The sequence below is a fragment of the Pieris napi genome, chromosome 20, assembly GCF_905475465.1.
Source record: "Pieris napi chromosome 20, ilPieNapi1.2, whole genome shotgun sequence".
Classification (NCBI taxonomy): domain Eukaryota; kingdom Metazoa; phylum Arthropoda; class Insecta; order Lepidoptera; family Pieridae; genus Pieris; species Pieris napi.
In genome coordinates, this window is record NC_062253.1 from 6,256,744 (window position 1) to 6,365,521 (window position 108,778).

A 108,778-nucleotide genomic window follows, 5' to 3' on the forward strand; every position below is an offset into this window, starting at 1 on the left:
CCTGATCAATTACAATTTTAGCCGATAGCTTTTGTTTTAAATATTTTCAACATACCCTTTCGGCATTAGTAGAAGCAGAAAGGAGGTAGATTTTCTAAAATTTTATTAAGATACCTGAGTTTTCCCTACTATAAAGTCAGTCTTTTCATAAAGCAGATATTATTAGAGAAAGTAAATGAAGTAAATATTTACGGAAAGCGCTCTTTGATAAATTATAGGAGAATCAACAACTTGTCTCAGTGTGCACTCAAGAGACAACTCTGACCAGTAAACACTGGACAAGACTGATTAAGGAGAATATTTTTTGGTTAATAAGTACAATTTTGGACTTATTTTTAATATAATGCTCAATAAAAGGCGAAATATTCTATACAAAAGATATGTGTATCTCCAATTGATTAGAGTATTCTTATTGCGTGTTTATTATTATTATCTCATAATACATGCGAATCTAGATCCTATTTTATTAACACGAAGAGCTAGAATTGTATGAAGCTAACAACATATTGTGTGAAATTCGAGCCGCCTGCTGTCATTCAGACAGAGCGTTGCTGTTTGGCGATTTCCCTTTGTTCTTGAGAACAATGAACACATTTTCCCTTCAAGAAGGGACATGTAGACACTAAGAATATCATACTATTTTATACATGTATCAAAGTTATCCATAAAATTCCTATAACAAACTCCATAGTGATTTATACTTTATAGTTATAAATGTTTACTGAGCGGTTTTAAGGAATTTTTGCCGCGCACCACCGCTATGTAGAATCAGCTGCCCACTGAAGTATTTCCGAACCAATTTGACTTAGGGTCCTTCAAGAAAAGAGCGTACCAATTCTTGAAAGGCCGGCAACAGACTTGCGAGCCTTCTGGCAATGTGAGTGTCAATGGGCCGCGGTATCACTTAACATCAGCCTTGCGATTCTGTAACTCACTTTTCGAACTCACACAGCGGTTTACGCAGCGGCGGTCGCGCTCAAATCAGTCGTTCTGATCAGGTCCCTCCTTGTAGTTTATTGTGTAGGCTCCTGCCCGATGCCTTCTATTGCATAAAAAAATAAATGTTTAGAACCACGTTCTTTTTGTATGTTTCTTGTGTATAATTTGCGTCGGTTTCTTGATTATGTTTTTATACTATTCGGTGTATAAGTTCTAACGATTCTAGGATTTAAAATCACACCTATAACCACTACCTTCTCTATACACTATTAAAATAAAAATTAACAAACTAATTAAATTCTAATTAACTCAATAGAGAGATTCTGCGTTGAAACGTCGCATAAGAGCTTTCGCATGAAAGACCGCAAACAAAACGAGCATCACTCCAACTTCGCTCCATGTTCCACATCGCTTCACATATACGCGTTCACACCTACTAGTATGAAGTATAAAAATATTCTTTTAGATGCTATGATAAAGAAGAGAAAAAAACTCAAAACCGTTTCCATTATACGGAAATTAATCAACAAAGCTTTTGAAGTGAAACGAAACGAAAATAAAGAATTATCGAGGTTGGAAAAAATTTAGTGTAACATTTTTTCGTTACGCCGTACGCGTCACGTTTTTCGGTTACGCGCCATGTTCCTTTTTGAAGTCAAATTTCTTTATCGGCGTTGGAAAAAAAATTACCGTCACATTATTTATTATTCGACACTAAATATTTTAATGACAATTAAATTCATTAAATTCCTAACATATCTTCCTTTTTCCGTCCCTCTAAGTATCGGAAATCTAAACTTTTAGATTTGTATAAATATGAACAACACTTCAAGATTAGTTTGCCACTGAAGTTTCACTTCTGACATGTGTACTTTGTACACACACACTTTTTTTTATAAATTTGAGGAATACTTAAATGATCCTAATCCTTGGGATTGATTTGCTCCAGTTCAAACAATTTGTATGACAATCCTTGGCGATTAAGAGTGGCGGAAAGTTTCTTGCCAGTTCTTCTTACCCGCTCTACGCCCTTGACTTGCGAACTGGTAGTAAATGTTAATTTACAATTAACTTGACAATTCATAAGTGTACTTGTTTACCTACATGAATAAAGATATTTTGAGTTTGAGTTTATGAGTAAATATAAATATAATTAACACTTATAAAACATTTCCTAAGCATTCGGATATAAAAAAAAATATTCCCACGGATACTCTCCTATAATAAAAAAAGGGTGCGTGTACTTATGTACGCGCGTAAGAAGTTATACTTCTTTGGCATTATTAAAAATAGTTTTTGATTGCATGCAAATAATTAATTACAATTAAATAATCAAAGACTGGAAAAGGAGTCATTAAAGTCAATAAAGTTCAGTTTACATTTGAAAAATTAATTAAATAAATATTTATTATTATTCTCTTACATTAAACAAAAAAACACTATTTATCTTTAAAACATTTTTATTTCATTATACTATTTATTTTTAAGTGACTGTCTTTATCAGAATTTCTGTTTGTAATTTTAAATTAATCATTACTTGGTTGTGCATCTACGAGGCTTCTCCAAAACTAAAACTACTACTTGCTTTCTGCAACAAATAAGAGAATATTAATTTAAGCTCTGTCCATGCAAAAATTAAATTTTTTTATAATTCATATTATACATTTTTTAACACATTTATATTAATATAATTATATAAATGTGTTAATAATATAATTTGTAGCACATGCTACAGACCTGGGTAGCAACTTTCTTTTATTCTATTTAGAGATAGAGATAATTTAAATATAATACCGGTGTCTTCCTTGTAGGTTTCTTTGGAGTTGTTTGGGGATTCTTGTTGTTCAGTTCGACATGATTTTCTTTAACCTTTCTTTAATCCTACAAAATAATGAAATTGTTAAGTTATGTTGTCACTGTTGTGCACACCTTTGTTTGGCTTTTTTAGTATTCAAGTTATGTCAAAACTGATTTATTACCTTGTCATTGTTGGCTTTATTTGCTTTTGGGATATCAATTGTTTCCAAAATGATTTTATTTGTAATATCCTGAAATATATAAATAACATCTATTAATTTAAGTATCATGGTGAGTGGTTCGCACTCAGGTATTAAGGTGTATTATACCCACTGTCCATTATAAGTGGGAATGGGCTCACTTCTGGCTGGACAGAGTTTCGGTACTACAAGTGCAACATGGATGTTTTGAGGTATTACAATATCTCTAACTACCTGTAGGGGAATAAAGTACTGTTGTGAGCATATGCCTATGCTTGAAAGGTTGAACCTTGAACATTACCATACATCATATTTATAATTAACATTCCTACCTCGACACCATCACAATCAAATTCATTGAAATCTACTTCAAACCGTTGCGGTATCATCTCTGCCATATCCATTGTGTCTCGAGAAGGTGATGGTGGCTTTGTTCCACCTCCAGTTTTAGATGTTTCACGGCGATAAGATGACAATTCTTTTTTTGTATTCAATTTAGTGCACTTCCACTGATTCATCAATTGTTTTTTGTCTCTTGTCCTTATATTTGCTAGATTAAATCTGAAAAATTACATGTTTTGATTAAATAATGTGGTCATTTTTTTGAGATGCAGGTACTTATTAAAATGTTTACTTCTCTGTTATATCGCTCCAAGCCTTCATTTTCTCCTTATTAGTATTCGTGCTTAAATCTTTGTTCTCAATTATTGATATATAGAATATTTCTAAAACGTTGCTGTAACAAACGCAATAAACATAAGCAATGAATAATGGTTCATGTTTCAGTTTTAATCAACAATAATACTCGATAATACCTACGGATAGTTAACCTCAATTGTATTGAAGCACTCAGGAAGGTTGGCACAGTTTTTTCACAAATATTTTATCATATTAATTAGTTTTGATTTAGATATTAAATTTAAATCACTTCTGATTATAATTTAGACGCACATATAAAATTGAAAATTCGCACTTGTATAATGAAAATAACTAGATACATAGATAATCTTTTATTTTAAACAATAATTCAAACTCCTATATTTGTTTAAAAGGTAAATGTCAATGTCAGATGTCAATTGTCATGGATATTCAAAATTCTTGTTAAGCTGCTAAGCTAAGAAATAGAATATGCGTGAAGTTAGCTTATATTCTATTTCTTTTGTAGATTGCGCACGCTATAATCACACTCCGAATTTTGTGTCATAGGTGCGCGCGCATCGTAAAATTTCACTCTCATCAAATTTTCATAACGCGCCTAAAGAAGTATAACTTCAAAAAAATCTTTATTAGTTAATTCTCATGCTATTGCTGCATTTATAGGCGCTGGATCAGACTCCTCCGAGGTATAAACACAAAAACTCTGATCAACCAAGATTTAATTTAAACTTAACAGAGTTTCCTTAATTAATTACAAATGTCTTCTAAAACTGAAACCTTACAAAAATTAACAAAAAAACCAAAACCAACAACAAAATCTAGATTTCACGATACCTTTCTCAATTAAATGCTAGAAAATCAAAAATGTATCTAATGTGCTACAATACAAGTTGTCCTTTCACGAAATCTCACACACACATGCGAATGAAGTCGCAAGTTGTTTGTTAAATTCCGCGTGAATGTGGGAGGAGGGGGTCTATTATCCTCTTAACTAACAAAATAGTATCGTGTTTCCCGACACCGGCGTACAGCCTGACGTGCAACTGAGAATAGTCCCTCGCAAGGCGTATTGTATTTGAATATCAAGTTTTATTCATTGTCACATTAATGTGGCTGCGCTGTTTCCTTACATGCACGAGACTCGACACATGTTGTTCGTGTATAACAAATTCTTCTTACATAGATAGAATTATTTATAAATTGTAAAATAAACTGCTTTTTAGATGTTGGTTAAAATTCGACGCTTTTATTCATATATACATTTACATATACAAAAGTGAGACCGTAAGTATAATAAACATTTATGGCTAATGTTAAATGCTCCTATGGAGAAGGAAATTAGGTCACCTTCACAATCTACAAATAGTTATGGAAACAAATATAATAATATAGTGTTTAAGAGTCTACCTATCATTTCCATGTGGTGCACACTACCTTTTTCAGTTATACTTATTAATTAATAAATGAATTTCATTATTACAGTATTAGCTAATAGTGTCTAATATTAAATAGAGCGTAATATATGAAAATATTATAGTTTATACTAGCTGATCCGGCAAACGTCGTTTTGCCATGTATATCATTTATAATAAAAAATAGGGGTTGATCGTAGAGGGGTGAAATTTAGGGGTTGTATGTATTTTTTAATGTTGTATTATAAAAAAATAAAAAATAAGAATTTTAAAAAATTAAAAAGAAAAATTTAGGTGTGGACTACCCTTAACATTTAGGGGGATGAAAAATAGATGTTGTCCGATTCTCAGACATACCCAATATGCACACAAAATTTCATGAGAATCGGTCGAGCCGTTTCGGAGGAGTTTAACTACAAACACCGTGACACGAGAATTTTATATCTTAGATTAAAGTGTTTTACGTTCAGCTATTTCACGAATATAAAGCAAATCCTTGTCTAAATGAAAGCCACCCTTGCCATAATAGACGTTTAAATAATTTATATTCCATCAAGGTTCCATACAATGTCAATTTTCATTATTGATATAGTTCTTCAATACAAGGGAAACGGCAAGATTGGATTAAAATTAATTCAAGCCGAGAGCGTAGCGCGATGAATGAATGCAGCTCTGCCTACACAATCTCTCTTTGTGTTCTGGCCCGGGTTTATTAAACTTAAATCTTCAATATACAGGTTATGCAAGACAGATTAAGTAAGTTTGTTAATGGAACGTTGAAATGGAAAACATTTATAAGATCATTCCAGAATTAATAAAAGAATAGGTTGAATGAAAATTGCGTGTTGCAGAACGACGATATTCGCGAGTTTAGCCGTTATTATAGCAAGTATAATAATAATAAATAAATATAACTAATATAAATGTATTTTAGTTATTATATGTTAAAGTTTAGTTATTTATTTCAATGTATTTATTAATTTTCAGTAAGTGTAATATCTAAGTCATCACATACATGATAATACATATATAGTTTGGTTCAATATGTTGCATTATATATACATATGAAGCAACAATATTCAACACTTAAGATATATGTTAAAGGTGCGTATTTTAATACGTTATATCTATATATATATATATAGATATAACGTATTAACTCGTTATAGTAGTTACACTTAATTCCTGTCTCGTCACATCGTAGACTCCGCAATTAAGTGTTGCACGAAATGCATTTCTTTTAATTTTTGTATCACTATTCCCGGCCCACCCGGAGGCTCTACACACAATGCAGAGCAATCTCGTCTCGCATCCGTCTTCAGATCATTCCTGTACAGAGGACTCATCGTGTAATTTTTTTAGCTATTGCATAGATTTTATCGCGGGCTTTGAGCGCGGCGACCGAATCAAGAAATTCCGTAACGAAATAAATCTAACACATTATGACGCGTAATATAGGTGCGGCAAATACGCGTTAGAGCGGGACAGAACGCATACTGCGTCTCACATCAGTTTGGCGCGATCGGATAGGCGTGATGGTCTGAGTCTGGTAGAGTGGTAGATTGAATTAATATCAAAGAAAAAAATACTACAAAAAAGAAATAAATAATTATATTGCATAAGTTTAAAGAAAAATCCTATGCAATAGCTTTATCGCGGCAGTCCCCGAGTGCCACACGTAATTTTTTTTACACTTTGTTGCACACATATAACAGTACAGTTTCAACTAAAATTGCGTTACGTACGAGCCAAAATATAGTATTATATATTTACACAATTAATTAAGATTCAAAATAATACTTAACATTAAAACACAGAAATTAAGACGCGTCGCGTCATCGAAAAGACTACTGAAGTGTCTTTTTTTTTGGGGGAGGGGATGGCCTCCGGAAATCTCTCTCACCGCACGAAACGCGAGGAAATAAGGCGAACCTATTGCATCACTTCACACCGGTTTTCTGAGAGACTGTGGTACTGCCCCGGTCGTGCCTGCCTGCCCATTTGGCTGAAGTCCGAAGGCAACAGCATGGCAATCTCATTAGGATTGATGAAGAAGAATTACATACGTTTGGATAATCATAAATAATTCTTAATTTTTATATCCTTTGAGTAACGTTTTTTTTTTATCTTTTTCATTTGTTTTTGTAATTTTTCTGTATGTGTTGTGGCTCTTGTGCGAAGCCAGCCTTATCAGAATTTGTACGTTTTTCTTGAAGGACCCTAAGTAGAAATTTCGGAAATACCTACACGCTGGTTGTACTTAGTCGAGGTCACTAATAATTTGATTTTTGAGCAAGTTGATATGCTCTCTATAACTATGTAAAAGGTATATAAGGACACAAAAATAGCAAAGAATAGGTTGTGTGGGTAGTTGAATGACGTGAAGTACCATAATTTCTGTGGGACGGGTACTCTGCGGTTGACAGCGCTACGGCTTCAGGTTTCATTTTCTTTTCATCAAGGTATCTTCACGCTCCGGCGACGACGTCTCCGCAACTCGCGACACCCCCTCCCAACTCCCTGAAATAGCCATCCCACCGATTTGAAAACTGCTTAATTTGCGTTTCAAAAGAATCAAAGGGATTATTGTTAAAATTCGAAAAGTTTAATGTTTTACTTAAGACATTAATTCTAAACGAAATAAATGGCCGTAATTATGAAGTTTTATGCTAACGTAAAAATAAAAATGAGCGCAATATAAATACGTTGTTAAAATAATCGCAATAGTTCGTATGTTTTTCTTTCACGTCTAAATCGCTTAATCGCTTATGAGAAATGTCGGTACATTGCTACTAGGTTCAATTATAGATTACTTCCGGTAAAATAAATGATGCAATCAGCAAAGTCATAGGGTACGCTAGTAATTTATAAATCTTATACTAATCGTTAATAATCAAAAACAATTAAGCTTTTATATACACACAATATTTTATTCAATATCACTTTCAAGGTAAATCAATTTTGTTAATTAATTTTGATGAAATAAATCATTGTTATCGAGAGAATCTCTCAATCGCCGGATTTCAAATAAATCCCAATTGAGATGGAAAGTTTTATTTCAAAGCTATCGCTATATGAACAGTAGATTAATTCCAATTCTTGCTCTCTATAGACTGCCTCTACGGTTTTACAAAATTCATTCCTATACAATGTATTAGCTACGCCGTAGAACGTAGAACAAAGAAAATACTTATTAGATGTTAAAAGATATAATTCATATTGAGAATCAGATTTTCATTAATACTTGACGGCTCATTGGTCTAGTGGTTAGTACCCCTGACTGCGAATCCATGGGTCCCGGGTTCGATCCCCGGCTGAGACAAACATCGATGTGATGAGCATTTGGTGTTGTGCTTAGGTATTGGGTGTTTAAATATGTATTTATATATCTATCTTTCTATAATATGTATGTATGTCCGTTGCCTAGTACCCATAACACAAGCTTCACCAGCTTAGCATGGGACTAGGTCAATTGGTGTGAATAATCCAATCAAAAAAAATCAAAAAAATAATACGTATATAGTTGTTAGATTACTTTAATTTTTCAATATTAAATGTGTATATTATAAAAAAGTCTTTAAATCTCTCAGACACAAATCTTACCGATTTGTGTTCTTGTATTTTTGTAGCAAATAAACATAAAAACTACAAAAAAAATTCAAATTCTTCCCTGAGTACCATAGACTTATATTTATTCCAAAATGATAGAAATTTTTGTATTAAGTCTACTAACGTAGAGTATAAAATAACGATGAATAAATTAATACAAAGAAATCTTCAAAAAATCTTAGAGTAAGAGTAGTAAGCGTGGGCCTCAACTATAATAACATGTTTAGTATTGAAACTTTAATGTATAAAAAAATTACATTAAGGCTTTTAGGCTTCGGACCGTAGCCTAGCACGATTGCGCACAGTACTTAGTAAGAAAAGCTCAGTACTCGCTTAGACCCAAGAGAGGCGTGACGTGAACCGCTCTACCGTTCCGAGCTTCCGAACGAAACTTATATAACTTACGCGAGTGTTTAATTAATAATGTTACTGTAAAAAATGTTTGGTATATATGCCTTAAGGATTAGTCTATTGATGGTTTCATAAAATTGTAAGTATTTCTTTACCAATTTAACAGAATGTTTTCCTGGGCTTTAGAAACACCTGCATTTCTTTTAAATTAAATTTATATAATAACTTTTGAAAGTTACCTTTAGGATTGTTCTTTAAAATATGGAAAATGTTAATGATTTTCTAGAACTTAATTTTTTTTTCTTTAGGTTTTACATTATTTTAGTTATTGCTATATGTTATTTTGTGTCCTGCTTTTTATATTTATATATGTTTTTGTATAAGGTAACGAAGTGTGAATAAAATAAAACATTTTTAAGGATAAAAACATTTTTATTTATTTTCTTGACAATATTTTATTTATTTATTTAATGGACATGTATTTTCCTAACCCACGATCTATCCGGGAGTTTCGGATATCAACATTTAGGTTTCAGTATGGACAATCTAACTGTAGTTATTCAACGTTGGTTATTTCCTTGTTACATATTACTAACACATTATGAATGCACGTATTCTATTTACAAATTTGTTAGAAAAATATATCGTAAAACCTTTTTAGATTAAACAAACCAATTTTAAAAAACCAAAACAGTATTTGATACACCTACTTTGTGGTATTTTTATACCAGAAAGATTTCAACGGGAGTAAAGCGCGACTTTTGCAGTTGTTTGAACTTATACACACATGAGTTTATTTGTTAGACAACTCCACTTAGATAAGACATTTATATATCTCATGAACATTACTCCACCGCTGATCCCTTGTCAGAACAATAGTGTGATGTACCCAAATTTTCATGCAGTTTCCCGATCCAACGGAGGCTACATAATTCTAAAGACTGAATTTACAAACAGCTGTTGAAAATAATTAAATCTAATTTTAATTTTGATTTTCTTTTTTATTTATTTATTTATTCCACATCATTATTATATCTTTACAGTTATTAATTCGATAGAACGACACATTAATTATACCCACACAGATACCTACATAAAAAAAAACATTAAAAAAATATATTTATATACCTAAATCTTATAACTAATCTAATTTAAATAAATACACTGACAAAGCTAACCCAGAACAAACATGGTAGGGTACATAAGCGGATACAAGGCATGCACAGTCTCTTGTAGAGGTAATGTGTGTAATTTTATGTCTTTCTATATAACATTTTCTAAAAGCGACTAAACCTTTAATTATTGTAATGAGTCTAGCTTTCAGTTTAATCTCTGAATCTATCTCTTGATTAGACAAACTTATAAAAGCTCATTAGTGTTATGTGTGTAACTTCAAAGGATTATATGGCTCATAGTTCACTTTAGTATTTACTACAGCTGCCAATGCAATTACAACGCAGACTACTCCTGACATCAGACTTATCAATTTAAATAGACTATTAATACACTATATGGCATATGCCAACTGATGACATTAATATAAAACAGATACACGATGGGAAAGAATAAGTTATCCGAATTCTTAGTAGATTTTATTTTTTATTTTATTTATTTATTCTATACATAATCCTAAATAGAAAGAAGTAGGCGTGGTGGAAACACAAACTGGACACAGTATAAAATGGCATGTATTCTATATAAGTACTAGCAGACCGGCCAAGCGTTGCTGAGGCTAAGGTTTTAGTTATATTACATAGTAGTTACCTATTCAAGGGAAACGGTAGGAGAACACCAGTCATGGGGACCACCTTGCGTTTTTGGTGGTAATGCCATTAAATTGTAGCTTACGTGAAACGTTGGTACTTTCAACACAGCGCCATCTGTTAGAATTGTGACTGTCAAATAATAAACAAATATTTTGCAATAAAATAATATTGCGCGTATAAATTGAGATGTAAGCTATCCTATCTTTTAAGTTAGATCAAATTGCACACGGTGTGCAAATTTGATTGAAATCGGTTCGGTAGCTAAGGAGTCCATCGCGGACAAACAATAATTTATATATATTAAGATTAAGATAAGCTATAAAAATGCTTTCATGACTGGAGTAGCTAATTAATTTTCTATATTTTATACATTCAACGTTATTTACAAATATAATCGATGCTATAAGTACAAAGCAAAGTAATAACTTCGCTCCATCTTCGCCCAACAAGTTTCCATCCAAGTTCAATTAAGTTAGTTAAATATATAATATTTAGAATATTAAATCAGTGAAACAATAAATTCTGAATTATTTTTCCGGGAAACTCTAATTAATAAGTTCATGAACAATTTTTAGTATCAATGGCCAACACCAGTCTTAGAGTGAATGGAGAAATAAGGGCTTGGAGACTTTCTATGTAGTTCTACGTAGAGAGTTGTACGATGGGAAGGTCTGTGATTACCTGCCTCCTTGGGGAACCAGGAATAAGCTCTATAAATAACAGTCATTATTTGTTATAGAACGTGTATCAGGAGACGAGTTACCTATGTCTCCCTGCGGCGTGTGTATCCTCGTGACAATATTATGCAGTAAGTCCTTTTTTCTTTAAAATTTCTGTAAACTGTAATCGTTTTATGTTTTAGGTATTATCTTCCTATAACAGCCAATGGCATTACCGAAATATTAATTGATAGAAATTAATTTTCATAAAGTTATAATAAAAGTTTATTTGTATTTATCTAGTTCTTGAAAGCAATATTTAATTATTACAAATTCGCTATTTTAATTTTGGTTAACGCTAAAACATAACTGTTCTTAAGTGTATGTATACGCTGTTTCAAGTACTAGTACGACCAGAATGCACAGAGAATATTATAAAAAAATAAAAACTATTTTTCCTCTTAATTCCTGAAGGTCATTTCGGTGTTGCAGAATTTCATCCATTCCCCTGTCTTCTGCGCCTATGTACTAAGAGGGTGTGATTCAGGAACAAGACTTAGCTTTAACTATGTAAAATCCATCGTTTATGTTCATTCAAAATAAAGATAATAATGAATGAAAAATACAACTTAAAAATAACAAATAAAACTAAAATTAGACTATTTCAGAAATTATTTAGTGAGAATAGGACCTATACATATTTTATTTTTATTGTATTAAGTATTGTGTTTAAAAATTTAAATTAAACGTTCATAATTCGATTTTATGGCGTTGCACCAGTCTCTATGACCTATACTAGTGTGATCGTTTTGTCACGTGATTAACGTTTGGAAATCAATATTGTAAATTATCCATTTTTGATAAAAAAAATTATCATCTACAAGTTGTTAAACTCTGTCACGCTTTTAAAGGCATGTTAAATACAGATTATTTTTATTAACACTTAATTTTAATACCGTCAAAAAAATCAATACATTATTCTTACAATTCTACTCTCAATTTGATGTTTCAGATGATATTTATATGTTCAGAAATGTTTTTTGCATTGAATACATTATCACTTTTCTAGCTTCAGATTAGTAAAAAAAGTTTACTTTGTAATCTTACCAAAAATATAAAGAGAAACCAGACTTAACGAAGTTTAACAAGAACAAGAATGTTTTCGAAATATTCGATTATGTAAACATGGTTGCGTCTTGATTCGCGAACGATTTTGAATCACACCCTTAAGCCGGTTGCAGACCGAAAACTAAGCTATGCCAAGGCTAAACTAAGCTATGCCAAGCAAGCTAGGCTAAGCTAAGCTAGAAATAAATAGCGTGCACACCAACAGCTAAGTCCAAGCTCAGTCAGTGTGGCGAAGGATGTGCAAATGGTGTGCGGGGTAGCGGGAGGGGCTTAGCTTAGCTCGTGTAGCTGCGCATCGGCATACACAACTAAATTAGCTTCGCATATTTTAGTTAGTTCACATAGCTTAGTTTGCATAGTTTGCGGTCTGCACACAAGTATGGAAAACTGCGTCAGCTATGCGAGCTAAGCTAAACTAACTTAGCTTAGCTCTTGGTCTACAACCCGTATTAGGGTAACTTGGTAAGTCCAGCGACTCCTTACAACGAAATACCTTTTGCAGGTGCATGGTCAGAAAGCACTAGCGAGGCGCGTCTTGGGCCCATTTTTACCACAGAACCTCCGAGTGTTGTGCGATATGCGCGTGCGTCTGGAGCGCGGGTAGCGTGTACTGCGGTCGCTGCTGGTCCTGCACCCACCATCACATGGCTTGCTGATGATGGGTCAACCCTTTCAGAGTTACCAGGTGTTAGGTATGTTTTTTTTTTAATTTGCGCTATTCACCTATGGCTATCTTTTAAATTCATTTGAGGACGTACGTAAGACTTCGTTACTTGTACAAAACTATCGTAACTATGGCCAAAAAAGCGATTTAAAATAATGGAATGACACAACAAATGTAATATTAAAATCTAGTCTACGCGTTGTTGTCATTATTGCATTATTGTTATCTAAAGAAAATGTGTAACCAAGATGCAAGACCACAGATGTAAGTTTTGAAATTTTTAGAATCCAGTCATTTCAACAATAAGTCTATGAGAAAATTACATTCTATAAAGCAGGAAGTATGCCTTCTCCCACCTCTCAGTTGAAAGGGGGTGCGAGCCAGTGTCCTCTCTTAACGAGAGTCATTTCCGTAACAAATGACAATCGTTAACGGTGCACAACGTTCGTTCTATGAATAAGTGCGAATATCTCATTGTCTTTAAAAATTACTTTTAAATTCACCAATTTGTCTTTGACTTTTACGAATTAAATTCCCGAACAAACTAACGTATAAATTCCAGTTTAAGCGGGATATATAATCATACATATTGTAATTAAATCATACATAGTGTAAACTTTTGGGAGAGTTATATTAATGCAAAATTTTAAAATAAAATTCATACTGAACCATTGTTATTGTTGTATAGATAGAAATATAAAGTTGGGCAATTTAATTTAAAGATAAGGACTGAGTTTAAAGAAAGAAAAATTACTTTTATATAATTTAGTATGTAAAAATTAAAGGGTATTAAAATTGTATTTATCTCAATACCACGGAGAATTAATTATGAACTTAATTGAACAAAATCTAAATTCTAATTTGGCATGTGTCAAGTTATACATCTTATAACTTTGCAGACTACTAATGCCATGTATATACTAATATTATAAAGAAGCAAAGTTTGTGAGGTTGTAAGGGGTAATCTGTGGATTTACTGATTTTGAGAATTCTTCTACCAATAAATAGCGTGTGATTGGCTATGTAATATACAGGGTGTCTCAAAAGTCGACGTCAAGTCGAAACGGTCGGTGTGGCATTACCTATGAGAAAATTTCGACTGGACGTCGACTTTTGGGACACCCTGTATAATAACCCGAAAAATTAAGACAGTTTCGTGGTCAGATTAATTGAATCAGATTTGAAAAGTTGATAAGCATCATAATGTCTACAAAAAGTTAGCAACAACGTGTATTAAAGTTATATATTGTATATGTAACTTATAAATCCTCCGCCGCGTCTATCTGTCTGTCTGCGATAAACTCAAAATCCACTGCATAGAATTTATTGCGGTTTTCAATATCTAGAATGATTCATGAGGTGTATAATGATTTTTCAAGGCTTACGGGTCACGATTGCTCGTGCGACGGGAGCTTCGCTAGTGATTGATAAACTAAGTACCTAAAATATTTCACGGATTAACAGCTTTACATGAGTTATAGTACTAAAATAAGCTTATTATTATTCACTCAGGCTTTCTTAGTTTTATAAGCGTGATGATTACCTAAATCATTGAAGTTATGCTCCGACAGTATAGCTAGACGTAGGAAGTTTCTTCAGCATTTTAAAAACATTGGTATATAGAGTGAAAAAAATATCCCCTATTATTTTAAGCCCGTTGATCCTGAGATTCTAGTTCATTAATTAGGAATGATAGCAAGGTAAGTGTCGGTCACAATGCAAGCAGTTTTATTTTATACTTAATGTAGTTTATAAGTAAAAAGGATTTTTTGAGAGTGTGTGAGTGTACACAATATATTTGTAATGTTATAGACGGATATACGCGAATGGAACGCTCGAACTGGTCCCATCTAGTGGGACTACCAGCGATGTTCCGACTACTGTCCGATGCCGTGCTGCTAACGCTCATGGCACACTACTTTCTAGGGACGTACATCTAATGTCAGGTATTTATTTATTTCGTAATCCTACAGCTAACATAAATTATATATACAGTTACACTGAAAATATAGCCAGAGATGGAATACATAATACATTTAACTACAAAAAGGTTCAAAAATTTACAAAAGGACAAACAAATAAAAATTATTCAATACATTTAACTAAGTGGTACCTAATTTGGCTGTGTTGTGTGATGGTGTAAAAGTGAGGGTAAGTACGTGAAGGTGTGTATGTGGGGTATGCTCATGATGCAGGTGATTTTGCGCTATGGATATTCTTAATACTACTTTTAACCATAGTCCGCGACAGCTTAAATATTGGTCGTTGTATGTCCGGGTAGCGTGATACAAAACTGGGTTTTGTTTCATAGTTAGTGTTAATGTGAGGAACATACTTTATGTAATTAACTATTAACCTGTAACTTTCTACAATAAAACTGGCTTGTAGGGTCGACATTCCACATATACAATGTAGACAGACCTACACAAATTGGTGCCTCGAATACTTTCTTGTTTACAATTACTGCTTTTAACATTTGAGTATTAAAAAATGTTATTTGTTAGGGAAATAAAGGTGTATTTTAATTTTATTTTATTACTAAGATATTGATGAGAAACCAAACAAATCCTCCTTTGTTAATCATAGTTGTGTATTGCACTGTACTGTGCAGTGACAGATGGCGCATGGGAAGTGACCGTAGAGACAGGGAGTACGAGCGTAGGTGGAGTGGCAGCACTGCGATGCCGTGTCTCCGGTGCACCAGCTCGCGTGGCGCTCTGGTACCGCGCTGACACACTGTTGGCAGTCGATTCACCGTCACCCGGTAAGAGTTTCAGCCAAGTGATAATCATATAAATTCTAAAACATTCAAAATACCTAATGAATCCCTGAATATAAAAAAAAACTATTTATTTGTTCGGGTTGGGATAAATCATATAGATATTTAAAGAGATAATTATTTATTTAAACTGCAATGGACTAAACTCTGGTCTGGTGAGATGAGATTGGGAGTACTGTCGCGCCCGGTACGACGTCTGAATGCGCACTAACTTAAGTGAATATAATAAAATACAATGAAAATGAATACACTAGCAAATCGTATTGCATGGTGTCGTTTAGATTGAAATACCTGTACGGTTGTAAACCGTACAATATTTAAAAAGGCTTAAATTTGGTTGCCTGCAGCGACGATGTTTTTCATTGATGTACAGCATCGGCTGCGCGCAGCGTGTAGAGCCTACGTCTCCTCGCGCGCTGCGGCCCCCATCAAGGGCTATACGCCCGACCCCGTACCACCCTGTATCAGCAGGGTGCGAAATATTATATACACCACCCGCATACGCCCCGAACGGGCCAAAGCTCACCCCTCTTGAGGGAGTGTGCAACAAGTACCACGAAGTTTCATTGATGTTTTTATGTTCGTACGATATAAATACAGATTCCCGATACCTGTCTGCGGGTGATACTCTGTTGATTCGTGACGTGTCAGCGGCTGACGCAGGCGCATACAGCTGTGTCGCGCGACATGAGCTTACTGCTCTCACCCGTCGCTCAAGACCCGCGCCACTTGAAGTCATGCGTTAGTACTATTTAATTCAAATTTTTATCAATTGTTCAATACATTTACAGCTAATACAGTAAAAATCATACTTAAACATTTACTCGTAATAGATTTGATTAACATGTTTGTAATGGTGGTAGCTTCATATAATATTTTCATAACTAAAGCAATATAATGGTGTTAGAACTAAAAACGTATCTTTCCAGCAAGTTCTGCAGTTGCGGGCAGTGCTCCTCGTGTGACAGCAGCAAGTGAAGTTTCTGTCGCGCCTGGTGGACCCTTTTGTCTTCCCTGCGCTGCCTCTCAGTACCCACCACCACATTATACGTAAGAATGTTTGAGAGCTTTATACTTCGAATAAAAGCGTAAACGATGATTGCTATTGGATGGTGTGAAGAAAAGTTTGAGGAATGGGAATTATAACATTTTGTATTAAATAATACATTTCCTCTTTTTAACACTCAACATTTTATACGTCCACAATTCATTGAATGAAAAGAGCGTATGAAGGCGGCACCTCGATGAAACCGGGTCGTGTACAAACCGTCTTGTGTGCAAGCTCGGACGGTTTCTACCCGGCGCCGGCCAAAAACCGGACCGTGTTGAAACCGTCTCGTGGGCATGAGCCTTTACTCGTCCATGAGGTATAGGTATAGCTGACGGTAAATCAGGATGATTCAAGATAGTGAATAGTATGTTTATTTTAAAGAAATAATTTTATTACAATTAAGAAAATATCAATAAAGTACTTCTATAGCTACAGTACAAAATATCTTACAAGGTTTTTTTTTAATTTAGTAATAAACCTTAACGTAACCAAATTTACGTTCAAAATCAACGTACCCGTATTAGCTAAGGACACTTATCAAAATCAAAACATCAAAAATCATGTCAGCCTGTGTATGGTAATGGTACATATTGTTTTTTGTAGCGGTTAATCTATGATTTGACGAAGCTTTTTAATTTGATAATTGCAATTGTATCTTCTGCGTTGAATTCGAGGATAGATGGTACCGCGAGAGCGAAGGGCGGTTACAGCCAGTCGAAGGCGGTGATGCGTGGAGATGGGCGGATGGCGCAGCGTTGTGCGTGAAACGTGCCAACCGCATCCACGCTGGAGTGTGGCTCTGCAAAGCGTATAATGTATTTGGTGATGCCACAGCCCAGACCCGCCTCGATGTACACCACGAACTTACTGTGGATCTTCAGCCACAAGTACTGGTAAGTTTAGTACCCAAAGTAAACCTCTTTGTCTGAAAATGACTTTTGCAGTAAGTCTCAAAGCTGTCTTGTCTGCACTCAAGTAGTATTGAAAGTAACAGCTATGCCAACAATTATTCGAGTGGAAAAAATTGGTTTTGGTAACGATTTAGAAATCGGTAACCCGAATTGGGGGTTTCGGGGATGGGAGAGGGGGGAGGGGTGTATAGTTATCACCCCCAACCAATTTCAGGCGCTGGAAACAGTTATTTAAAGAATAAAAAAAGAAAAAAACTAAAAAAAATTACCTAACAGAAAATGGCGGATTGTTTACAAATTTCAATACATTTCACAAAACTTTAAAAAAATTTTTTAATTACTTAGACGCTTTTCCGGCAGAAAAAATCACTTGGAGGTGTTCCAATCAATATCATCAGATTCGGGTTACCGATTTCTAAATCCAACCTTTGGTTTTTCAAAGCTGCCCTAGACAATGGTTTCATAATTAAGAGAAATAGTAGAAATGGTTTCCCTTAGGTCCTAAGTGGCTTATGGCAGACCCAAATATTAAAACTCATATGTATCTTGTCAATGAATGATTGGTAGGTAGCAGAAGCAGGTGGGGCAGCACGGTTGCGCTGTACATCTAGTGCAACCGGTGCAGCGCTGCAATGGCTACATGATGGAGTCGCGTTAGCATCGCGCGGGCCCGATTTAGAGCTGCGAGGTCTGACGAGAGGACAACGAGGAACTTACCAATGTGTGGCTCGGGATGGACTACGTAGCGCGCAGGCTGCGGCGGAAATACGGCTTGGAGGTTATCTTAGTACAACTGTTAATACGTTGTTTTAAAAATAACTCATATACGTTTAACTAGGTAACAGTTTAATTCACGAATTAATTATATCTCATAAACTAGAAATTAACATAAAATAAAAAGACAATGTAACTTATGAATGCCGCCAATTTTTTTTTTTTTTTTTGAGATTATGGCCAGTGGCCTGGTATCTAGACCTTTAGGCCAAATGCCACCAAACGCACGAAGTGACCACAGATAAATAAAAATGTAATATGCCACAGACCGTAGACCATAAGAAATAAAATTCTTGGATACAATAATCCGATTCACGGTCTGATAATATTTAAATTACCCACGTCACAAAAATCTGCCGTAAAGTCGCATTATAGCGAAAATATTCATTCAATTATTCTCCCGCGGGGCCTTAATTTGAAGTTATTAAATTTTTATAAATCCTTCGAATATTAAGTACTCAGCAAAACAATACAATCTGATATATAAAATTCTCGTGTCGCCGTGTTTGTAGTGAAACTCCTCCGAAACGGCTTGACCGATTCTCATGAAACTTTGTGTGCCTATTGGGTATGTCTGAGAATCGGACAACATTTATTTTTCATCCCCCTAAATGTTAAGGGTAGTCCACCCGTAAATAATTTTTTTTTAATTATTAGATAATTCTTTTTCTTTTTTTTATGATACACCATTAAAAAATACATACAACCCCTAATTTTCACCCCTCAACCCCTATTTTTTATTATAAATGATATACATGGCAAAACGACGTTTGCCGGATCAGCTAGTAAACTATATTAAAATGGCTTTAGAATTGTCACATGTATCAAACATTCACATTCATTCGTACTTTCCGATTTTTTTAAATAAATATGAATGTTGCAGAGTCGCCACCAGAGCTCCAGTACACCTTCATTGAGCAGGCATTACGTGGTGGCGCTGCGGTCACGCTACGCTGCGCTGCCGCTGCCTCGCCGCCACCACGACTGCACTGGCTGCTTGATGACCAACCATTAGACCGCTATCTTGCACGACATAGGTACGCTAATGTATAACCATTTATAAATACTTACAAATATTTGTATTATTATAATTCACATATACATTGAAATAAATAACTAACCTTAACATATAATAACTAAAATGTATTATTATAAGGAGTCCCTTTAGGCAATGTTCCGAAGATACTGGCAGCGTTCCCCCTTTGAATAGCTAGACTAATTCTTTGTCCGAGGTAGCTGCCAGATCTTCGGTCTCCTGTGATGTCAACTTAGTCTAGTCGACAAGTTGAAAATGGAACAAAATAGAGATACTACTCTTAAAATTATGTGCGATAGCTCATTGGATCCGGAATGACGTCTAGAAAAATGTGCTAAAAGCGTGTATTAGCACATAAAAAATTGCAAAAGTTATAGACCATTAAAGATGAAAAAATAATGGCATTTAGTTTTTTGCCAATATTTAATAAACTATTAATATTTAAGAAATTTCAAATAAAGATACTGAAAGAGGAGGAAATTTCCAATAAAAAACTCCTGACTCCCAGAACTCTATCTCCATTATTTATAATGTTAATTTAACGCTGAAAATAGGTCTGCGGTTGACATTTTTAGGATTCGCGCGTGGCGTCAAAAGCGACTACGGCACATTAATTAATTTATTTAAGGTATTGAATATTTTTTTTTTAATTTGAAAAAAATATGGTGTGTTCTGAACACTATAATTAATTTATTCCCGTTGAAAATTTTACTTAAAGTTAATTTTTCAACAAGTTAAATAATTGTTAACTAACGAAATTTTCTCGAACGACCGTCTTAATTGTAAGTGAAAAAAAATGTTTAAATAATGGTCGTAAAAATATTTCGCTTCGTAGAGCCTTTCTTACATACATACTTAACAAGATCGTGCCATAAAAGTTAAAAAAATATTTATACTTTGTTTATAACAATTTTTTTACTTAAACAAAAACTTAAAAATCCATGTAATGATGTTAAAAAAAAATTTTTTTTTCTAAATCATCATATAATCGTTTTTTTATTAATACAAGATATTTATTGATTTGCAAAAAAAAAAATTCCCGCCATTTGTTGATAAATTTTTTTTAAACAAATTGATTAAATCAATATTTTTTAAAAAAAATTTAACACAACTTTATTACATTAAAAATTTTATGATTTTTAAAAAAAAATTTTTTCCTTAATAACAATTTTTAATTGTTCATAATCGTTTTTTTTAATTTTCTATTGTTTAAATAATTAGTTAAGATTTTTTTTTTCCTAAAAATCATAATTGACAGTCTTCTAAGTTAATAAACAATAGAATTGTTGATTAAAAAAAAAAATTTTTTCTGTTACTTTATAGAAGACTGTCAATTATGATTTTTAGGAAAAAAAAATTTCTTAACTAATTATTTAAACAATAGAAAATTAAAAAAACGATTATAAACAATTAAAAATTGTTATTAAGGAAAAAATTTTTTTTTTAAATCATAAAATTTTTAATGTAATAAAGTTGTGTTAAATTTTTTTTTAAAAATATTGATTTAATCAATTTGTTTAAAAAAAATTTATCAACAAATGGCGGGAATTTTTTTTTTTGCAAATCAATAAATATCTTGTATTAATAAAAAAACGATTATATGATGATTTAGAAAAAAAAATTTTTTTTTAACATCATTACATGGATTTTTAAGTTTTTGTTTAAGTAAAAAAATTGTTATAAACAAAGTATAAATATTTTTTTAACTTTTATGGCACGATCTTGTTAAGTATGTATGTAAGAAAGGCTCTACGAAGCGAAATATTTTTACGACCATTATTTAAACATTTTTTTTCACTTACAATTAAGACGGTCGTTCGAGAAAATTTCGTTAGTTAACAATTATTTAACTTGTTGAAAAATTAACTTTAAGTAAAATTTTCAACGGGAATAAATTAATTATAGTGTTCTGAACACACCATATTTTTTTCAAATTAAAAAAAATATTCAATACCTTAAATTAATTAATTAATGTGCCGTAGTCGCTTTTGACGCCACGCGCGAATCCTAAAAATGTCAACCGCAGACCTATTTTCAGCGTTAAATTAACATTATAAATAATGGAGATAGAGTTCTGGAAGTCAGGAGTTTTTTATTAGAAATTTCCTCCTCTTTCAGAATCTTTATTTGAAATTTCTTAAATATTAATAGTTTTTTAAATATTGGCAAAAAACTAAATGCCATTATTTTTTCATCTTTAATGGTCTATAACTTTTGCAATTTTTTATGTGCTAATACACGCTTTTAGCACATTTTTCTAGACGTCATTCCGGATCCAATGAGCTATCGCACATAATTTTAAGAGTAGTATCTCTATTTTGTTCCATTTTCAACTTGTCGACTAGACTAACTAACCTTTTTGATATTTCTAATTAGGTTTTACGCTAATTAGGTTGTCAAATTAATATCTAGACGATAATTAGATTTTGAATTTTAATTTCCAAGTTATACTAAAATTCTCTTCTGGGAACCCTAACACAGGTATTATTTTACTTAAAAGGGTGCTCAAATCTTACACATAATAATGAATTGTTGTCAAATGAATAAAACACATTTTTAATAATACCAAATCTGTTATAAATAGAATAATAAAATTCAGCTAACAATAATTGTTGACACGTCACACCTCTAATTTCTTATGTTAATTATGAAGGTAAATTTTATACACTGGCAACTCAAAAGTCTCCCTTTTTATCAAAAAAACATGACTCAGTTTCTCGAGTAAAGAAAAACTACGTTACAGGTACTCGGTTCGTGAAGAGACATCTATATCTGGTGAAACAGTCTCAGTCTTAAACATATCATCAGCACAACCAACAGATGGCGGGAGATACTCTTGCCGCGCTTCCAACCCTCTTGGCTCTGTATCTCATAGTGCCAGGCTGAATATATACGGTAGGTTTTGGAGGCGAGCACTGAAACTCTAAAACAAACTAATATTATGTTTATTTACCTCTGTGTAACTGTAAACCGCTGCATCTCCAAGTCATAGCTTTACTATACTTTTATTGTGTATTTTTTAAATTTATGCTTTAAATTATTTGCCACTTTTTTTTTTTTTTTTTTGTAAAAAAACGAAAAAAGAACTAATCAAAACAACCAACTAGATTCCTACAGAATTAGAGTTGTATGGGTGTGTTTGGTAATTAAAGGATAGCAAAACTAAAACCATACCTACTTTGTTTCAAGTGTTTAGTGACTTAATCTTAGCTATATTCAAAATATTATTTTCTCAAGATTTATTAACAACCTCCTAATTAACAACCGTGTTTCCTGTTCAGTATCCGTATAACTTCTGTTCACACACAGATTTGATTCCAAATAATGATATTTCCGTTGGTAGGCACAGACGCCCTTGCTATTTCAAAAATATTACTGAATTGAATTTATAAAGTTCAATACTTATTGGATACTTTAAAGTTCAACAGGTCTATGGCTCCCTGCATGATTTTCGAAGGACCAATTCTACCTAATGTATGATTATTGTAGGTCCACCAGCGGTACGTGCACTGGAGCCTGTGAGAGCTGTTGCTGGAGACAACCTCACGCTGCTTTGTCCCTACTCCGGATATCCGATCAGGTCCATAGAGGTGCATTTGTACTGTATATCAATATTCTATTCAATTTTCATTATGAAATAGAAAATTCTCAATCACACTCATACATATATAAAAAAAATATAATCACTCACTGCTCAAAGGAAAAAATATTCAATTTTAATAATGATACAAGTCAAAGAATTTCCATTATTATCTATTGCTAGTTAAGTTTGCACAAACATGTATGACTCACAAGTAACGGTTGAGAAAAACAAGTTTGCTTAGAATTATTAAGTAAATTAATTTTAATAATTGAGTTTAAAATATTAATCAGATAATAACGTCATTTATAGGTACATCAAGTATTTATTTTTAAATATTAGACATATGATAATTACATTTATACATATATTACGCGCAATTATATGATGTACCTATCTATAATGAATTTCTTAACTTTATACATATTTCGCATTAGGTCCAAAAAAACACTTTATGAAATTAATAGAATTAAATACGTATGGCTAGGTCGTAAGACTTTATTCTGCATTTTATTATTTTGATTTATTCAATTCAATTCATAATCATTTATTCACAACAGCATTATAAAACACACACACATATTCAAATATGTAAATAATACATATTTTGTTTATTTTAAACTGTTAAAAGGTTAGATTAAAAAAAAAACATATTATAATATTGATATAGTAATTTGAAAAGAGAACTGCTCTTTGTAGTAAAATTAGCACACACCTTAAATACTGGAGAAATTTACGATTCATAGCAATTTGTTTCTTTCCCAAGCTGTATCGTAAGTCACTTTAATAAACAATTAACACAAATCATATTTTATGATAGTAACACATATGTTTATACATAGCTCTGTACGGTGGAGCCGGCGAGGTGCAGCTACGGCGCTAGAAGGTGCAGGTGGACGTGTCTGGGCAAGAGCTGCGGCCCTGAAGCTTTCACCTGCAATGGCTCAAGACGCTGGACACTATACCTGTACTGTCACAGCACCACCTGCACCACCTGCTGCTCGGGATATCGAGATACAAGTCAGAAGTATGCTATCCTTTTGCTCTCTTCTTCTTTCTACATGATATATAAAATTCTCGTATCGCGGTGTTTGTAGTTAAACTCCTCCGAAACGGCTAGACCGATTCTCATGAAATTTTGTGTGCATATTGGGTATGTCTGAGAATCGGACAACATCTATTTTTCATCTCCCTAAATGTTAAGGGTAGTCCACCCCTTAATTATTAATTTTCAATTTTCAGATATATATTTTTTTATTATTTGTTTATGATGCAGCATACAAAAATACACACAACCCCTAATTTTCACTCTCGATTAACCCCTATCTTTTATTATAAATGATATACATGGCAAAACGACGTTTGCCAGGTCAGCTAGTGTTATATAAACTCTCTTCTCTTGACCGTTTGCAGAGGAACTACTACTAATAAATACGAAAATACTTTTTCCAGATCCTCCAAAGATATCACCGTTCATGTTCTCTCCGGAACTTACGGAGGGTGCAACAGTGCAGGTACTATGCGGCGTTTCTTCAGGAGATAAACCTCTATACTTCTCGTGGTTTAAAGATGACCAGCCCCTGCCATCTAATTTGCAGGTGAGTCATTGCAGTGGTAATAATATTTTATTTAATTACTGAAAATTAGAAGACAAAACTTCTGTAACGGATATAAATGCAACGCGTATTAATCAAAGTCAAAAATGTTATTAATAAAGGTTCGTAGGTACGTGATCACTTAAGTTTATAAGCTTGTTTATTACACGATACAGTAATAATACGATTTCCTTAACATGTGTTTTAGATAGAGGAGAAAAGTTTGAACGAGTTCTCACTTTTAATGTTCCCCGAACTACGAGCGGCGCATAGTGGACGATACACTTGCCGCGTCGCGAACCGAGCCGCTGCTGCAAATTACACAGCTATACTTACTGTTAAGGGTATTTATTTATTTTTTATAATTTAGCATTTAACTCACTAAGATGACTTTTCCAATTGCACAATACATAAGTGGTATGCATCTTACCTAACCTAAATCTAACCGAAGTTTGATAAAAGCAATTACAAAAAGGATTAAAACTCATTATTACTTTTGATAGTGTTTTTATTTTTTTATTATGAAATAGGAGGCAAATGGGCAGGAGGCTTACCTGATGTTAAGCGATACCGCCGCCCATGGACACTCACACTGCCAGAAGGTTCGCAAGTGCGTTGCCGGCCTTTCAAGAATTGGTACGCTCTTTTCTTGAAGGACCCTACGTCGAATTGGTTCGGGAATACTTCAGTGGGCAGCTGGTTCCACATAGTGGTGGTGCGCGGCAAAAACTGCTTTATAAAACGCTAAGTTGTGGAACGACGGACGTCGAGGTGATACGGATGGTATTTTGTATTTTGCCTTGACGTCTGATATTTAAACTCAGCTGCAGGTATTAGACCGAACGTCTCTTAAAAGTATTATACAGATTTTTTTCTCACCAGTTGCTCCAAGTTGGGAAACGGAACCTCTTGACTCCGCGGTTCTACTGGGTGCACCTCTAAAACTTGATTGCGCGGCGAGAGGCTTTCCCGCGCCTCTTGTGGCATGGTATAAGAAAATTGGTGGGTTAAAATCTTTATATATTAGGTCCTTACATATGAAATTGGCGTTTTACGTTTTGGCCACTTTGACCTCAAATATCTCCTCTTTGGTTAAGAATTCCAAATTAAAATTTGTACAGCTATTTACTCATGTATTTGTGCTTCGATAACCGTCATTCATTTGTTTTTTTCTTCTGTTTTTTTCTGTTTGCGTCACTCATTTTACAAAATGGAAAACTTAAAGTATCGCATTATTTACGATTACGAGTTCCGCCGTGGCACTAGTGCTGCGGAAACGACTCGAAGGGTGAATGATGTGTATGGCGGTCATGTTGCAAAAGAAAACACAGTTCGTTTTTGGTTCCAACGTTTTCGTTCTGGAAATTTCGACCTGCAGAACAAGCCCCGTGGACGGCCTGAGACCCAAGTTGATAATGAAGTATTGAAGGCTATTGTGGAAGCGGATCCATCGCAAACCACGTCCGAGTTAGCTGCAGGCTGCGGTGTTAGTAATAAAACTGTTTTAATTCACTTGAAGCAAATTGGGAAGATTAAAAAGCTTGAAAGATGGGTACCTCACGAATTGACTGAAGCAAACCGGCAAACGCGCGTTGACTGCTGCGTTACATTACTGAACCGGCACAATAATGAAAGTATTTTAAACCGAATCATTACCTGTGATGAAAAATGGATTCTTTACGATAATTGGAAGCGCTCAGCGCAATGGTTGGATCCTGGCCAGCCAGCCAAATCCTGCCCCAATCGAAAATTAACCCCAAAAAAGTTACTTGTAAGCGTTTGGTGGACTAGTGCCGGTATTGTTCATTGCAGTTTTCTCAAATCTGGCCAGACTATTACGGCTGATGTGTATTGTCAGCAATTGCAAACCATGATGGAAAATCTAGCGGCTAAACAACCTAGGCTGGTCAATCGCTCCACGCCACTGCTACTTCACGACAACGTTAGACCACACACTGCACAACAGACGGCTACCAAATTAGAAGAGCTTCAATTGGAATGTCTAAGACATCCTCCGTACTCCCCGGATCTTGCTCCAACAGATTACCATTTTTTTCGAAATTTGGACAACTTCTTGCAAGGGAAAAAATTGAACTCTGATGGGGCAGTCCAAACCGCCTTCACAGATTTTATTGATTCCCGTCCGACTGTTTTTTTTAGTAAAGGGATCAATGAACTACCTATGAGATGGCAAAAGTGCATAGAAAACAATGGTTCATACTTTGAATTATTAAATATATTATATTTAAAAATATTCGACTTTTTGTTCCTCCCATACAAAACGCCAATTTCATATGTAAGGACCTAATATATAATTCTTCTGTGAGTGTGTATGTCACTGAACTTCTCTCAAACGACTGGACCGATTTTGATGAAATTTTTTGTGTGTGTTCAAGGGGATCTGGGAATGGTTTAGATTCACAAATCAGCCCGCCAGATGGCGCTGCAGTCGGTACTTTCATACTTTGCTTTACTAATTGCTTGAAATATCATGCAGGACAACGTCTGTCGGGTCCACTAGTAACTATATAAGAATGTAAATTTTTTATTACTACTAGAAATTTAGCTTTTTACCACCGGACTTTTTTATTCCCAAGGTCAAGATAGCTATTTCAGAAAAACGAATATGTACTTATGTACGCGTTAGAAGTTATACTTCTTTGGCGTAACAAGATAAACATCTTTCAAAAAATTTATCCTACGTTTGTAGAAAAAACTATCCTAACAATAGAAAAAAGGTATTTAATACATGAAAGTATTATTATAACGCATTATCTAGTTAAATAAAGTTTAATTAAATATCACAAAATAAAATTTTGACTATAGCTAACTTCAGGGTGTCGGTTTTTTGTGACGCGCATCGTAAACATTTACTCCCATCATTTTTCCCTAACGCCCCAAAAGAAGTTCAAAAATTAAATAATTTAGCTGAGTTAGATTACAATATTCTGTTAATGATTACATATTTTTTTTACAAGAGGGTGCAAGTAGTGGGGATGGTACAGAGCGTTGGGAAGCAACAGCTCCTGGTTGGGAGGGTGGCGAAAGGCAGTCTGAAGGGGGTCAGGTGAGCGATGCCGTACGAGCGACGTTATCCGCTAGAACAGCTTTGCGATCCCACCAGGGTCTGTACCGTTGCAGTGCTGAAAACGGAGTTGGACCACCTCTACTGAAACAAGTTAATATCACTGTTCACGGTGAGTATCTGTTGTAGTATTGAGGTATTTTGTTTGATTTATTTCAGTTATTATTTAGGTTAGATATGATTATGTTAATCTTAAAGTTATATGGGTATTACTATTATTGTTGCACTTTTTCTTACTAAAGTATAAAAAGGAGTCATAATTTATTTTTATTTTATTTTAACCTATTTGTGTACATCGACTCTTGGCGCGTCAATAACAGATTGCTACAGTACTTTATACGAGTACCTAAAAGATCAAAATTGCAAATATTTTAAATTTTTAATAAGTAATTCTAGTAGTTAATTTTGTTTTTAAGTATTATAAGATTACTAGTGGACCCGACAGACGTTGTCCTGCATGATATTTCAAGCAATTAGTAAAGCAAAGTATGAAAGTACCGACTGCAGCGCCATCTGGCGGGCTGATTTGTGAATCTAAACCATTCCCAGATCCCCTTGAACACACACAAAAAATGTCATCAAAATCGGTCCAGTCGTTTGAGAGAAGTTCAGTGACATACACACTCACAGAAGAATTATATAGATTGTAATGTCGACGCTTCAGTGAACGGCGAAATTGTAACCAATTTTCGTTCCGCATATAAATTTTGTATTCTTTATTTAATAAAAAAAAAATTACGTTTCTGTTGTCAATAAAATACTACAAAATGCTATAGTAAAACAAACGATACCAAATGTTATACATGAAAAGAACTAAATGTATCACGACGTACTTTTTGTAGAACATAGTAATTTTTCCGTTTTTTTTTAATTCTTGGCATGAAATCAGTTTCGCCAGTCACGTATAATAATTATGTTCATGTAAAATTGAACTCCTTAGGCTTTTAACAACAGAAGACTTGTTTTTTACCAGAGCCTGCCAACTTTGGAACTTCCAGTGACGTGTCACGCAACACGTCAGCTGTGCTTGGGCAAAGCGCTACGCTTAGCTGTCTAGCGCATGGTGACCCTCCGCTGACTGTTCATTGGACGCACCACGGACATAGACTGGACCTTGATAATTACAGGTAATTTTGCTGATTTAATTAAATTATAGTCTCAATAATAGCTTAATAGTGTTATAAAACGACAAAAAACAGTAAAAAAGACTACTTTGAGAATATTTAACTTGTAATAATAATAATGCCCGTTTTATTTCTAATCATGACAAAAGCAAATTATTCTTCCACCCGTATCACCTCGACGTCCGTCGTTCCACAACAGAGCGTTTTCTAAGGCAGTTTTTGCCGCGCACCACCACTACGTGGAACCAGTTGCCCAATGAAGTATTTACGAACCAATTCGACTTAGGGTCCTTCAAGAAAAGAGCGTACCAATTCTTAAAAGGCCGGCAACGCACTCGAGCCCTCTGGCATTGAGAGTGTCCATGGGCGGCGGTATCATTTAACATCAGTTGAGCTTCCTGCCCGTTTGCCCGCCGTTCCATAAGAAAAATAAAAAAAATACACAACTTAGATTATTTTACATTGTTATACATTTTTTTTCTCTTGCTTGTTATCCTATATCCTAGCTTCCTTCAGTACCGTCAATCGGAACCCCTTCACGAGTAAAGACCTCCTCCAGCTTTTTCCAATTGGCTCTGTCTATGCTCTCTTTCTCCATTTGTTTCCTGCTACCTCTTCTATTTCTTCTATCCACCTTAATTTGGCCGATCTCTTCTCCTTCTTCCTCTTTTTCCTTTCCATATAGTTGTCTTTAAGGTCCACCTATTAACTTGCTATATGCCCCGCCCATTGCCACTTCTGTTTTAGGGCATAATGTAAGGCATCTATAACTTTTGTTCTTCGTCTTATTTTTTCGCTTTTTATTTTATGTATTTTTCTTATTTTAAGTACGCTTCTTTCTATTGCTTTCTGGCATGCTACTAGTTTAGTTTTTATTTTTGTGTTGTAAGTCGTTTGTCAGCCGTATGTGAGAGTAGGTATTTAACTTATACTTTTATGGTTTTCATTTATAGCTTTTATGGTATACAGATGGCGGGTAACAGAGACGCGTACCGCAGAAGGTACTCGGTCGGCTCTACGCCTGCGTGCAGCTGAGCGCGCAGATGCCGGAGAGTACCGCTGCGTCGCACGTAACGCCCATGGACGTGCTGATCTCTTACTCTACCTACACGTACACGGTGAGACAATGACTAATTATTAACGATATAATGTTTGTTAGAGTATATATTGTGTCGACAATTTGAAACGTATATAAAATGTGGCCACGAAATTAGAAAAATATAATGTTTTCCAAAATGTTTCACTTTTATATTAAAGTTCCAATGCTTTGAATCCCAAAATTATATTTCACATGCATGCATATTTTTTACGAAATGTTGTTTTATAACAACAAACACATTATATCCATGGACACCTACAATTATTTTGAATTGATTTAATTGTAAGCAAACCTTAGCGCGAAGCAACTTTATAACTGTATTACTAATTACACACATTTCCATACGTATTATGATTTAGAAATTTCAATTCTACAGATTCAATATAAATTACATGTATATAAATGTTCTAAATATTAAAATCCACAGCATCTATCTATATCTATATAAGTGGAGAATGTATATTTTAAGATAGTATCTACCAAAATATGAATTTATTTATTAAAGTTTACCACATCATACATAGTACTAAATCTACGGCATATTTTACAATTACATCTAAAATGTAAGACAATTTAAGTAAATATAAGTGTTACAATAATAATAAAAGTGATAAGCACCATACAATCCGTTAAAATCGCGAAGATTTCGAAAGAGACGTGCCTGAACTCCTAGGTTGGTTTTTGGAGAAGGAATTTGGAATATGTAATTATATCTACAACGGAGTTTTCATTTTAAATCAATTTAGAATAAATGTACTACTAGTAAATTTCTCAATATTGGTATATCATATTTATAGAGCCACCAGAAGCACCACGATCCTTACAGTTAGTGGGACTAGGAGGAACGTGGGTGCAACTAAGTTGGCAAGCTCGTTCGCCACCCGGCACACGCTTCACTGCATTTGTGGCATCACTCGAACCCAGCACACTCATCCCTGACCAGTACAATCTTACTGTTCAACGTGATGATCATAGGTACTAGAATATTTTCTCTATACATAAATTAAGTCAACACTTAAAGGATATAATGCTGAACATAACCCATCATAGGGTCAGGTGGGGTAAATGCGAGTACCATAACTAGATTGACTTGTTATTTTGTGGTCTTTTACAAATTTTTACTGTGAATATTAAACATGTTTTTGGCTTTTGTTTGATGTAATTACTTATATTTAATTATGAATGATTACAGATTAACTCTACATTTTCCCGGTGTAAAGGGGTAAATGTAAAAAATATGTTAAAATTCTAATAGTGTAGATACTTACTAATCTGGGGTAATAGCAATAAAATACGCAAATTGAAATATACTTTGGTTTTTATTGCAACGAGATTGGTAAAAATCTGTCAATCCATCAGATTCAATAAGTTGTCAGAGTGTAGTGCAAGAAATACTTAACGTGTATAATGGTGCGCTTACACGAGGGCAATAATTGCTCGGCGATACGAATGGACCGATCTGGAGCAATTAATGGAGCAATTTCAATAAATTCAATAAATTATTTCGGCGATATTGCTTCTAATTGCTCCAGATATTTCATATCGCTCAATGTCGCAGATACGAATTGACGAATATCCAATGGACTTGGAAATTCCTAGCAATTTTTGTATAAGTCTCATTCGCACTTGTTTGTTTTGCGGCTTGCCGTCTTGCTTCCGCGGGGACAGCGAGAGGTCTAAATAATAATAATTTCTAATTACTATATTCAAAAGTAATTCAAAGTATGTTCGTTCATTCTAGTAAAGTTTTTGAATAATATATTATCTAATTCTTGAAAAAAAAAAACAATTAAATTAAAGAATTAAAGAAAAATTAAACATATAATAAATTAAAAATTTAATTAATTAAGGTCAACCGGGGCTATGTCGTCTACGGGGCTAAGGCGTCTTCTCCAACTATGGTACGAATCACATACTTTAGAACTACAAGTGCCATCTTTTTTCTATCTTTGGCATTAAAACTACAAAAAGTCACCAACAGATATCGTGACAGAGCCAAATTTTTAAAATAATCGTCCATCTTTAATTTGTCATTTCATTCGGACACTTCCTGGTTGCCAACACGTGATTGTGAATCGATTTAAATCTCAGTTTCTTGAAGTGATCAATGTTTCTTAACTGTAAGTACTGTTATTGCTTTATTGGTTTACATATTGTTTTGATTATTTTATGTAAATAGCTGAATATTTGGAGACATTATGCAATTCAAAATGTGTAGGTTATGTTTTTGCTTTGGGGCTAATGCGTCCGTCTTGACGGGGTGATTGCGTCTATTGTAACGCAATAGCCCCATTGTCAGAGGTTCTAAACCTTTTATTTTATGGTAATAGTGGTGTATATATATATATATATTTAAATAGGTCGGTGAATTGTTTGTTTTTATTTGATAATAAAGTACGTTGGTTTTTTTTTTAGGTTTTTCAACACCATGGTTCGGCACTATAAACGAAAAACAACCACTACATATGATCTTCAAACATTAAAACAAGCTGTAGAGGAAGTACGAAGTGGCAAAATAAATTCGTACCAAGCGGCACGTAAATACAATATACCTCGCACGACTATATGTGATCGAATAAATAAAAAAAGAGGTGTCGTAAAAGAAACTCGTGGGCCACCCACCGTGATTGACACAGACAACGAGCTCAAACTAGCTAATGGTCTGCGAGTTATGGAGAAGTTCGGGTTTGGACTTACGTCTAAAGAAACACTGGATTTAGTTAGCATACATGTGATTCAAAATAATTACTTAACCCCGTTTAAAAACAACCGGCCTGGATATGATTGGTTTTCTGCTTTCAAGAAAAGACACAATCTGTCCTTAAAAAAGCCACAAGCAGTGGAGATGTCCAGGAAAGTCGCATGTGACCCTTTTATAGTAAACGAGTACTTTTATATCCTTGAAGAGGTTTTGAATGAACTGGATTTAAAAGGAAGACCAGAAAAAGTTTGGAATCTGGACGAGTCAAGTTTTGGAAATGACCCTGACAAAACAAAAGTTGTTGGCGCCCGTGGATTTGCCAGTACAAGAACTATCGCATCATCTGGCAAAGATAACGTTACGATCTTGTTTACTGCCAGCGCCGCTGGTGATAAATTGCCACCATTGATTATAAATCGAGGAAAAAATACATGGGACCAATGGATGTCGGAACTAGGTTACATGAATACATCTTACGCTGCTACGCCAAATGGCTGGATAGATTCTAAAGTATTTGAAAAGTATATGTTCAATACTGTGCTGCCGCATTTAAGCGAAGATCCGCCAGCGTTGTTAATTTTTGACGGTCATTCTACTCACATCCAATTGAAAATTTTAGAAGAAGCACAAAAACGCGGAGTGACGATTATAAAGTTACCATCGCATGCAAGCCATTTACTGCAACCGTTAGATTTGTCAGTTTTCAAATCGATGAAAAATACTTGGGACGAAAAACTGGTACAATGGCAACGATTGAATGTAGGTAAAAAGTTGCCGAAACATGAATTTAGTCACATTATTGGAGAAGTTTGGCGTGAACTGAATCCTAATATTATACGGAATGGCTTTAGAAAAGGCGGCATATACCCATTCAACATAGACGCTATTCCAGAAGAAACATTTGACCCTGAGTCGCTAAAAAGATTTAAACAATTTAAAAAATCTAGAAAAGAAATTCCTTCTTTGAAATATTTGAGTTTGCAAATAGTACTCCACAAGGTAAACAGTAGCCAGGAACCCAAAGAGGATACACAGATCACACTGAATGAAAACAATCAAGGAATGGGATTTAACAACTTAAACGACTCAAACACACTCAGCACAAACAAGATCAACATTATTGAAGATAGAATTTTGTCTGCTTCAGAAAAAATTTCTTTCGAAACTTTACTATTGCAGAAAATTAAACGAAGTGATTCTACAGTGAAACTGAAAAAAACAAAAATTTCAAAAGGTTGTGAAGTAATTACAAGGGAAGAATTTTTAGAAAAAAAAAGAAAAGAAGAGGAAGATAAAGCAAAAAAGAACATTAAAAAACCTACAAAAAAAGAAAACAAAGAACCCCATTGCAGCAAGGAAGCCAAACACTCACTAAAGAAGAAAAAGGCTGTTAAAAAATCTAAAAAAAGAGCCCAAAAACAAAAGAAGTGTGTTGATTACGACGAAGAATCTGAAGTTGAAACAGATATTAGCTTTTATGGATCTGATATAAGCTGTGAAGATTTAGATCTTTATGGTGAACATTATTTAGCGGAAATGGAATATTTTGATAATTTGTCGCTGTACACATGCAATGAAAATGTAACTGATGATTGTTTTTCAAATCATGACGAAAATATAGTAAGAAATGAAGAATTTGAACCAAATGTCGGCAGAAGGAATCTAGAAGTTCACGACTGGATACTAGTGCGTTTTATAACCAAAAAGTCAGTGAAGTATTACGTTGGTAATATTATTTCTGTTAATGAAAATAATATACCCAACGTGAATTTTTTGAGAAAAATAAAGAACAGTAGGTTTATGTCTTTTCACTACCCAGACGTGGAGGATATATCAGAAATTCAACATTACGATGATATTGTAATGTTCCTTCAGAAGCCTAATATATCTCGCAGAGGTCATGTTACATTTGACGAAAATTTTAAAAATTACAATATTCAGTGATGTTTCATACATAAGACAACGAGATTTACTTAATCTTAAGAAAACAGTGCTGATTTTTAAGTATTGTAAAAGAAGTCTGATTTTTTGATAATTATTATCAATATTATAAGTGTTGTTAACATATAAAAAACTTTAAATTGAATTAACTAAAAGATCTCACATGTTTTCGTAACTCTATCTAGTTATGTAATGATCATAACAAATCATAACACTTGTAATTGTAAGGGCAAAATGCTGTCAGACTTTTATTCTAATAAATTGTGTATAATTTTAAGTTGTGATTTGATTACAAATTTAAAAAATACTACCTATTAGAAAAAAATATTTGGCACCCCTGGAATCTTGGATGGGGCGAATGCATCTACAAGAAACTAGGAAAATTAGACGCCATAGCCCCGAATATTTTTGCTCAACTACTTAATTATCTTAAACTTGGTGCAGAATTTGGCTTACAAGATAATAAGCTAGATTACTAGTACTTTTATAAATTATCTCTATTTAAATTGTAAATAGCTCTTCCAAACACATAATACATACTGAAAGACGCATTCGCCCCACTTAAGGTTATGAGGCCTAAATATCGCAGCTTTTGTTAAAACGTCATTTACAAGTAGAAGTTACTGAAAATACCATGAAATTGCCTTTAATTATAAAATTTGATTAAATTTCCTAACATGTATCATAAGTTATAGCTTATGAGGGCTTATAATATTTTTGTTATAACCAAATATATATGCTATTCAAAGTATTGTGACGCATTAGCCCCGGTTGACCTTAATTGTTTTTCTTTAATTGTTTAATTTTATTTTCACAATGAAAATTGCGGCCTCTTTGCCAAAAACGATCGCACCCAGATTTGACGCACCAGACGCCTTTTCCTTTTCTTTCTTTTTTTGTTTTTGATTAATAATAAAAAAAAGCGCTACAAGCCGTCGCAGCAAGAAGAATGTCGTCCATAGCGAGCGAATACTGAAATGCTCGTGTAGGACAGTATTGCCTAGTCGATGAAGTTGTGCCATATCGCTCAATATTGTATTGCGCAGTATTGATGCTTGTTGCCGTTGCCGTAAATTGCTTGATGTAGTCGTGACGTCATAATTGACGAGTATTGACTGGAATTGAGCAATTTTAATTGCCCGTGTAAGCGCACCTTAAGAGATGCCAGCACTAGTTTATTTTGTGTGTAAACAGTTAGTTATGGTATTACATTTGCCCCGTTCATGCATTTATCCCACCTAACTATACATGCTTACATGTAATTAAAACTTTTTTTTAAAACTTTTATTAACACAAATTTAATATATTTTAACTAGCTGATCCGGCAAACGTCGTTTTGCCATGTACATTGTACATATCATTTATAATAAAAAATAGGGGTTGATCGTAGAGGGGTGAAAATTGAGGATTGTATGTATTTTTGTATGTTGTATCATAAAAAAATATAAATTAAAAATTTTGTCTAAAAAATAAAATAAAAATTTAGGGGTGGACTACCCCTAACATTTAGGGGGATGAAAAATAGATGTTAGCCGATTCTCATAGATACCGGATAAGCACAAAAAATTTCATCAAAATCGATCAAGCCGTTTCGGAGGAGTATGGCAACGAAAACTGTGACACGAGAATTGTATATATTAGATAATATATTGACACCATCTGCACAGCGAAATTATGGATACGGGTCGGGATAAACTACTTGCGAGGCTTGAGGCACTACGTGCGGCACATGGATACTCTCTAAGATTAGCAGCTCACAACCACGTCGGGACCTCACCGCTCTCAGATCCATTGCGATTTACCACTCTAGAAGAAGGTAAGATTATTAATTTAAATGTATATGTCATCGTGAAACATACCGTTGCATCATTGATATAAGTAAGTTTTTAATTGTGTGGTGCGTCGCTAGATGGCGTTTTGTATTTCATTTCTGTAATAGGCGCGTATGGCGTTGGGATCAAATAATTAATTTTATTATAATCATTTATTTAACACAACACTCTAGGTAAAACTAAAGTCACACTTGACATCTGTCTGTTTTACCTTTATAGGATAATACGGGCTTCAAACATATCGATACCTCCTAAGTATACTGAGTCATCTAACAAATTTAGGTATTTTGTTTTTTTTATACAAAAGTACATAATAAACCATGATCTTAATGTTAGTGTTATTTTTTTTTTAAAAAGACCTATAATTACCGAGATAATTTCACGTATACTAAATCAATTTCAACATCCGTTAAAATCGTACATTGTATACTGATCCAAATAACATTGTATCAGTATTCGCGGGGCGTGAGGAGGGACGCATTGATACAAGTATATTATGGCTCAGTATACGATAAATGACGGCGAGGGCGCGAATTTTTTTTAATTTTCTCAATAATAAGGTGAATAATACTAATGATACAATTAGCAATATCTCAGAAATCGGTGATATAATGCAAAACAGGGATGAATATGGTAAGTTACATTGATATACTTTATTTATGTTACATATAGTGTGATTTTGCCATTTTTGTTTGATAATTGTTACACGTTGCTTAGTACGCCGTATACTGATACAACTATATTTACACCTGTTTACAACGAACAAACTTTATAAAGAAGACACTTGATTTATCTGGCTTTAATAATGTACTAATTCAATTTTTGATATATTTGTTTTAATTGTGGTATAATATATTTTTTTATGTGTTATAAATTTTATAACTTGATATTGGCACGTTAAATATAAAAATATGAATTCTTGTGTTTTAATTGTTGTTTGTTTTAGAGTCTCCATTGCCACCGGATGTAAATTTTATGGAAGAGGAGTTATCAATACTTGATGATATTGATTAGAATGATAGCAAGGCAGTATCGCAGAATATCCCTTCTAATGCTTACATATTATTCCTAGATTATATTCTTTGCTCTTCGCCTTGGGTATTGAATGTTGATAACTGAACTCAAAAAGGAGATCGATCGCCATCAGTCATAGAGAACACTCCAGGTAATACGCCCATCCAGAATAGCATTATAGAAAATTATTGTGATATTACTCCAGTACCATCGCCGTATAATTCTTTTGACTCATCTCCTGTTAATTTCTGACATTAATGACATCACATACTCATCGTCCAATAACGCCAAAAGCGCATTTCCATTGCGAAAAAAGATAAAGAAAGGCTAAGAGTTTTCATAAAAAATGTAAGGATAAGGAGAGGAAATATAAACTTAATAGAGGATTGGAATATGTCAGTAGAAACGGAAGAGTACATGCTACGAGAATTATGAAAACTTCTTGCCCCTCAACTTGTCGGAAAAATGCAGTGAGAAATTAACAGAATGTTTTGGATTATTGGACCACCGAAGACAATGGGTTTTTTGGCAAGATATGTTGTAAAAGCTGGAAAAAAAGAGAAAAAATATTGTCGATAAAAAAAAGCAGTGAAGGAGATAATATTATTAAGACCACAAAAATATCGGTTTGCAAAACTATGTTCTTGAGAACCCTTTCTATTAGTTTTGATTTTGCTTATACAGATTTAGAAAAGTCCGATAAAGGTAATGGATTTATTAAATCAGATCAGCGTGGTCTTTGGATGAACATATAATCCATCCGATAACGTTCACAGTGTTATAGATCACGTTGAAGCATTTTCTCCTGTAGAGTCACATTACACTCGCCAAAAATCAAGTAAAAATTATCTGGAAGGCTTTTTATCCTTTCCAAAACTGTTCATGAATCGAATGGTTTATGGACTACCGTGAGACAATATCTATATCGACGTAGGAAAGCACATTTGCTGTAAGTAGACATATTACAATTGTTCACCAGAGCCAAAAAACTTTATTAATTTCGGAAAAAAATTAATAGTGTCTGACCTATCCATGATATTGCTACCATTTTTGAAACATATATTTATTTAACTGCCAGTCACCATTTGCAATGTAAACTTTTTATCCAAAGTTACTATAAGTACGTGTTTGGCTACTTACAGCAAACAGTTTTTTAAATCACAAACCTTTAAAACGCTGTAACTAAGGAAGAAAAATGTACGCGCGGAAATATTATCAATTTACAGGCGGTAAATATGCTGTATGCAGTACATTTATGTATTTGGGTACTTTCAATTGCAATTCAAGATGTAAGATTAGTTAATAATTATGATTAGATCTAGAAATGCAGTGGGTCATTTGGTAATGTAATGTTTGTTTGAAATAAAATGTTGTAAATGGTAAAAAAAAACTAAATCTGTAGCTTCCATAAACTTGCTGTAAGTAAACGAATGTAAAAATCACACGTCGCTGAAATGCTGTAATTAGCGTTAAGTTTTTAAATGGGAAGAAGTAAGTATTTGTAAAGAAAAAAATGCAGTTTTTCTTTTGCTGTAAGTACAAAATGTCTGAAATGACTAGATTTTGCTCTACATACACCATTTAATCTTGCTAAAAAAAATATAAGTACGGGCGTTTTCAACGGCGTATGTAATTTTTTTTTCATCGTAGAAACACAGGACCCGGGTCATTCGATGCGGCTTTTTTTTCTGATTCTAATGGCAGGAAAAAGTCACTTTAGGTATTTTGTCTACTTACAGCAAATATGCTTTCCTACGTCGATATATAGGTTTTATAAACCCAAAAAAGATATTTGTGAACAATGTCACATTTATGAAAATAACAAGCAAGTTCTGCAGGCAGATAAAGAAAAGCATGAAGAGCATTTAAAAAAAAAGAGAAAGCTAGAAAGATGAAAACAAAAGATAAAAAATCAGCGTTACAAAATAATGAAATCCTTACATCAGCATCTGATCTTCAAAAGTGTCTTAATGTATGTACCTCACGGAAGCGTGAGTACTTTTTATTATAAACGGAAACATTATTTGTATAATTTCACGATATTAATTCTGGGATCTCGCCAAGGTGATTGCTTTTGATGGTATCAACAGACAGCAAAGAGAGGTGCAATTGAAATTTCCAGCTATCATTTTAAGTTTATAGAAGATACGGGTGGTGAAGGTGTCAATGATTACCTGTTTTAGTCAGACAACTGTGGAGGCCAAAATAGAAATAGGATTTATTTCTTAATGTAAATGTTAGGTAGTTTAAAGTGTAGTATAGCTATTAGCCATCGCTTTCTAATAGTGGGTCATTCACAAAGTGAAGGCGACAGTATGCACGCTTTAATTGAAAGACAGACAAAGATAAAAAGCTTTATATGCCTGATCAATGATATACAGCTTTTAGATACATACACAGTTATTGAAGTGTCTCAGGATTTAATAAAGGACTTCAAATCAAAGTCAAAACTTATAAACAACTGGACAACTACTAATGATGGATCTATCTATCTATCTAAATAACTCTAATGGAGCAGAAGATAGTGATTCAGACTGATTTTTGATTCGTTCAACCTTTAATATTTTTATTTATTTTGTTTAACCTTATAGCAATTTTTTGAGCGTTAGAATTTCCTAGATTTTTAGATATTTATATTATTCATATCTATTATTTTTATTAATATTGTTTAACGTAAGTTGCCATTTTTAGTTTCTATTATTTTTATTGATGTTTGTTACTTTTCAAGAAACTTTAATGGTACTTAGTATAAACGAAAAATACATCGTGATTCTTTAAATGTGTTGTTTTGTTAATGAGACTACTTCTTCCTAACCTTTATTAATTTCGTGAGGTATTCGAAATACCTAAAATGAGTAATTAAAAAGCCTCGATTAATTATATTAGTCCAGTATACGTTGAGGTCTTAACTACTAACATAGGTAAGTACTTTCCTAGTATAATGAGTCAAGTGATGTAATTTAAACATTTTATTATTAAGTGGGACAAAAAAAAACTAAAATAACCAAAAGTAGTATGATATTAATAAAATGATTATCATATTTCGTAATATTCTCGAGTAAGCCATGGATTTTCATGTACAACGTACATGAATATAACTGGTAGTTATACCATTTTACTATTGAGTCCCGCCCGTGTATAATGAGTCATGTACATAAAATATCATTTAAAAACAAAATTCAGCAAAATCATGTTATACCAAAGGAAGAGCTTTCAATCTTTAGTAAAAAAACATTTAATTTATTCCGAATTAGTTTGATTTCATTAAAATATAAACAATTTGCCTTAAAATGGCTCTCCTGTAAAATTACTAAAATGTCAGTTGACTCAGTATACTTAGGAGGTATCGATATTATGTGTATCGAAATCAGTTATTATTAAAAAGTATTTATATAGGCACTGTATCGTAATGTTGCTCTGATAATGATTTTTCTATTAAGTTATTTTCGATTTGTATAGTTTCTAATTAAAATAATAATATCTTTTTAACTTCAATCCGGTTAAAAAGTTATTTCTTTAAATATCTTTTATTATCATCACCGTGTGTGTATTCATTTATGGTGCAATATTTATTATATTTAAATCTCTAGTGTTTTAAAAAAATGGTTCATTGACTAACAACAACAATTGACAACTAAGTAAATAAGTAATGAAATAAATAAAACAGAAAGTTGGGCTATTTTACTCGTCATTCGCTGGTGTGTTGACTTGTAAGCGAGTTCATCATGCCTGCTAGTGAACTAGTTGCAAGTATTTTTAATGAAGTTTTGTGTGACACTATCTAACTCGTTCTGTCGCTTTTTTTGCTTTTGTCGCTTAAAGCTTTAAATATAAATGCACTAGCAGACCGGCCAAGCGTTGCTGTGGCTAAGGTTTTTGTTATATTACAAAGTAGCAAACTATTCAATGGAAACGGTAGTAGAACACCTGCCATGGGGACCACCATGCTTTTTTGGTGGTTATGCCATTAAATTGTAGCTTATGTGAAACGTTGGTACTTTCAACACAGCGCCATCTGTTAGAATTGTGACTATAAAATAATAAACAAATATTTTGCAATAATATAATATTGCGGGTATAAATTGAGATGTAAGCTATCCTATCTTTTAAGTTGGATCAAACTGCACACGGTGTGTAAATTTGATTGATATCGGTTCGATAGTTTAGGAGTCCATAGCGGACAAACAACGTGACACGTAATTTATATATACATATTAAGATATAATCTATTCAATTGTAGCACCAGGAGGCGCACCACAAAACGTTCGCGTGAGGCCAGTTGACTCTGGAGAAATACATGTATCATGGAGTGTAAGTTTTTTAATCTATTGCTTAAAAATACATAATATATTAATGACGTATTTCTCATCTACTGAGAACGTTATTGAATTTCTATTAAAATATTTTAAGACATACATTAAAATCTACGTATTAAAATTATATGTACATATTTGGAAACGGGTCTTTCTTAGCGCAAATGATCATCAATATTAAATCTTTATTAATTAATCCATACAAGAATTGTTTAGTTTACATTTCTTAATATAAGTATTAGTTTTGATAGTGTTCTAGTATTTGTATTTGTATGGCTGCTTTTGAGTAAAAGCCTTCTCCATATAGCGGAAATTATATTGCATTAAATGTAGGCTGTACTTTACAAAAATATGCTATTCTAGTATATGAAACAGATAAAAATTAAGATAAATTACAACTATAACTAAACCTAGTAGTAAAATAAATAATAAAATAGGTTCCAGAACGCGACAGCTGGAACGGCGAGCTTCTAGGTTACGTTGTGTCATGGCGCGAAGCTGAAGGCAGCGGGGCAGGGCGGGTGATAGTGCGGGGAGGGGGCGGGGAAGCGCGGGTTTCGATTTGGGGAGCCAAAGGCAGGTTGGCCTTCACCGTTCGAGCCTTTAACCGCGCTGGTGTTTCGCCACCATCACATACTGTATATGCTGCTGCACCAGCTGGTATGTTCATTAATCTATCTACCACCAGTTGAAATAACATGATACCAGAATAAATAGTTCTGTGTCATTTTGCAGTTGAATGTCTGTCAATATAAATGTGCCAAATGGATTAGATAAAAATTGATAAATTAATCATACGCACATGCCATCAAAAAATTAATTGTAATAAACCAAGACTCGCAACTTAGTTCTTCTACCGTAAAAAGTTGAGAGATCCATGTAATACCAAGTCGGTTAATTTATTTAGTCGACTTTTCTGTCTTAAGTTATTACGTAATTAGCTGATCTAACAACATCTTTTACTGACCATATCAATATAACAAATCTTTTAAGTTTTAAATAAATACATCGACAGTTAACTTGGCCATAATTAGGCTTCTAATTTTATCCACAACGAAGATATTGGGGGGTCAAAAATGCCCTGAACTGCTTCGAGAAAATAATGGTATGGCCGTACCGCTGTTTTGCAAACGCGTGCCCCAGATGGGTCAATTTCATTATTTGACTTCCTTAATCAATCGTGTTTGTAATACTAAAATATTTATTTCGTCTCTCCGGAGTGGCAAAAATTATCTTATTACTGAAAATTTACTTATAATAATAGGTACTAATATCACCTCAAATGATAAACAAATAAATAACGATACCTACACAATTGTTGAGTCAACGTCAAGCGAAGTTTTTAATTAAAAAATAATTTTTCAGCAGGTCTAGTACCGCCCAGTGCTGTACGCTGTGAAGCAGTATCAGCAAGAGCAGTACGAGTTCGCTGGTCGCCGCCAGCCTCCGCTCTCCTACACTACGATATAATTTACGCGCCAATATTATTTTCACAAAGTATGTAACTATAATTCCTGTCTTTATTTGAATTGTTACGAACAAAGTCTAGAACGTAGGAACGTTAAGGACGTCACGAAATACTCTTGAATACATTACTACATGTAAAATTCATAAATATATCGTAATAGTATCGTTTAACGTGTATTCATGTCTATACCTATCTTCTACGTTTTTTCAGTGTACCTATATAACTCTCTAAATTAAATGACCTATTGACGACAGGCAGTATGAGGCATTGTCAACTAATAATATACGAGTATATTTATGTCTTAATTATTTAATGATAAAATTAAATTTAGAAACATTATTTGTTTTACTCTTTCATAAACGTACATTAATACGTACTAAAATAAATGATATTTCGATTATGAAACAATGCAGCATGGAGCGGAGCGTCCCGCACAGCAGCAGCACAAGCAGATGGCAGTGGTGGTGAGGCGGTGGTGTCAGGTCTTCGAGCTGCTGTTAACTACTCACTCAGCGTACGAGCTCGAACCAACGGTGGCAGTGGCCCACTGTCAAACCCTGTTTATTGTCAAACCAAAGAGGATGGTAAAACCCAAGATTTGATTAAAATACATTATATACTTAAATATCTTTTTAGTCTGAACTTCTAATTTTGTCTATTTACCTACTGGCAAAAGGCCAGATCAAGATTAGCATAATTTAATATATAAAATTCTCGTGTCACAATGTTCGTTCCCATACTCCTCCGAAACGGCTCGACCGATTCTTAATAATTTTTTTATGCATATTCAGTAAGTCTGAGAATCGGCTACTATCTATATTTAAAACCCCTAAGTGATAAGGGGTGTCCACCCCAAAAATGTATTTTTTATTTTTAAACAATTTTTTATGCAACAAAAAAAACTAATTTTTATTGAACTAAAAAAATATTTCCTAGAAATAATATACATGGCAAAACAACGTTTGCCGGTTTAGCTAGTGATATATAAAAATAAATGTATGCAAGTATTGATTTTTACTGTTAATATCTGTTTTTGTATAAGTTCCTGGAGCACCAGAAGCAGTCCGGGCAGTGGCAGCATCAGCTCAAGCTGTGCGAGTGACATGGGCAGCGCCACCTCCCGAGGTTCGTGGGGGACGCATCACTCACTACACGCTCTACACGAGGGAATTGGGCAAGTAAGTCATAGGACAGACAACCTTTTTAGAAAAATTATTTTACTCAGTTGTAATGCAAAAAGCGTGCACTAATTTCACTTACTTTTTCAATTTGGATTTTTAAATTATTTTATTCAAAATTACAAATCATTTCATTTATAACGTCATATGAGTAATTAAATATTTCTTTGAGCCAATTCAGTCTTCCAATAACAGAGTTGTATGAACTCGATTGATATGCACAGAATAATTTACTCATTTATTATACATTAATATGTTAACGGTTTCATACAAGCTAATTATGCCTCCTATACTCTACTCATATACTACACATACATACTTCCAAATACGGTTGGCGAGGACCGACGCGACAGAGCGAGCGAGATCTATTTTATATTGACACACGGTAGCGAAAGCTAGCTGTCATATTGGTGCCCCAGATTATATATATATTCTAACATGCAGCAACATAATTAATTAGAAAATAATTAATAGCATTTATTTGTTGGGTGGACTAGTGAATTCTTCAAGTCACCTTTAGTGATTTCTCCACTGAGTCTCACGCAGGGTTTGTGTATAGACTTATGCTTGTGTAGAGTGGGCGGGGAATGGGCTCAACGCGTGGAAACGGAGGAAGATGCTAGTGAGGTTCGACGGGAAGTCCGTGGTCTTCGCGATGGTGCAGTGTTCGAGTTCTGGGTGCGCGCTTCAACGTCGGCTGGTCCTGGGGCTCCTTCGCGCGCCGTTACTGCAGCTCCTGCTCATTCTGGTACTAACATTTTTAGGTTGTATCATATTTATGTAGTTTTCCCAAAGCCAATGCTTAGGTAATCGAATAATTTAACCTATCATTTAAATTATAATATTTTTGTGCTAATCCTTGATCCTGATGATTAAAAAAATATTTTAGAGTTTAAATACCGTTTACCGTTAACTAAGATACTAAATTAGAACTTACATACTACATATATAATCTACTTTTATGCCATTGAAATATATTGCATTAAATTTAAAACAAACAACTGCTTTGTGTTCATACTACGGCGTACTACGGCTACATAAATTTTGTATCACTATTTCGTGATTTATACATGAAACTGTGTATTTGTGATAAAGGCAGCCATTTATACACAAATACACACGCAACAGACACGATTGTGTATTATGTAGTTATTGTATTTTTATTAAAAAACAACACTTGTTTATTTCGCAGTATCGGCGCGCATATCATCAGTGAGCACAGAAATAGTAGCGGCCGTGGGCACGCGCGTTCGACTAGCGTGTGCCGCGTTGGGGGCCCCACCACTGCGACGCCGTTGGGTTCCACTACCACCGACACATACTATAACCGATACCGGCGATTTGATTATTAACAGTAAGTATTTATAAGCAACTGGCATTATAAAAATAAAATATCAAGTAATAAAAAAATATGTTGTATCCTCTGAGTACAAATCCTAACCTGTCTAAAATGTCGTTTAAGGATAATTCACCATTCAACGATAAACTTATTTATCTGTTTAGATAACAAAAAAAGGTTATAATATAACATAACAACCTGATCACCATCACGTACCTAACGTACTGAACGTTAGGTTAATTTTCATACAGCCTTATTGCTAACACACGAATGAAATATATTATAAATTCTTAATAAAGATTAGTGATGTGATGTTCAAAGTTTCTTCTCCGTAAGTTTGTTCAATGTTTTCTAACTATACATTAATATTTATGTAAAGATGTATTAAAACCATCAACTTAATTTTGCAGAGCTAGAGGAAAGGTGGTCAGGCAACTATACCTGCTCAGTCCGCAACGCAGCAGGTACAGACACTATACGACATGGCGTTATAGCAGCGGCGGGTCCAAGTACTCCTGTACCGCGCCTTTTACGGGCTGACACGCACCGACTGGTAGTGGGATGGGAAGCAGTACGTGATGGTGGCGCCCCCCTCCTTCACTATAGTGTTCAGTGGCGATCAGGATGGGGGCAGAAAGAAATGGGACAACAAATAGTGGGCGGCGAGCAAGCCGTAGGAGTAGATGAAACGCGGTGTGAAGTTGGCGTGTTAGAATGCGGTGCGCGTTATACAATCACAATGCGGGCCCACAACGCAGCTGGGGCCTCCCCTTACTCCGCTCCTCTGCAAGTCCGGACCAGTGGAGACAGTCAGTCATTGTTTTTTTTTCTTGCCCAAAAATTAAACTAGCATAGAATTATTTCCATGACCCATTTTTAAGAAGTTTAATCAATTTCGACAGTAACATAACATATTAATTAGTTATTAATATTTTATATTCCTTAATTTACACCAGTACGACACATTTAATTATATTTTTTTTAACATATAGACGAACTCTTATAAGTAATACAAGACGGCTCATTGGTCTAGTGGTTAGTACCCCTGACTGCGAATCCATGGGTCCCGGGTTCAATCCCCGGCTGAGACAAACATAGATGTGATGAGCATTTGGTGTTGTGCTTAGGTCTTGGGTGTTTAAATATGTATTTATATGTATATCTATCTATAATATGTATATCCGTTGCCTAGTACCCATAACACAAGCTTCACCAGCTTAGCATGGGACTAGGTCAATTGGTGTGAAATGTCCTTTAAAAAAAATATATTTCAACCAATTTACCCCTATGAAGCATAAGAGAAGATGTCTGTGCGTAGAGGCTCTGGCGCCACCCGGCAGACAGAGCATCTGGGCGAACAGCAGCGCGCTACGCGTTTCTTTGCTGGCGTGGGGCGGGCGTTGCGCAGTAGCAACCTGGCGCGCTGCGTATCGACCGGCGAAACAGCCAAGGACTACCTGGACTGCTATACACGTAGATGGGGAGACTCTCGAGGTGCGTGGCTTTATATTTAGTAAAAGAATACAAAGTATTTGTGAACACTTTGGCCCTTTTAAAGAAATCATTATGAACTGAAATGGAAATCATAATTTTAGTGTTATCATAAGTAAGTAGTCGTATAGCGATCCAGTCCAGCCTATAAATTGCTTTAAATATATTTCTTGTCATTACTATCAGGTGGTGGGCTTGGAGCCAGCTACGTGGTATGAAATTCGCATCTTGGCACAGGCTCCAGCCGGCGAAACGCCTGCACTTTATCGAGCTGCTACAAGGTCACTTGCGGGAGGTACTGTTGTATTTTTAACCGACTTAAAGAATAGGAAAAAGTGTTATGTGTATCTTCAAGCTTAGCTGTTCCGTCCGTAGACTGATCACGAAATCCAAAAAATGAGCCTAATAGGTTCTTCATAACGTGTATACTAGATGCCCCTTGTTTTACTAGAAATGCGGTATTCATGCAGAACTTCCAGTTTGTATGTTAAAACTACTAACTGTTAAACTACTACGGATAGATACTATACATAGCATTAACTAATGTCCCATGTTTGAGTATCTTCATTAATTTCATAACTTCCAAACCTGTAAATACGTGATTTGTAATACGTGAGTCGATTAATTTCCAGATCAGATAGGAGAACCAATAGACTTGCCAGTGGAAGCACGTCTAAGCGACGTGGAGGACGAAGTAGAAGTTCGGAGTAGTGGATGGGGGCGGACGGGGTTGCTTAGCGCACTTGGGGGCGGTGCGTTGGCCTTGCTTCTCGCAGCGATAATACTCTTGGCGTCGTTACGGCGAACGAGTGGTCCAACACCGCCCCCGACATTGCACAATGGAAAGTCCATAGATCCACCTTTAGGTATATGTTCATACTCGTATAGTTTTGATGTTTCCAGTGTCGCTGTATTGTTATACTACCTCGAACATGGTATATAAAATTATAATTGAAAAAAAAACTTAAAAATTGTTTAATATAAAATTAACCTTTCCTCGTTGAGCAGAGAAATTGCCAGCTCTAGGGTCACAAATCTTTATTTAGCGCTTGTGAACCCCACGCCCCAAGAGTCTCTACAAATAGAACAAAATCAAATAACTATTTTATTACTATGTAGGTTAAGAATATTGTAAAAACTATATATAATATGAATAATATTTATAAAATTAGCCTAAGCCTTTTTTCTCGAGGCTCTAAAGACGGTGTGCCGGCTATACACCGGCTGTTCGGCGTGCAGATTTTAATGACAATATACTTTTTAAAATTTACTTATGTATTTGTGTAATCATAGTATTATTCACAGATGACTGTGACGAGATAAGCCCATACGCAACGTTTAGTATGTCGGGAAGTGACTCAGCACGCGGGGCGAGCGCAGCACGTGCGTGTTCTTTGCACGTTCGTTCGCTTCCACGCTCGCCACTCGCGCTAGCAGCGCCACCAATGCGTCACCATTTACTTGCTCAACCTAATGGTAAGTTGATATGAATTCATACTGATTTATCTAACTAACCCATATTACAGTATAACAATAAAAAAAACGACGGGAGTGCAGGCAGAAGTGAAAACTTAAATATTAACGTTGTGCATTTTTGATATTTTGGAATGGTTAGGGAATAATTTTGCACGAATTGCTTTAATTATCAGTATAAAAGTACTATCATTTATGTGGTAGAATACAATATTTATTTATTGCGCTATCGTACACAAACATGACAATTTATATAACATTAAATACGCCGCGCCAGCTATCTACTCTCCATCCGTCGTCAGTCTGACCAAATTGTTAATAACAAAGCTTTAGACGTTTCGCATAATTAAACCTTTATGTACTGACTTAAGGTCCAATTCCACATGCATCAATGTGTCTGAGGAAAAAGACAAATGAATTAAAACCGTAACTGTATAGCACGAAGGTTCATAATCCTTTAAAGAAACATCCGTCTTACGAACTTGTCCTGACGCGAGTTTAACATTTTTTACCCATTCCAAAAAAGTGTAACGCCGCTAAAGAAGTTTTTACTTCAAAAATTATTGTTGTTATCACAGAATATGGCACGTGCGGTAGCGTACGTGACACAGACAGTGAGTCCAGCGGTTCGCCTTGCGCCGCGTGCGCCGCTGAACTCTACCGTTTGCCCGCTGCGCACCTTTCAGGTAACCCACTATGTGACCGCTTTCTAGACCAAATCTAGTTAAATTATTGTAAATAATATTTGGTTCAGTAATTAAGATATTTCTGCTTACGTTTTGTTTCGATATGCGAAAAGACGCAAATCATTTATTTTATTCTTTATAATTTGATTTCTTGTGTATATTGTATATTTAATTTTGGATTTTTTTGTAAATTTGGCTTTGGGAAACACTATAATCCTGAACGTCGAATACACGGCAAACGCCGTCCGTACCTATCCTTATATATAGCTATCCTTTATTCCCTAACAACCTATTATAAACTATGCATTTGTTCATCAATTTAAAAAAAACTCTTATTTAATTTCTATGCTAATTGGCAATATGCAATTTTCGCTTTCAGATTCAGTGTCATACTGAGTAATCGGTATTCAGTATAATGAAAATATCTTGAAACTATTTAAGCCATATTGCAGTGCGTACCCACCCTATGATGATGTTAATGTATTAAAACATATTTGTGTAATATGTAAAGGTATAATACAAAAAAAAACATAATAATAAAATAATATACATTGAATTAAATAACTAACCTTAACATAAACTAAAATATATTATTAAAAGGAGTCCCTTTAGGCAAAAGGTAACGGTTATATAATTAACATCATTAGTAAAGAGTAAGTAAGTTAGTAAAGAGTTTAATAATTCTGAAATCCCTTTGTCATATCATTGTTTTGTTTTTTACACGCCTTATATTAGCTTCACCTGTATGAATGTATGTAACCGACTCCTTCGGACTCGATTTTGACCCACTTTTAACGGACAGATTTAATTCAAACTTTGCGCACCTATTTAAGATCGATGACAATGCAATAATCCGAAAAAAAAATTAACTAAAAAATAATAAATAATTAATACTAAAAAAAACTAAAAAGACGCTTTTAAAGCACATCAAACTAAAAAGTGAAAAATAATTCCTAATTTAGGCTGAATGATGATTGTTATCAACTTATTAAGCAATAAAGCGCTGTAAATACATTTTATTTATGCTGTAAGTATTTAGTATTATTTTAGATATTATATTATGTATGAAGATTAATTTCGTTTTTAAATTCCGGAACAAATGAAGATACACTCCCAGCGGGTGCAACCACGGCTGCCGAATCCAGCACAGAGGATGGCTCATATGGCTCCCGTCACTTGCGTCCTCGAGATATACGTGACACAAATTCCCGTGACATCAGAGATACGCGTGACATGAGGGACGGGCGTGACACGCAACAGAGACGTGCACGTAGAATAGCGCGTCCACAGCAACCGACCATTAGGTAATATTCTTTTACAGCCTTAACGGAAAATATTTTAAATGATTCGATATTCATATGTTTTTGTTTGTTTTCTAAGCCACCGGTTCTAGAGTGAGGCGATGCCAAAATTCCGGTACGAGTAGCGCCTAGTAGCTCCTTTCCTTGAGGCCGATGGCTTATATTAACCCCTTATTCATAAAAAGTTAATCAATCTAATTACCCTGTTTCATCTCTTTTCATCACAGCGTAAACACAGTAGCACAGAAAGAGACGAGTTTAGTTAAAGATTGTAATGAGATTGATTTATTTTTTTGAATAACATGTTTAATACCATATTAATATTCCTTGATACAAAAAAATTGCTTTGAGTGACTAAAGAGTAGAATAGAGATGCTTCTTCTTTGAATTCTCTTGATCCTAAACCTTGAGCTTTTCCTACGCGTGTAGTGCCTTTATATAATAGTGGCGCTAAAACTGGTATGGACCTAGGATTAGTTATTAGTTGTTTTTCCTTTAGATCTGACTACAAATCCAGATTATATCTATTTTAATAATAATTTTTCGAGAAGAAGACCATAGATCTTTTCGTATTATTTAATTTCTACGAATCAAACACCAACGCTCGCTACTTTTCTTTATATAACAGGGGGCAAAACCTTAGTCAGTCTATGGTTGCGTAGCGAATTCAATTTGGCAGAAGAACTGGCAATAAACTCTCCGCCACTCTTTTTAATCGCCTGTTTTTTTTACACAACGTTTGTAAAGAGCTGAAACCATTACACCATGTTCCACATGACATCTTAAGTAATTAATAATAATAACATAAATTAAAAACAAAGGAGGCATGGTGAAATAGGAGCACGCACTTAATATAATAAATATTTTATAATAAATAGTATCAGTAACTACCATTTTGAAATATACAAAAATGTTACACTTCTAATGCCTCCAATACTACAGGTATGCGGGAGCCGTCGCAAATTGTGCACCGGAGAGGAACTGTACATAATGTGATTATGTTTGGGAACTTGTTTTTTATTGACCGATGTTATTTTATTAAATAAAATACAACGTTTTCCATGTACTTGTTTTATTTGTATCTACTTACACAGCTTTGCTCAGAATGTGAGTACTACGAATAATCTAGAAATTAAATATCCTTTGTGACGTTTCACTACTTCGTCTGCCGAAGTACAGCATAGAATGTATACGAAGACTTGAGGATCTGAAATGTTTTTAAATATTCGGTTAAGGCTAAATAATTAGTGAGACATTAAAATCAAAAACATTTTTGAAAGTCACTTGAACTGACTGATTTTGATTTTAAACTCGAGAATATTCTCGAATGTTTAATTTTGTTTTAAGAACTAATATGGATACTTAAAAAGACCTCTTTTAAAAATTACTTCTTACTGGTATTGCTCTTCATAGATAGATTCCATAGAAAGTAACGAATACTTAGATATTGTATTGCTGTGTTCGCCTAGTGGCTTCAGCGTGCGAGTGTCATACCTGAGGTCGTAGGTTCGATACCGGCTGTGCACCAATAGACTTTCTTTCTATGTGCACATTTAACATTCACTCGAACGGTGCTGGAAAACATCATGAGGAATCTGGTTTACCTTAGACCCAAAAAGTCGACGGCGTGTGTCAGGCACAGGAGGCTGATCACTTACTTGCCTATTAGATTGACATCATGTCACAGATACAGAAATCTGAGGCCCAGACCTAAAAAGGTTGTAGCGGCACTGATTTATTTTATTTTACACCGGTTTATTTAAATTGCATTTAACAATTAATCTATATAAATAAAAATAAATGGTTTAATGTTTTTTTAATTTTTATTTGAACTTCGAGGATAAACCATCCCCGGAATTTGGAGAGAAAAATTGGCAAAATTGCACGGAAAACAATAAAACCAGTTTCATATATTAAGGTGACACGATGTTCGCGCTAGTAAAATTATGAAAAAGAAAAATTTGTTTTGATTCCGATTTGAACCAATATCTAGAGCTCGTAAGTCACCTTCAGGAATGTATCAAGCGAGAGCGGAACAAGCGTAGAGGCGGTAAGGCGCAGCGGACGGCGCGCACACTCCATTACGATCAAAAGCGAGCGTCTAAATTGCGCTGGCGCTCCAACCCACTGCATCGCATAAACCGAACCAGCCAGATGAGAACTCTGCGTATTAACAAGGATTCACTTCAAGTCTCATTCGAAAACATACTTATTCAGTATTTTTCATTAATATTTATTATATGTAATATAATTTATTTATAATGTTGTGACATGCTTCGAGAGGGGCAAAAGCTTTAGTTGTTTGAGGCTGAAGAGTTATGATGTAAGATATAAGAAGCGTATTAGTGCATGAGGTTCATATAGTCCTGTACCTGTTTCACATATTACTTTAGGTAATTACTGTAAGGACTTCCGCAGTAAGCAGTCAGGAAAACCCTTGTAGCGTTCCCGCATTAATATCCATGTGCACCGGTTATGCGTAATCCATTTCCCTAAGTTGAAATAAGGGCTTCCAACAATGACAACCGAGACACCGTACGCACACATTGTTTTATGCTTATTCGTACTAAAAATATATTCGCGGACCTTCTCCCTCTACGCAAAATCTGACCACGTTATCAAGACGTACTGGCACCTTCTCAGGTTTCGCATAGTATCACTAGGAACTAATAAATGTTTAAAGATATACCTAAATACCTGTTTATTTCTTACCTCCACTGACAACTCAGTACCAAAGTAGCAATATAGAAATAGCTCCGTTAGAATGCAACATATGAAGAGTGCCATTGACGCAAACTCGATGCTCAGCACGCTCAGCTGTTAAATGTGATGAATTTTTGTATAAATGGAAGAATTGTGATATTTACGTATACACTTAGGAATAATTTTGTTAGTGTAATCCAGGGTATGACGTCAACGCGGACTAATAATTCATTTAAAATTTTACAAGATATGAATTTATAATAAATAAATAAAACCTACAGATACATATTCAGTATCTAAAATGTTGATTAAACATCAACGGTCGTAATTGGGTTTGATCGAATTGACAGTAATAACAAAAATATATCTAAAGTGTAGCATATAGTTTAAAAAATTAACACTGTATTAACACTGATTCTATATTAAAATCCCATTTTGCATTTGAAAAATTAAAAAAAAACTACTCATTAATCATATATTAATACTTACGCTTACAAGTTTATAAGCCGCCATACATAGAATCCATCCTCCAATACCAAACTGAACCAAAATAGCTTTTCCGAATATCTTCTGGACTGACTCAACCGTCCTAAACATATTTACTTTATATAAAATAAACCTCCATTTTCCAGAAGGAGTCGAAAAGAACTGAATTGTTTTTTAAAATTCAGTTCTATTCGACCCCTTCTTTCGAATCCGGCTCGAAGGGTCAAAATTTACTGTTCCTGAGACCATGGCGTGCTTTAAATTATATAGGATATTATATATTCATTATACATGTCGTAGATTCGACGCGATTAATAATTACAAAGTTGGTATCACTACCGTCATCCGACATTATTACTTAATATTTAAACAGTCAGTGCGCACGTCCGGCGCAGGCGCCGATCGGAAAGCAACTCTAGTACTTCACGACCGATTCTACGCACTACTGACAGCTTTACTTTGACAATTGACACATTGACACTTTACAACCTGTAAGATGTCCATGATATTGCGTGGTGTTGCCATTGTAATCAAACAAATTACACCGTGTTCTATTATAAATTAATCTCTGACATACATAACTCACGTACAACAAAATAATGAACTAACTCAGGTCTTCTTAGTTTTATAAGCGTAGCGATTACCTAAATCGTAGAGTTACAACCGAGAGCCAGACACAAGCATTATAAGCATAGCATTTGACAGCGTTTATTTATTCTTTTGTTATACGTGTGTGATAAATATAGATTGAAAATACTATTCTCTATTATTTAAAGCATCCCGTTGTCTGTGTTTCATTACCATGTAATATGGCGGTAATGTTGCAGCCGTTGCGCCAATTGTTGCGTCAGCGCTGTCTCATAAGCTTCTTTTTTAGCTTCGCTAATGGTCCGAGCGGTGTCTGGAAGTTTCTCTAACTCCATCCTACGTATAAAAAGTTCATTAGGGTATAGGCATATGTTTTAAATTTATAACTATGAATAAATCGCGTTATTTTCCTGTTGTTCAATGGTAAAAGAAAAGGGTCTGACTGATCTTTGTGAATAAAAGTTCACAAATCTACGATTTAGTAATAAAATAACAAAAAACGGTGTCAACGCTTAACTATTAACTACTTGCTGGCAACTAGATTATATTATTCTCTATTACTCGATCACAAGTCCAGCAACGAAAAACCAGTTATCGTAAATTAATTATTGTAACTGAATATTTTTTACTACATAGTATTAGATATTGAATGATAGTAACCTCAAAATTCGGAATTGAGTTTGACATTGATAGATAATTGTAGCGATAAAAGCATCTACTGTTGTATTGGCTATCCCAACCAGCGTTGTTACGTAGTAAGAGTACAGCAAAATCGCTGCAAACCTACAAAAAGATAAACATATGAGACCATGAGTTAATTTTAATGTTCAATGTTCATACTTACCTTCTTGCTAAATTTTTCTTTCTTTGTAATCATAGTGTTACTCGTAATAAAAGTAACGCCACTTTTTATGCTCCTGTGAATAAGCTTTCTCGCCCTTACAATGTTATTACCAACATTAATGAAAGTATTGTTATTCATACCAATCTTTCTACTTACTGTAATTTTGTTTATGAAATTTAAGTTTTTAAGTATTTAGTTTTACTTCAAATTTTCCTTTTTATTTTTGCTGTTTTGCATATATTATTCCTTGCTTTTATGTGTTTTGTTGTGTTTTCGTGATTGATGTGTATGTGTGTAAAATTTGTAATGTCATATGTTCTTGTTTATTTTAAGCATTTCATTTTGGAAGTTATAAAATAAATATATATGTATAACTATCCTTACACATTTCCTACGCATACATTTCGATAACACATATTAATATCACCCACATAGGCGATGCATCCGTGCTGTGCGGCGAGGCAAACGGGAATTCGACATGAAGACCTCGAGTATGATCACGTATTGGAAATGAAAGCCACAGAGTACACGTAAGCACGGCGCATCCCGCATAACCTGCTTCCACCCGCCAAGCGCGTCTTGTACATTCTTCTACAAGCTTCATTGCCGCGTCTCCTTCGTTTTGAAACACGGGCTCTTCTAGCGCATCAATAAGCCGCTTAATAGCATCACTATCAAGGTGGAACACCAGCTGCTTAGCGAGTGACGTCACGTGACAGAGGAGCAAGAACATGACGCGCGATAGTTTGTCCAAGTCGCTGCGTACTTTGTAAGCGTATACGCATTCTTGTACTAGGTACAACGTTGTTAGCGCTAGCACCCCGCGTCGATATAGGGCGTGAGCTGGGCCATTACCGCGCAAGAAGCCTACAAATCGCAATACTCGCGTATGTATCGCGACGCACTCGCCTGCACTGGACCTGAACAATTCAACTTGATTAGATTCAAATAGCGTAATACACTTCAATATAATATTATTAAGCCGCTGGAACGAATAGGCTTTTTGACAAGAGTTTTAAAAGCATTTCAGATAATTTAGTAACCAAAGAACCTATACAAATTGTTAATTTTAATTCTGTTATAGGCTTAAAAGTCACATTTTAAGGAATCCGCCAAAACCCAAGACCGCGTCCCACCAGTACCCACACGTCCCACAACACAAACAAGCTATGATGAGTCGACTCGAATCTCTCACCGTTTTTTTTACTTGCCTGACGTATACAAAACAATTATTTAGACTGATTATTTACAAGTTATATTAATCTAAAACTCTTTTAAAGCTATATTTCTCACGGATCACTCTCAATAACACTTTATTGTTCATACTCTCAAAATATAGCCTATTTCAATTAGATTCAAATTAAGCTCGGAAAACTTATACATAGTATTGCTTAGTAAATTATTTATTTTATTTAATATCTATATTTATTTATAGAACATGGGGAAACGGATGCTCACTTGATGATAAGTGATACCGCCGCCCATGGACATTCTCAATGCCCAACGGCTCATGAGTGCGCTGCGAACTAAAGGATTGGTACGCTGTTTTCTTAAAGGTTGAATTATTCAAGTAATTTGACAATAATTTTCCTTAATAATTTCTTTCAAACAGGTATATGGAAAACCGACATTTTACACGTCTTCAATATAAGAATTCAGGAGAAGATATAAATCTTCCTAATATTCAATTAATACATCAATACGTCAATCACAATGACTAATTATTTAATAGGCGGTCGGACATGAAAACTCCGCCTTCAAGTAATTAATTACTGTAATTAAACAGAATCTACGATGTATGTACATTAATTAGTATACTGTGTTTCAAGACATTATTATTCTTGTCAAATATACATTCATTTGTTCATAACGACATGTCTATATAAATAGCATGTATACAACAAAGGTCAAAACTACAATAATACGATGCAAAAAAGTTGATTGAATTATCGTAGGTAATCATTTCATGTAATTGATCATATATCTACGATTAGACCATGTATTTGGTAAATTTTTACCTTAGGTTTATACTACATACCCTTCGCTTCTTCTAAAACTATAAACGGATTATAATACAGTTCTCACAATATATTATGCTTATTCTTATATCAGGAAAAAACAGTATTAAAATTTTAATTTATAACTAACATTTTACACTGTGTAACAGGTAGTTCGTTTTCAAAAACCCTAAGATTTACAATTCGACACTCATATTTTGTAACGTATATATATATACGTATATAATATAATCTAATAAATAGACAATGTCTTGTTTATGACCACTCTTCACATTTTCGTTTATTTTATAGAACAAAATGAAACGCCTGCCCGTTTCATCTCATGTTAAGGGACTTCCCTTGGACACAGTGTTTGTGAGTGCGAGTGCGTTACCAGCCTTTTAAGAATAATTGGAATGCTCTTTTCTTAAAGAAGCTTAAGTCGAGTTGGTTCGGAAATACTTCAGTAGGCAGGTAGTTCCACATGTAGAGTGAGTGTACTCTCTCAAAGGGGTTGGTTGTTTGTTGGTTGCTGTAGCAAGCAGAGCAGAGCAGAGCAGGGCAGAGCAGAGCAGAGCAGGACAGAGCAGAGCAGAGCAGAGCTGAGTAGAGCAGAGCCGAACAGAGCAGAGCAGAACAAAGCAAAGCACAGCAGAGCAGAGCAGAGCAAAGTTGAGCAAAGCAGAGCAGAGCAGAGCAAAACAGAGCACAGCAGAGCAGAGCAGAGCAAAGCAAAGCACAGCAGAGCAGAGCAGAGCAAAGCACAGCAGAGCAGAGCAGAGCAAAGTTGAGCAAAGCAGAGCAAAGCAGAGCAGAGTAGAGTAGAGTAGAGCAGAGCAAAGCAAAGCACAGCAGAGTAGAGCAGAGCAGAGTAGAGCAGAACAGAGCAGAGCAAAGCAAAGCACAGCAGAGTAGAGCAGAGCAGAGCAGAGCAGAGCAGAGCAGAGTAGAGCAGAACAGAGCAGAGCAAAGCAAAGCAAAGCACAGCAGAGCAGAGCAGAGCAGAGTAGAGTAGAACAGAGCAGAGCAAAGCAGAGCAGAGCAAAACAGAGCAGAACAGAGCAGAACAGAGCAGAGCAAAGCAGAGCAGAGCAAAACAGAGCAGAGCAGAGTAGAGCAGAACAGAGCAGAGAAGAGCAAAGCAAAGCACATCAGAGTAGAGCAGAGCAGAGCAAAACAAAGCAGAGCAGAGTAGAGCAGAACAGAGCAGAGAAGAGCAAAGCACAGCAGAGTAGAGCAGAGCAGAGTAGAGCAGAACAGAGCAGAGCAGAGCAGAGCAAAGCAAAGCACAGCAGAGCAGAGCAGAGCAAAGTTGAGCAAAGCAGAGCAAAGCTAAGCAAAGCACAGCAGAGCAGAGCAGAGCAAAGTTGAGCAAAGCAGAGCAGAGTAGAGTAGAGCAATGCACAGCACAGCAGAGTAGAGCAGAGCAGAGTAGAGCAAAGCAGAGCAGAGAAAAACAGAGCAGAGCAGAGCAAAGCAGAGCAGAGCAAAACAGAGCAGAGCAGAGTAGAGCAGAACAGAGCAGAGAAGAGCAAAGCAAAGCACAGCAGAGTAGAGCAGAGCAGAGCAAAACAGAGCAGAGCAGAGTAGAGCAGAACAGAGCAGAGAAGAGCAAAGCAAAGCACAGCAGAGTAGAGCAGAGCAGAGTAGAGCAGAACAGAGCAGAGCAGAGCAGAGCAAAGCAAAGCACAGCAGAGCAGAGCAGAGCAAAGTTGAGCAAAGCAGAGCAAAGCAAAGCAAAGCACAGCAGAGCAGAGCAGAGCAAAGTTGATCAAAGCAGAGCAGAGTAGAGTAGAGCAATGCACAGCACAGCAGAGTAGAGCAGAGCAGAGTAGAGCAAAGCAGAGCAGAGAAAAAAGGGCAACACAGAGCAAAGCAGAGCAAAGCAGAGCAAAGCAGAGCAGAGTAGAGTAGAGCAGAGCAGATCAGAGCAGAGCAAAGCAAAGCAAAGCACAGCAGAGCAGAGCAGAGCAGAACAGAGTAGAGCAGAACAGAGCAGAGCAAAGCACAGCAGAGCAGAGCAGAGCAGAGTAGAGCAGAGCAAAGCACAGCAGAGCAGAGCAGAGCAAAGCAGAGCAAAGTTGAACAAAGCAGAGCAAAGCAGAGCAGAGCAGAGTAGAGTAGAGCAGAGCAGAGCAGAGCAAAGCAAAGCACAGCAGAGCAGAGTAGATATATTGGTATTTACTTGGCTGAATTCTCAAGGATTGCATTATTTATAATTTGTTATATATAATAAGGTTTAGGTTTTATGCTTTCTTGTTTTGTTTATATGTAATATTATGTTCTTAGTTTAAATTTTGTAATTATAATAAGTTTTCTATTGTATTAGTATTATATTTACTGTAAGAATAGAAAATAGAGAAATTAATAAATAAACTATTGCGAATAATATTTAAACTGAACTGAACATAATATTTCTTTAAGCAACAAAACTACGGAAAGTTCATTAAACTTTAACTAAAATGGTTTTACATCTTATAAAAAATGCATAGTAGTAAAAACTATATATTTATTATATTACTGAGTCGTGATATTTTGTCTCACTAGTTATCAAATAGTTTTTGTTTGTATATAAATTACTGCATAATATTTGACTCCTGGGATATTTTTTTAATAACGACATCTACTGATAATTTAGTGACTCGAGGTAACCTCTTTACTACTGATCTCATCTTTCTGAATCAGTTTCTTCTATGTGAGTTCAGAGGGCAGGGTTTGAATTTATAATTATATTCTTTCTCTTTGAAGAGTAAATACATTTAGGGAGAATAAATATCTGTCAGGCTATGTCTGTCGGACATAGCTCTTCTAAGTTCTAGGGTTTCTGTATAGAATATAGATACAAGTTATAAGAATTCCGAACGAAGCCTGAGTCATCAGCCTGTGCATACAGTTTAATAATTCTTGACAGCTGTCCTAAAAATTAAAGCGTCAACTGGTAACACTGAACAGAACAGATTACAATTTAGAATCATCATTCATCAATCAACTGAATCAAGCAGTTTGTTTTTAGTCGTTGTGCGGGAGCTATGTACGAATTTCAATAATTTATTCGATGTTTACGTAGGAACATAATGTAATATTTTTAGAGATCTGATATTGAAAATAAATAAAGATTAAACATGAGCGATGAAAAACAGCCCCTCCTCACAGGGCCTAGTATTTTAATTGATAACCCAGAGAATCAAGTCGTAGAATTAGTGACCAGTAGTCCCACGGGACCAACTAAAGATGAAAAAAATAAAAAGGAATACAATCCAGCTTCAGAGCGGTATTTAGAACATCCGACCTCTAATTTCGATACTCTGATCCATCTACTGAAAGGTAATATTGGAACGGGGATATTGGCGATGCCCGATGCGTTTAAAAATGCTGGACTTTTTTTGGGTATGTACATAAAATATATAGTCATAGTCAACTCATCCATTCCATCCATAATTTACATATTTAGTATACATATTATTTTAGGTGTTTTTGGTACTTTATGCATGGGAGCTATTTGCACCCATTGCATGCATATGTTGGTACTTTGTTCCCATGAACTCTGTGTGCGTAACCAAAGACCAGCAATGAGTTTTGCTGAAGTTGTAGAAGATGCATTTGCTATGGGACCTGTACCTTTGAGAAAATACGCAAAAAATATTAGGTGAGTCTAAATATATTTCATTATAGGATTACTATACTTTCAAGAAATCAAAACGATATTATTATACAAAAAAAATATCTGCCTCAATTTAATGCTATATATTTTTAAGCTAGTTCTGTAGAATATCAAATACTCTTAATCTGAAATCACCCACATTTTATATAAAAGATGTAGATTTTCTAAGACTAGCTACAATACCTAATAATTTTAAAGATAGCAATTTATCAGTTCTGTTTAACTAAATTCGGTCAACAATTTTCTGCAATTGATTATTATGCACTTTATCTGTATTATGTTAAAGACTATAATATTATTCAATAATTAATATTAAATGCACTTGTTATGAGCTGCAAATATGTAATGATAATATGGCCTTAGCAGATCTATGTCAAATAAATTGCATGAGATTTTCTTTTTTCAGGAACATTGTCAATGTGTTTCTTGTAATAACTCAATTGGGATTTTGCTGTGTGTACTTTCTGTTTGTGGCAACTAACCTTCAAGACACTATGCACTTTTTCCATATAAATATGGGTGTCCACAGCTACTTAGCCTTATTATTTCCGCCGATGCTAGCGTTGGGTATGGTGAAGAATCTAAAATACTTGACACCGGTTTCTCTAATAGCTGCTATTATGACCGCTTGGGGCTTGGTGATTACCTTCTACTATATATTGCAAGATTTACCCCACACCAGTACTGTGAGGGCATTTGCGAGTTGGCATCAATTACCACTCTACTTTGGAACAGCCATTTATGCATTTGAGGGAATCGGGGTGGTGAGTGCTTTACAATCTCTTTCCTTCCATTATAACTTTCCTTTTTCTTGGCATTTGAGGTCCTATTTACGATGATGCGACAGTGTCAACGCAGAAACACCGATTATTATACAAAAATTTTAATATTTCTTCCCCTACAGACTTTTAGACCTTATACTTTTTTGTTAGTCATTATGAATAGTTTCAGGAAATAAGGTTTCATTCATTTCTTTTGTTTTAATGACTGACAGCTTAGTACTAAGGCAATTGTGAGGGTATTAATATATTTTTAATATTGTTTTTAAATTAGATTATTTCGTTACTATAATATTATTATAATGGTTAAACAAACATACACCATGATATACTTACGCCTTAATTCGCTCATAGAGAACAGACTGGCGATCATCAATTAATTAATTTTAAATAAAATGATTTCTCCTTAATCCAATTGAAGTCAATATCAGTCAGTTTAGTAACTTTTATGCAAAAACTTATTAACCAATTCTGATGAGACTTAAAATATTGCGGAAAAAATATGTTATAGAGTACTTTATCACAAATTAAAAAAAAAACGCGTTAAGTGTTTTCAAATCTTTCATTTTATAGTGACCTTACACGTATGCCAAGAACATCTACATTGCGAACCTAATAAGTAACCGTGCCAAAATCTATCGTATACTACCCTCCTAAAACTTTAAAATACAATTTCCAACGCTTTTACAGCGTATACAACTATACTGAAAATAACTATAATTTTTCTCTCAAGTGTCAATAATTTCTTAGTTTAGTAAAGCATAAATGCTTACTTGTAATAATATTTAATCGAGTATATTAATTAAACATTGACAACTTAAAAACTGGTTCTACTATTTAACGTATTCACAAATCGTGAGAACTTAAAGTATGCTTCCTATACGTTCACGTAAAAATATCGCCAGATATTATATTTGCAATGGCTAAAATAACTAATCAAGGGTTCAAAACAAAACATTTGTTTAGCGGTCAATGACCTTGATGTTAATATTACATTTTAACACGAGTAATGCGATTGTTATATTAACTTCGTAATGTACTCCTTTTTCTATGAATAATGTTGAGTGAAATATTATTATGCCTTTGTATTCCTCTTTACATGTTTTTTTTTCATTTGTAATCAATACCATGTTACTTATGATATCGAATATCATACTAACATCGTGACGCATACATTTCACGTATTGATTTTCTGTGGTAACGACGCAAATAAACCTAATCGTGTACGAAATTATTCCAGTGCCAATAAATAACAAACAACTTAACTAATAAGTATCTCATATTAATTAACTCGTTGTAAATTTCCGAAACGTCAGAAAAGATAAAGATGTTTCACATAATGTATGCCTAGGTTCTAATAAATATATAATAAACGTCATCATTCCTATTAGTGTAGGATTTTCTATGAAGAAATGCTAAAATAATGATTTAGAATTGGCGGGCCTTTAAAAAATTATGAATAGAAGAGTTGCAACAATGTCTCAGCGTAATGACCTATTGCATGTTAAACTTTAATACCAATTTAAAATTATGTGATTATATAAATTTACGCAGGTAGAATAAAAAATACGCCAATATATATATAATTTGAATCGATAATTATACTTGATACATTATATATATTAAACGTGTTATAATGTTGTGGGAAAATAACTTTTTAAACATTAATGCCAACGATTTGTTTACACATCCTTAATTATGAATTTAAATAAACATTTATTATGTAGGAACTTGAGCTGGTTCTACATAAAATACTGACCGATACTGTACGGTTCCTGGGTAATCGGGGCTTTAAATAATAGAGGATTTTTGGCGACGGATAAAATGCTCTTTGTTGTTCCATTTTACCGAGTTTTCACTCATATATTTTGATAATCAATGTAAACCAAAAAAAGTAAATAAAACCGTACAAATAACATTAAAATATACATGTGTATGTTTAAAACATAACAAACAGTTTTTTTTTAATTATTTATAAAACTGGTGTAAGTTAAAATCTGTTAAAATAATTAACTGTTGAAATCGAGCTTTCGTCAACTGTCATTTTCATACAAAGGTCTATCCACAGACCGATACGACCTCCCATGGATAGCTTGTATCGACAGATGGCTTTTACAATCGGTAGATTGGTTATTGGCACACTTTAACAACATTTTGATTAAGATTACTATCTCAGATGGTGGATTATGGCGTTAGGAAATCGCCACGCTTATAAAACTAAGAACGCCTGAAAGAACCATATTATGTACAATGTACAGTACTTTGCGTATCTCTCATTTTCTCGGGTGAGAATGTTAAATTACAGACTAAAAAACGTTTAATTGTCATTAGGATATATCATGACGTCTCAAATTGTGTGTCAACGCGTTTTCGCTGAGAGGTGCACCAACAAACAAAAGTAACGCGCGGTTTTTTCGTCTCGATACATTTACTCCCCCTGAACTTCTAACTTATACGACTATGCAATAAAAGTTACACTCAGTATATATAAATCACTTTATAAACGTAATTATTTCCTTAGTATATTAACACCTATTTGTGTCAATAGTCTGTAGACTATACATACATTACCCTACCTACATTTCCTACCCTGTATATATATTTTCAAGTATACTTTACAATATTATATTAAGAAGTTATTCGAAAGAGGTTTTATGTTTCTATAGGTATTACCTCTAGAGAACAACATGAAAACACCGCAAGATTTCGGCGGGTGGACAGGTGTTTTGAACACTGGTATGGTGATTGTAGCAGCTCTGTATACAGCGATAGGCTTCTTCGGATATCTCAAGTATGGGAATCATGTCCTTGGGAGTATTACTCTCAATTTACCGAATGAACCGTAAGTTGATTTTAATAACACAAAAATTATTCCTTCCGCATAAATCATTCTAGATATTGGTGAAAATCGCAATTAATTTCGTGCTGTAGTTTTTGAGTTTATCGTCAATAGATTGACATGGCGGAAGACTAGTTTTTATGCAATAGACACATATTATGCTGTCATTTTTTTTTTTCTTCTCTAAACCCTTATAAAATATTTCTCATCGACAAGACAACGTTCGTAAGGAATTTTCTAGTTAGACCTTTTTCTCCGACTACTACATAAAGATTTTTTATTTTTCGGTTTGATATGTGACACTCAAATAACGTGGCTTTCTATTGGAAGCCACGAAAGAATTTTCAAAATCGGTTCAGTAGATCCAGAGATTACTCTTTACAACTTCACAAACTTTACTTATTTATAATATTAGTATAGATCTTTTTGCATATTATTCTTTGCCGGCGTATGTAATATTAGAATAAATTTCTCAAACCTTAATAATTTTACATACATCACTAATACTGTAAAGCTTAGAGTTTTAAAACTATCTGAAAGACTTTGCTTTTAATCTTTAATATTATATGTTAGATCCTACAAGTGAATCTGTGTGTGTATTTAATAAACCCGTGCTAAACAAAACTCCTAAAATTGTTTATTCAACGTGTATTCAATAAAGTTTTTTTATCTATGTTACCCCACTGATAACAGACGTATAACACCAGACATTTCTAATAAAAACATGTTTTAAGTTGAACGTCCGAATGGAGAATGAGGAAGCCGGAAAGATATAACTGGCTTTAACTTTACGATAATTTTAAAGTAATTTTTCCATAAATTACACGAATTCCATTCGCACTATATAGAAACGTCCGTATAGTTCCAACTACGACGTTTGATTGATACATTCTTGGAAGATTCTAAGTGTATGACAAAAACGTATTTATTTCGTACTCCTACAGCTAACTTTAACTATATATAAAGGCCGATTTACGTTATCTTAGTGTTTAGGAGAGTGCTTTAGTACAACTTGAAAGGCAAGTTCTTTAGCGTAGCGTTTACTAAAGCAAGTAGCGTTTACATGTTTCAACTAAAGTACTATCCTAAAGCACTCTCCTAAACGCTAATGATAATGTAAATCGGCCATAACAAAAAAAACAATTACACTAAAGATATAGCTAGAAATAGAATACATAATATGTACAAATCGGGTAAAACATTTATGAAACTTAGGAAGGAAAACCTCAATAAGATGCAATAACTAAGTTTACCTAATTCTGTTGTGTAAGTTAGGGTAAGGGTGTGTAAGTATGTGAGGTGTGTATTGGTTATACAGAAAACATGCTGCCCATTGAAGTATTTCCAAACCAATTCAACTCAGGATCCTCCAAGAAAAGAGCTTACCAATTCTTAATAGCATTTGCGAGCCCACTGGTAATGTGTCTATGGGCGGCGGTATCACATAACATCAGATGAGCCTCCTGCCTGTTTGTTATATTAAAAAAGTCATAGTACGCGCTAGGTGTCGTTTCTGAATCTCATTCTTCAGACAACAGCTAAACATTACTAAGATTCAACTGTATTAATCCTAGTATTAGCTACTCCAATAATAAAGGCCATATTCAAAATAAAATTATCGTTATTGCACATCTAACAAGCCATGTGTTACTATCAATGTTGTGTGTTTGTGTTTTGTAGATTAGCGCAAAGCGTACGAGCTATGATGGCGATGGCTATATTCCTATCATACGGCCTTCAGTTTTACGTGCCGATGAATATAGTGTGGCCTTTTGTCAAATCGAAACTCACATCGGAAAAGGCTCTCGCGTACGGCGAAGCGATAACAAGATTCATATTGATTTCGTTGACTTGTAAGTATATTCGTGTGCCAATTTATCTTTTGATTACATTTTCTTGATCAGTGATGGCTTAGTGGATTCAGCGTGCGACTCTCATCCCTGAGTTCGCCCAAAAAGTTGACAGAATGTGTCAGGCAAAGAAGGCTGATCCGCTTGGCTATAAGAAAAATCAAATGATTAGAAAACAGATACAGATCTCTGGCCCAGACCTTAAAAGGTTAACGCGCTACTGTTTTTTTTTTTAATTTTTATAGTGATACATCTAAATATATAAAAATAAAACCCGTTTTCCGTTGTCACGACATAACATGAAAACGGCTTGACCGATTTGTCTGATTCTTTTTTTATCATATTCCTTGAAGTACGATAAAAATTTAAAAAAAAATGAGTGAAAAAGTCCAAAAACAACACTTTTCTATATTCCCATACAAAATATTCGTAATAATATTTAAAGGCAATTTGAACTTTAATACCATATCATAAAGTTCAAGTGGAGGGGTTCCGGGAAGGTAAATTTTTATTTTTTGACATAATGTATTTGTTGTATTATCAACTTTCTTTTTTTTATCTAGCTAGACCCGTGTCCCGAATAGCAGAATAAGTATTTAAAATAAATAAAGAATCGACTGTTAGGCGGTACGATGTTCGCCAGGCCAGTGTAGTAAGTGATAAACATAAAATAAGATTGACCTATTATAATTTTTGATGTGTCATTAGTATAACAAAAAAACTAACGCGTCGTTTCTTAGCTGTAGGTACTAAGAATATTGAACTTGAAAAAAAATTTGAAATGGTCGTAGATTTTCAGTTAAAAGTTTTGACAAATTACATTACGTGAAAGACTCCTTGAAATTGTGGTTAAAAATATTCTGTACCTAATGAACAAAATGCTGTAACCTACTTTTGTGCATTGACCGCAAGTCCTTGTGGTTTATTACTAGATGATGACTTAGTAGATAACATTTTAGACTACGAATTTATAATAGTTACTAATTTAATTTATTAAATTTACTGTCTGGAGACAGTTTTACTTATTGAAGTTAGTAATATAAAGTAAATAAATAGAATACAACTAGCGTACCCGACAAACGTTGTCCTGCATAATATTTCAAGCGATTAGTATATTAAACAAAGTATTATAGTACCGACTGCAGCGCCATCTGCCGGGCTGATTTGTGAATCTAAACCATCCGGGCGTCATCCAAACGCATACAAAAAAATCATTCAAATTAGTTCATACAGTTTCTTCTTGTCACCCTTTCTAAAAGGTTTTTGATGTAGTGTGCTGATCTAGTTGTAGTCTATTACATATTTTACCTTTTTTAAATAAATTTATTGTTTATTATTTTATATGTATTTTATCAATATAATAACTAAGATCGAAGCATTTTTTTTAAACGATATCCATTTTTCTTGCATCCTCTTTGACGATATTTGCAGCACGCATTCTAACAATGTTATGTCAAACGCCATAAGATTACATCAAAAGTTTGAATTGTATGGTGGTTAAGTATTCTTTAATTTTCTATATTTCTGCGCAATTTTCTTATTTTTTTTTCTTACATAAAAACCTTCTCCTGACAATAACAAACACAACAAAAGAAGAATTAGCGAAATCGGTCCAGCCGTTCACGCGTGATGCCGTGACTTAGGGAAATAGGGATTCATTTTTATATAATACTAGTGGACCCGACAGACGTTGTCCTGCATGATATTACAAGCGATTAGTAAAGCAAAGTATGAAAGTACCGACTGCAGCGCCATCTGGCGGGCTGATTTGTGAATCTAAACCATTCCCAGATCCCCTTGAACACACACAAAAAATTTCAAAATCGGTCCAGTCGTTTGAGAGAAGTTCAGTGACATACACACTCACAGAAGAATTATATTTATAAAGATATAGATTAATAATTCCGTGAGGTTTGATACCTTCACGGGTTTTCTGATAGCAGAGTATATACATAATATGTAACAATATTCATTTCTCTATATTGGTAGTCACGTAATTTTTTTTACATAGGACAGTCGTTTTTCGCGCTAAGTCTCTGAATGCTTCAAATATGGCTGCTACCTCAGGACGTTCACCTGTTAGTAATGATGCATAGAAACTGTTAGACACCCGCAATTTGAACACCCAAGGTCAGACGAAAGTAAAGAATATACTTAAAGAGAAATAAGCATTGAATGTAATAAAAATTCATGACACAATATACATGCTTAGACGGAATGTCAACAATTTAATTTAGATGATAATGGAAAATTCTTGGGCGAGAAATTCACAAATAGCAAATAACGACGTCGAACACAAACGAGTGTTCTAAATAAATTTCTTAAAGGTTATCAGTGTAAATATTGACATTATTTCCGTGTCGTTAATTTTTGTTTACTAGATTTGATTAGTTTTTAACCGATCTCTATGGAGTTTTTCAATTCGTCGGAATTTAGTATTTAGTCTACAATTCGTCGGAATTTCGTATTTATTTCGTAAACATTTGTCTACAAAATTTCCGCAATTATCAGGAGTGTCAATTTAATGAGCGTTTTATCTTTATCCATTCTAAGAAATTTTTCCTTTATTACGATTTTGTTTTTTTTTCTCATAAAACTGGATTTAACGCTAATCGATCTAATGCCCTAAAAACCACAATACATTTTAAAGATTGGTTTGTGCTAAAGGCAAAAGAAGCCTTTTAAAAATCACGGTCAGAAGCGGTTCAAGACCGTAACGAAAGCTCCCAATAACGGTTCACCACAAAAACATCGACTTTCATTCTAATCGTCATATTATTGACCCCTTCAATTAGGAAATTTACGTCCCGATAACATACGCATGGAAAGAGCCGCTCGTGATATATGACGGCATGAATCATTATGACTTTATCCAATACAATAAAAATAAAGTACCCATTAAATGGAGGCTAATTGCTTTGCAGTTTTTTTATAAGCGAGACCCGCAAGTTTTGTTTAAATAACATAGTGTTACAAATGTGTTAGTAACATTCTTAATTTTTTATTCCAATTTTTGTAAGATATCCGTCTAATAATCTAAAAGGTGTGATCAGAGAATCTGTACAATAATTGTATCTATAAACACGCTGAGCCAGCGCCAAGTATGATCTCGTACTATGTCAAAAACGTATTGTAACGTTGTACACAGACTCTAATTTATATTTCTTTATTTCAGTTATAGCAGCTGCGTTGATACCGAATTTAAGCGGTATTATATCTCTCGTAGGAGCATTTAGCAGTTCAGCCCTTGCTCTTATATTCCCGCCAATAATCGATATTATCACATTCTGGCCCGACCGACTCGGAAAATATGACTGGAAAATGTGGAAGGATGTCGCCATTATCATTTTCGGTATAACCGGATTTGTGTTCGGTACATACGCGAGTATAGGAAATATTTTATCGCTTCCGTAATGTGGCGTATACCAAAGTTTAACCATGACAATAAATTCTTTGAGAATTATATTTATTATTAGACTATAGGCATTGACAAATCGATTAGGCTATACCTTAGATAAGCGCTTGAAGTATTATTGAAAATTTAGAGATTTATGTTCCTGAAGTTTGACAATATAATTTTGGAGGACATCGCTGCATTTATGCGTACATTTATTTTGATATACAGTTTTGTATCTGTGTATTCCGATTTTGATATAATTGTAAGTTATGTGTACAATGTGTGTTGTGTATAGAGGACGTGTATTAATCTAGTACAATTTTTTTGTTAGAAAAATTTAGGACTAAAAATGCCTTTCCTTGACTTTGATCTTTAAAACATAAAACCGTAAATTCTCGGTATTGAAAAAACCAGTAGTATTCTAATACAGTATGACAGTCAATTTAAAAGAAAACTCTTTGTTCCATAATCCAATAGACAATCCAAATTTTGCAGTTGGTATTTTAAATATAGAATCCGGATGTAAGTTAAAGATAACTACTTGGTTTTTCAAATACAAACTTAATTTTGAAATATTTTCCATTTTATCATAAAAGAGGTTATCTGGTTCCAGTTCAAATAAGGATTAATATATCGCCCGCCTCTAGTGCAATATGATTTGTTTAAAACACGGCAACGTTACGTGAACTTTTGTGATTAATAATAAGAGTTTAATCTATTTAATGTTGCTTTTAATATAATTGTTTGTGATATTATTTATTATTTGTACAATATCATATGGGTTGCTTAACAATTGCCGATTTATTTTTATATAATTTTATGTGTGTTTGTTTTATATAACGATTTACTGATTTAATTTTGTACAAATATTTTTTGCATAAAATATGCGATTTAATGCGTACACGTCATGTTATGTATGGCAGCTTATTAGAATTTTATGTAGCGTAACGTACGTAACGATTTTAGTAATGCTTTTTATTAGAACTGTTAATAGTTGAAATTTAAAATCTTATTAAAATGTAATTTAAATGAACAAATATAAGCTAAAATTTGTTGTGTACTACGTACAATATTTTATTACTTATTAGTAAGAAATTTAAAAATGGATTTAAAATTTAATTGTACGAGTATTTAATTAATAAAGCTTTACTGTGACGTTGGTTTTTATCCTAATCCACCCTATACTATCTTAAGTCTTACTGGTTACATTGCATTGATAAATCAACATGTCTGTCTGTAAAATAGATAATTAATGTGATCGTCTAAAATCTTCTAAATCATAACTCCATCCACTTTAATAATTAATATGTAATATATTATGCATATGGACTATATACTATAATCTATGTAAGGTATTACGTTAGATTCTATGGCCTTGTAGTACACCATAGTCAATAGATACGCCTTAGTTTATTGTTTTAAGGAAACGGAAAATCAATAATAAAAGTAAATACAGATTACTAAAGTGTGACATTTAACAAAAGGTATTTGCCATTTTTAAAAACAATACTTATATACTGGATTTGATGTACTTATCTTTTAATTAGAATGAAGAATTATTTAAAAAAACTTTATACCCTAATTATTTTGTATAGCAATAAGTTTTTCGTTTCTGAACGAAATTGTCGCAATAGTAACTCTGGCAACATTGTAGATAAAATGTCATTCCTAAACAACAATTAAAAAATGTCGGAATCGTGTCAAGACGGTAATTGTCATGGAAATTACGAATATGGGCCCGACGAATCACCAACGAAGCTTATCGTCAATTACATTCCCGAAGTCATGACCCAGGATATGATGTTTTCATTATTTTCCACCATGGGTAAATTAGAAAGTTGTAAATTGATAGCGAACAGAGGGTATGGTTTCGTCGAGTACGCTCGGCCTGATGATGCTGTGAAGGCACGAAAGGCCTTTAACGGTCTGTTAATGCAGAATAAGACACTCAAAGTGTCTCACGCCCTGCTCAATCCAGAGTTGAAACCTCCCACCAAGCCGGAAGCAGATTGGAACCTCTACGTGTGTAACCTGCCAAACGAACTAACCTTACAGGATTTACATGGACTGTTCGCACAATTTGGTAAAATAGTCAATTCCCGTATAGCTTCAGGCATAGCTTTTGTATTATATGAACACCAATATGAAGCAGAGAGGGCCATCCAAAACATCAATGGATCTATACCTCCTGGCTTCTTGGAAGCTCTTACTGTTAAGTATGCTAATAAAAGTAATCCAAATAAACATAAAAACAATAATAATAATTTTTCTAAGAATCCACTTGTGAAACCTTATCATTGGATAAATCATATGGGTGCTATTGGTGACCATAATTCCCCTAGTACATGGTCTATTTATATTTATAATATTGCTCCAGAAGTGGAAGAACTGACTTTGTGGCAGCTTTTTGGTCCATATGGTGCTATTTTATCAGTTAAGATAATTAAGGATCATCAAACTAATAAAAGTAAGGGATTCGGTTTTGTTACAATGAGAAACTATGATCAAGCGGCGATGGCTATACAAGCTTTGAATGGCTATGTTATTCATGGTCAGCCCCTATCTGTAAGTTTTAAAACACAAAAAAGATAATGGCGCAAAATAATTAAAACCAATTTTACAATATCAGTACAGTAATGAATAGACAAATTGACTTTTTTGACTTTGATTGGCATAGAATAACAATTTAATATAAAATATTACTTAGGTATAAAAGGAATTTTAATATTTCCACAGCATATATCAAATGTGCAGCCTGTCATCTCTTGTTGAAAATATTATTTTGACCTATCAAGATTGTTAAGTTTGTTTCTTATTATGAATATTAATTTATTCAGTTGGCTCGTTAAATATTTCAAGTTTACTAGAGTTTTAAGATTTGTATTTGCGATGATTGTTGTTTGGGAGTTCAACATCAGTTGTGAGCTATATGCTTGACTCTTTATTTCTTTATCTATTTTATTATTATTATTTAAGTGTAATAAAATACAAGAATGTGCTTTATAAGATCTAATGTAACTAAATAATGTAAGCCACTGTGAGATGTTTAATCAGCTACTAGGATTAGTTGTACACTTTTTATAACATGATGTCTATTTAGGTAGTAAAACAAAATCTAGATTATATCATATTTATACATTTAGTATAAACTTGCTGAATTAAAGTTCATTTTCACAATTTTTATGGATTGTTTTATATTTAATCATAACCAATGTATTAATATTGAACGTTAAATTATGAATTCTATATTATTTTATTTTTACTAAATAATCTTTGTTTTAAAGTATTTAATCAAATTATTGTTTTATAAATTTTTTGACTGTACCAATTTCTGTTTTTTTTTTAATATCTTTATTGGCCTGAAACAAAATTATCCTAACAAATACTTAGTATGACCTATTTGTTACATTCTGGTAATCATCAACTACATATATATATATTTGTTCTTAAAAATGAACAGGAAAGTTTCTCTAATTCATGGAGTGCTATATAAAATAACAAGAAATAAAAACATTTCTTTCACAAAATAATCTAATGTGTTTGTATTAATGAGATTAGATAATTTGTGATTGGAGACTTTAAATTGGTGCACTAATTTATCCTCATTATGTGTCTGTTTAATTGTCTTACCGTGTACACTTAGCTATATGATTTATTATAAAATATTGTTACAGTTACTACACCCCAAGTAACATAGTAGCATTTCTTAAAAATATATACATATATGTTTTCTAAGAGACCAGCAAAACGTCAGAAACAGCTGTTTAATGTACAATTTCAAATCGTGCCGCCAATATTATGGGACACTACTTAAATTATTTTCTATAAAATAATAGTTTTATGAAATATGTTTGAAATGTTAATTAAGACTCAGAATACCTAATTTGATCGGAAGAAAACTTTTAAACTCGGTAAGTACCAACTTCCGGTTAGCACTGCGCATGCGTCACTGTCTGACGTTTATGAATCAATATAACTAAACTTTGTTACGTTTTCATACTCGTATAAAAATTTTGGTCAGTGTTACTTCTTTATACATATGAGTTCTCGTAAATAATATTGAATCCCTGTAAAAGGCCGTGGCGGAGAGTGAAGGACCTGCGGTGGGGGCAACTAACGGCCTCGCCGTGAATAGTAAGGTGAGTCCTTAACGGGAACCTTTGTGGTATAAGCGAGTTAAAAATAAATAGGTTTCCTGCTACGCTAATAATGCTACATAATCAATAGAAAAACTAGTTTTGGTGTGTCTTTGAAAATAATAACATTTTTGTCGAAGAATTTAAAGTATGTTTTTCTACCTACACACAATCATTCATATTTCTTCGTATAATCAAACAAATTTTCCTTGATATGAAACTTTATAACCTAATTTTGTATTGTAGATCCACAAGGCAACAATAAATTGTTGTAACCTATTAAAATCGATTTATTGCTATGATCTACATAAGTACCTAAGCTAAAGTTCAAAGTTACTGCATTGCAGTTCGGTAAAGATTATGAAATACATTATTTTAATTCATTCAATAATATTATCTTGTTTTGAGTATGTATATACCGATATACGTAATAATAGTACAAATGCCGCGACTTAAATCTGATAAAAAATTAAACATGACGTATATATTAGTTATTTTTTTATCAATTTACAAGGGCATGAAGATCCTTTGAATACAATTTATTATATGAGCACATTTCGTTGCTAAGCCGAATCATTTGACCTAAATCATCCAGCTGCCCACGCCTGAAAGACCCGACTGAACATATCCAACCCAGTCGCCTCCATAATTTTTTTAACGTTGTTAAAATGTTATTAATTAAGTGTGTGTGGGTTTATTTAACGGAAAACTGTGGTACACTTAGATGGCGTAGCGCTGCTGTCAGATGAGATTCGATCTCCTTTACAAAAGATTACTAAAACTCACACTGATTCATAAAGAAAAATAAAATATAAGATTTAATGTGACAAATAAAGTTTATTAATAAAATAATATACATTGAAATAAATAACTAAACTTAACATAAACTAAAATATATCATTAAAAGGAGTCCCTTTAGGCAAGGTTCCGAAGATACTGGCAGCGTTCCCCCTTTGAATTGCAAGACTAATTCTTTGTCCGAGGTAGCTGCCAGATCTTCGGTCTCCTGTGATGTCGACTTAATTAAGTTATGTTATTAAACTTTTATTCCGATCGGTATTACTTATACGGAAAACAGAAAATTGCTTATCAACAAAATAATAAGACTCTGATGTATCCAGGTCTATCCCAGTCCGGGGGCGGCGCGCGGCGTTTGGGCGCTGCCGCAGCCGCCCCCATGCACTATGGCTGCCGAGGAATCTCTACCTCCATGCTCACCAATATCTCCTGACGCACCGTCTACGCAGCCTCGGATAACGACAAACCTAAACCATCACTCGGATTACGAACAACTTATATTCGAGGGAGTACGTTCAGGGTAAATATCTGCATATTTCAAGAGCATTTTGGACAATTGGACATAGCTAAGACGTGATGATGAACTACTAATTAAATAGAATCGTAATTATATTGTTCAACTTTAACCTGATTTATTTAACATTGAACTTTTGACTTTAAAATCAATTCTCCAGATATTCCCTATGTAAAGAATAATTCTAAATAAAAAAAGGGTGCGTGTACTTATGTACGCGCGTAAAAAGTTATAATTCTTTGGCATTATTAAAAATAGTTTTTTATTGCATGCACATAATTAATTACAATTAATTCAAAGACTGGAAAAGGAGTCTTTATAGTCAATAAAGTTCAGTTTACATTTGAAAAATTTAATAAATAAATTCTATTATTATTCGAATCTTGTTTTTAAATTATGTCCAATGCCGTAGCATCTTCCGTGGGCAACTTCATTCTGTTAATTTTGTGTCACGGTGCGCGCGCATCGTAAAATTTCACTCTCATCAATTTTTCATAACGCGCCTAAAGAAGTATAACTTCAAAAATAACAGAAGTTGTATTAAGAGAGTTAGCTAAACTCTTCTCAAATCCTTAATGAAGTGGCCTACTTACGGATAATTGTAAAATGGTTTTAGTGAGGTATCTGAAATCGAGCGTCTGGTAGAAAAACTGGGCGTGGAAATTCTAAGTGCTCGAGATCAACATGGCTACACCCCAGCTCACTGGGCCGCCTTGGATGGTAGCGTTGCTGTCATGAGGTACTTGGTGGAACGAGGAGCACCTGTAGACCTCTCTTGCTTAGGGACTCAGGTATAAAGTAAATAGTATCAGGAGGGTGAGAATGTTGAACGAAAGGCAAAACGATGACGTTTCGTTTTATTGTGATTATTCAAATGAAAGACTGATCGTGGCAAGTCTTTGACTAGAAATGCTGATAACCAATCGCAATGCGTCTCTGTCGTTTAATATCCTCGACTCCCAAAGAAGCTTACTAACTGTCTACCCATATAGCCATTATGTTTCCTTATTGTATCCTACTTAGAATCTCCCGCCTAAAACCCTAAAGTACATTAAATAATCTAAGAATGTGACTTAGCTACAGAGGGATACTAGAAACTTTTATACGCTTCTCCTCTGCGGATACTAGGAGTATTCGTAAATGATATAAAAAATCATGTTTTAGGGTCCTCGGCCAATTCACTGGGCTTGTCGAAAAGGGCATGCATCAGTAGTGCAAGTTCTATTGCAATCAGGCGTCGCGGTGAACGCAGCTGATTTCAAAGGTAAAAAATATTTAGTTAATTTTAACATTTTTAAATATTTCAAATCGATTTCCAAGAGAAGTTACCTAACAAATTTGAATAGTTATATAGATCCTTAAATCACCAAACAATGATAATTATTGACTTGACTTTTTTAAATGTAATATTCTAAATTGATTAGCGGATAACCTGGATCGCTAATATTTATATATATAATTCTTCTGTGAGTGTGTATGCCACTGAACTTCTCTCAAACGACTGGACCGATTTTGATGAAATTTTTTGTATGTGTTCAAGGGGATCTGGGAATGGTTTAGATTCACAAATCAGCCCGGCAGGTGGCACTGCAGTCGGTACTTTCATACTTTAATATCCTAATAGCTTGAAATATCATGCAGGACAACGTCTGTGGGGTCCACTAGTTAGCTATAAGGCCTCTTGTAACACTCAGCTGCTCCGTGTCAATATTTCTTGTAAACATCTTCCAGTCCACTCACAAATGATGCATTTTTCAAGGTTTAACGCCATTAATGACAGCCTGTATGTATGGAAAAACGGCCACTGCCGCATATCTACTTGGCATGGGAGCAGCAACGAGACTATCAGATATAAACGGTGACACAGCTCTCCATTGGGCGGCGTATAAGGGTCACGCAGATTTAGTCCGTCTATTAATCTACTCAGGGGTGCCGTTACATTGTACTGACAATTTTGGCTCAACACCCTTACATCTCGCGTGTCTTTCAGGCAATTTGACGTGCGTCCGATTGCTTTGTGAAAAGGTATGTATACAGAAGTATGAAATATAAGAAATATGTAACATAGAAACTGTGTCCCGCGGTTTCAAGTACCAGGCTCCGACCGGATTATCCCGATATTATAATATAAGCTATATTATAGTACTTGAGAAATGAAGTGATTTTATTTTATGACAAGCAGATTTTTGAAGTGAAACTTCTTTAGGCTTCTTTAGGCGATGTGCAGCGTTTGTCAAAGAAAAGGGAGAGAGCGATTGAGAGAGAGTGAGAAGGGTGAATTACCTATAATTTTTTTTTTTAATTAAAATTTCGTATATAGATTTAATGAAATATTAGAATTTAATATTAACTAATTTTAATTTAGATTTGTAATAAATATAGACAAGAGTTAAAAATTAGTTTGCCAAAGAAGTTTCACTTCTGAGTTCTGACATGACGTGTACTTTGTATGCACACAGTTTTTTTTTATGACTAGACTAGTACCTACCTATGTTCAATTAATCACACAAACATTCAACAGACCTCTTCCAGAAACGAAAATTGCTAATATAATCTCCTTTTTTGAAGTCGGCTAAAACTGGTCCCTTTTCAATGTGTAAAACTCCAACATTACAGCTTTGTTTTGGTTGCCATGGTAACCAAGGCTCTCTTTCAGGTAAAGGCTGAACTCGAGCCACGTGACAAAAATGGAAAGACACCCCTAATGCTCGCACAAAGCCACCGACACGCGGAGGTCGTGAAACTGCTGCAAAAGGAGATGAAACGCAAATCTCACTGGATGCCACCGCTTTCCGAGTTATGGGCCTTGCTGTTCGGTGGAGCTGGTGATTCTAAGGGACCACTGCTTTTCTTTCTCGGATCCGTTCTCTTGTGGGGTTATCCTATGTATATTATACGGGTAATTATACATTTTCTATGTACTTATTTGTAACTTCATTGATTTACTCACGGAGCTTGTGTTTGTAAAATTACGGGTATACCTAGAACAAACGCATTTCTGCGTGTTACGTTATATATTTTTAATATAGTTCTAATTAGATTGTATGGAAATATTTGTTTACTGGAAATCGAATACAAACCCAGGTAACAAGCATTATGTTACCAACTAAGGGTAGAAAGCTGTAATGTTTAAAAAAAATAAGTTAATAAGAAATCCATAATACTACATACGAGAATGTATATCAAACTCTTCGACAAATAAGCATAAAGGTAGGTATGTAATAATTTTTATTTAAATTAATCATTATTACACATAAGTAGTATGAATGTAAAACAATATCGTCTGACATAAATGCGCAGTTTTATCCGAAATAAGATGCAGCCTTACTTTACAAACCATTATTTATTTGACAAGCTAATGAACCGATATCTGATACGTCATGTGGTCCAATTTAATTTTTAAATCAATTTCGACACTTAACTTTTTATATAATGTAGTTTTAATGATACATTGTATGTGTATTTGACGACTCATTGGTCTAGTGATTACTACCCCTGACTGTGAATCCATGAGTCCCGGGTTCGATCCCCGGCTGAGACGAACATCGATGTGATGAACATTTGGTGTTGTGTTTAGGTCTTGGGTGTTTAAATATTTATAAGTCTATCTATCAATAATATGTATGTATATCCGTTGCCTAGTACCCATAACACAAGCTTCACCAGCTTATCATGGGACTAGGTCAATTAGTGTGAATTGTCTTTTATAGAAAAAAAATAGGGTAATTTATCTTTAATACGTAATATTTGTTTCCAGTGCATACCATTAACATGGAATACGCTACGGCTATCTCACTACTGTTTTCTTTATTGGAATGCGATAATGTGGATGAGTTGGCTGATTGCTAACCGTCGCGATCCAGGGTACATACCACAAAATTCTGAAACTTATTATCGAGCGATAAGACAAATACCGTACTACGATAAATGGAAGAAAAGAAATGCTATACTTTCACGTCTATGCCACACGTGCAGATGTCTACGACCTTTGAGGTAAGTTGCCAATACCTAATTAATATAAGAGAGAATGTCATAACGTTTATTTTCCTATTGAACAAGAGCGAATCTAAAATTTGATTGACACAGTTAGATTCCACTGCCCCTCATAAATGAGCTTTAATCTTCTTCAATTTAGGTTTCATTTCATTAGAAAAAAAACTTCGATGACTTCAAAGTCATCGAAGCATGATGATGTACTGGGATTCGCACACATGATGTACTGGAGGTCCAGTGTTCGATCTTCTGCGAAACAATATTTATTTTGGTAATCAAAGACTGTTTACCCATAGAAGGTCTACGGGACTGGGAAATCAACTAAAGGGTCCCGAACCAATGAGCATATGCTATAAAAATGAAAACTGTGAACAATAGAGAATGCAAGAAGAAGGAAACAAAACAAAGTTTAAAGTACGCTTATGTACTGCAAAATTGTTTTACAAAATATTAAATAATAGATACATTTTCGTAACGATACTTACCCATCTTGTCTGGAACGCTGTCAAAAATGTCAAATTTCATACAAAGAAATGGCTTGAGAGCTCTTGAAACTATTCAAGTTTAAAGACGTCCTAGAAAGACCTAAGACTCGAGTCCTAGTTTAGTTTACGATAAGTATTTTATATTTCCAAGATGAAAATGCGTTTGCGCATCTCCACATACTAATGAAAAGCTCGATACAAACTCTGCGGCATCGCCATAGCTTAAAAATTGTTAAAAAACTACTGCTACTCTTCCAAAAATACGTATTTTATTTATACTCCTGAACCTGTACCCGAACAAAACTATCAAATATGATTTATGCATATTATAAAGTCTAAAGGTTTATTTTTACAGGGCAAAGCATTGTCGTATTTGCAAGCGCTGCGTGGCCTACTTCGACCACCACTGTCCATTCATCTATAACTGTATCGGCGTTCGAAATCGCATGTGGTTCTTTTTGTTCGTGATGAGTGTTGCTATAAATTGTACACTTTCTATATACTTCGCGTGCTATTGTCTATACCTAGAAGGCTTTGGAATACTTTATATGCTGGGTTTGCTTGAGGCTATAACATTTTGCGCACTCGGATGGATTCTCACGTGCACTTCGGTTAGTATAATCCTTTTTGATTTTTATTATTATTTAATATAGAGCAAGATCTACAAATCCAATTGGTAATTCGTTTATTTTAATATTTTTAATGATTTTAGTGGGTACCAAAATGATTTATTTTGTTTTAATATTATAACTATATAACATGTTTGGATACCTTAAACAAATTTAAAAAATATTTTCTTTTAACATATGATTTTTGCAATAAGACGCGATGTGTATAAAACATGAGACATATCGGATAATATCCTGAAAACTATAAGTCTGATAACATAATCCTGTCTATGGGACCTATGTCTATGTGAGCTGCAAAATTATTAAATATATATTAAAAATAAAATGGTCCATTTTTTAAGTAAACCATTGGTATATTTAAATAAATCTTCTTTAACTGGTAAAAACGAAAATTTACGTGAAAATAACTCATTATATATTTTCATTATATATTTAGTCGATAAACCAAACATCGTATTATTGTGTACTTTAAAGAACGCAATATTTTCTTAAATAGTAAATGTACAAAATATATTTGTTTATATGTTTTCGCGTAGGGGTTGGTAGACAAATCATATGCTTAATTAATAGTTCTCTTTTCTCACATTTTAGGTGCTTCACGCCTGCATGAATTTAACTACCAACGAAATGTTTAACTACAAGAGGTACCCGTATCTACGTGACAAGAGAGGCCGCTATCAGAACCCGTTTTCGCGGGGGCCTATTATGAACTTGATTGAATTCTTCGTTTGTTTACCGGACAAGTTTGATGAGCAAGACCTTTTTTATGGAGAGAATATATGAATTACTTACTGATTTCGGAATAGATTATTTTCGAATTGCCTTCGCAAGCATAGTAAAGTATAGTGTGATAATACATATTAAGGAATCTAACATTTTGCTTTGAAAGTTACGACAGCTTTAAATGATGTACTCACAGTTTATTGCATATTATTAAAAAAAACAAAAATAAAAACATTACATAGCATCGGGCGGTCTTATCGCTATTAAGGATATCTTCCAGGCAACCTACACTTTCTAGCACAAAATTCCACCAAAAGCTCTTTTTAACCTATTGTCTATTCCGTATGTACCTGCAAACTTAGACTAAAGCTTGCTTGTTGCCATAGCTACCATTTTTACAAAAAAATACACGTTTTATAAAAATGCAGTTATTTTATTGCATAATTGTCCTTGATAGGTCAAGTTCCTTTTGAAATAAAACTCGATTGCACACATTTAAGCATTGCGCAACTGATTCGCGATCTTTAGTGCTCGTTCAGACACAGCGGGAACCGCGCGATTGTCAGATCGTGCGGTTTGAACCGCAAAAATGGCGACTGTTCAAACAGTGGCGGTTAGTTAGCGATCAGTTTCAAGATGGAAGTCGAAGAGTAACTAACGTGTCTGTGGTTGATACAGAAAATAAAGAAAAGGCAGATTCAGAGAGGATCGACTGACACATGGTAAATTTGTAACACTATATCCCAATTTAAGAATGTTTGAGAGAAAATTTTTCGACTATTTGAGAATGTCAATAAAATCTTTTGATGAACTCATTGAACTAATCAGGGAAGATATTTCAAGCTCTGAAACACATATGAGGGCAAGCGTTACCAGAAGAAAAACTCTCCACTTCATCAATAAATAACTCAGTGTCGAAGCGATAGCGAGCTCACGGTGCTCTTGTTATGACGTGTTAATCGCGCGGTGCCCGCAATGCTAATGAACGCGAAGTAAAGACTCCATAGTAATAGAAACGCGCGGGAGTATCGCGATTCTATTTTCTGGCGGTTGGTTTGCGGAAACCGTGCGGTTTGATTAACCGCGCGGGTATGTCTGAACGATTACTTAATAACTCATACAAATAAGACCCGCGCGATTTCCATGCGATTCTGAAATCGCGCGGTTCCCGCCGTGTCTGAACGAGCACTTAGATAACATGTTTTGATTGTATCGGACAAATTTTAACATATTATTGTGATATTGATTCTTCAAGCACAAAGTTTGACAATGTCTTTAGCAAATTTTTATGCAAATTGTCAATTGGTACAAATAGGCTTCGGAATGAAATCTACGTACCATGGTACAATTTTGAGTTTACCAAATTAAGAATGCATTTTTCAATATGTATTTTATCAATTTTGTTTGTAACTTCTCTGTTTATATTTGTCTCTGGTTGTAGGGGATTTGAGGGTATGTAAATAAAACAACAATTCGCTAGCACTGTTATATTACTACATTATGTCCAGCATATTAGTAAATTAATCAACACTGAGTGCAAACGTTACATTGGGAACGCCGTTTAAGCTTTTAATAAATAATTTAAGATCGCATTGGTTTTATTTTCCGATCATCTATATACTAAATATCACAATCATTTCCACACATCAGTCCTACAACATCAGTCAAACTTTGACTGCGTGACACCATCCGCTTGGAGTTCGCTATGAAGAAAACATGTTCTTTCAGTTTACGTAACTTGGGTAGATTTTTAATAGTAAAAAGATCCCGGAATTTCATTAAAGCGGGTCAATAGTACAAAAATCGGTAATGTAACGACTTAGGAGTATTTGGCATATTACTACGTCTCATTTCAGATACGACACAATATTTAGAAGACAAAGGAAGGAGCTTAAATGTTACCATAAGCAAATTCAAAAAGTTAAAACAGCACCTTATTTGTTCAATACGTTTTACGATTCACATCCCCTAAAGATGTTTGGATATCTGTCCTTCATAGCGAGCAACAAGTTACCATAAATATATTATGCCAACATTCGTCGATTATCATACCTTCTGTAGATAGTTCTTAACCTTGCAACAATCCATTTCAATAAATAATGTGCGGGTCGGATTCAAACCGATAATTCAAAACATACAGACTAGTGATTGTGTATCTAGTGCGTAATACTGATGTGTTATACTGCGTAATATAAATTTGAGTGAATAAATGTGTAGGCAAGATTTTGCTATATTAGGAAAATGTAAACTTGCCAATGAACGTTACGGAATTACTATGGGACATCCAGTTAGAACCAGATACTTTTATAATTCTCGAAAAGGTTGAAATTAAAAAAAAAGTTATATATTTACGATTCTCCAGAACTATTTAATATACGCAGTAAACAAATAAATTAAAAACTATTTCGTTCACAGTCTCACAATTCAGTGCGAATAACTAAAACTAAAATTTAGATCTATCTTTTAGATTTGACCTACAAAAAAATATTCGTTATAACAAAAACTAAAGATTGTGCCCATTTGAGCTCAAACAAGCGAAAAATATTCGAAAGACACTTATAACCTAAATAGTGGAAGCTTTATCGCTATCATAGACATTAAATATTAAAATAAAAAGGGTAACATTGTGTCATGTTCCCTTTGTAGAATCTATCAAATTTTAATTGCGATTCTCGGATATCGTGTGCATTTTATTCATCTTTAGGGTTGATTCTGATAGCCGCGTCCATTTCTTCTTTGGAATGGTCTTTATCACCCCACCCCCATAATGGGTGCGTCCCATCACCCGTACGTTTCACCCGACTTTGGACTATCTCATCGGACACAGTTTTCAGATCATACGCCCAACCGACTCTCGCGAAAAAGTTAATAAAAGTGGTTGTAAAGTTGATTTTGTTGTTTCCCAGTTCAGCAGTTTTGTAATCCCACGGGAACGTGTGGTGGTAGTTGTGAAATCCTTCCCCGAGTGCGAAAATGGCGACCGATATATTCTCTGAGGGCTGAATGCTCTTGTCGTATGGCTTGTCACCCCATTTGTGGGCAGCGGAGTTGACCAACCACGTGACATTGAGAATGAAGGCGTAACGGAACATCGCGGCTACAAAATAGGCGTTCAACCAAGTCTCACCCCAGCCGTAGACGGGAATCACAGTCGGAAGGACGAAGCAGGCGATTGGCATCAAAATCATGTAGTACCTGGAAAGAAACAAGTTTATAGTAATGTCGATCAGGGGCCATTCATAAAGTACGTCACACGAATTTTAGGACTTTTGAACCCCTCCCCCGTCCTTGTCACAGGTTGTCACATTTTTATAACCCCTCCCTCCCCTCCTCCTCCTGATGTGACGTCACACATTTTTTTACCATTCAAAATTCTCGTGAATTTGTGTGTCTCACTTGCATTACAACGTCGCTCTAGAAGTTAAATGACGTTGCATGAGAAATTATCGCATAGCGAGAATGCTAAATTATTAATAAATATAGGGAGTTACACTTGTTTATAAAAATTTGACCATAACACTAACTTTTAGGCTATGTGTGTGCAAAGTTTCCACTATTAGTCACCAACATATTGTAAACAATGTTAAGCCTTATCATATCTATATCAAACACTCATCCACATTGATAAAACTTCCACAAATAAACCTCAATGCAGGTTAGGGAGATTATTGCCCCCCCCCCCCCCATGTAACGCACCGTAACGTTTTTCTGTACCCAAGTAAATAAAACTTTTCCTGACCACCTAGTGACTCTTTATACCTAAAAGTTACCATTATGTGGTGAAAAGTACTGGAAAGGCAAAAAGTATTAACAAAAACGCGTAATTCAAACCCCGCATCGTTTACAAAAGGACCCCCCCCCCCCCAAATTAGTTACGTAATTCTTAAACGCTCCCTTTTGCACTTACTTCTTTTGGAAACGAAGGATGGGGTCAGAGTAGAGGTCACTAAGATCTAGGCCTTTCCCTTTCTTCTTGAGTTCAGGATGTTTACGAACTAAAAGCCAGCCAATATGGGAGAAGAAGAAGCCACGGGTTGCATTATGAGGATCTGCATCTGTCTCTGAATATTTGTGATGCATGCGATGGTCCCTTGCCCAATCTATTGCGGAGTCCTGTAGATAAAGTCATGATATTGTCGTAAAATATTTCGTTTATATATGGTTAATACTATGGAACTGTGTAAATAAATTTGATTATTTTAATAGAGATTCTAAATGTATTCTTTACACGTGTTAACTCTACCATCTACATAATTTTACCATAAATTAGTAATGAATAGATGTTGATGGTAGACAATTTTCTTATATATATTACTAACTGACCGGACAAACATTGTTTTGCCATGTATAGTATTTCTAAACATTGTTTTAGTTCAATAAAAATAACTATCTGCTTTAATAAAAATAGGGGATGATCGTAGTGGGAAAATTAAGGGTTTTATGTATTTTTATATGCTGTATCATAAAAAAAAATCAAAAAATCTGAAAATTTAAAAAAATTGTTTGGGGTGGACACCCCTTATCACTTAAGGGTTTGAAAGATAGATAGTAGCCGCTTCTCAGACTATGACAGAATATGCATAAAAAATTTCATAACAATCGGTCGAGCCGTTTCGGGAACGAACATTGTGACACGAGAATTTTATATATATATATATAGAGATTACAAAATATTTATATTATGAATACCAGAACTTTGTCCTTGATTAAATTTTTAATTTATTTACAAATTTCACCTTGAGAAAACAAAATATATTAATCTAATTACGTATGCCTATTTTTAAGAGTATTATTTCTTAAAAAAAAAGTAATTTTATATAACTATCTTTTTTTGGACTTGATTTTAAAACAAAAACACTTCAGATAATAAAAGTTCTGCAATTCTAAAATTTTTTTGCACATCAACTACAGGTAAAGTATAACTTATTTATTGTAACAACAATAAATTAAATTTTAACATGACATTCTTAATTTAGACAAATTAAAATCACGACTTTCACTACATAAGTTATAATAATAGAAATATAACTATGTAAGCAACTTATGGAGTTGGAGTAATATTTACTTATGCTATTTTAGTTATCTGTTTGGCATAACTTTTAAAGGAAGTCCATTATTTAAGCAAATATTTTAAGTTTTTTTTAAATTTTACATACAATTTAGCATTGACATGATAATACCAATTATACACCTAATTGACTTCATAACTACTGTTGGCATATGTTATTTAACTTATAAATCAATTAATAATCTTTATTTGAAGTATGTAAGACTTGGCTACTATATTTGTATGGTACAGATTCATCTTAAATAATAAGATGATCGTCATCTCAATTATTGTTTTACTGAGAATCAAACTGGACAATGAACAAACACCGTACTTTATCAATAAACAATTAATGGTTCTGGTTTTATAAGTAAATCTTCTAAAAATTTAAATAAAAGGTTGCACAAACGAAAGTTTATGTTATTAAATAATAAACCCGTCATTACCTGAAAAGCCAAAGTGTTGAAGATAACAAGGATGAGACGCAGTGGCCACTTCGCTTTGTATGACTTATGAGCCCATAGTCTATGAGCACCAGCCGTGATTCCCAGTCCAGACATAACATACAATATATAGGCTGAAATATTTTTTTATGATAATTCACAAATAAATGATTTAATGTGACTATGAATTATTCATTCATTCATAATAAAAACTGTCTAGAGGTGAATTATTCTGACTAATTATAGCATTAAGGTAATTAATAAGGAATTTTAATTGAAGAAACAAACTTTTTATACTAAGATGATATTGATAATATAGAATAAATTACCAATTAAGTTTCCTACTCTTTCCAAATCAAATAAAATTTACCCAACTTTACTGTATGGTTAAGTAAGGTTTATTTATTGCATTAAGACCTATAAGAACAGAAATATAGTTTGGCAAGACAAATATGCTGGATACTTAAAGGCAAACAAGAATTACCTTTAAAACAAATTGTATGACAAATTAATGTTGAATTGATGAGTAAAATTAATATTGTGAAATATCTAATAATACAGTGACTTACCAAATATATCTGTTTGCCATTTAGCCGAAAACAAAAACAAGTAACCACCATAAATTGCAGCAATATGTAGATATGCAAATGCTATAATGTTTCTCCAAACAAATTTTTTCGGATAGTTATCAGCCTTCATTACTGGAGTATCTGGAAGTGCCATATCTGGAGTGGCTGCATCACTTTCAAATAGCACTCCATTCGCATCTGACGAGTTCGGAGCCATTTTAAAGATCCTTCAAACCTGTAACAATTCATTTGTTTGTTACATAATTACGATTAAGAATGTGTGAAAGTCAGTAAAGGTCGCGGCAACAAATGACTAACAATATAAGAGAAATATTATATTATTATGTTTAACCATATCTCGATAATGATAAGAGACAATTAATACAAGCATCTAAGCATTGAAATTGGCAAAGGAATAATAACAAGGTCACACGTGTCGAAAAACAAATGAAAATTTTAACACTAAATAAAAAAAATCCTAAGTTTTATTTTATTTTTCCTAAAGGAAAGTAAAAAGTATAACAGCGCACACTTATATGAAAATATATCAATTATCCCTTTAATAATGTCCATCCATTATTCAAGGTTTTGTAAATTATAATTATGAGCACACGTTACAGCACCGGAGAATTATCGATTCCAGTAATTTCCCTTTACTTTACAAAACTATTCTTTATTGGATCCTAATAATATTGTAGTAGTTAGTACAATATAACTGAATTCTTAAGGGGGAAAAAATTTATTACCTCCTGATTTCTGAATAATGGCAACAGGACAAATATAAAATTTCCCTTTATTTGTTTTAATTTTTGACACCTAACATTTTGAAAAGCATCAAAATGTGTCAAATGTCACAAACTTTAACAATTATTTAAAGTTAATATTAGACATGAGTTTTACTCGAATTATTAATAGAATTAAGGCTTTTACTTAGTACAAGAAATTTATTCAGAATTATAAATATTATACATATTTGTAAAAGTAGGTCAAGTACTTGTGGCATAGGCACTGGTATAAGTACAAAATATTTTTGGTAATGAGTAGCAAATTTAATTTCATATTTAAATTTCAATGTGAATTAAAAATATTTATTAAAATATAAGGTAATTTAAATACTCACCGTTAAAAGTTTTTGTGTTAAAATCCAAAATCAATTTAAAATATTTTTAAAATCACACAATCGACACAACTCAATACTTATATGTTCGTTAATTAACACGCAAATGTAAGATTAATCACCATTGAATTGATATTTATACATAAAAAATTATTGATTGTTTAACATCAGAGGTTCACGTGTGATATTTTATACCGTAATGTTTAACTTTGACCGGCGCGGTATCGTGATTCGTGATGCAGTAACTGCGAAATGTCCATGTATATTGTAGAGTCTACAATATGTACTGAACTGAAGTGATGGCAAAGCGGCACGATGTGGAAGGAACGCAATATGCGATTCGTGGATTGGATGACAAAGTGGCGCGATACTAGGACCACGTCATTTCTCGTCCACCGCGCAGTCACGAAGTTAGCCTGTGATCGGCCCATTTCACCATGAGGCAATAACGGATAACCCAAACCTCAGTAAACAGACCTTGTTGACTGAAATTAATTGCGCATTGATATGATTGACCCATGCAATTAATGTGCATGTTTGTTGCGTGGAATCATCATGACCTATTATTAAATAATTATATATATTTTTTTAATAATAGGTCAAAAAGGAATTGACCTTAGTCACAATATGTTTGTTGTATGAAAGAAGAAGGAATCCTGGGTATCTACTCTGGAATAAAAATATTTTTCGATAGGGATTAAGTATTTGATGATTCAAATAATAATTAACGAAACAGGCATTAATTTTTGTTTCAGGCTTTTAAAAGCTCCTCGAAATAATACGGCTTTACTGCTTTGAAATGAAATACTGGTTTCGCAGACCTTGAACTTATTATGATGTCGCTGTCAATCGTATATCGTGGAATATAATAATGATCTCTTCCTATATTGAATCATTTTATGCTTAAAGCGGAATAATTGGCTTGGAAAATGTTTTTTTAATCTAGCGCAAATGTTTACTTAGCGCTAAAGAACAGTGAAATAGACAAAATCTGACCCTTGTAGCATTACACGACCTTGATGCTTATAAATTTAAGTAACCATAACAAAACTATTGTATTATTGTGAAAAGTTTCATCATCATTTTATTGACAATAAACTGCGAACATTTGAGTCACGTAAGCGATGTTCGCAGGTAGACCTCAATAACCCTAGTACCAAAGTCCAACCATGCTGTCTGTGGTAACATAGGTCGCGTGAAGAACACGTGCTTCAATCCAGTATTACTAGATCTCACATTGAATTAATGACATCACAATCCTACGGTTCAGTTTGCAATTAGCTGGAAAGTCAGAACTGTCAATGAAGTGACATATAGAGAAAAATCTTGATTATATAGGATAAGCGCCAGAAATTAAATGATTTAGGGTCTGTTTCACAATGTATGGATAAAGTACCGAATAGCTATGCAACACATAAATTATTTGGAAGATAAATTGTACTATTTGACACTTCATCGGACTCATAACTTATGATGGACTTTATGTGACGAATAGCGCTATCTAACAGTCGTGAAACGCAACAATAGTGTTTGTCCTATCAATAAGTAATAAATAGCTAATTTGGAACTTATGTAGAACTTATCTGTACATTGTGAAACAGACCCTTAGGATAGTAATGATTCACTATGCAGCCAGTAAAAGTATTATGAAAATTATTTAATATAAAGCCAGGCATTTTTTTAAACATAAATAGAGGAACGAATAAATGACCATCGTGTCTCTGACATAGTATCAGATTTACCGTAGTACCACTATGTGGAACCAGCTGCCCACAGAAGTATTTCCAAACCAATTCGACTTAGGGTCCTTCAAGAAAAGAGCGTACCAATTCTTGAAAGGCCGGCAACGCACTTGCGAGCCTTCTGGCATTGTAAGTGTCCATGGGCGGCGGTATCACTTAACATCAGGTGAGCCTCCTGCCCGTTTGCCTCCTATTAAATTAAAAAAAAAAAGTATTTTTTGTGTACATGATCAATAATTTACGTAAAAACGTTTTGAGAACATTTAAAACTTTAAAATTTTGATGGATTCATAGCATACATATTTAAATATAAGTCATGTGGTTTTCCCATTGTGTTGCGCGTGCGTCTAGTACCTACCGGCTAAATAATTTGGCATCTTTCCATTGGATAAAATTTTTCGTTTGGCGTAAAGCCACGTTGTTTAATCACGCGGAAAACCTTACTTATTAATTATTTTACATAAGCGACCTATAGTAAATGTGAAATAGGCGATTGCCGCGAATTTTAGCTACCTATATTAAGTTCGATTCCTTATATTAAGTAGCCCTAAAATAGTTTATCTCACATTATAAGTGACTTCGTTATGAGATAATATTTTTTTACGATTTTTTTGATTTTAAATGACACAAGGACCTAATAACCTTAACAGAGAAACTAAATCGCCAGAAGCGCGCCAAATTATAGCATTACAAAAAGATTTAATTATCTGTGACAGTGACCGCTATAGCAATTAGCGCATGCGCGATGATATGCTGGACCTGAATGCTAGTTTTTATTTTTGGCGCCTTTCATATTCTTTGTTAAACTGAATTTTGCGATATTTTTTTATTCTTGTAAGTCATAACAGTCCACTGTATATGAAGAAATACAGCAGCGGAAATGATTATTTATTACTTGGAAAATCAAGATATGATAAAAAAACGATGAAGGCTGTATCACGCAATATATTTTGACCATATCATCATCAAAGGCAAAAACAACCTACAATATGAATCAGATTCGCAAAAAAAACATACTGCTACCCATTTAATAGTTAGAACAGTGTAAGCCTAGTAGCTTAAATATGGATGTGCGATTCTAATCCCTAAGGTCGTAGGTTTGAACCAATGGATTGTATATGCGCATTAACATTGACTTGTACAGCGAAGGAAATCATTGCAAGGTAACACGTCTAAGCCCCAAAACATTTAACGGTACAAAAGGCTGATCACCTACTTGTCTATTAGAAGAAGCAAATAATCACGAAACAGAAATCTAAGTCCAAAACCAAGGGTTTTTGCAACATATACTTAAATTGTTTTTAAGAAACTTTCACGGACAATGTAATAAAACACAAATAATATTTACATTATATTTCTTAATAAAGTTAAAAGTAAAAATTAATCGTCAATCGAATCTTGTGACGATATAAGCGCGCGCGGCCACTTCATTATGACCTCAGGAAGCAACGATTCTGGACACAGGAGGAGGTCAACGATGGTGGCTAACGTGTAACAACCCAGACTATTGAGGACCCACTCGTAGTTAATTGACACGACGCTTAGATACGCCGCTAGTTCTGAAAGAGATGTCTATGTATTATCCTTGCAACTCCATTGTTATGATATAGCCTTGGTCAATCAATGGCGTATTGAATGGTGAGGAAAAATAAATCATCACATACATATTTAACAAATTTTCCTTATGCAATAACAAATTTGTAATCTTTAAAAATAAAAATAATCAATATAAAATAGTTTTAAATTATTTATTATATTTTTATTAAAAAAACTGGCAATGATCTGTTGTAGTTCACTTGCAGTTTTTATCTATACTAATATTAAAAAGAAAAAATAATAATTCTACTCTGCTAATTGCTATGCCCCGAGCGACATGGGCTATATTTCTTTACAAAACGTTTAAATGTCCAGACGTGCAAAATCTACTATATTTAGCATTGATATTATGTAACTACAGTCAAAATCTATTATAACGACATCACTAACTGGACGGGACTACTCAAATTTGGTCGTAAAAACCGATGGTCGTAACAGCCGATGACGTTGCTTAATAATAACCTATATGGTCGCCTAACTCCAAAAAAGTACATTGTTTCTTTCCATTTTTCGTCATCATTTCTTGAAGTAGGGAGAATGGAAAAAATATATGGTGGAGTTGAGTAGTTTATGTATCCATTTCGATCGATACACGATTTAAATATCGTCGCTCGATAGAATAAAATCCAAACATAGACACTTTGAATTCATTTTATGACGAAAATGTATAAATATATACATGAATTTGAAATTTACACGATATATTTGTCGCAACCCAAGTAATCCATTTCAGATTTTTTTTTATAAAATTACATTAATTTATTTATTATTACGGGCCAGCGCGGCGGCTTGCCTCAGTGCTCCAGCTCTCCACTGCGCCCCGCAGTCCGCCCCGCACATATGCACCGTATATATGCACTTGAAGTACCAATTCTAACAATATACGTCATATAAACATAGATAACAAGAGGTCACTAAAATTTGATTTCTCCTAATTCTATTAAAAACATCCATCCCAACAACAACTATCAAAATAAAATCGTATTAAAAATATACATAAGATTGATATTTATAACAGTAAAACAATTTTTATAATGTAAATGCCGCGTTTTAAACAGGTGATATTGTTGTTATATTATTAACAAATAATATACATTTTTGTTCATTAAGGGTTTTGTAAGACACATCTGTGTCGAAACAATTTCGTGTAGATAATCCACCATTCCATTATACATGAGCACTGAGGCCTTGATTATTTATTAAAATTATGAATTACATACTAGCTGATCCGGCAAACGCCGTTTTGCCATGTCATTATATCATTTAAGGTTAATGTGCCTCACTCGACATAGATAGGTATAGTGTGTCGCGGACTTTTTTGTAGATATTTATAAGATCTACAATTACTTAAAACATTTTATGGTTCTATCTTCAATAGTTTAGGCAGGGTACGCAAAATAAGTAACTTTTTTGGTTGATTTTTTACACCTTGTGTCCGAAAAACCCTAATATCTTACGGAACCCTATTTTTGTTCAAAATTAAATATAGCCTATATTACTCGTGGATAATGTAGCTTTCGAATGGTGAAAGAATTTTTAAAATCGGTCCAGTAGTTTATGAGCCTATTCATTACAATCAAACAAACAAACAAATTTTTCCTCTTTATAATATTAGTGTAGATAATCGCTTTATAATCGTTGATTTACTATGAGCCCATTTAGTAGCCGTTCAGAACAAAAACGACTTGTAAGACACTGGAACCAGGTGTAAGACAATCTCTCCAGTATAAAAAAGTACTTACTTATAAATCTATCATCTTGTGTGCTTTCAGGCTCTGCCAAGAGTAAGGAAGGAGTGTCAGTTGCCTTAACATCTTTAGTGTCATTCACCACTTCGCCACCAGCGTACACCAATATCTCCTTGAAATTATAGTTTTTTTTTAATACTTATATATCTACTTACTATTAAAAAAATATCCTCTTTCAGTATGAACATAGAAAAAAAATCATAAGCGATAAACGCGGACTTACTTTACATAGAACTATCGAGTTCGAACAAAGAGTCGAGAGTCGAAAAAATCTATACATTTATTTTTATATTTAATAGTCATTTCTAAAAAGTCGAGTTTTTGGCTTTTTTTTATTAATTAACTGACTCCTCGCGCCGGGACTTTTTTTTATTGTATTGGTTTTTAAAACGGCGACAAAAAACTTTTCTTACCCTACACCAGATTCAAATACACCACAGAGCATTGCTCACGGTTTGCACTAAGAAATTATTACAAAAAAAAAATACTTTTAGACTTTACCCAAAAACGAATCAGCGATATTGCGGCCATATTAAAAAAACATAAGACTAAAACCGTTTGTTATAGTAACAATATTTAACCGACGTTGAAAAACCAGAGATTATCAATTGGACGTGTAATTTGTGTAATTATTTAATAAAATTACCGTCTCATATTCGAAATCTTATGGTGTTTAATTAATTTAAAAGGGCATTAGAGATGCCAGAATAAGCTTTGAAAACTAAAATTAGGCTATCCGACGGCGACGTGCATTTTGTTAGTATATGAAGTTTCTCATGTTAAAAAATTATCAATTATAAAAAATAAAAGTTCTTTAAACAAAAACTGAAGAAACAAGTGAGACATAAGTGAGAATACACAATAAAAAGTAAATATCAAACTGAACCAGGAGAAGATATACCACAGGCAAACGTATCTGCCTCATTATTAGTGTAAAAAATAGAACATTTTCACGTTTTAATTTGTGTTATTGCAACGGTGACTTTTCGTTTCGACTAAAACAATTGAAAGTGCGTGTGAAAAAAATCTAGTGCAAGTGACTTGGAACAAAGATCAGTCAATTTTTGTTGATATTACTACAAAAAGAAGAAAAAACTACGACTTTGTAACAGTGATGTTAAACGGGTATACGTGACTTGAGGCGACCTAATATTACATTAGTCACTCCTTGTAAACGTCACTCAAGAAAGAAACTGTTCAAGTAATTCGTCCTCTTCGTCATACAGTCTCTCGGCGTCGCAGATAAGCTGTGTTCCTGAATCGAACATTTGTATCGGCCCGAGTTCAAACCTAAACACGGAATATTGAAACGTCAATTAATTTCGAATATTTGTTTTTATAATTTTATTTGAAGATATCGAATCTATTTTTAACGGATAGAATATAAAAGGAAAAAAAATTCTGTAAAAAAAAAAAAAAAAAAATTAGAAACAACATTTCAAAGTATGGACAAAAAAGAAATGGAATACCTTATAGAATCGATACACCAAAAGCTGTGCGAAAAGTTGGAAGATCAGACGAGAATTATAACAGAAAGTGTAACAAAGTCCGTCGTAAGCAGTATAAATGTGAAGTTAGCAGAATTAACTGAAGAAAACAAGAAACTTAAATCGGAGATCGTCGTTCTAAAAGACAAAGTAAAATTCCTTGAAGATGGGAAAAGGAAAAATAATCTAGTATTTTTTGGCATACATGAAAACCAACAAGAAGAACCTAACCTGCTTACACACATGCTGAAGTTGATAAATAATTCAACTGGTTTATCCTTGGACCCTAAAGAGCTAAGCTCAGCTTATAGACTAGGCAAAAAGAGTGAAAATCCTCGCCCAGTCCTCGTTAACTTCACTAGCCTTTGGAGAAAATACGAGGTACTGAAAAATGGAAACAAACTCCCATCTAACATGTATGTAAAAGAAGATTTTTCCAAAGAAGTATTAGAAAAAAGAAAACTATTACAAACCGAACTAAAAGCTGAACGTGCTAAAGGGAAAACTTGCCACATTATAAAAGATAAGCTCGTTATATACGAGAATACGCGTGAGAAATCTGAAAAAAGAAAAAGAAACTTCTCCGAATCGCCGAAACAATATCAACCCCAATCAACAAGCAAAAAAATAAACTTACTTGATTACTACGAAGCGCATGGCTCGAATTCAACGCCGAAACAGCAAAAAAACTAGCATGCGCCCCTGACCGCTCGAACCAACATAATTCTTTCAAACACAACAACAAAAGACAAAACGCACTAACCACCCCAAGCCGGCTGGTCACCGTGGGGGCTGTCGACCACTCCCTTCCAGCTCAGAAACGAGATGAGAAGATTCACAAAAACATTACAAGTTCCATCACTCCAAGCCGAATCGAAAATAAGATACTTTATATCGCCACTCTGAACTGTCTATCATTGAGAACACACGAAAAACTTACCGAGCTAGAGTTAGCTCTTTTAAAGATAAACTGGGACATATTAGGATTAAGCGAAATAAGAAGAATAGGCGAAAGCATTGAAGATCATAAAGAGTATATCTTCTATTATAAAGGCGAAACAAAAGGATCCTATGGAGTAGGCTTTATGGTTAAAAAATACTTACAGCCAAATATAGAAGAATTCAAGGGCATATCAGATAGAATAGCCATTCTTAATATAAATTTTCCAGGTTTCAAGGACAAATGGTCAATTATACAAATTTATGCACCTACTGAAAATCATGAAGAACATACCAAAGATAAGTTTTACAACCAATTGACTACAGTTTTACAAAATACTTCCAAAAACATCATAGTTATGGGCGATTTCAATGGTAGAATAGGACGCAGACGTCCTGGTGAAGAGAACATCATAGGCGACTTCGGCTTCGGCCCAAGGAGCAAAAATGGAGAACGAATGCTCAATCTCGCTCTCGAAAATAATTTAGCATTCATGAACAGTTTCTTCAAAAAAGCTACGGCGAAGAAGTGGACATGGATATCACCGGACGGACGCCACAAAAATGAAATCGACTACATCGGAACCAACAATAGGAAACCCTTCCAGGACGTTAGTGTATTAAATCAACTCAACTTCAACACCAATCATCGATTAGTAAGAGCCACCATAAAATGTATTGAACCAAAGAAAAGTAGAAATAAATACAACACAAAAACAAAGCTAATGATAGTAAAACAAATCCCTGACAATGAAGTCAAAAACCAGATAGAAGGAAAATATATCAATGAAGTAAATGAAATACTTGGAACTCTAAGTCGCAATCCCCCAAAAACGAACAAGAAACAAATTGGAAAAGAAACTCAAAAGCTAATGGAAGAAAGAAAACAGCTCTTAAAACTTGGAAAAAACAAGCAAAATCTAAAATTGATATCAGAAGTAAGTAAGAAAATTAGTAACAATATTAAGAAAGAAAGGAACAAAAGAAGAATAGAAGCACTTAATTACCACATAACCAAGACAGGAGGAGTTAAAAAAGCTCTAAAAGAACTCGTAGAAACAAAACAATGGATACCGAACATTAAGAACTACGTAGGCAAACAACAGACGAAAAGAAAAGATATATTGAAAACTGCAACAGACTTCTATAGAAACCTCTACTCACTAGAGACTGATAATACTTTACAGAATTCAGTAAATCTTGAACAAAACGAAGAAGAGGTACCTAAATTTCTCCTTTCAGAAACGGAGCATGCTATCAAAAGCCTAAAAAATGGAAAAGCGCCTGGACCGGATCACATAACCAATGAGATGATCAAAGTATCATCAGCAGCACCAGGGAATCTAAGAAAACTTACTGAACTATTCAACACCATACTAAAAACGGAATACATACCTTCCCAATGGACGAAGAACATAATTACACTGCTCCACAAAAAGGGTGACAGGAACAGCATAGAAAACTATAGACCTATAAGCCTTATGTCCAACATGTATAAAGTTTTCTCCAAAATGATCCTGCGAAGAGTAACGAAGGCAATGGATGAACAACAACCCATGGAACAAGCTGGATTCAGATCCGGATTCTCAACTGTAGATCATATACATGTTATAAAACAGCTAATACAAAAATGCAAAGAATACGGAAAAGCACTATACATCGCTTTTGTAGACTACAGTAAAGCATTCGACTCTATAAAGCACGATTCCCTCTGGAGAGCCTTAATACAACAAGGTATACCAAAAAAATACATACGTATAATTAGAAATATATATACAAGTAGCACGGCTTATATCAAACTAGAGACAACGGGTGAAGAATTTCCTATAGCCAGGGGTGTGAGACAGGGCGATCCTTTGTCCCCAAAACTCTTCTCAGCCATTTTGGAGAGTTTATTTAGAAATTTGGAATGGGAAAATGTCGGCATAAACATAAACGGCAGACAACTGAACCACCTAAGATTCGCAGACGATTTAGTGATCATTTCAGATAACGCAAAGACGCTTCAAACTATGCTGCAACAGCTGACAGAAGCAAGCAAGATAGTTGGGCTTTCTATGAACAAATCTAAAACGAAAATAATGACAAATAGAGAAACTATTATGATACAAATAGGAGGAGATACTATCGAATATGTTGATCACTACGTATATTTAGGGCAAATAATATCATTTCATGACCAAATGGATCTTGAGATAGAAAGAAGAGTGTCTAGCGCCTGGAAGAGATTTTGGTCACTCAAGGAAGTACTTAAAAGTAAAGACTTCCCAATAGTAGCTAAGAAAAAGGTGTTCAATCTATGTATCCTACCATGTGTTACATACGGCTGCGAGACTTGGGCTTTATCTCAGAAACATCTTCTAAAGTTGAGAACATGCCAAAGAGGAATGGAAAGAAGCATGGTGGGTGTAACACTGAGACATCGAAAAAGAGCAGAAGAGATCAGATCAACGACCAAAGTAGAAGATATTATAAAGAAAATAAGGCAGTTGAAATGGCGCTGGACTGGGCACATGACGAGAGATAGCAGGTTGAAATGGACAAAAATAATTACAGAATGGCAACCACGAGATGGAAAAAGGAAAAGAGGAAGACCGACCAAGAGATGGGCAGACGATATTAAGATAATAGGAGGCACAACTTGGACAAGAAGAGCTAATAACAGAAAAGAATGGAAACAGCTGGAAGAGGCCTACGTGTCACAGGACACGCTGATTACCAAAAACGGGTCATATGATGCATTAGACTAAGTTTTATTTATGTGCTTGAATTAAGTGTTTTTTTATGTAACTTAAATAATTATTGTTATTACATTGTATGGGTGTCAGCAATAAAGGCTATTTATTATTATTATTATTAAACAAAAACTTAAAAGAGAAACACTTATTATTGGTTTTTTAAGCTATTGCATAGATTTTATCGCGGGCTTTGAGCGCGGCGACCGAATCAAGAAATTCCGTAACGAAATAAACCTAACACACGAGACGTAATATAGGTGCGGCCAATACGCGTTAGAGCGGGACAGAACGCATACTGCGTCTCACATCGATTTAGCGTGATCAGATAGGCGTGTTAGTCTGAGTCTGGTAGAGTGGTAGATTTAATTAATTTCAAAGAAAAAACTTGAATTAATATCGAAAAAAATAAAATACTGAAAAAAAATAATAATTATATTGCATAAGTTTATAAAAAATGCTATGCAATAGCTTTACCGCGGCAGTCCCCGAGTGCCACACGTATTTTATTATTATTTAATTGTTATATATATATCTATATATATATATAATGAAAATGGTCTTCGTTTGAGGCTCAATCACGCCTAAACCACTGATCGTATCGACATGAAACTACCACCATTCGATGCGAAATTACCTAGATGGTTTATGGCTATTTATTTATTAAATTCCAACGTTCCTTCATTTTTTTATTTTGTTTTACTTTTATGAAAATTTATCCATACGGACTTCACCGCGGAAACATTCGGGGAGGCTTCCTAGAACCTCTAAACGTCAACATCTGTTAAAAACTCGATTTTCGAAATATTTCAATTTTCTTAGCGGGAAGTTAAAAAGAAGAATAATAAAAATATGAAAAAAAATAAAATAATGAAACATAAAATTTATTTTAATTCGTCCAGCAAAGCGGGCGCGAAACGGCTAGTATATATATATATCGATTTACCTTAAGTGTTTCAATATCGAGCTGTCCGAATGGCGGCATGCAGTAGAACTTGATTCCGTCGAACAACTTTTGGCGAGCGAGTCGCGACCTGCGCGGACCTGGCTCGCCCGTCATATCCAAAACTTCATAAGGTTCCTATTAGTTAAGACCCGGTGGTAAAAAATTAATAGTAGTATTTGAAGGCTTTCATTTAGAAAATGTTTAGGGCAATGTAAACAATAATAATATGTACCTTACAAACATGTTAGTTTATGATAAATTTATACTTTATTATAATGTCTAAAAGACTTGTATCTATGGTCATATTAAAAAAAAAAATCTAACAAAACGTGTATTATTATATTTTTAAGCGATCGTGTTCTTTTTAAATCGTAAAAATAATTTAAAAAATTACCTCATTCACGACTTCTTTGCTATTAATACATTTATGAATCCATTCCATTGAAAGTATCCATTTAGACGCGGCCAGAGCGCAAATAAATTTTACCGATCTGGAATTTCATACTAAAGAATTGAATATTCTGTAGATTCGCATTGTGATTTAGTTAAATTACTTTGAGGGTAGGAAAATGCACTCGCGAGTCCTCTGGCATTGAGAGTATCCATTTGCGGCGGTATCATTTAACATCAGGTGAGACTCCTGACCATTAGCAAAAATACCGAATTAGAATCTATTATGCTATCTATGATTGACAGAAAACTATTTTGCAGATATCCTATTAAATTGTATGAAACTTATTAATACGCAGTACTTTGCGGTCTTTTTCAGGATTGTGTTCACTTTCGCCCGAACCCAATAACATATCTCAATCTATAATCCACCATCTGAGATAGTAATCTTATCCAAATGTTGGAACAAGTGTGCCAATGACAGTTTACCTTTGTATGAAAATGACAGTTGACGTAAGCTCGATTTCAACAGTTAATGATTTTAACAGATTTTGACTTACACCAGTTTTTTTAAATAATTAAAAAACACTGTTTGTTATATTTTAAACATACAAATACGTATATTTTAATGTTATTTGTACGGTTTTATTTACTTTATTTGGTTTACATTGATTATCAAATATGAGTGAAAACTCGGTAAAATGAGTAAATAACAATCTTTATCCGTCGCAAAAATGGATAGTCTTCGTAGGGTTTGGTTATTGGGATGCAGATAGGAGATCGATCGACTGTCACGATCTAATCTCAGATTGTTTCAATCTGAGATTGTAGATTGATTTTTGGGTTCGGGCGTTATTTAATACACTCTATTAAAATCAAGAACAGTTATTTGAAGTATTTTTTATTTTATAGATAATAAAAACTTACCGCTGAGCTCTATTATCATCCGTAACACTAACAATCAAATGCGTCACATCCGGTGTGAACTTATCAACGAACGTCCATTTCCTTTGCGTGCAAAGCAATTTCACCTTAGCGATATCTGGCTGTGTCAAACACGAAACGACCAGACAATACTTTTTTATTTTATTTTCTGGCTTTAACTGTTCAAACGCTTTACTCATAATTTCTCTTTCTTGCGTATTAATAGCGCACATTTGTTCTGGGTAGTTGAAATCAAGCGACTTCTTCGCCATTGGGGTGGATTTGTAATGCAAATTATTCACGAATTTGTACATGGAGGCCGGTGTTTCGATGGATGGATTTTTTTCAATGACAGTCACTTTTGTGTCCTCTGTTACATCTATGATAACCACAGATTCTTGTTTTTTCGACTCGCGCCTTGATTTAATTGAATCCATTTGTTTGTGAGATATGTCTCTGAAAATTTGCTAATTAGGAATTAATGATAACAGGGGCCTCATAGCCTCGCGGTCTTAAGTGGCAGGTGACAGGTACCGGGTTCGATTCCCGGTTCGAGGGCAAGTTTTAATTTAATTTAAATTTGTTCTTGGCCTTTGGGAGGTTGTGCGGTACCGGGCGAGAGCCTAAACCGTACATGGAGGACATGGAACCGTACATGGCCAGAGCCATAAAAAAATAATTTATGATAACTCAAACTAAAAATTTCGACCACGGTGCCTTTGTGTTTGTATTGAGATTGGCATGTTCAAGTGTGTGTAGAGACACTAGCGTCAATTCTATAACTTTGTTCAATTCTTCTCTGTTTTTTTTTAGGTATTTTGATCCTAATTTAAAATAGCTTATAATTTAAACAAAGTCTGTACCAATTTGATGAATTGGATTAAATTATACAACTTTTTTAAGTTAATCTTCGCAGAAAAATGATAAAGGGTCATAGACAATTTTTTAGCTGTATATAAATAAAAATGAATAATCTTAATAAGCAAATAACTTCGGAACGACTACGCCAAATTAAATTCTGTTTTCGTTACTTTCAGGACAAGTTATGATTGAAAAAAAAATATAAAACCATTCTGCATTTAAATCTCATAAGTGAGGGTTCTTCAATATATTGACAAAATAGTGCATAGACTATATATTAAGAAAGGCTATATATAATATCATGCTATGACCAAATTAATTCGTGTGAAACCGCAGCAAGTATTAAATAATTGTAAAAAAATGTGTTAATGTGCAGTGTTGACCTCGTGGCTTAAGCGACTCTCAACCCTAAGGTCGTGCGTTTGAATTACGGATGTGCAGTGGAATTTTATTTTTATTAGCTTAAAAAACACTTAATTCTACGCTATGCCCTCAGTAGGCGAAGCATATATGGATGTATCGCAACTGGATTATTAATTATTAGTATTAGTGTTAATGCTCTAACGGCCAAAACCAATATGCAATATCAATCCAATTTTAGCTGTCATAGACTGACAATTCAATCCATTTCTAAAGAAAAGCATGCCAATATTCAATACATGGACTGAGATACCAATCTAATTATTCAACCAATCGTTCAGAGGGCGGATAAGATATTGAAGATTGCCCTCTGTATGAAAATGAATGTTTACTCATGCCAACAACCTATCTGTCCATTTTGACAGTTGCTTCTATTGGCCAAATCAATCTCGGATTGCTATCGGTGAAACTCGTATGATTTGGGTTTGGGATTGCGACCTAACTTAATATTCATTGGGAAAATTTATTCATCTTCGTCATCTTCCAGTTCTAGTGATAGTGATTTGGAAGTTTAAATGCAATTATCCGATTGGGATAGTAATTCTGAAGCTGGAAGAAGACAACATACTTCTGTGCGAAGACATAAGAAGACAAGAATTTATTATATCCAGAGCCTGAATGACGCCGAATTCACATTTAGATTTAGGTTAACAAAAGAAGCTTTGGAGACACTTTTACACAAAGTGATGTCTATATATGACTTCTTGCAGGTTTCATCTTGTCATCAACTTTTGTAAAAAAAAATTAAATATTAGCTACAACCAAAAATATTTGTTACTATAGATACTACCTACTAACTCCACTTCAAAACCTCAAGACTCCAGCAGAACATCTTTATAACGAATCTCAAATACGAAGCAGAAATGTGGTGGAAAGGACATAATATGGTGTTTGGAAAAAATCGGTTCCCCAAAATCGGTTTGTCAAAAAAGGTTTTGCTTCAAGTATCTCGTGTACAAGCCGTGATAGTGGCATGTGCAGTGTTGCACAATATTGCTATTGATATGCGAGATGAACATTTTGAACTACTGCAACAAGTAGATGAACAAGCTGATGATATTGATCAAAGCGCAATTGACAACATGGGAAATGCAAGTGTGCGAAGTAATCTTATAAGTGATTATTTTGCTTTATTACTATAATATTTTATAAATTACAACATTTTTGAGATAAATTAAATAAAAATTCAATGCTTTTATTTAAATAAAAATACAATTTTTTAATACAATACATCCTCGCTCCAGGCACAAAATCTATTATTTTTCTAATTTATTTAACAATATATTTTTTTCTATGGCCCATAATTCTCTTTTATGCTCTCTTTCTTCCTCTTCAAATGCCCATTGCTTTCTCTTATTTAGAAGCTCTTCCTTTCAATTGACTTTCATTTCCTTCGACAGACAACAATATCATGTCTTTGACTTTTTCCTCGATAGGGGGTAAGAGGAGTAGCAGCACTAGGGCCACCTCCTGTACGATATGTTTCAGCATGTATCAAGGCAGACTTTTTTCTTGTAGCCCTCTTTAAGCTTTAGCACTGCGAAAGTTTACCCCACTTGTGCTATTAAACAGCGCCTCCAGCGTCTTCCAGCACCGCTCTTTCTCCTGCCAGGTGACTGAGTCACTCTTTTTATTTTCTAATATATTTTTATGGTCAGCAACAAGCGAAGTTAGAAGGTCAACTTCTTCCCGGCTGAAATTGACGCTTCTTTCACGTTTTTGCGTAGACATTTTTTTAAGTTGAAGAACCAACCTCGAATCACAAAAACAACATACACAAACTACTCAGAGAAAATTTATATTTGTAATAATATGTACTAAAATACTCAATAACCTAACAAACAATAATACCATATGACAATGACAGCCCGTTTCATTACAAGTAATATTAAATGACCAACAAAAAGGTTAAGGTTCTATGTTTTTCTATAGAATTTATTTGTTCGTAACAAAAAAACAAACAAAACGTTGCATAGCTATTTGCTACTTTATCCATACATTGTGAAACAGACATTAAGTCTTACTTATTTTATTTCGTTCCAAAAACAGCAAACTTTTGGTATGCTTGAACACAACATATTGCATTGAACGAAACGCGGTCGAGAGGCAAGGATCACGCAAAAGATTGCTGTCAATCTTTTGTCAAATAAACAATCGGATAGCAGAAATGTTTATTGGCATGCAGATTGGAGATCGGTCTTTAGATATGAATCAGTCCAAGATTGGTTATAATCATAGATTGATGATACATTATTAATTTTGGCCGTAAAACAGTAATTCTTAAAAGGCCAGCAACGCACTCGCGTGTCTTCTGGCAGTGTGAGAGTCCATAGGCGTTATCACTTAACATCAGGTGGGCTGCCTTCTGAAATGAAAAAAAAAGGAAATAACAAATACTTACTTTTGTGGAGTTTCTTCAACAACACTCTTATCAGAATCATCATTTTGTGGCGTACTTGGAACAATGGCCATATCGTAGTCTGTGCTTTCTAACTGTGTGTTAATTTTTTCAGCTATTTCATTTGATTTTGTTTTCTTAACATCAATAGATTTCTGTAAAACATTTTTAGTGTCATAAAATCTTTTTACATTTAAAATGGTTTAAAGAAAAATTCGAATTTTAAATTATTAATTTCTGTGGTGGTCTGTTGACTATGCATCTGCAAAGCGCGCGAAATTTTAAAAGATAAAATATTTTTCTTCTTTAACGAAAATGAACACGGATTTAATACATAATTTTTAATATGAATCAATATATAATCTGTTTGCTAATGTTATAAATATCCATGACAAAAGTTTTATGTCTACTCAGGTAAGGGAGCGTTCAAGTATTACGAAACGAATTTTACTTTACACCATATAATGGTAACTTTTAGGTATAAAGAGTCACTAGGTGGTCACGAAACGTTTTACTATACTTGGGTACAGAAAAACGTTACGGCGCGTTACATGGGGGGGGGGGAGGTCAATCTCCAAAAATTGCGTGACGTAACACTCGAACGCTCCCTAAAACGAGGACATATCCCTTTAAAAACTAATTATAAATCTTTACAGTTCTATTTTTAACTGTTTTCTGTAATTAGGGTTGCCTGAAAGTCATCACTTATTAACGATACTATGTCCTATTGCACTATGTAATTGTTTTTTTTTACATTATTATATGTGCAATTGTAATACCGCAATAAGACTTTTAAAATATGAAGAAACTTACATGCTTGCCTTGTGATTTATCTAACTCCAATTCATGCTCAAGTAAAGAGAAAATATTTTCGCTGCATTTTTGTGTCGGCTTATCCTTCATGTTGTTTTTTATTTGAAATTTATTTGATTTCTGGGAACTGGTTATAGGAATCTTTTGCGTATTTGAAATATAATTTGCGCTATCTGTAGCCTTGCCTTCTTTCATATCCTCCTTTATATTGGCGAATACTTGATCCAATATCTCATTATAGTCACCTGGTTCACTTTCGTTGAGTGTTATCAAGTTTCTTTTTCCACTCATTGTTGGGGTAATTTTACCTTTTTTATTTGGTACATCAGTTTCAGATTCATCGCGTTCCCTCTTACTACTTTTTGTTTGGGATTTAAGTTTGGACATATTGGATGGCATAAAAATTGCTGATGGTGTTTGTATCGATCTTGAAAGTGGTTGTACATTACCATCCTTAACTGATTCACTGTCAAACATATCAAAATCATTCAAACAGTCTTTAGGATTCTGATTTAATTTAGGCTGAACCATCTCTGGACAGGAATTATTAGTGTTTTTAATTTCTTCAATTTCATTTATGGAGCTTAATTGTCTTTCAACAGTTTTCTTAGCAGTATTTAAGCTTGAGGTATCAGCAGAGGCTGTATTTTTTTTTTTTACTGAGTCAATTTCAACAAAAGCTTGTATGGATTTGTTTACCAGCTCAGTTTTTCTTTTCCCTTGTAAATTATCTTTAAGAGGTGAAGTAGAGACACTGATTTTATTAACATTATTTTGTGAAATAGATGATTGAATTTCACGCTCAGAATTTACTTTGACATCAACATTATTATCTTTTTTCTTAATACAAATATTGGCTACAGTTTTTCCAACTTTGATTGTTATCTCAATATCATCAGTGTTCACTATTTCACTAGTCTGATTTTTTAAATGCTCATTATCTTCAACTTTGAAACCTATTTTGCTACTCCATGGACTTCTTTTAAAAAATGTTACATTGTTTTTAATATGATTATTACCCTGAGAATTTAATGCTTTTTCTTCTAAGGTTTTACTGAAGTTAGTCTGCTTATTTCTTTTCAATGGTCCCAGTGAAATCAAATTCTTACTAGAATCTGTAGTTGCTTTACAACTCTCTTTTCTATTTTCTATAGTATATTCATCAGACTGGTTTTTAATGTTTTCAGAATGTACCTGAACAGTATTTTTAATAATATTCTCATTTTCTGTAACGGATGATACTGATTGATCACTGATTTTACAACCGTCTTCAAGTGGCACTAAATTTTTTTTACAAATTTGAATTGTTTTAGTCATTTCCACTGAAACATTCAATTTGTTTTTAGCTTGTTTGTTTAATTTACTAAACTCTTGCTTCATGTTTTTTACAGTTGACCAATTATTTGTGTTTTTATTTTTAATAATTTTAGTTAAAGAGCTACCTGTATTTTTTTCATTACTTAATAATATATCTTTATTTCTAGAACTTCTACGAGGATTGTCTGTTGAATATTCTTCATACCCATCAATTGTCTCCAATTGTTCAATGTCCATAGGGCCAATTATGTTCTCTTTATCCTTACTTAATATGTCTTCTGACTCAGGAAGCACTTCAATTTTGTCCCAATCATTTTGATCTATCAATACAGCTTTAGCAGTTATTTTATTCTCTTGGTGGAGTTGAATATCATTATCTAAAATTTTAGAAGGTATTGTCAATTCTGGAATAGATTCTGGTGTTGTAACAGGTGCTGAGAAGCGGTTCTGTGAACTTGTTAACCATTCATTTACATTTTTTGTAGGATCCTGTAGAAGTCCATTGTCCATACTTGACATATTATAGTCAATTGCTGAAAAAATTTATTTTTATTTTTCTTTAACTGTACTGTTATTATGATGTAAAGAGAGATATAAATAGGTTTATTACTAAAGCATCTCAAATACAATTCCTCATCACTTACTTGGGCCAAATATATCTTTTGAAACATCCTGTAAATCGTGTATATGTTCAGTCAAATTTTGTAGTACCATGTTAAGTTTTAAAGACTTACGATCTATTTTAATTTTACAATTTGGACATGTTTGCCTTCCATACCAACATGTGTGACATAAAGAGTGACCGCAGGAAGCTGTAGTGGGTACTACATAATATTTACAGCTGAAAATATAATATATATCATCTTATAAATTAATGCTACAATAGTGTTACAAAACTTTAGAACAGTTACGGACTAAAAATGGTCTTATAACTAAAATATTAATAAATACTAACCATTCCAAACAAGTAACATAATACACGTTTGTCTCTATGATTTTGGAAAATAAATTCGAATATTTTTCCTTTAGTACAATATCCATTGTGCGATCGCAATCCATAACATAAATATTGTTTCTTAAAAATTGTGATGAAATAAATCACAGTAATCGTAAAGTTAAAAACTATGAAAAATATTTGAATTAAACTTATAAGTTTTAGGCATCTATTCAAAGAGTAATATAAGTATAGGGGAAACTATTTAAAAATAGTTCCAGGCTCCAGCATATTTGATTGGAGTAACATGCACAGACTAAGAATAAGTAACACAGGTCTACAAAATACAGATAACAAATTACACTATGCAGGGGGTCACAAGATGGCTTAACGGTAGTGTATATAGAAAGTCGAAAACTAAATTTGTATGAAAATGACAGCTCGTGTCGACAGTCGGTAGCCTAGGCACTAAAGGGGTGCCGCGTGAGTCGGGATACAATAAGCGATGCCATGACAGTGCTACGAAAAGACACACATTAACGCTTACGCTATTCAGTAGCCAACGGCCAATTAATGTTTCGGCAGTGTAGAAAAAACGGCCTTTATCCGCCATGTTTTTGCGTGATCACAAAAGCTGCTGTTTGAAATAATTCAGTACAACTATCGCCATCTTTAATGACTACCGTTTTAAAAACATGTCATATTTTGGACGTTTTAACGAAAAGGTTTTTATTTAGTTATCTGGCTTTTTTAAACGTTTTCGTTTAATTATAATAATTTAAACTAGAGTTAATATTTTTAAGTTAAGAGTTTTAGTTTTTCATGTATCAATGCGAGGATATCATAATAGATACAGATAAATATGAAAATATCAAATATCAATCTACTTTATTTGATAAATTTAAATCAATATTATATCATTAGCTTCTAATATAATTATGTACAATAAAATATATTAAGAACTTATTATGTTCATT

At 34.0% G+C, this 108,778-nt stretch overlaps 9 protein-coding genes across 14 annotated transcripts; 6 read left to right on the top strand and 3 right to left on the bottom strand.

The window, feature by feature from the left end:
* The first annotated feature begins 8,956 nt into the window (after window positions 1–8,956).
* On the top strand, window positions 8,957–52,015 carry LOC125059669 (Down syndrome cell adhesion molecule-like protein Dscam2). Of its 4 annotated transcripts, XM_047664193.1 has the most exons (37): window positions 8,957–9,104; window positions 11,471–11,539; window positions 13,021–13,210; window positions 14,995–15,128; window positions 15,794–15,946; window positions 16,562–16,702; window positions 16,891–17,011; window positions 17,692–17,905; window positions 18,491–18,701; window positions 19,581–19,734; window positions 22,477–22,628; window positions 23,223–23,313; window positions 24,156–24,340; window positions 24,766–24,911; window positions 25,117–25,252; window positions 25,791–25,910; window positions 27,887–28,105; window positions 28,967–29,120; window positions 30,087–30,235; window positions 31,014–31,191; window positions 36,526–36,674; window positions 41,945–42,015; window positions 42,455–42,677; window positions 43,383–43,514; window positions 43,899–44,069; window positions 44,528–44,663; window positions 45,239–45,411; window positions 45,856–46,017; window positions 46,413–46,811; window positions 47,321–47,496; window positions 47,680–47,788; window positions 48,126–48,359; window positions 48,799–48,969; window positions 49,545–49,652; window positions 50,758–50,956; window positions 51,033–51,068; window positions 51,896–52,015. In XM_047664193.1, exons 2-36 carry the CDS (start codon window positions 11,497–11,499, stop codon window positions 51,043–51,045), a joined length of 5,517 nt encoding a protein of 1,838 aa, XP_047520149.1. In that variant the 5' UTR covers window positions 8,957–9,104; window positions 11,471–11,496; the 3' UTR covers window positions 51,046–51,068; window positions 51,896–52,015. The 4 variants fall into 4 exon arrangements, 3 of the variants coding, with proteins under 3 accessions (XP_047520149.1, XP_047520147.1, XP_047520148.1); XM_047664191.1 differs by lacking the exon at window positions 51,033–51,068; XM_047664192.1 differs by lacking the exon at window positions 51,033–51,068 and having other exon boundaries at window positions 43,386–43,514.
* LOC125059670 lies at window positions 32,066–35,135 on the top strand. Its single transcript, XM_047664194.1, has 2 exons — window positions 32,066–32,336; window positions 32,632–35,135. The coding sequence occupies exon 2, from the start codon at window positions 32,645–32,647 to the stop codon at window positions 34,859–34,861; it is 2,217 nt and encodes a 738-aa protein (XP_047520150.1). The 5' UTR covers window positions 32,066–32,336; window positions 32,632–32,644; the 3' UTR covers window positions 34,862–35,135.
* Window position 52,016: 1 nt separating the features above from the next.
* On the bottom strand, window positions 52,017–56,898 carry LOC125059757 (odorant receptor 94b-like). The gene is made up of 8 exons (XM_047664306.1): window positions 56,868–56,898; window positions 56,006–56,573; window positions 55,391–55,513; window positions 54,944–55,066; window positions 54,146–54,245; window positions 53,666–53,770; window positions 52,961–53,116; window positions 52,017–52,160 (listed from the first exon to the last, which is right to left on the bottom strand). Exons 1-8 carry the CDS (start codon window positions 56,896–56,898, stop codon window positions 52,110–52,112), a joined length of 1,257 nt encoding a protein of 418 aa, XP_047520262.1. The 3' UTR covers window positions 52,017–52,109.
* A 673-nt stretch (window positions 56,899–57,571) lies between these two features.
* Window positions 57,572–59,361, top strand: LOC125059758 (uncharacterized abhydrolase domain-containing protein DDB_G0269086-like). The gene is given in 4 exon segments (XM_047664307.1): window positions 57,572–57,580; window positions 58,254–58,577; window positions 58,622–58,937; window positions 58,979–59,361. Coding segments are annotated over 4 exon segments (1,032 nt in total).
* A 1,190-nt stretch (window positions 59,362–60,551) lies between these two features.
* Window positions 60,552–70,572, top strand: LOC125059733 (proton-coupled amino acid transporter-like protein pathetic). The gene is made up of 6 exons (XM_047664279.1): window positions 60,552–60,958; window positions 61,040–61,217; window positions 61,639–61,996; window positions 64,678–64,853; window positions 66,531–66,703; window positions 69,876–70,572. Exons 1-6 carry the CDS (start codon window positions 60,694–60,696, stop codon window positions 70,112–70,114), a joined length of 1,389 nt encoding a protein of 462 aa, XP_047520235.1. The 5' UTR covers window positions 60,552–60,693; the 3' UTR covers window positions 70,115–70,572.
* A 1,177-nt stretch (window positions 70,573–71,749) lies between these two features.
* LOC125059668 (ELAV-like protein 2) lies at window positions 71,750–73,278 on the top strand. The gene has a single exon (XM_047664189.1). It carries the CDS (start codon window positions 71,784–71,786, stop codon window positions 72,687–72,689), a length of 906 nt encoding a protein of 301 aa, XP_047520145.1. The 5' UTR covers window positions 71,750–71,783; the 3' UTR covers window positions 72,690–73,278.
* A 443-nt stretch (window positions 73,279–73,721) lies between these two features.
* LOC125059666 (probable protein S-acyltransferase 23) lies at window positions 73,722–81,795 on the top strand. Of its 2 annotated transcripts, none has more exons than XM_047664185.1 (9): window positions 73,722–74,236; window positions 75,355–75,551; window positions 76,162–76,336; window positions 76,710–76,809; window positions 77,305–77,570; window positions 78,190–78,444; window positions 79,303–79,538; window positions 80,379–80,634; window positions 81,244–81,795. In XM_047664185.1, exons 2-9 carry the CDS (start codon window positions 75,418–75,420, stop codon window positions 81,433–81,435), a joined length of 1,614 nt encoding a protein of 537 aa, XP_047520141.1. In that variant the 5' UTR covers window positions 73,722–74,236; window positions 75,355–75,417; the 3' UTR covers window positions 81,436–81,795. The 2 variants fall into 2 exon arrangements, with proteins under 2 accessions (XP_047520141.1, XP_047520142.1); XM_047664186.1 differs by having other exon boundaries at window positions 73,739–74,236; window positions 78,202–78,444.
* A 1,052-nt stretch (window positions 81,796–82,847) lies between these two features.
* LOC125059667 (acyl-CoA Delta-9 desaturase-like) lies at window positions 82,848–88,787 on the bottom strand. Of its 2 annotated transcripts, none has more exons than XM_047664187.1 (5): window positions 88,555–88,787; window positions 87,435–87,669; window positions 86,869–86,999; window positions 85,283–85,488; window positions 82,848–84,570 (listed from the first exon to the last, which is right to left on the bottom strand). In XM_047664187.1, exons 2-5 carry the CDS (start codon window positions 87,649–87,651, stop codon window positions 84,066–84,068), a joined length of 1,059 nt encoding a protein of 352 aa, XP_047520143.1. In that variant the 5' UTR covers window positions 87,652–87,669; window positions 88,555–88,787; the 3' UTR covers window positions 82,848–84,065. The 2 variants fall into 2 exon arrangements, with proteins under 2 accessions (XP_047520143.1, XP_047520144.1); XM_047664188.1 differs by lacking the exon at window positions 88,555–88,787 and adding an exon at window positions 88,181–88,299.
* Window positions 88,788–91,631: 2,844 nt separating this feature from the next.
* Window positions 91,632–108,107, bottom strand: LOC125059665. Its single transcript, XM_047664184.1, has 9 exons — window positions 107,823–108,107; window positions 107,512–107,708; window positions 105,551–107,400; window positions 104,741–104,892; window positions 101,062–101,514; window positions 100,139–100,235; window positions 99,745–99,879; window positions 93,632–93,749; window positions 91,632–91,852 (listed from the first exon to the last, which is right to left on the bottom strand). The coding sequence occupies exons 1-9, from the start codon at window positions 107,924–107,926 to the stop codon at window positions 91,674–91,676; spliced, it is 3,285 nt and encodes a 1,094-aa protein (XP_047520140.1). The 5' UTR covers window positions 107,927–108,107; the 3' UTR covers window positions 91,632–91,673.
* Window positions 108,108–108,778: the final 671 nt, after the last annotated feature.

Coding starts and splice junctions, on each gene's coding strand:
- LOC125059666 (XM_047664185.1), top strand. CDS start 75,418: ATGGCTGCCGAGGAATCTCTACCTCCATGCTCACCAATATCTCCTGAC. Junction 77,571..78,189: donor TCCGATTGCTTTGTGAAAAG/GTATGTATACAG, acceptor ATGGTAACCAAG/GCTCTCTTTCAGGTAAAGGC. Junction 80,635..81,243: donor GGATTCTCACGTGCACTTCG/GTTAGTATAATC, acceptor CTCACATTTTAG/GTGCTTCACGCCTGCATGAA.
- LOC125059667 (XM_047664187.1), bottom strand. CDS start 87,651: ATGGCTCCGAACTCGTCAGATGCGAATGGAGTGCTATTTGAAAGTGAT. Junction 85,489..86,868: donor TCAACACTTTGGCTTTTCAG/GTAATGACGGGT, acceptor CTTTATCTACAG/GACTCCGCAATAGATTGGGC. Junction 84,571..85,282: donor ATCCTTCGTTTCCAAAAGAA/GTAAGTGCAAAA, acceptor GTTTCTTTCCAG/GTACTACATGATTTTGATGC.
- LOC125059733 (XM_047664279.1), top strand. CDS start 60,694: ATGAGCGATGAAAAACAGCCCCTCCTCACAGGGCCTAGTATTTTAATT. Junction 61,997..64,677: donor CATTTGAGGGAATCGGGGTG/GTGAGTGCTTTA, acceptor ATGTTTCTATAG/GTATTACCTCTAGAGAACAA. Junction 66,704..69,875: donor CATATTGATTTCGTTGACTT/GTAAGTATATTC, acceptor TCTTTATTTCAG/TTATAGCAGCTGCGTTGATA.
- LOC125059757 (XM_047664306.1), bottom strand. CDS start 56,898: ATGAACAATAAAGTGTTATTGAGAGTGATCC. Junction 55,514..56,005: donor AGCACGGATGCATCGCCTAT/GTGGGTGATATT, acceptor ATCTTTTTGTAG/GTTTGCAGCGATTTTGCTGT. Junction 55,067..55,390: donor ACTCAATTCCGAATTTTGAG/GTTACTATCATT, acceptor TTTTATACGTAG/GATGGAGTTAGAGAAACTTC.
- LOC125059669 (XM_047664191.1), top strand. CDS start 11,497: ATGTCTCCCTGCGGCGTGTGTATCCTCGTGACAATATTATGCA. Junction 18,702..19,580: donor GGCGGAAATACGGCTTGGAG/GTTATCTTAGTA, acceptor TGAATGTTGCAG/AGTCGCCACCAGAGCTCCAG. Junction 47,497..47,679: donor TAGATGGGGAGACTCTCGAG/GTGCGTGGCTTT, acceptor CATTACTATCAG/GTGGTGGGCTTGGAGCCAGC.
- LOC125059670 (XM_047664194.1), top strand. CDS start 32,645: ATGGTTCGGCACTATAAACGAAAAACAACCACTACATATGATCTTCAA.
- LOC125059668 (XM_047664189.1), top strand. CDS start 71,784: ATGTCGGAATCGTGTCAAGACGGTAATTGTCATGGAAATTACGAATAT.
- LOC125059665 (XM_047664184.1), bottom strand. CDS start 107,926: ATGGATTGCGATCGCACAATGGATATTGTACTAAAGGAAAAATATTCG. Junction 104,893..105,550: donor ATAAATCACAAGGCAAGCAT/GTAAGTTTCTTC, acceptor AATGTTTTACAG/AAATCTATTGATGTTAAGAA. Junction 100,236..101,061: donor GATGATAATAGAGCTCAGCG/GTAAGTTTTTAT, acceptor ATGAAATTCCAG/ATCGGTAAAATTTATTTGCG.